A 118,121-nucleotide genomic window follows, 5' to 3' on the forward strand; every position below is an offset into this window, starting at 1 on the left:
AGTGATACAAGGAGTAACATATACATACATAATAAAATAAATTCTAAACATTGATTAAAAAAAATAATAATTGAAAGTTAAAAGATCAAACTTAAGACAAAAGACGGTTGGATAACCCATATTCAGCTGCACCAATTAAATGTGCGGCTGGTCTTCCATTGGGACCAAATAAGAGAGAGAGATAGTCATAGGGAGAGGAACATGAGAACAGAAAAGAAAAGACAAAAGAGGGAAAGGAAGGAAGAAAGAAAAGAAAAGGAGAAGAAAAAAAAAGAAGGAAAGGAGAGAAAAAAAATCACTATCAGTTTGCTTACTCCCACCCGACTACCCCCTCCCCCAGAAGAAAAAAAAAATCAATGTCTCAAATTTGACAACGCTGATCTAAAAGAATTTAAGGTCATACAATGACGAATATTATCTGGGATACAACTTAGTCCCTCTATAGAAAAATGTGCGTTTGCAATAATTAGTTCTGGGTTTGGAGAGGATTAATGTATGATTGAGCGATTAAAGTAGCACAATGAACCCCCCCCCAAAAAAAAAAAAAAAAATGAGGGGGCACAACATGGTGTATGTGTGTGACAAAATTTCTTGAAAGTCTCGAGTGAACAAAGCGGGAGAGTAAAAATGTGATCTTTCCAAAATGAAAATCATTTTTTTGTGGTAGATTTTAACATAGTATACGGAAGATAGCATCAAACCGCTTTTTTCACTATTCTCCTTTTCTCTATATTCGCAAATTGACTGTTAATTCTCAGGCGTCTAAGTTTGTTTCAATTCTTTAATACTATTGAATTTGTTTTCCTGTCCACTTTGAAACGAAAACAAATATCAGGTAATAGCATGTGACGAGGCCACAAACTAAAGACAATTGGACCAAATACTGACCCTGCGGAACACCAAGACACGATATAAATACCATTAACTCAATATCATAGAACGAAATTTTCACTATTATTACATATTCTGGAGAAAAAAAATATCAGCTTAAAATGCGGGCCATTTAATATGATTTGGTTTGATATATATTGGCGATGATTGGAGATCAAAGTTCGAGATGAGAAGATGATGCATATTTAAGAACGACTTTAAGAATAGGGTGCTTGCATGGTGTTGAAAGAGACTAGGTCGAAAATGAGGTCGAGATCTTTGTACTTTTTTGTTTTGAAAGGCAACTGATCATATTTTGCATCGTTATCAGACAACAGCTTGTGAAATGACGCCTCTTTAGGATATTATGTTGTAATTAATCTCCGATTAACCTGCCAATTAACCTGCCTATAGGCTTACATTGATAATCAATATATATGGTTACGTCACTTGCGTAAATTTCAACCATAATTGCGTCTAAATCAAGAAAGACCACACATTTTGATGGCGCTCCATCCATCACACGAAAAATAGCAATATCTCATTGAATCAAATAAGCTTAATTGTCATTTCTATTTCTAATGTCTATTTTTAAAGAGGGTTCAGGTAAATTACATACGGCGTACGGGGGATTCACCCCCCCCCCCCCATATAGTCGCAAAGGAGCTGATCGAGCGAGCAAACAAAAAATAGATTTTGATTAAAACCGATTTTAACATAATATCCAGGGGAAACGTGATCGTATTTAACCCTTTTTACTTCTATATGTATTTCCTTCCTCTTTTATTTTCCTTTGGCTTTTATTTTTTTCTTGGTCATATGGAACCTTTGGGGCCAGGTGCCCATAAGCCCCCACCCCCTATTCGTCAGTGCCTACCAGCATAACAGAAGAGTTACTTGTCATAATGCTTGTAGTATTGCTAGAACTTGTTCGAAATACCATCTGATCTACCCATGGACCAACTAGTCTGACAGAGTAGTAGGTCCATGATCAAACACACTGGCGACCCACAATCGTATATTGTCTATGATATAAAAAATAATAAACCTTTATATACAGAGAGAACGATGGGACAGTTTTCACGTAAAAATTAAGGTCATTGACTTTAAAAACCAATTATACTTGTTAACCACAGGGGCCGCGGAAGCAAGGGGGCTGGGGGGCTTCAGCCCCCCCCCCCCATTTCTTTTCAAAAACAGTGTACAAAAAACGTAAAACGTAAAAAAAAAAGACCATATGATTGTGATTTTTTGCATGGTCACCCCCCCCCCCCACTGGCATGACTGCCGGCGTGACTGGTAACGTCTTGGTATTTCCATGGACCTACTATGGTATTTCTCACCCGACTTTGTTTGAGTTGGCAAATTACCAACTAGTGTTTTCGTGCCAATCATTAGATAAAGACTCTGTTTGGGTTCCACGACCTTGCAGAAATGTCTTTCCTATCCCCTTTAAAGGAGGTTTGATACTTTCCAATAGAGTTCGAAAATATTTAAAACGACGACACTAATCGTATAAACTGGCCGAAAGGTTTATTTTGAGGGTGATTTTTTTTCAAAATACCAACAATAAGTTGCTTAACTGAGGTGTGGTGTACGGGGTTGATTTCTACCTAATAGCGACCTATAGCCCCCTGAAATACTTGACCTGAAAAATTATATAGGCCTACACCACCCTTATTGCCAACCATTGCCAAAAATCAGACTTCTCCATCATTTAAGTGTCTTTGGTAGTAGTCATGGTAATACTGACGTATAATGCCTAGATGGGGATGGGGGCGTTTTGGGAACTGGGTTCTCCCCCCCCCACCCCCCCCCCAAAAAAGACTTCAACAATTTTTTTTTTAAATAGAAAAACGGAGAAGGAGAAAGGGGAAGACAAGAAATTGGGGCAGACAGATGAAATATTATATAATTTTCTGAATAATATGAAATCAGTCACAAAATTGAATTTTCACTTCAAAGGGGTTATTTTTTTGCTCGCTCGCGACTCAGAGTCCTCTGAAATTTCGTCCGATACCCCACGTCGTGTCCCTCATTATCCTTCTCCACTGTGGTAAAACTAAGATTGGTATATTTTACGTCATTATCATTTGGCAATCCAATGTAATCACCAAGGATTTTGAAACTGTTTTGCAATTTCTGCTCCTGCGCCTCGCCTTCTTTCAATTGGAGATATTTTTTGACTCACACGATATAATGCCCATAAAAGGACATCGATCGGTACACTGATGAGTAAAAATTTAGTTATCAGATCACAAAATATTTTGCATGATATAAAGTTTCCAACACGGTTAACGAAATATTATGCAAAGAATTTTGATACGAACTTGACCAAATGAAATTAATGAGACCGAATGAAATATTCCATTTGAGTGACAATAATTAACAAAATCCAAGTTTACATATCGTGATCATACTTGATTAAACAATAAAGAACCTTTTTGTGTTCCATATCATTCATGAATCATATAGTTCATTAAGTAAAAATATCTTAAGCATTGATGCAACAGCCATTTCATATAAAATATTACACAACTATTAAATGTGCATTGTTTACACTTTGGGTAACATTGTTTAAAGGAGTTTTTTCCTGCATTAATTGTTGCAAAAGATGCCAATATGTCATTTACCGCATATTGTGAAATAATTCTAAACAAGATATTTGGAAGTTTGCGATAGACGGGTTTATTTCCCAACAGCACGTGACCGGTTCGTCACGCATAGCGGGCGATTTATTAAAGTTATTAAACATTGTTTTTTAACAGTAAGCAATATTTGAAAGGGTGAACACTCTAAATTCCAAGGATTTAAAATAAATCCAGATCGGCTGTGAATAGTGACCAGCCGAATAGTAGATTTAGACTTAAACCTTGTTTTTAAATATAAATCTAAAAGATTTAAATTTAAATCTTTTGAGATTTAAAAATTAATCCTTAAGATTTAAAATAAATTCAAAATTCGGAATGGGAATGTAAAGTGAATGTCTTAAAACTGCGTTTCTTAACATTTCAAACAGTGTTTTCTACGGTGTCAAACAAATAGCTTTACAAAAACTCACAATTCTCACATTCAGCAAAGGTGAGGTTTAGAACTTGACCATTAAGGGACATAATTGTTAAGTACAGAATATCCTCATTATCGAAAACAAAGTCCGGTTATTGGTAACACCAAATTTGTGTTTGGGGTAAGATAAATGGACTTTTTTCGGATAAAATCCGGTAGGATTCGTGACCATAATACGAGGAAATAGACCGAGAGGACTTCCTCCAGATACGAGGATGAGGGCCACCATCAACACTGCTGTGGGATATGCGGAAGAAGAGAGAGGAATATAGATAAAAATGAAAGTATAAAGATAAGCAGAAAAAAATTAAAGAACGAGTGAATGATTGACCAAATGAAAGAAAAAGGGTCTAAAATTAAGGAAAAAAATAATAGAATAGAGTGAAGGAGAATCGAAGGAAAAAAAGTGAAAGAAAGAAAATAAAAAAACGAAAAAACGACAAGAAAACAAAGAAGAATAGACAGACAAAAGATGGAAAAGGAAAAAAAGTAAAGTGAAACATAAATGAAAAATTAATGGAATAAATAAAGGATGACAGAAACATATAAAAGAAAGGAAAAAAACAAGGAAAGAGAAAATTATGTATAGATCGAGAATAGGGGAGCGTGTGAAGATAATGGTACAAGGTATATAGGTTTATGATACAAAGAGGAAGATAAAACATCGATTAAAAAAAACGTTTTCTGATTATCTGTGGTAGATTTGGGCAGGGCAACGTTCGTGACAAGACAGGTGAATGCCAGCAACCTCACACCTCAGTTATCAAAATCAGGATGTCCGGTCATCCCATTTCGATTTCCCCTACTTCCTCCTATAAACCAACTAACACCAACCTACTCAAACCGTTACTGATGAATATCACCACCCTCCTGCATGGGGCCCCGTTTTCATAAAACTTGTTATAGTAACAAATTTGCATCAACAGTGAAAAGCTACTGAAATCGTTCAATCTGATTGGGTGATAGTAAATTGGTTAGAGATATCGTTCATTTGTTATTATAACCATGGACCTACTTATAATAGCTCTATACGAAACGGATCCATGATGCCGAAGTCACACCAACGAAACCGACTCCAGACCGATCAAAGATAATACGTTATTTTGAATGGTATTATATATCGGTCGGTTTGGGGTCAGCTTCGTGAGTGTGACTGTAACATTTACTATAACCTTTACCATCGGTTTCACCCACTTTCCATGCCACTCATCACACCTATCTTTTGAACGGAGGCGTGTATAGACAGACCATTTTTTTTAAGTGATTGGAGTCCGGGAATCGAAAGGGGTCACTTGATTAGGACCTACATGGAACGTAACACGGTTTTAATCATTATGGTAACTACAAAGAGCTCCGCATATGGTCCAGTGGTTAGAGCATTGGACTCATAATTTCAAGGTTGCGAGTTCGATTCCCCACTCTGCCGCTGTCTCCACTTTGATAAAAAGACAAGAGAGTAATATCTGCCGTCTATAACTTCAGCCACTATGACTGATTAACCTAGACGTAAAATGTCTCCTAGGTAATTGGTTATATACCAGCTTGGTGTTTACCAGCAAAAATCAGTTTGCCGAGTTCCTACGGGAGTTACCAGAAACAGAAACAGAAACAGAAAAAAATACATGTGAAAAACAGTATGTGCAACAGAGCGTTCACTATAAAGCAAAATGCACAAGCTTATACCGCTCGCTCGATCACTTTCATCTTCTCGCCTTCGTATTCCCTGAAAATTGAACATAATCGTTAAGCTTGCCCCTTCCCCTTCATGCAGAATAGAAGTCAAAACTTACTGAGTTGTAGTAGTTTAAAATATACACCTTATAGGCTGGTGATTTGCCTTTTTCACCTCACTACACCAGCTACCATGAATGCTGGCGCCAATACTTGCATGTTTTAGGCCGAAATGGGGCGTTGCCAGAAACTGAAGTTTATTGTGGTGTTGATGATGATGGTGAAGATGATGATGAGGTTAAGGATGGCAAGAAGAGGAAAAATAAATGTCGTTCGCAAATCGAATTTGCCAGAGAAAGCTGAATAATTACTCGTCAAGATGCTTATTACGCCTTTAAAAATCTGACAGCTAGTCAATTAGAACAATATATATTTCTACAAAAAAATGGGCACTAAATTCAAAGCATGAGGCACTTCCAATTTAAAGGGAAGTCATAATATACAATTTTCCCCAAGGGAGGGGCATGTAAATTCCTCCTCTGCCCCCCCCCCCCCCCGCCTCTAGATTCGCACTAAACTTTTCCTCATCAGGATTGGTTTCGAAGGTAATAAAAACTCTATCAAAGTTAGAACTCGACTCTCCGCTTTCTAAATCCGCCAACGCGCACGTTGCACTTTTTGTGGTCTCAATTTCTGCACACACCTTGGACACTCATTTCCCTGCAGACACTACTCTCATTATCACGTGCTTTTTTGCAGTCATCTAAAAACCTGGAAGACCAAAATTACCGCAGACAAACTTGAAAACTTGAACTTTCTGGATAGTTTTACTCACAATATCTTTTGAGCCCATATTTGAGACCATCGCTTCAAAAGGAGAATCATACTTTCCAAGTGACGTCGTCCAGTCGTCACCTTTCTATCCAAATTTGTTCTCAGCTGTTGAACCGCGGATAGTTTAAACGACGTCAACACCCATACGTCGTCGAATCCGATCTATAAAAACATTCACGTCTCTGTTTTCTTCATTCTTCTATCCATATAAATATCCTTTCTCCAATTTTGAAGAGCATTTTCAACAAAAGAACTCCATTCTGCCGCCATGGATTTGTACGCGTGTTTGTGCTCTACTATATCTCTTCTGTTCTGTCTCATCACAGTAGGCGAATGCTACACGATGCCCATATTCGGTAAGTCTGGAATATTTACATGTTATTTCCAAGAGAAACAACAAAAAAGTATAAACTTATTTCCTCTGAAAAATCAAGACACTATTTCACCATGGACTTAACTACAATTTTCGTTTGTGAAGAAGAGGACAATCATTTTCTTTCGACCAAATGCCACTATTTTTGCCGGCAACTAATCATTAATGACATAAGTGTTTCATATTGTCAAAATGATTATTTCATTTTTCATTTTATTGATTTCTTTATCCATATAAAAAATTAATTAAGAAAATACAACCAAAAAAAAGTAAAACAAATTTTATCTAACAATAAAAACAAAGAACAAAGTTGTATTGTCCATAACGATTTAAGAAGGCTGCGGGGGTTGCCACTATAAGCTTAGCTTGGCTGCGTGGCAACCCCGTATAGCATTCCATAACTTATTATATTTGCTTTAAAAGTCATTATTGATATTTAGTTAGTGAAATTGGTAATGAATCCTCGCTCGATGCCCTATGGTTGTGGGAGGGGCAAGTCAGATACGGGAGATGATCTTTAAAGTAGTGAGAAAAAAAATAGGTGGAAAAGAAGACGAAAATAAAGAAAGACTACTTTTTGAGTCTGAATGCAAAAGTGTTAATCTGGTCCCTAACGACACACATCTCAACGCGAGACGATGTCACTCCTTTTAAAGTGAGAATCTTTTAAAGTGGATTTAACCTTTTTTGGAGTGAAAAAAAAAAATGTGCACAGTTCACTCTTGAATGATCTATAATGCACTCTATAAGGATTACCAGTTCACTCCAAAGAGATTGGTCCATAATATCACTCCGAGGGGTGAGTGAGAATGGATTAGATTTGCTCTTTTGCATTTAGAGCCAGGGTTTATACCCTAAAAGGGGGAGTTTATCATGAAGAAAAGTTTGTTGTAAAAATAGCAGAAAAATAAATATTGGCGAAGCCGTGAAGTTTTGAGAAAAATCATGCATTAAAGATTAAGAAAGTTATTAGAATTTTAAGTTTAGGATTTTTTTTAAAGTTTGTGATGACTTTTGTGTATTGATATACTGAAGGTATAATAAAACCCATTTTCAAGTTTCTGAGAAAATAATATTTTATTGTTTGCCATACTATATGTTGGAAAGTTGCTCGCATATGACGTCACAAATTTAATAATCAGAATTCTAATAACTTTTTTTTATACTTTGATGGATTTTCCTAAAACCTTTGGCAATATTTATTATTTTTTCTGATATTTTTACAATAATAATGTTTTAAGGTTATGTTTATTATTGTATTTAGGCTCAATATGATTGTGTTTTGTCCTTTTCTATCTCTCTCTCTCTCTCTCTCTCTCTTTCTTTCTCATACTACCTTTAAGAGCGCTAAGAGACTTAACTGTAATTTGCGCTATATAAAAATTGAGTATTATTAGTGTTACTATTATTATAATCTTTTTGTCAAAACTTTGACAACTTCCCCATTAAATGAGAAAAAATTACGTCAGAATTTGGCTTTCTCGTCCCCTAAAGTAACGCTGATCCTGAGTAAAGATTCATTCAGTTATTCCGCACAAGACGTCATTCGATTCGTAGGTTTCACAATATCATCTGTTGTAAGGAACATGTCACTGTCGTCTGACACAATCATGATAGGCCATTATAACTAAATTTAGTATGATTGATATGAAATATTGGTAAAAATTTCAATCATGATTTGTTTACCCTCCAAAATGTATGTCGGTTTGTATTCACCTGTGTACAATTTTCAATCTCATAGGCTATCGTATATGTGTATGTTATTTTGAAATGGTCGGAAATATTAGGCCTACATACTTATTTGATATATATTCTCATTGCATCGATAAATACACCTAGGAAGAATGGGCTCTCCGGGCTGAAAATACTCATATGTAAATAAATAAAGTAAAATTCACCGGGCAAAACGCTGAAAATTTCATCAAATCTGATAATAAATAACAAAGTTATTATAATATGCACACCTACATGAATATGCAATAGGTGGGCTGATGATGTCATGTCCCCACTTTCCTTGTTCTTATGTTATTACATGATATCGGAATTCTATTTCATATTTTCATCAGATAATTATCTCCCTTGTAACACAATAAGTTGTAGTAATGATTATCTTACACATTAAATCAGTTGCAAATCAATTTTTCCATTCTCAGAGGACAGTTTGAATAAACATAATTTCGTATGAATAAAATTCAAAAGAAATGCGTATGTGAGGGTGTATGTGTGAGGGTGTGATGGTGGGTGTGTGTGTGTGTGACATCATCTGCTTTATGATTGAATTTTGTGTACCACCCATGTTGTGCATAATAAGCGTGACTTAAAGATGTCACAACCTTCCAATAGTTATGAACATTTTCAGCGTTTTGATATTTGATAAACTTGTTTTCGGGGTGGATTTCATAGATAAACGCCAATTGTGACTCAAGGAAACCAATTTTTTACAATGTCCAATGAAATGTCTTTAATTCTTTTAAATCATTTTTATTACCAAAATCGCACCTATTTGCTACATTGGAACACAAATCCATGCGGAACATTGACCAATCAACGACGATTTTATTTTCGATAAGAGTAAATAATTGATCTGTCAATCATTCAACTTTTAACCAATAGAAATGTCCCCTTCATCCACAGGTAGAACCCGCCCACCGCAACAGTGTCCAATCAACAACGACCTCACATTCCGAGAGTGCATGCCAGTATGCCAGTCATACACATGCGAGGACGTGCTCAACGAACCACCCTCGGGCTCTTGGCCATGCATTCGAATGTGTGTGAGCGGGTGGGCGTGTCCAAGGGGGCAGGTCCGCCTCGACGGCTACAAGGACGTGTGCACATCGAGAGACCTGTGCGGAATAACCGAAACGAGCTGTAACTACAAGAATGAAGTTGTTCTAGTAAGTAAAATTTGAAAACTTCAACCTATGAACTAAAAAGGTTTTAAACAAACATTGGAGCGCTATTCTATTAAGTTCCTAAGATCGAACAATCAGCTTCCCATATACACGATTTTGATGCTTGCGTCAGCGATTCTTAAATTGTTATGTAATTCATGACGTTCGATGCTCTATGATGAGTTTCTCTTGAATGTTTTGACAAATATTGCTTTCACTTAAAAAATAAAAATTAGTTCGGGTCAATGATATATTAGTTTTCTGCAACAAACTGGGGGGGGGGGGGGGAGGGGGACCGGGTTACATATTAAAGGTCATGGAAAACTAACTACTTTGACAGGTCTAGAAAAAAAATCACGGTGTGAAAATAATGACTTTTGGAAAAAATTGTTTTAACAAGGCTATTGAATTTCGACCCTGGGAAAACGCTTATCCATTATTCATGAGCTAATATCGGCATGTCCCTATTTCCAAAGGTATAGCAAAAATGCTGATATTTATGAATGTTATTATGTGCACATCGAATCAATAAGAATGTATCGAATCATTATCCTTTGGATTAAATCCCTCGTCCTTATTGTACTTTACATTTTGGTGTGTGGAGGAGGGTGAAGTATTTGAGTATTTAATAATTAAAACAAGTTTTGAACTGAACTTCACACTAATCATACTATTTTGATTAAAAGGCATTAAAAACCCACCGTAGTTTGTAGTTTCATAGTTATTTTAAGTATTTTCATTGTAGGCGCTTTGGGCCTTATGGGAAAAGAGCCGTATAAGTGTATCAAGTATTATTACACACTTAAAATGTTGGGCAACATACTGTCCACTGTGTTAGGTAATGTATCTTGGTAAAATATTTTGGGCAATTATTATCCAATTGAGCCAATTTATTACCCAATTATTAGTTTTTATTACCCAATTTGGACAGATTTTAACCAATAGTTGTGTGGACAGTACTATGTTGCCCAGTGATGGTTAAAAATTGGGGGTTTTTTTGCCCAATCTTTTCAAGGGGGTATAGTTTGGTATGGTGATAATGAGGAGGGGGTGTCTGGCATGTGTGGGTAACAGTTGGGGGATCTGTTGCAGCATCCTACTCTTTTCCACATAAAATTTGTTTGAGCCTCCTACCTTTCCCACCTCTATATTCACAGACAGCGTAGCACAATTATAGAGTTTTCTTTAAAACTTTTGTAATATTCTTTAATAAATTTACATGGTCATTTCAGAATATCGCCAGGTTTATAAAATAATCACTCGCACTGATGGAAGGCGGGAAAGGGGCTGAACATCTACATGACATCCACCCCCCCCCCCCCGAAAAAAAACAGCGCACGATATTTTTCAATTGCCCCCCCCCCCCTCTTTTGTTATAGGTGTAGTTTGTTCGCCTAAACCACTAAATGAAATTAAAAGAGTATTTTCATTAAAGTGATTCCATTACTGATTCCATAATACAGATGCGCGAACACTTATACCCTGGGGAGAGAGAGGTTAACTGCCTGCCTTTCTAATCAAGTAAAATTTTACAAGAAGGACGTCGATCGGGGGTGATAAACAAACATTTCCGAAAGTTACAGGAAACAGATCGAAATCATTGTGTAATTATAATCTTTGCAGACGAAAGTACGGTGGCCTTAATGGTTGGTTCCGGGGAAAAACTAGGACCCGGTCAGTGGCGCCGGCGTCCCTGGGTCTGTTTCAGGGTCGCTTGCCTGACCTAAATGAAAATAATCAGGAAGAAAAAGAGGAAAAGTGCTACGGGCGTATTTCTTATAATGTATACCATTCTTGTTTCTATGTTATCTTATTTTATCTTATCTTATCTTTATTCATCTATTTTCTCACCTAAAAAAAATTGTGCACCCCACAGAAAACAAAATTAACACCTATGTCCCGCTTTTGGAACCCTCGGTGAAAAAAAAGTTTTCAAAAGTTTCTTTACGTGTCCAAGTTCTTTAAAGAACGTAAGAAGGTTACAAAGAGACGGTATAAGGTAATTATTAAGTGCTTTAGGTAACATTTAATCGTTTCAAAATACTGAACAAGTATAAACCCTCGAAGAACCCTCTTTCCTAAGATTGCACCTGCGCCACCGCCGCCCAAGACATTTAGACATTCATTTTTTTTCTCCCATCCTTCCCAGGGATGTGGGCTTTCTGTATGACTAACAGTAACGATAACATTAATTTTTCTTTACAAACACAGGTCAACACAAATTTCTTTGATGGCGATCTGACGTGTCGGTGCTTCGTTGACGGAATCGTACGATGTCGAAATGCTTTCCCCACAGAATGAAGAAACGGTATTCAAGTCAAACTGATATATGCATCCCAAGATCACGATATACCATTTCGTCTTTGCTCGATCAATGTCTAGACTACGTTTCTATAGGACATCGACTTGGAGCTGGACGGCGATGTCCGTCCTTGAACAGAATGGTCATGGTCGACGAGGACGAGAACGATGACGACGAAATCAGTCTGTCATCCATCTAGATCAGAATGATATGACACTGTTCGGAACCAACATGACAACATGAATATGTACGCTTTTTGACCCCCTCGCCCCGCCCCGCCCCCCCATCACTCTCCTGATTTCCTCCGATCGTAAAAAAAAAATATATATATATATGTATCGATATGACATACACCTTATTTTCAACTCCCAGAAATATTTGATTGATGGATATTTAATCACCCTATCAATAATAGACCTCAAAGTTAATTTTTTAGTACAGCGATCTTTAGGCCTAGGCCTATATTATCATGTACAGATGAGCTATTTCTCATTCAAAATGAAATGGAACAGAAAGGTACCCACCCCCCCCCCCAAAAAAAAAAAAAAAAAAAAAATAAAAAGATAAAAAATAAAAAATAAAAATGTATAAATGAAAAAATAAATGAATAAATCATGAACAAAATAATATTGGTAATAAATTATATAAAGTGAATCTACGAGAGGCAAATGTGCTTTTGACGCAGCTGAATTTTGTGTATATACCATTAATTTGATGCAGTATTAACGTGTGTATATAATGGCATTGTACTTGATTTATTGTAAATAATATGAATCATGTGTGTTTCCATGTGCACGCAAGTGCGTTATGAAGTGGGTAAAGGGTGCTTTCAAGCGATAAAAAGCATTTCAACAAATATCAATTTTCACTGACTATATTAATTTTGTTATAACCTAGCACGGGTGAACTAATTGAATCGTTACACTGGCCATGATCATTGGCGCAGAGCAAATTAAATTTTGTCAGTGAATAACATCGCTCACATTCAAGATCGTGCTTCGTCATTTACCATAAAATACTCCCCAGAAATTATCATTATTTTTTTTAATAGTGATTCTAAATAGGGGCGTTGAAACAATCAAAATTCAAATCTGAAGAAGTCGTTCCTTTTGTGAAGCTCTTTCGATCATTGATATCACTCTGCTATTAAATTGAGTTGTCCCTAAATTACTGATCGTTATGTTTTAGGTGAACATTATATGACACGTTTTCCTTTTCCTTTTTGATGGTCGACACCATTCTGTATGATCGAATTACCTTGTATTTCGTATGTACTATCGTGTACGACCGTGGTTAACTTTGTAAACATGTATAGAGCTTTTTATAACATCAGACGAGCAAGAAATAAACAAAAATAAAATCCATTAGTCACTGATTTTTTATACTTGTATCTTTTATTAATGAAATCAATTGGAGAATAAAGAGCGAATCATTGTTGATGGCCAATGATATGACATTCCATGGTGGTGGCCGTTGAGGTGGGAGTGAACTTGAGGAGGGATGGCGGGATCTTGCTTTACCCCTTTGACCAAAAAATTGCCTCTTTCTGATTCGGTCTACAACAGCAAATTATATTGTTACAGGTTCGTGGGGGTGCGTATGTAGAAGTGTGTGCACTGTAAAAACTGTGGTGTTAAAACTGACACCAGTTGGTGTTAATAAAGGACCACACCCCGAGGTGTTAAAATTACACCCTAGAGATTGAACATAACACCAAAGAGTGTAAATGTAACAACCAAAGGTGTTGTAATAACACCTATAGGTGTTAAACTAACACCACCGATTTAACACCGAGTAAAATAACTGGTGTGGTCCTCTATGTACACCGGTTAACACCACAGTTTTTGCAGTGTGGGGGTGCATGATGAGGGTGTGTGTACATGGGCATGCGCGTTGGTGTCGGGTGCGTGGATATTGTAATGAAACATTATTAAAGGGATGGTCCGGGCTGAAAGTATTTATAGCTTAATAAATAGAGTAGAATTCACTGAGAAAAATGCCGAAAATTTCATCAAAATCGGATAACAAATAACAAAGTTATTGAATTTTAAAGTTTAGCAAGTTTAGTTTAGTCGTCATGAAAATTCATTAGGTGGGCTGATGATGTCACATCTCCACTTGTTCTTTTGTATTTTATTATATGAAATTAGGTTTATTCAAATTTTTTCATCCAAGAACTAGAAAAATTGGATTGACAACTGATTAAGTGCATTAGATATTTATTGCTGCAACTTATTTCATTATAAGGGAGACATATTATTCACACAAGTATGAAATAATGGAAAAATTATGATTTTTTTTAATAACATAAGAAAACGGAAAGTGGAGATGTGACATCATCAGCCCACCTAATGAATATTCATGACGACTGTTTTCACAAAATATTGCTAAACTTTAAACTTCAATAACTTTATTATTTGTTATCCGATTTTGATGAAATTTTCGGCATTTTGCTCAGTGAATTCTACATGTACTCTATGTATTGAGATATATTTTCAGCCCGGACCATCCCTTTAAAACTAATCACTGCTCTAACTGATAACTTCTTGCGGAAAAATAAGAAAATCTAGCTTTTCCGACAGAATCGTTTTACATTATGAAAATGACCAAGAACATCAGTGTTGATACGCATCAGTTGGCACGTAACCATGCATCCGACCGCGGACCATATACAGAATTATATTTCTTTAAACTGATTTCAAAATTTTCATTTTTCAACAATTTTCATTCTGTCGTTCGGGTATTTTCTTTTTACTCATATTAATAACGATGGTGATGATATTGAAATGCATTATGAAGAAAATACTATGCATTCTAATCTATTATACTGGATATCGTTCTTATAAAACATAATCTTTGGGTTAGTGTACGTAATCCAAAACGTTAAATGATGAGTAGAAGCATGGCGAATAGACCTAATTTGGGGGGCTCTTTTTCCCCCTCTCCTAAAATTCTTTATCTTGATGGTAGAAAAGTGTTTTAACACAAGACTCTGTAATTCATTAAAATGACATAATGATGTGTGAAAAATAAAGTATAATCAATTTGGAATGCATTTCTTTATATATAATACAGGGCCCTGTGAACATTTTGATAACAGGGGTGCTAATTCACAAGCAAAAAGAAAAAGGTTTCGCTTCAAAATGAAGGTGACTTTTCGTCTAATATATATACATATATATGGTGATTCAAATCGACTTTTTGTTGGGGTGGACTTGTCCTTTAAATTAAGCCAAACTTAAAAATGACATATTAACCTTCTTATTTTACATCTGATTTTGATGAAATTTTCAGTGTTATGCTCGTTGGATTTTTCTCATTTAATTCAAATCAACTTTATGCTGGGGTGGACTCGTCCTTAAATTTGTAATACCGGCCGGTTGTCGGCCGGCTGTTCGCTGACATTATTTTGATGGATCTTTGATGGGTCCTCAAACCTTCACCAATACTTTTTATTAGTTCTTTCTGCTATTTTTACAATAAACTTTTTGTCAGGGTGAAATTCCCCTTTAAGCTTGTAAGTGGGGACATCAAATATTGTTTTCAAACATTCCCGTTAAGTCTAGAAGAAATGGGTCATATGAACTTCGACCCCAATTCATGTGTCAATTCAGATTTTATTGGAGACCTTATAAAGGAAAAAATTAATAACCAATTACTTGATATACGGGCTATAGCCTTGTTGCATGACTGACTTCCAATTACTCTTTGTGAGTTTAATACAGGGGCTGTTTCATGAAGAGTTACAACTGTTGCAACTTTGCCATTATGGCAACTACCATGGTAACATTGATTTTGATTGGCTGCTGAGCCCTGTTACCATGGTAACATTAACATCTGCTTCTGAAGGTCTCAATATTGACCTAACAATTGTCTCATCAATTTCATTTGTACTTCAAATGAAAATCAACATCTTTATGGGCCTTTGTAATTAATTTGTAATTTCATCATAGAAATATACTTTAACTTTCCATTTTATTAAAGGTCAAGTCCACCTCAGAAAAATGTTGATTTGAATCAATAGAGAAAAATCATACAAGTACAATGCTGAAAATTTCATCAAAATCGGATGTAAATAAGAAAGTTATGACATTTCAAAGTTTCGCTTATTTTTAACAAAATAGTTATGTGAACGAGCCAGTAACATCCAAATGAGAGAGTTGATGATGTCACTCACTCACTATTTATTTTGTTTTTTATTGTTTGAATTATACAATAATTAAATTTTTACGAACTTGACGATTAGGACCTCCTTGCCTGAACCACAAAATGTAAAAAAAATGGAATTCCACGTGTTCGGGAAGGAATAAAACTTCATTTCACATGACAATGACGAGAAAATCAAAATATTTCATATTTCATATAATAAAATACAAAAGAAATAGTGAGTGAGTGATTTCATCAGTTCCCTCATTTGCATACTGACCGAGATGTGCATATAACTGTTTGGTGAAATGAAGCGAAACTTTAAAATGTCATAACTTTCTTATTTTACATCCGATTTTGATGAATTTTTCAGCGTTATGCTTGTTGAATTTTTCTCTTTTTATTCAAATCAAGTTTTTGTTGGGGTGGACTTGTCCTTTAAGTCTATCACAAGATCAGGTGATTTTTTTTGGACTACAATTAATACCAGATTCATAAACTCTATCATGGAAAATGATTTTGATATCATTTTGCCAATGAAGACAGTAGTTTACTATTTCCAGTATAGACATTTACTAAAAAAATTATTGCCTCTAGATCATAGATGGCGCCATTTTACTGTGAATCATCAATTGTTGTGTGTGCGTACGTGGAAATCTTCTATAAAATGAAAACAGCACCTTGGATATATTTATTTGGCTGAGGTAACTTCTCAATCAAATTCATCTTTCAAATGGAAAAAATACCATCCATTCATCAAAACAGAATTCCGCTTTGAAATGGAAAAACCCCAACCCATTATTTTCCATTCATTAAAATAAAATTCAGCGACAAACAAAACATAAACAACCCATTCTTTTTCATTTATCAAAATCCAATTCAGCTTTCAAATTGTAAAAAACACCATCCACTCTTTTCCATTCATCGAAATCAAATTCATCTTTCAACAGAAAAAATGCCATCCAGTCTTTTCCATCCATCAAAATAAAAATCAACTCGACTTTTAATTCAGAACAAGTGGAATGCCTCTGGCCGTCTCACCTGCATCACGCGATTCAATATAGCAGCAGTGCTGATTTTGAAAACTACTATAACTCGCACAAGATGTTCAGTGATACTTGGTTACTCTTATTTCCACGTTTTATGAACTAGACCAATACACTTATAGAGATATGATGGCAATTCAACAAATACCCCCAACGTGGCCAAAGTTCTTTGACCTTACATGACCTTTGACCTTGATCATGTGACCTGAAACTCGCACAGGATGTTCAGTGATACTTGATTACTATTATGTCAAAGTTTTATGAACTAGACCAACACACTTTCAAATTTATGGCTGTAATTCAACAAATACCCCAATTTGGCCAAAGTTCATTGACCCTAAATGACCTTTGACCTTGATCATGTGACCTGAAACTTGCACAGGATGTTCAGTAATACTTGATTACTATTATGTCCAAGTTTCATGAATCAGATCCATAAACTTTCAAAGTTATGATGGTAATTCAACAGATACCCCCAATTCGGCCAAAGTTCATTGACCCTAAATGACCTTTGACCTTGGTCATGTGACGTGAAACTCATGCAGGATGTTTAGTGATACTTGATTAACCTTATGTATAAGTTTCATGAACTAGGTCCATATATTTTCTAAGTTATGATGACATTTCAAAAACTTAACCTCAGGTTAAGATTTGGTGTTGACGCCGCCGTCGCCGCCGCCGTCGCCGTCGGAAAAGCGGCGCCTATAGTCTCACTCTGCTATGCAGGTGAGACAAAAACGAACAGAACTCATTTCATAATTCAGTAATTCAGTGGTTTATTACACAGACATTCTTCAACAATATATTAATATTCATTGTTCATAATTTCACAAGCCTGACATATCACTAAATCCATCATAACGATCAACCAATGACATCGAAAACAGCTACATGTTCTCTCTGTAAACCCAATCGAAATACTGCTACACATCGTTTTACATCAGACCTTATTGGCACCAAGGGGTGTTTGAAATAAAGTCATCATTGGTGATGTGTAAAAAGAAATCGATTTGGGTGGTACAGACAGGAACATGTACCTGCAGCAAGATCAAAGTGACGCAATACAAATAACAAAACATTAAGTAAAAAAATAATCTCACTTTTCAATGAGTAGTCCATTCTCTGAGAGTATCCTCTTTTATGAAAAATTATGCAACAATGCAAAGAGAACTGATCGAGGAAGCATATTTGTAAAACAAAACCAGTATGAATTCACAATACAATGTAAACAGAATTAACATAGAGATCAATGAAACATAATAAAAAAAAAACAAAAAAACATAGAGATCAATAATACATTCATTCACTGTCCAAAATTGAGGCTTGGCCTTCTATTCATTTGCTGCATTTGTTTTAACATCGGTTTTATCACACACAAAATTATCACAAAAAGAGGATATATATATAAAATTTGTTGTGAAAAGAAATAATTGTCATATCTTCAATATGTTATCAACAGATGTGGTTTGGAAATCATTGGTTAGATAGGAAGAAAATAAGCTTTATATTTTGAATTTCAAACTCAATAAAACTCCAATGTTCTAATATGGGAGATCAGGATCCCGTCTTACAAATACTTGCGATTGATCCGATCAACAACTATGGAAAGCCAGCAACATCAACATCAAAAATGCATATTTGATCAAAACATTGTTGGGCTTTTCTCTGTTTACACAGGACATTGGGTGAATTTTCTGTGAGAAAAATTATGACATTGATGGATTTCCATATAATGGAGGTTGATTGGATTAATCGTAACTCTTTGTAAGATGGGCCCCTAGTGTCATTATAGAATAATTTTTGTATTTTGTAAGGACCATAGTGGTGTTGCAAGAGACATGCTAGCAACTGATTGCAAATATCGATTGCAAATCAATTCTGTATAAGAAGCAAACCACGGGGCATTTCATAGAGCTATTCGTTAAGGCCAGTAACATCGTTCCGTGCAAGCCTTGCGTGTGACTTGTAGGTAACTATTTTTGCTACACGCAGGTTGGCCGCATTGACAGTATCTCGCACGCAACTCACACGCAGAATCGCACGCAAGTCTGATTTGCATGCATAAAAGTTTTGAACATGCTCAAAACATTTTTGCGGGCGAGTTGCGGGCAAACATCCACAACTCACCCACAAGGCTTGCACGGGACGATGTGACAGGGCCTTGAGTTACAAATTTATTAGAGCTTGTCGATCCTTTCTTGAGCTACAAGTAAATGAGATACCCCTGTTTAAAATCATGGGAGTGTGTTGGCCCGAATCAAATTTATTTTGAAAAAAAAAATACTGAAATTTCCAATAAAATGATTGCTAACAACAAAAATATTGATAGACAAAGGACAGATTTCAACATAAGCTGATGGGAATACAAACAATCGAGAGCCTGGGGACCATTTCATAAAGCTGTTTGTAAGTTAACTTAGTTAAGAATGACTTTATGAACGACAGCTGATCCTTCCTTGTGGTAAATGATATACCCTATATTATTGTTGATTTAGGTTGTAAGAAAGGATCACCGGTCAACGTGAAGTCATTCGTAAATTACGAACAGCATTATGAAACACCCACCTAATCTACCAGAAGAAACATCCATCAGCTGTGCGTAACTTACATTATTATCGATGTTGATTTAGTTTGTTTGAAAGGATCACCGGCTAACATGAATCCATTTATAACTTACGAACAGCTTTATGAAACACCCACCAAATCCACCAGAAGACACAGCCACCAGTCGTGCATAACTCACAGCTTTATGAAATGACCCCCTGTGGGGGATTAGCAAGGGTACGTTTGACTGCATGTCGCACTGAATTGCAATGGGAGGAAATTCAAAAGCTTAGATTTTAATGATACCTAAAAAAGGTAAAAAGTGAAGAAAAAAAGTTTTTAGAAACATATGGACTTGATAATACCTCATAAATCAACAGAAGGAGTTATAAAAATGGGTCCAAATTTGACAATATTACTTGTTTGATTCATTTATGATGTATCTCCATTCATATGCTTAACAAGATATCAAAGAATTACAATTTTGGAAGAGTTACAACTTTGGTGATATGTTGTCGGTAGAAGGAGCAATTTTCTTGACTGCCTCAAGCACCTTGTCATTCGAGACATGATCGCTAAAATCCTTATTGCGATACTCCAAAAGAACTCCCTGATCACTGGGCCCTATAACAAAGACACCCCCGAGTGTGAGGCCGTGACCTGAACAAGAGAAATAGAAGAAACGAATACAAATAGGGAGCGTGAGAAATGGGGACTTCACACTTGCTCCGTCAAATATGTTCAACAACTGTCTCTATTTCTTAAAATACAAACGTCCCTATTCTGAAGTAGGGTTTAATTCGAGCTCTAGTCTAAAGTTGTGGTTTAACTATGTATAGCCAATTGAACTATAGTCTATAGTTGTCATTTAACTATGGGTAGCCAATTGTGACAATCATCTTTAAAAGAAGAAGTTTAACTTTTCAGCAAAAATGAGGGGTTCAATTCAGTCATAATTGCCTAGGAATGACAACTAAAATCAGTTTCGTCCCCATAAAGCATGATTAAAGGGCACTATAAATAATAAACATCAGAAACATACACATTAAATAAAATTTCTGACATTTTGGGGATTTCAATAATTTTAGTAATGAGTTGAACCATCATCTTAAGTTAAACTGGATTTCAGAATATGGACCAAACGGGGTATTCTGATAATTAAAACTAGGTTTAGCTCTAGACTTGACAAGAATTTCAGGGCCCCCTCTTCCAAAGAGTTACGATTGATCCAATCGACCACAACTATGGAAAGCCAGCAACGTCAACATCCAAAATACATGTTTGTACAAAATATTTTCTAGATATATATAGATATTCATACAGTCACTGTTTTCTTGACAATCCAGTATCCTATGCTTCTCTTTGTTTTCAAAGGACATTGCGCCAATTTCCTAAAGAAAAAATTATGACATTGATGGATTTCCATGTACTTGAGGTTGATCGGATCAATTGTAACTCTTTGTAAGACGGGGCCCTGGTGGGTGTTTCATAAAGCTGTTTGTATGATACAAATGACTTTACGCACGACTGGTGATCCTTTCTTGTGCTATCTGATATCCCTATGTAATTGAGTTGTGACCCAAGAACAGGTTCCAGTCGTGCGTAAAGTCGTTCGTAACCTTACGAACAGCTTTATGAAACACCCACCAGGATTCCCTGCAATCTCTGTGCTCCACAACTTGCTGCTTCACAGCTCATGATTATAGTCATTCTGCAACAGGCCCATTCCCATTAGACATTAAACCCAAACAGTGGATGGCACAAAGACTAATCTACTGCAGTGGTGGATTAGTGAGTGGGGGGGGGGGACATCCAAATGCCCCCCCCCCTTTGAGAGCCATAGTCAATATTTTTAGTGTAAAAAAAATATGCCTTTCTTACACCATTGTGCCCCCCCCCCTTCTGAAAGTTACAGCATATATTTTCAATGCAGTGAGGACCTTTTTTTTCCTCAGATAAATGTGCCCCCCCCCTCCCTTTTTTGGAAAATCCTGGATCCGCCCCTGATCTGCTGGTAGACCAAGTGAAAATTCAAAGAAGGATAATATTGAGACTTACCCTTATAATTCATTGGAATACCCTGCTTACTGTTCTCCCTGGCTTTGAGTAAACTTGAGATACGAAGGAGACCGAAAATACTCATGTTTCGTTTTTCCTCTCCATAGAATCTCAGCTAATCATCAGAATAAACATCAAAGAAAAAATGAGAAGAATCAATATTCAAGTAAAACACCAGAAGAGTGGCAGTCTGAGAAAAGCTACCCCTCAACAAACAATCAAGTACACTTAAGCACAAATTTAACTCTGATATATTGTGATACAATATTTAAAAATTAAGAGTGAATTTTTTTATTTTTTACACAGAGCAAAACTGAACACACCCAAAACAAGGAAAATTCATACGAAATTGGATACAAAATTTACGAAGTATTTTGACAATTTTTAAGATCAAATTTATTTCGCAGAAACACTTCTACACATTTATCATGAATATGAAATGAACAAGCTCAATGTGTCACCTCCCCAATTTTGATATTAATCATATTATATGAAATTACAATTCCAATTTTTTCTTTGATGAATTACTCCCCAATCCCTTACCTCTTTATCAAGGAAGACTTCTCCAGAAAAGAAGGGCAAGAAATCTTTGAAGCCGCCTGGTTCCAGGAGGACGGCGTAGAGCGGGATACCTCGGGCATCCAGCTCTGGCTTCAGAGAGGACAGCTCTTGAGCTTCCTAGATTACAAAGACAAAGAAAGTAAACAATTCATGATGTGAAAATCATTGTGATTGCCAAAGACCTGGGCCCCGTCTTACAAAGAGTTACGATTGATCCAATCAATCATAACTCTATGGAAATCCATCAGTGTCATAATTTTTTCTACAGGAAATTTGCAAAATGTCCTTTGTAAACAAAGAAAAACACGCCAAATTGTTAAGAAATCAATGACTTTATGATATACATTCATATCTAGAAATTTTTTTAACAAACATGCATTTCATATGTTAACTTTGCTGGCTTTCCATAGTTGTGATTGATCGGATCAATCGCAACTTTTTGTAAGACGGGCCCCTGGTATGCTTCTGACATCGAGCACTAGTTTTAGGGAGAAGAGTTGCATGTTTATTCATTTTTCCTGGAACCTGATAATTTTTTTCACCATTAAACTCATATCACTCACTCATATCACTTGCAGCATATGAAATGCAAAAGTATTATCAATTTGGTTTATGAATATCAGAGGGAAAGTATCAAATTAATTATTAAAAGCAACATATAGGCCTTGACATGAAAAAAAATAAAGAGGTGTCAATGTGGAGGGAGGGGTAAGGGTCTAAAGAAAAATTGCAATGGAAGGAATTACTCTGGGTACTGCACACTCATTTCTTCCTGGATAACTGGCAGTATACAGACCTCAACAACAAAAATTTTTATAATTTTATCATTTCTAGTTTATGGGGATATAATTCTAGGTTACCAACAGCAGCATACGCAACGTTCCCCAGAATAGAGCCTACATTATTTGTATGTACTTCAAGGTTTGTGGCTTACTTACCTCTCTGCACAAAGATCATCCAGGCCTTCGAACAGCCAGAACCACGGCCCCCGTCTCCTTCCACAGATCCTTTGCCTTGAATGTTCTCAGAGCCTCATCCATCATGCTGATCTTGGACTGGAGCTTCGTCTCCCCCAGGAGCTGCAAGGTGGCTCCCGCAAGGTAAGCCTCGGTAGTTTCTGCTCCGCCCTTGGGCAACCAGAAGTCCATATTGGCAATGATCAGCCCTCCTACCGCTGCTGCAGCTGCTCCCCAAAGCAGCGCCATGTTGAGTCTTGAGAAAGAAATAAAGAGGATTGTCAAAAGGACACACAAATATGTATTGCTGTACAATGTGCAACAATTGGTTATCCTTGGATTTCAGCAAATATTTTATTATACTTCTTCATAAAATTGCAAAATCACAAACTGAACAACAAAATTCAGAAGGAAATAAAGGCTGGAGTCTGGACTTCCTCATAGCATTGCAAAGTCAGAAACGGATCAACCAATGTCAGAAGGAAAGAGATGCTGGAGACCCTCATAACATTTCAAAGTCACAAACTCTAATTGACCAAATTCAGAAGGAAATAAATGCTGAACATTTTAAATAACTGATCGACCAATTTCAGATAGGAATAAATGCTGGACTGCCTCATAACCTTGCAAAATAACAAACTGATCAACCAAATTCAGAAGGAAATAAATAAATATCTCGAACTCTGTCAAGCCATTTGAAACAAACCCCAACATGGCACTTTACAGTACTAACCTAGAGACTAGACCTTTTGGAGCACTCAGACTCATTTAAAGTTTCACCTAGATCTAGATTCTGAATTAAAGATGATATACTTCATTTCCAAGGACAATGCATGATATGATGCCTCTACAGGCCCTTGGTATAAGAAATTTAGATAATGCAAATGAGGTGATATTTAACCGCCTGTACACAAATGTTGTAATCTTGCACATTCCTATACATGTAATGAAATTAAACAATTGTAATAATTACATTTCTCCAGCAAGCGTAGTGATATAATTCCAGGGGGAAATTACATGAGAGCTCAGATGATTTCACCCCTGAAATGCTCAAGAGAGCCCTGGAAACTCAAAACCGAGCCCTGAAAATGTTAAATTCATTGCAATGTTAAAGGGGAATCCAGCCTTGGTCATAAAATGTTGTGTTGGAAAGGAGAAAAATAAATAAAACAGAATGGTGAAAGTTTGAGAGAAATCGGACAAGCAATAAGAAAGTTATTGCTGCTTTAAAATTGAGATCCCTAAGACTATGTAGATTGCAAATTGGCAACTGGGTAAGTAAATTATGACAAGGGGCAAGGACAACTTTCCCATAGGCCATGCACTTAATTATCAGGGATTTGTGGTTTTCTCCCAAGTACCCATTCCCCTGGGGCAGTAAACTAAATATAACCCAGGTAGTATATTGTTTTATGTCCTCATGACAGAAAAATATATTTTGTAGTAAAAGTTTTTTTTTTAAAGAAATTTTAGCCATTTTATGTAATGGGGTACATGGAAGAGTAGTCCTTGCCTTACATTATTCACTATGACATCACATATGCGGCCAATTTGAAGTCTCCATGGCTATAGTGATTACCAATATTTACAACCTTTAAAATTCATAACTTTCTTATTGTTTGTTTAATATTGTTCAAACTTTTACCTATCAACTTGTCTCATTTTTCTTTTTCCTCTCAAAACAACTTTTTATTGGGGTTGGATCCCCCTTTAAAACTTTTCCAATGTTGTGGATTTAGGCAGTAAGGTGTGAAAAGTAGCCCCTAAAGGAAAACTATTTGTATCAATGCTGCAAATGCAATAAGGAAAGCCATAATCAAAGAAAAAATCGATAGAACAGTCTATCTTAATAATTAACTCAGCATGCAGATTGCAGAGAGTTCAAATGACTTAATGTAGATTTCCATAGAAGAGTACAAATGACACAAGTTCACACAACTTCTAGTTCTAACAGAAAGGTGGTTTGGAACTTTGGATAATTAGAGAAAAAATAAACAAAATAGTGCATGTTTCACCAAAATTAGATGCAAAATAAGAAGGCAAAGAAATGTGAAATTTTGCTCAATTTCAGACTTCACCTCCTGGGGCCGGTTTCATGAAGAGATACAACTGTTGTAACTTTGCCATTATGGCAACTATCCATGGGAACCTTGATTTTGATTGGCTGCTGAGCCCTGTTGCCACGGTAGTTGCCATATTGGCAAAGTTACAACAGTTGTAACTCTTTATGAAACGGGCACCGGGTCGGTGTGAAAATAAAGGAACTAATATGTCACCTACTTTTTCTTTATTTTAATCAAATGTTAATTATTTCTTTATTCCAGTGTGATTCCTCCCCAAACACGTAAAATTTCAATATTTGTTACCTATCAGTACTGTGATTAAATGAAGTACAGTAATTATTTTGATGCTGCTAAATCAGCAATCATTGAAATATAATTGATAGGGGTCTACATTACAAAGAAATTAGCGAGTCACTCAAATGATATCCACCCAAATGCTGCAATCGCGTACACATTGAAATCATGTAGTAGGGATCCCAAAACGAAAATCTAATTTTTAAAATCTATGTTTAAAAGCATTGAAAAGTACCTCACCTGAATCAGCATATTCAAAAACCCCAAGTGAATGACTTTTAGTGTTCCAAAGAGATCTAAATATCTGTTAATCTGAGGCGAAATTAGGTCCGAATTGTGACAGATTTGTGTACAAATTTCTCTTTGAAATTTGGTCGACACGTACGGCACAGAGCTCGGCACTGAACGAGGGATTGTGGGCGTGTCCTTTCTCGTCTCGGTCTATTATTACGCAAATACACAACTCGAACGAAAGTACGTTCACCGTATCAGTTAGTCTCGGATCCGAGCTTATACAAATAAACAATGATTAAATAACAAGAAAATAATAGAAAGAAGAGAAAAGGGAAAATGAATGGCTCAAATGCAGTCGTTTGGTGACGGATAGTATGCTCTGACCTCTTGCTGATATAAGGATTAGATATGACATAAGTTTTATGCCATGATAACTAAAGCATGGGGGGGGGGGCGAGGGCACTCTGACTTTCAAAATAATTAACTATTTAAACATCTATATCTAGGCAATTAAGGGAGGGTCCGGGATTTCCAAAGGGGGGGGGGGGGGGCACTATTAGCCATGTTAGCGCTGGCAGTCAAAAAATTTAGGGGGGCACCAAAATTTTTGACAAAAAAGGGGGGGGGCCGAAAAAAAATTTAGCCCCCCAAAAAGCTAACAACATCCCCCATAGGCAGCGGGGGGGGTGTGCCCCCCTAAATTTGAGGTGGGGGGACGATCGTCCCCCCCCCCCCCTAATTTTTTTGTTGATAACCTTTTTTTTTGCTTGTCAATTTTTTTTTCCTGCGTGCCCCCTAAATTCCAGTGGACCACCCTAAAAAATTAATGTGATCTCCCCTAAAATTTGGGTTGATAAACTTTTTTGGGGGAGGGGGCTTGTCACAAAATTTTGGTGGTCCCCCTCCCTAAATTTTTGATTTCCGCTGCCAATGGTCCCCACCTAAAATTTAGGGGGGACATGGCCTATGGAGGGCACATTTTCCCGATGCAAATTTGATGAGCATTACAAAATATTTTTTTACCAAAAATTGAAAGTCATTTCGTCCATAAAAATTGACAAGCAAAAAAATAGGGCATACATATATATATCCTCACTTTCAAGGGGGCATGCTTGGGTAAAAAGGGCATGCTTATATTACAAATTACAATTTTGGCTCTCGATAATTATGCCCCTTGGATCCACCAGTAATCTAAGGGGAATTTTTTGTTTTTAGTTTTGATATGGCTACCTTCTCGGAGGGCGTCCTCGCCGCGGTAGCTGGATAGTGCTGCAAAAGAGTAAGCCTTATACATCTTTTGCAGCATTAACTGACACTCCGAGACTTATAATTTTACCTTATACTTAAAAAATGAATAATAAAAAATAAAACATAAACACTTGTTTTTAGAGTAAGTTGATGCAAAATATATTCAGTCTGGGGCATGAAGACTTGGAACTCTGCCCCATATCATTGTGCTTGCCTCGCTCGATTTGTATCATTAAAAAAAAAAAAAAATGTTTCCACATTAAAATTTTGATCTAAGTACAATGGCCAGAAATAATAGTACGAATAAGCTAGCAGAATTTGTATCATATTACCCACAGTTTCTAAATCCTGTTTGCTTTATTCCACTTTTCCACTAAGATTCATCCCTTTTGCGTGTCATATGAAAGCAGTTTTGTGCGCAGATCTAGCGTACCGGTAGGACTACATGCAGTCATTAATAGGTCTCTTTAATTTTTTTTCCAACAATTGATGTCTCATGCTTTCTTTAAAATTAATAAATTAGAATCCTTGTATATGGCCCTGGGAAGTGGGGTGCTCGGGTTGTGACCCCCAAGTTTTTTTTTTTTTTTTTAGCTGGTGGTGCGTTTTTTTGTACACGTATATAGTTTAAAACAGGAAGAAGAATGACATTGATTTTTGTACCGCATTATTTTCATTAATAATTTTATTGGTAGAAATAAAATTAAAAAAACATTTTTCAAAACTATTCCGCGGCTCCTGGAAGAATGGAGAGATGGACGGAAGGAGAGAAATAAATAGGATGAAGGGGTGGATCCAGCTTTCGCCAAAGGGGGGGGGCCAATTTTTTTTTCACCATTATTTTTCCCCAATCGGCCGCGCGAATATGATTTATATTTGTTTCTATGAAGAAATTGTCACTTCTTAGCTTTTGTCTTATAAATCAACATAAATATATGATATCATAACCCTTTTTATATAATGCGAGCTAATTTATTAAAAAAATTATGTTTTTCCCCAAAGTTTGAAATTTCTGGGCAATGTTTATCATGAAAAAGATGTGTATGCAACTAAATAATTACTAAGAACGCGAAGTGCGAACAGAATTGAAATCATAGGCACTTTTTGTAACTTAAACAGGATAGGTATATAACTTAGCAATATTGATGCGAAGCGCGGGCACAAAATTGGAAGATTTAGACCTAAAAACGAGACATGTCTAGTCATGTCTTTTAAATCATCATGGAAAAGGATGTCAAATTGCCGATCTTTGTTACTTTAATAATACTCGCGCAAAGCGCGAGCATAATATTTTTGTATACGTTTTGAACTGATCAAAAAGGTACCTGTTAAGGACTGCTTATTTCACTTAGCCATGGAGACGTTACATATTTCAACAATAAAATAATGCAAGCGCGAGCCGATTTTTTTTTTACACTTCTACATAAAGAATGGAAAATTTTAATCGATTATTGTGACCATGAACAGGATCGTCGCTATAAAACAATTAATGCGAGCGCGAGCGGGAAAAAAAATCGAGATTTAGACCTAAAAAATGGGACACTCTATTCATGTTTTGTATAATAAGGATGAGTAATAGGGGTTCTTCCTACATAAAAAATGCGAGCACAAAGCGCTAGCAGAATTTTGTTTTTCAGAAACTGGATAATGATTGAAATACTAACAAGTTGAGTATCTAGATAGACATGCGCTCGCGTGTTTCCGATTTAGGCCTACAATCTAGGCATTCTGAATATATATTTTAACATGAAATTTAAAATCAAAGCGAGCGCGAAGCGCGACCTTAAAATATTTGACATTCTGATCTGAAAAAGGGGTCAATTTCAGCTCAAGTACTTTGTGAGGTGGATTTGGATCGCACTTAATAAAGAGCTGATAGATTTGACAAAGGACCGGGACATGAAAGTGATGAATATCTTCCTATTCCTCTTGCTAAGCGCGAGATGAAACAGAAAGGACAATTAAACCATTAAAATTAATATCTGATCTATAAATGCCTAATGAGACGCGAAATCTGATGATAACATGGTATGAAAACTGGAAATTTCAAGCACTTTTGTAATTATGAATATGATGTATCAGGTAATATTTTTAACCGTTTATGCGAGCGCAAGTCGCGAGCCAAAATTTGTATAAGGCCAAGTCACAAGGATTACCCTCCTTTTAACTGCCATTATCAATATGTTACTACATTATAAATCATGTATTTACTCTACATATGCATTAAATTCTGTGAATCCCATAATCTTGAACCATTAATGCTTCTTTCTTTGACCCATGCTATTTCTGCCCATTTATCTCTTGAGTGTTTTTTTTCTCTCTCTCAAGGTGTGTATGGCACATTGAGGAGTATAGAATCATGTTGGAGATATTGAAAGGGGTAGAATAATTGAATGAAATTTATGGGGGGGGCAAAGATGTTGAGACAGAAAGGGGGTTTGAGAGAAAAGAGGGGAATTAACTATAAAGGAACAGCAGTCAGGAGAGGGAAAGAGAGAGAGGGGGGGGGGGAGGAAATCGAAGGAAGATATGCATACGATAAAAGAGTCCTCGTAGAAAGAGTGAGAGAGAGAGGGGGGGGGGATATGGAACTGAGAGATCATAATGAGATAAGAAAGAAGTAGTAGTGCATGGGCGGATCTATCGCCAATAGGGGGGGGGTGCCAATTCGTCTACGGCCAACTTGTCCACTCACTACATGGTCTACTTTCATTTAGTCTTATGCCAATCTGTCCATCAACATTTCGTCTAACAGCCACTGGTCCATTAACCATTTGGTCCAATCATCACTTTGTCTAATAACCATCTCGTCTATGACCATTTAGTCTCATAACCGGTTGGTCTAATACCCATTTTATTTTCATTCATTTTGCACAATAATACACTTATAGTCCAATTAGATGAAATGGTATATGGACCAAATGGCTTTTGGGTCCACTGGTCATTAGACGGAATGGCATTAGACTAAATGAAGAAGAAAAAAGACTATGTGGTGAGTTGACGAACTGATGGACCAAACGATAGTAGACGAGTTGGCAATTAGACAAATTGGAAATAAACCGGGGAAGGGGCCGAAAAATATTTGCACCCGTATTTTCCACAATCAGCCGCTCAAAGTTAATAGGGGTAGTCCTAACAGTCACTTCTTTATTCTCATTAAACAGCATACACAAAATACAATATACAATAATATCATAGCCCCTATATTGCAAGTGCGAAGCGCGAGCTAAAATATTTTTGAAATTTCATGTTTTTTATCCTCAAAATTGAACATTCTGGGCAATGTTTGTGAACTTGAACAAGATGCGTATTTTACTAAAATTGCTGCGAGCGCGAAGGAGCAAAAAAAAAGTAAGTAAGAAAAGAGAGAAATATACGTTCTGGCCTGATCGAAAAGGGACTTGCTAATGGCGGTTTACAGTTAGCCAAGAAGACGATGCATATTTCAATCAAAATAATGCGAGCGCAAAGCTCGAGCTAAAATGTTTGAAATTCTGACCATAAAAATGGACATTCCAAGCACTTTGTGTATGAACAGAACACAGTGGGAGCACGAAGCGTGAGCGGATAACAATTGAGATATATAGACCTAAAAGGAACACTATTTTATATTTATGTTTTCTAAATCGTGAAAAGGGTGGGTAATTGGTTACCGTCTTACATTATTTTATAATGCAAGAGCGAGAAGATTTTTTTTTATATTCTAATCTGAAGCGAGATAATTTAAGCATGCTGTTTTCAATAAAGGATAAGCAGCCCGTCTCAATAAACATGCGTGTTCTAGAATTTGTGCATTCTTAATACACTTTTTACCACGGAAATCAATAATGCGAGCGCGAAGCGCGAACTGATAATATTGGATATTCCGATGTGAAAAGGTCAAATTAAGCACAATATAGGTGGTTTGAATAAAAATGAATAAAACGGCTATTTCGACTCTCCGTACGGCCGCCGCAGAGCAAATGTGACCGAGGTATAAATCAAAAAGAATAATGAAAGTTCAATGTCCTAGCTGACCGTACAGTATTTGTTTTGTATTTTGACTGCAAAGCTTAAATGTCAAGCTCATATATATCAGCCTATTGAGCAATATGTACTCATCGAAAATAAGCAATGCGAGTGCGAAGCGCGAGCGAAAATTTCAATTTTGCATGTTCTTTTAAATCATCAAAGTCTCCCCTCCCTAATTTTATTCACTTTTCTCCCTCCCTTTCCCCCTCTCTTTTCCTTCTGTTTCTTCTTCCTTTCTCCATTTTTTGGTCTTTAATCCGCCAACAGGGAAGGGGGGATGACCCCCCCCCCCTGGATCCTTCTATGGTAGCGATGGGGAAAGCATTTGAATTATTCACCTCAAAGTGTTAAACGGGGAAAATAGGAAATGGCTAAATTTTGAAAATCATTAATGTGGAGCCCTATTCAAGTTTAGTTTCATCTATATACACCTTGACAGGGGCTGATCCAGGATTTTCCAAAGTGGGGGCATTCAAGACCTAGTATGCTAAGAAAAAATCATTCCATACACAAAATTCCTGGGAAAAGTTGAAAAATAAGTCCTCACTTGAGAATGAACGACAAAATCCACTAACAAATATTTGATATATTACGGGAGGGGGCACCTTTATTTTTCTCCCCTTTCCTTATTCCTCATCCATTCCATAGGCAGATCCAGGTGCCGGACCCAATTATGGGCGGCGGCAACCCCTCCTACTGGCGGTGCGAAAATTAAAAAGGTAAAAATTGTAGCCCCCCCCCCCCCCATTAGCAAAATTTTGATCTACACCGGGTATTTGTCTGTCGTACCTCCCAGTAAATGAAATAACAAAATAAAAAAAAATCACCGTTGCACTAGTATTAAAATTTTTGCGAGTCTTTATTTTTCAAATATTTTTGTTTATAATGGTATTCATTAATTATAATTATAGTGGAGGTTCGCATCCCGAGAATGTGAAATGAAAAAAAGAAAACAAAAATTGCACTGAACAGGAAACACTAAACGTCCTTGTCAATTCCAATTTACTCAAAGTCATTCAAATAAAAAAAATAAGCATCATTTTTTGATACCTTAACTTGTTCATCACGAATACAATGAAGCCGACAATTATTTGCTTTGTTTTGGATTAATCTTTATAATAATTCACTTCAAATAAAATTTATACATAAACAGGAACATATCACAGAAAAAAAATTAATTGCAGTTGTATAAAACATCATAGAAAATAACATGACTGATAAATTTTATCTCGACAGGCACACTGCATGTTCATTCGATCATAAAACAATCGCGCTGTTTCACTCCTTGTACACGCACATCTCTACCAGTGTTGTTTCATCTTCATCTGCCTCAATGGCAAGGACACCAGCATGATTCATTCACTTCAAATAAAATTCATACATACATATACAGGAAATATCAAAGAAAATAATATAACAAATCAATTGCAGTTGCATAAAACACGATAGAAAATAACATGGCAGATGAATTTTATCTCGACAGGCACACTGTTCATTCGATCATAAAACAATCGCGCTGTTTCACTCCTTGTACACGCACAACTCTATCAGTGTTGTTTCATCTTCATCTGTCCTCAATGGCAAGGACACCAGCATAATTCATTCACTTCAAATAAAATTCATACATACATATACAGGAAATATCAAAGAAAATAATATAACAAATCAATTGCAGTTGCATAAAACACGATAGAAAATAACATGGCAGATGAATTTTATCTCGACAGGCACACTGTTTCATTCGATCATGAAACGATCGCGCTGTTTCACTCATTGTACACGCGCAACTCTATCTGAATTGTTTCATCTGTCCTCAATGCGGCAAACACCAGCAGTGCAGTGACGATAATAAGTTGCAGTTGCACGTGCGCGGAGAATGAATTAAATTCGGCGGCTGAGTAAAGTCTAGCGAGAAAGATACGTCACCAGCGAACTTCACGATAGACCACGCCTACTTGCCGAGGTAACCAACGTTGATTGACGGCCCATTTTGTTTTTTGAGTAGTATGAAAAAGTGCAAGCATGTATAAACTTCATTTTAGTTTGAATTCATTAAAAAAACACATTTTTCTTCTAATATAGATGTTTCAAACATATTCCATGTGGAAAACATAATTTTAAAAACATTTATTGCTATATTTTTATCATGAAAAAAGGATTTCTTACGCAACAACAAGTATGATATGTGTGGGCAAGAGAACTACCGTTTAGTCATAAAGCATATTTTTTATGATTTTATTGTGAGCCTACTCAAAGGATTTTTGTTTATTTTTATGAATTTCCAGACCAAGTTCAACAGCGCCGTCTCGAGCTTGCAATAACGCATGCGATCGCACGCATTTTTCTCCATAGCGAATACACGCGACGAAACTCTGTGGATTTCTCGTGGATTTAACCTCCAAACGTCACTTTCGATACCACATGAAGGTAAGACACTTCATCCCACATAAGTTAATTTAAATGTAGAAAACACAGGGCCTAATTTTTTTCACTAAGATGAACTAATTTGCTGAGGAAAAGCATTTCAATGCTCATTTTTGCCGTCGAGAACAGACGATGGTGGCAATGCACACTGTTTACGCACTTGCAATTGGCTTTTCATTTGCCCATAGCAATTTTGCTCAGTGGATCGGCCGACCTTTTGGTAACTCTACATGTAGATCAATTCAAGTGGGCAAACGCATAAAGTAATTTAACTTTAATTAAACTTAAATTAAACTATTATTTTTAATTCTTATTCAATTAATGCAATGCAGTCAACTCAATACAGACATGGACATAATTGCATGCTGGACATTGAAATGATCAGTAATCCAGTATCCATATGAAAATTCATATAATTTGAATACGTGTGAAATTGCACACATGATAAACAAATGCTTTGTTAAACTTGGCTTTCCATACTCCTCAACGCAAAGACACCACGCACACGCTCGAAGCGAGCACCGGAACAGCGATTGAGATTTGCCCGACTCTGCTGGCCTAGCCTGCTCGGGCCGACTAGACTGCCTTCACTCGGAATATTCGAATGGAAGCTTGACGCCTTGAGGCTTGAGTCTGCAACTTTCTTTGACTTTGGTGGTCGCACTGTAACTTTAAGTTTGAGCAGTCCCGCGGAACTCATAAAATCCAGAGTAGAAATTCTGATCCCAAAAATGATGAACATTGGCTTACCTTTCAGAGTTTCCCCCGCAGTTGTTCTTATTTTTTGGTTTTTTTTTCAAAGAATTTTCAACCATGGATGCACTGCGAAAGCAGTACCCATCACAATTGGGTGTATGAGAAGCCTCAGGCAATAGCTAGCTTTTAATTGGTTTTTATAAAAAAATATAAAAAAATTCCCACAACTGCAAAAAACTTATCAAAATTCATAAAATTTGGCACTATTTCCTTATCAAAGCGTTATGGCACAAAAAAAAATCTACGGTATACAGTGTACGGTGTAAAATCGTGAGAGAATGATTATAAATTAAAGCCTAGCTTAAACTTAAAGCAGATAATATTGTGTTAAAAACAACAATCGAAACAATGAATGATGTTGACTTTCATTTGGTAATTAGCTATCCTAAAGAATTCCCTGAAATAAGCCACTTTCCTGATCCTTTTTTTGGATAAAATCAGATATTTCCTGATATATAGCCTTATAGGTCTATTCCTGGTGAAATTTGACACAGTCATTTTATTTTATTTTTTCTATCTTTTGTTTTCCCCCTTTTTCTTTTTTTTAAATCTATTTTTACGAACCCTTTCTTAAAAAAACTTTTAAATTGTATTTTCACTGTTTGTTTGTTTTTTTTTTTTTTTTTTTTTTGGGGGGGGGGGGGTTCTTAATTTAATTGCTACTTTTGTCTCTCCCTCTTCCCCCTATTCAAATTTTATTTGTGGAGGTCTTTATCTTAGAGTAAGTTTTTCTCATGTATGATGAGATGTTTTTGCTTCTTCTTTTTCTTCTGTCCTTGGTGTTAAATGGCAGCCATGTCAGAATTTGCTATTTTTGCATGCCGCAAGCCTTTACACATCCGATCCGCTGTATAGCCTCTAGTTTTTTTTCTTTTTAATTTTGTCACAGTACCAGAATAAGACTCCGTTACGGTCGGCACCACGTGTGAATGTGAAGAAAGAGAGTCGAAGGGATAAAGTTCTGCTCATATTTTTCACTATTTCGACATGATTTAACACCCTAAGATGGCAGAAGCTACTCCAAGTCAATTGTTCCCTCACGTTTTGAAATATTTAATTCAAAATAAACTTGAAAAGGCAGCAAAATGGTTCAAAAAGGAAACCGGAACGGTGAGTACCGAGAAAAGCAGGACCATGTCCACGCGTGTATGCTGGGTGCGCGGGCGGGAGCGAGCTCCGTCTTCAGCCAGCCGGGGCGGCGCGGCGGAACTCTGGGGCCGATTGCACGAAAGGGTCTTTGCAAGACTGCTGGCTAGCGACCGACGGGTTTCCATTCTCAGCCGTTCTCTGATTGGTCAGTTAAGACTGTGTGTTCCGTGTGTGTATATGTGATGCGAAGCGTGCTGTACATATGTGTTCACTAGAAGTGTGGGCATAGAATAGATACCCAGTCGTTTTCTTGATTTTAACCTTACAATTAATAATGCATGTGAAGGATAGAAGTTTCTTACAGCTCTTAATTAACTGACTCTCTTTCCAAGCTTAAAATTATAATTATAATTGCTAAATTCCAATTATTTGATTTGTTTGTTTTAGAAAATTCTCCCATTATTAAAGAGTCTTCACTTGTGTTTCATTACATTATAGAATGTCCACTGTAATGAAAATGGAAACATGCCGGTCATTGGACAGTGTATTATAAAAATGGAAACATGCTAGTCAATTGACCAGTATAATATGAAAATGGAAACATGCCGGTCAATTGACCATATGTTTCAGTGTATATGAAAATGGAAACATGCCGGTCAATTGACCATGCATATATGTTTCACTGTATAATGAAAATGGAAACATGCCGGTCAATTGACCATATGTTTCACTGTATAATGAAAATGGAAACATGCCGGTCAATTGACCATGCATATGTTTCACTGTATAATGAAAATGGAAACATGCCGGTCAATTGACCATATGTTTCACTGTATAATGAAAATGGAAACGTGCCGGTCAATTGACCATATGTTTCACTGTATAATGAAACTGGAAACATGCCGGTCAATTGACCGGTATATATGAAAATGGAAACATGCCGGTCGATTGACCATATATTTCAGTGTATAATGAAAATGGAAACATGCCGGTCAATTGACCATATGTTTCACTGTATAATGAAAATGGAAACATGCCGGTCAATTGACCATATGTTTCACTGTATAATGAAAATGGAAACGTGCCGGTCAATTGACCATACGTTTCACTGTATAATGAAACTGGAAACATGCCGGTCAATTGACCGGCATATTTCCACTTTTATTATACACTGAAACATACGGTAAACTGACCGGCATGTTTCCATTTCATTATACACTGGTCAATTGACCGGCATGTTTCCAGTTTTATTATACAGTGAAATATATGGTAAACTGACCGGCATGTTTCCATTTTCATATATATCAGTCAATTGACCGGCATGTTTCCGTTTTCATTATATACACTGAAATATACGGTCAATTGACCGGCGTGTTTCCATTTTCATTATACAGTGAAACATATGGTCAATTGACCGGCATGTTTCCATTTTCATTATACAGTGAAACATATGCATGGTCAATTGACCGGCATGTTTCCATTTTCATTATACAGTGAAACATATGGTCAATTGACCGGCATGTTTCCATTTTCATTATACAGTGAAACATATGCATGGTCAATTGACCGGCATGTTTCCATTTTCATTATACACTGAAATATATGGTCAATTGACCGGCATGATCCATTTTCATTATACAGTGAAACGTATGGTCAATTGACCGGCATGTTTCCATTTTCATTATACAGTGAAACATATGGTCAATTGACCGGCATGTTTCCATTTTCATTATACACTGAAATATATGGTCAATCGACCGGCATGTTTCCATTTTCATATATACCGGTCAATTGACCGGCATGTTTCCATTTTCATTATACACTGAAATATATGGTCAATCGACCGGCATGTTTCCATTTTCATATATACCGGTCAATTGACCGGCATGTTTCCAGTTTCATTATACAGTGAAACGTATGGTCAATTGACCGGCACATTTCCATTTTCATTATACAGTGAAACATATGGTCAATTGACCGGCATGTTTCCATTTTCATTATACAGTGAAACATATGGTCAATTGACCGGCATGTTTCCATTTTCATTATACACTGAAATATATGGTCAATCGACCGGCATGTTTCCATTTTCATATATACCGGTCAATTGACCGGCATGTTTCCAGTTTTATTATACAGTGAAATATATGGTAAACTGACCGGCATGTTTCCATTTTCATATATATCAGTCAATTGACCGGCATGTTTCCGTTTTCATTATATACACTGAAATATATGGTCAATTGACCGGCGTGTTTCCATTTTCATTATACAGTGAAACATATGGTCAATTGACCGGCATGTTTCCATTTTCATTATACAGTGAAACATATGCATGGTCAATTGACCGGCATGTTTCCATTTTCATTATACAGTGAAACATATGGTCAATTGACCGGCATGTTTCCATTTTCATTATACAGTGAAACATATGCATGGTCAATTGACCGGCATGTTTCCATTTTCATTATACACTGAAATATATGGTCAATTGACCGGCATGATCCATTTTCATTATACAGTGAAACGTATGGTCAATTGACCGGCATGTTTCCATTTTCATTATACAGTGAAACATATGGTCAATTGACCGGCATGTTTCCATTTTCATTATACACTGAAATATATGGTCAATCGACCGGCATGTTTCCATTTTCATATATACCGGTCAATTGACCGGCATGTTTCCATTTTCATTATACACTGAAATATATGGTCAATCGACCGGCATGTTTCCATTTTCATATATACCGGTCAATTGACCGGCATGTTTCCAGTTTCATTATACAGTGAAACGTATGGTCAATTGACCGGCACATTTCCATTTTCATTATACAGTGAAACATATGGTCAATTGACCGGCATGTTTCCATTTTCATTATACAGTGAAACATATGGTCAATTGACCGGCATGTTTCCATTTTCATTATACACTGAAATATATGGTCAATCGACCGGCATGTTTCCATTTTCATATATACCGGTCAATTGACCGGCATGTTTCCAGTTTCATTATACAGTGAAACGTATGGTCAATTGACCGGCACGTTTCCATTTTCATTATACAGTGAAACATATGGTCAATTGACCGGCATGTTTCCATTTTCATTATACACTGAAATATATGGTCAATCGACCGGCATGTTTCCATTTTCATATATACCGGTCAATTGACCGGCATGTTTCCAGTTTCATTATACAGTGAAACATATGCATGGTCAATTGACCGGCATGTTTCCATTTTCATTATACACTGAAATATATGGTCAATTGACCGGCATGTTTCCATTTTCATATACACTGAAACATATGGTCAATTGACCGGCATGTTTCCATTTTCATATTATACTGGTCAATTGACTAGCATGTTTCCATTTTTATAATACACTGTCCAATGACCGGCATGTTTCCATTTTCATTACAGTGGACATTCTATAATGTAATGAAACACAAGTGAAGACTCTTTAATAATGGGAGAATTTTCTAAAACAAACAAATCAAATAATTGGAATTTAGCAATTATAATTATAATTTTAAGCTTGGAAAGAGAGTCAGTTAATTAAGAGCTGTAAGAAACTTCTATCCTTCACATGCATTATTAATTGTAAGGTTAAAATCAAGAAAACGACTGGGTATCTATTCTATGCCCACACTTCTAGTGAACACATATGTACAGCACGCTTCGCATCACATATACACACACGGAACGCACAGTCTTAACTGACCAATCAGAGAACGGCTGAGAATGGAAACCCGTCGGTCGCTAGCCAGCAGTTTTGCAAGGACCGTCTTTCTTGTGGCCCATTTTTTATGATGCGCCATGTGAAACGCATTTCAAATAAATTATCTGCAAACATATTTTATTCATCCGTTAAAATAAACAAAATATTTGTTTATTAAAATGATGTGATATCTCACAAAGTCAAACTCAAAGTTGTATTGATTAAAACGTAAAAGCAAGCTTACGAATTGTAGGCTATTTGTTTATCATAAATTCCAGAAACACCCCGCTTATAGCGCATCATAAAAGATGGGCGACACGAAAGACGGTCCTTGGACATGTTGGAAAGACCCTTTCGTGCAATCGGCCCCAGGGGCCTGTTGCATGAAAGGTAGGGACTTTCGTAGAACCATTCTACGTAAGAACGAGATATCGCTCAACTGTTTCACAAAGCCAGTTTGGGCGATACGAAGAATGGTCCTTGGTCTTGGAAAGACACCTCCAGACATGTCCTACGTACTACGTAGGCATGATCTTCTCTGCACACCGCCCGCCACCGTCGGCATTGATTGTGAGAGAAAATGTGTTTACGGCAAGCCACACTGACATATCACCTTTTGCCACATTTTTGGGGGTTGCACATAGCCTGGAGGCTTCTGGGGAGTAAAATTCATCTACTCTACGTAGGCTTACTCCCCATTGAAGCCTGGGACGCTTAGGCATAGTCTAGTCTTGAGGACGCAATGATGATGACTTTTAAAATAATGAAATATACTTCTTCATCATTGACGTCTTGACACTCTTCCCGTAGTCGCAGAAGAGAAGAACCAAAGCAAAGATGGATTTCCCTCGGAAATCCATCTTTTGAAACAAAAATCACTTGAATTTTATGAATTTCATTGATTTTTACACCTTCCTACGCCTAATGCGTAGGAAGGTTTTAAAAATCATATAATATAAAAATGAAAAAATTAAGATTTCTTACCTAACTGATGCCGAGTAGACCCCTCGATCCACACTAGCAGCTGCATGAGTTGGTAGCTACATGCTAGTTGAATTGTCCGACTCATCATCATAGACCTAATTCCCCTAATTTACCTCCATCCACGTCACTAGACTCTAGAGCTAGAAACTTCATCATCATTCTCTTCATCTTCAAAATCATCAATTTGAAAATCCAAAATCTAGATAAACTTCTAGGTTTTCTTTCATTTCGTGATCGAAGTATTCAGTGACAGTGTGGAGAAAACGTACCCTCGCAACATGTTTTGCATGCAAGTGGATCTTCACGTGGGAGAGCCAATCACGTCTCTCGTACACTTATACACGTCATTAAAAAAAAACAATTTCGCGAAGCATTCAGAGAGAGAACTTTAAACTATCAATTTAGTAAGTTTCATCGGTCTCCATGATAAATGATGTATACCATCGTGTTCTTCTTATTTTCCCCTTTAATTTGATATATATATCTTCATTTTTATGATTTTCAATATATTAATTTCACAAAACAGTTATATGCACATCCTGGTCGGTATGCAAATGAGACTGATGACATCATCCACTCAGTATTTCTTTTGTATTCTATTACATGAAATATGAAATATTCTAATTTTCTCCTCATTGTCAAGTGAAACAACGCTTGATTCCTCCATTAACAGTTGGAACTAGCATTGCTTAAAACAATATGATTCAGTCGAGTTGGTCCCTATTGTCAAATCTGTAAAAAATGAAATATTGTATCATTCAAACAATAAAAAACAAAAGAAATAGTGAGTGATGGACATCGTTGACCATCTCATTTGCATGTCACAGAGTTGTGCATATCACTGTTTTGTGAAAAATAAGTGAAACTTAAAAATGTCATAACTTTCTTATTTTTCATCCGATTTTGATGAAATTTTCAGCGTTATGCTAGTCTAATTTTTCTCTATTTACTCAAATCAACATTTTTCTGGGGTGGACTTGACCTTTAACTATAGCGTCTATAGGGATACTGCACCCTCAAATACTAGGCTAGCCCTTTTGGTGGGGGAAACCAAGTGCAATAATGTAACGTTTAATGAAGAATATTACCAGCTTCGTAAAATGTGTAAATATCTATAAAAAAAATATTCCAAAGAGCCGGTGTCGGGTTCCAACGATCGATCATTGTCATGTTTCTTTTGCAGCTTGAGCATATGAATGCGTCATTTCAGTTCATTGATCAATCGTTGGCACCTGACACTGGTTCTTTGGAATCAAAATCTTGGATATTAAATCACATATATCACAAAGCCGGTAAGCTTATTAAATTCTTCATTTACAACTTTGCATTATTGCACTCTGTTCTCCCCACCAAAAGAGGAATTAAGCGGTAACCAAGGGGGTGCGGTAGCTCACCATTTTCTCCATAGAGTCTGTAGTAAAGCGTCGTGCAAAGCACTGGCACTTCAAGTTCTATGGGAGATTCCCGTCTGTGTAGGAGGAGGACTAAAAAAATCAGAAAATTAAAAAAAAAAAAACCTCCAATATCGCAGACAATCTCACATATTGGAGAGTCTCCCATATTGGCCATGCACCTCTACTGTAAAATGGCAAATATCAGACACTTGAACATAATTAGACCAAAACAAAAGTACAATCATTGAACGAAATAAAAATTTATCATTTCTTATTTCAGCTGCGCAAGTGCTAATTTTTATTATTACTATCAATAATTTTGATATGGAAATCAGTAAATAATGATTTACTCACCAAACGGACCTCATTCGGCTCTAAAAATCGGACGTCCTCGCTTAGCTTCGCGCACCTCCGTTCTGATCGGCACTTTAGCTTTTTACTAGGAATTGGATTTTATCCAAGTAAGGATATTTTAGAACAATTTGTTGTTCAAAGTTTTGTTTAGAATAATGAAAAGAAAAAGAATGGGTATCAAATAACTATTGCCTTTTTGGGGTGGGGGGGTCACTAAGGGTTTGGGATAAGGTTTGAACAAAATTCAAAGTTAGGGGAGGGGGGTAATGCAGAAAATTGGCTTATATCTTATAAATTTATATATTTCATGTGCAAATTTGAATGTAGAATTAAAGAACCATCATATAAGTAAGAATACGCAAAATGGCTTTGTGCCTGTTCAGACAATTTAATTTGATTGAGTTATTCATTCATTGATTTATTCCGAGTTGAACTTTTAAAAATGTATTTCAAACATTATTTATTTTGTCATGCCTTTTTAATGTAGTTTATATTTTTCTAACATTTTGAAAGTTTGCTCATGAATCTCTGTGTTTTATTTATAATTACAGCGTGCTCCTGATAGTGGTCAGCCATCAATTATGGATTTCTATAAGTCTTGGTGGAAGGAAGATAAGACATCCACCAAAAGGAAAGCGGAGAGTAGCCAGGCAGCTTCCAGTGGACAATCTAAAGCTAAGAAGCCTAAGAAGAGTGAAGCTAGCAGTAGTGAGTCGAGTTCAGATAGCAGTGATGATGACGAACCTGCAACTGCAAAGAAGGCGCCGGTTAAACAAGTCGCAGCCAAGGCCTCGGCACTGAAAAGAAAGAAAGAGGAGTCGAGCTCGGAGGAATCGAGCAGTGAAGAAGAATCAACAAGTGCTCCAAGGAAGAAAGTGCCGACAGTGACTCCTGCCAAAAAACAAAAGGAGGAAAGTTCGAGCAGTGAGGAGGAATCTAGTGCAGATGAAACGAAGCCTGCCATCCCTTCAAAGAAGGTTGCAAAGAAAAAACAAGAATCAAGCAGTGAGGAAAGCTCAAGTGATGAGGAAGAAGCATCTGCTCGTAATAATGTCCCAGTAAATAAAGCAAAAAAGCAACAAAAAGCGGTTTCTAGTTCTGACTCGGACTCTTCCTCGACAGACGAAGAAGTGGTAAAACAGAATGCAGCAAAGTCAAAAGCTAAGAAGGCTGTGAAAGTAGCAGCAAAGTCCAAACCAGCCGAGTCTAGTAGCTCAGACAGCGATTCGGACGAAGATGAAAAGCAACCGCAAAAGCCAAAACAGACACAGAAAAAGGCAATTAAAGCAAAACCAGTCAAAAAAGCAGAATCCAGCAGTTCAGATAGTGATGATGATGTTGCCCCCAAACCGGTAAAGGTTGCCACACCCACTTCAAAGTCATCCGCTGGTGCTTCAAAGGAATCGGGAACGTCGGATAGTGAGAGTGACTCAGAGGAAGAAGCTCCCAAGAAAGTGAAACCAACTGCAAAGGCCACTGCCACAAAGACTGAGTCATCTGAATCCTCTGAAAGTGACTCTTCAGATGATGAAGGTGATGCCAAATCAAAAACTACAAAGAAAAGTACAGGTGTAACTACAAGTAAAGCCAAAGCACCTCCTGCAAGTAGTTCTGATAGTGACTCATCATCCGATGAAGAATTCACCAAAGTGAAACCATCTCCAAAGGTGACTAAAGCCACCCCTAAAACGAAATCTGCGACCAAGAAGGCTGCCTCAAGCAGTTCTGAAAGTGATTCTTCGTCAGATGAAGAAGAGAGTAAAAAGCCGACAAATGCTGTAAAGACTCTTAAGAAACAAACTAAATCTCCTGCAGTAAAGAAGCCAGCTAAGGAAAGTAGTTCCGAATCAGAAAGCGATTCGGATGATGAAGCTGCGCCTAGCAAAGCCACCAAATCTCCTGCAGCAAAAAAGCCAGCCAAGGAAAGTAGTAGTTCCGAGTCAGAAAGTGATTCAGACGACGATGCAGCACCTAGCAAACCATCAAAATCTCCTGTGGTAAAAAAGCCAGCAAAGGATGAAGCAGCCCCTGGCAAACCAACAAAATCACCTGCGGCAAAGAAGCCAGCTAAGGAAAGCAGTAGTTCTGAATCAGAAAGTGATTCAGAAGAAGAAGCAGCACCCAGCAAACCAACTAAATCTCCTGCAGTTAAGAAGCCAGCCAAGGAAAGCAGTAGTTCTGAATCAGAAAGCGATTCGGATGATGATGCAGCAACTAGCAAATCAACTAAATCTCCTGCAGTAAAGAAGCCGGCCAAGGAAAGCAGTAGTTCCGAATCTGAAAGTGATTCAGACGACGAAGCAGCACCCAGCAAACCAACTAAATCTCCTGCAGTTAAGAAGCCAGCCAAGGAAAGCAGTAGTTCAGAATCTGAAAGTGATTCAGACGACGAAGCAGCACCCAGCAAACCAACTAAATCTCCTGCAGTTAAGAAGCCAGCCAAGGAAAGCAGTAGTTCTGAGTCAGAAAGCGATTCAGATGACGAAGCTGCGCCTAGCAAACCAACTAAATCTCCTGCAGTTAAGAAGCCAGCCAAGGAAAGCAGTAGTTCTGAATCTGAAAGCGATTCATCAGATGACGAAGCAGCGCCTAGCAAACCATCAAAGTCACCTGCAGTTAAGAAGCCAGCCAAGGAAAGCAGTAGTTCCGAGTCAGAAAGCGATTCAGACGATAATGCAGCGCCTAGCAAGCCTAAAACCACAAAAGGAACTGTGAAGGGATCTAACACCATTAGGGTTAATGGTGTAAAGCATGGTGATGAATCCGATAGTAGCGACAGCTCCGAATCAGAAGACGAAAAGAAGCCTATTCAGAAGAAACAAGTATTAACAAAGCCGGTAAGAATGTTTCCTGCTTTCCAGTGTCATCGTAGTAGTGAAGGTATTTTCAGTTTTAATAGCTTTTGGTTAGCCATCTTTTACAACTGAAATTAACTATGATAGATCAACAAAGCGGTACTTAAATCTGATTACGACAATGAACAATGGATAATATTAAATACTTATAAAATGCAAAACTCTTCAAATCATGCAGGCTTAAAGTGTTTTGTTGGGTATTACAGCCAGCATTTATTTGATGTACAAGCCTTTACTTGCTAGTAACCTGCAGCTTCTGAAATTATTTCCTGAATTTCGAAATTCTTCTACTCCGTACCAAATGAATTGTGTGTCAAATTTTCACAAGTTAAACTACACTTTTAAGCAAATATTCATTTCTATCTGAGTTGTCTACTCATTTATCTCTTTTAAATGCATGCCAATGTTAATTCTGTGCATTTAGATGCTAAATAGGTTTCATTTCGTCGAATATTTGAAAATATACAGTCTGACTACATGCAAAACTTTCAGAACATCCCAGATAAAATTTTTTCAATTTTTCATTTGGCTTATAACCTTATTTGAACACTTTCCATTGATATATATATAATTGTACGTTCATCCTCATAAATATAACATTTATTCCTCGTTGCAAATTGAATAATGAATTAAAGTGTCTCAAAATTGATTGTGAAATGCTGTTTATGATGCACATAAGAAATGATGTTTCATGAAAAGCAATGGAATCTCCAAAATGACAACAAATTGACTTAATACTTCCAAAGGTCAAATGCACCACACACATATAACCATGTATGGGACTACACCATATTTTTGGCCTTACAGTTTCAGATGTTATTTGTTATGTTTTTAATATGAGGGCCCTGGAAGAGCAATCTTTTACAGCGTACAATTTTTTCATGATATTCTACCAAAATATGAAAAGAATTGGATAGCTTAGAATGGTTATTTTGATTTTTTTACCATAACTTTGGAATTTTATAATTTACAACAGAAGAAGAGTCGTCCATCTTCAAGCAGTGAAAGTGACAGTGATGAGGAGACGCAAAAGAAGAAACCTGTCGCGAAAGGAACACCGATCAAAGCCGTCAAGGCAGTACAGAAAACACCAAATACAGTCCCAAAGATGAAGGTTTGTGCTCCCAATTCTTAAAATTGTTCTTCAGATAATTTCACTCTTTTCCGGCTTGTTGGTAAACCAACCAATTGAGGTTATCTGTTAAACACTAAAGAATAGAGGACACCCAAGTAATGATGTTTCATGACTTTGAAAATATCCCAGAAATGTAGACTTATTATCCTTTATTTGAAGCTAATAACTTCATATAGATTCAGGCCATCATCCATGAATAAATTAATTTGTTGGTCTGTCCTAATTCATGTAAATTCTGTTAACAATAGAAGAAGAGTCGTCCATCATCAAGCAGTGATAGTGATAGTGACGAGGAGGAGACGGAAACAAATAAGCCTGTTGCGAAAGGAACACCAACCCAAGCCGTCGGCGAGATTCAGAAAACGCCAAATACAGTCCCAAAGGCAAAGGTACGTGTTCAGATCCTTGTTCTTTTCTTTTTATTCGATTATTTTTTCCAACGTATTGACATATTTTTGCAGTTACTATGCAGGCGCTTTCTACAACGCACCAATTCCTTTTTTAAATATTATAAGTCGACTTACAATGGATTGCTGAAAGGTTTTTGTTGAAAATTGGTGGACCGGGAAAGCAGATCGTCAGAAGATTCAGACCAGACAAAAAATTGCAAACGTGTCATTTGTCCAGAGTCCAAGACAACACTGGTGTTTTGAATCACTGATTTTTGACAAAGGCTGTTTTGTCATTGAAGGGCTTATGAGTATGACAGAAGATTCTCTGCGTTATAGAAAGCGTCTGGGCAGTGATTGCGAAAATATCTTATTGAATAATCATGGCTCCATAACAATGTTTTGTGTTTGATCATGGGGCTGATTTCTACACCTTTGTACTGTTTCATAAAGCTGTTTGTAAGTTAAGAGAGACTTTAAAGGAGAATGAAACCCTTGAAACTAGCTGAATCCATATCAAAGAGAAAAATCAAAGAAACATATTGTTGAAAGTTTGAGGAAGATTGAATGAATAATAAGAAAGTTATGAGCATTTGAATATTGAGATCACTAGTGCCATGTAGATCCTCCCATCGGCAATGCGACCAAGATCTGTGATATCACACACGTACAACTCCCTCATTACTTTAGTACTTATTTCACTTATATTCTCACTTTTATAGAGTCTATCACAAGGTTAGGTGTTTTCTTTATGAGATGACAAGTACAGAGGTTTCACAACATTATATCATTGATGAATCGTTTGTCATATGATTAGAATGAGCAAAAAGAGATGTTTTGGGGTATATTTTCAGTGTCCGAATGGGAGAGTTGTACGTGTGTGACATCACAGATCTTGGTCGCATTGCCAATGGGAGGATCTCCATAGCATTAGTGATCTCGACATTCAAATGCTCATAACTCTTTTATTGCTAGTCCTATTTTACTCAAAGTTTTGTTGATCTTATTCTTTGATTTTTCTGCTTTCACAAAAGCTAACTTGCTCCAAGAGTTTCATTCTCCTTTAAGAACAACTGTTTAACCTTTCTTATGTGCTAAATAAATAATCGCCAATGAACACGTAATGGTGAATGTCATTTACCACAAGAAAGGATCACCAGTCGTTCTTAAAGTCGCTGTTAATACTTCGGTCGCATTTGCTCTATGGCGGCTGTACGGCGAGTTGAAAACAGCCGTTTTATTCATATTATTATTCATACCACCTATATGTAGCTATGGTAGAAAATGTTAAAACGGCTGTTTTCGACTCGCCATACGGCCGCCGTGGAGCAAATGTGACAGAGGTATAACTTACAAACAGCTTTATGAAACACCCAATTATTATCTTCAATCAATCGTACATATCAACTGTATAATCATGATCGATCACCAAGCTCTGTGTCACAGACCCTGGGGGTGTTTCACAAATTGTTAAGTGTGTCTTAGAGTCATGCTTAAATATAAATACCAGTTGTGGTAATGATCTCAAAATGAGTTTGAACAGAATCCAATAAGATGACCACGCAAGTGTGTGTATGCATAAATTAAAAAAAAAATGTGCCAAATGACTGGAAGAAAATGTGTAATTGCTGAGAAATAAAGCAAAATAAGCACAGAATTCCATCAAATGTCCGGTATTCTTCCAAGCAATATTAATACTGTCCCACATATGCCTTTTTGTGTTAGTGATCATCAGAATTATAGGTTTTCAGCTAAGATTTCATGATTTCACAAAGATCAATTTATTTCAATGTTCCAGATGTATATCTATCATAATGTGGTGACAATTAACCTTGATTTTAAAGACTTTCTGATGAAAAAATTGTTTGCTGCAACTACTCTCTTTTACCTTTCAATGCCAATGCACACATGTTGATGGGTATGCAGTAGTGCACAATTCGTGTGCATGATCTTACCAATGGGGTGATGTGTTATATATTGTACACAACTGAAATTTTAGAGCAACACTGAGTCACCTCCCCAAGGCATTTAGTGTTGCAAAAGACTTTCCCCAAGTACCATCTTGCTTGATTGTTTAACCCTATCTAGGCCGGGGGGGGGGGGGGGGGCCTTGGAGGTCCCCCCTCAACGATTCGCGCAATATTATTGCCGCCCGAAATTTTTTTTATTTTTAGACCAATTTTGCATCACCCGGGTACGTGGTCAGACCAAAAATTGCTGAAAAAATGGATTTATGATTATTTTTAGTTTTGCTGGTCTAAATGTATTTATTTTATGCTTTTTATGATCTCAGAAGAGTCCCCAACAAATTTCATTGAAAAAACAATGAAAAACAAAAGGTTAAAAAAACAATGAAATACATAAGAAATTGCAAAAAACAATATAATACATAAGAAAATACCACAAAGAGTTTCTATATAAAAAAATTTGAACATTTGGAGCTTTATTTAGGGAGTTGGAGGAAAAAGTATGATTTTGCATACTAATTACGCATAAATTAGCAATTCGCGTGAAAAAAAATTAGTATACAATTGTGTAGATTATGTCCTAGGCAACCCGCGTGCCAATTTTCGGCGCGATCGCGCGGTAGAGGGCCGAGATCTCAAGGGGGGGGCCTAGGAGGTCCCCCCCGGGCATATGAACTCCCAAAATACCCCGGCCTAGATAGGGTTAATGCTAGAATTACTCCCCAGGGAGTATAGATTGTGCATACACCGTCTGGGGGCTAATTAGAATCAAATGTCTGTGGTAATGATGATCTTGCAAGTGTTTACAAGGCATTCCGATGTAATAAGCATGATATAAAAGTGGACTACAGTCAAACATGTGGAGAAAGACCACTCGGGGGAGACAAGAAAAGTGGCCTTGGACAGGTTCCTGTAGGGCATTTTCAATGTGGTCTCCTCAAGTGAAACCGAACTTGTGGTCTTCATAGTTTATAGACATGTGGACACTATGGCAGGTGAGTGTTTCGTAAAGCTGTTTGTAAGTTACGGACGACATGTGATCCTTTCTTGTGGTAAATGATATACTCCAAGTTTCCATTGATGTTGATGTAGCGCTTAAGAAAGGATCACCTGTCGTTTGTATCGTCGCTCTTAACCGACAAGCAGCTTTATGAAACCCCTTCCCAGGAAGTTCCTGTACAGTTCCTTGTACATTGTTCAATGTGGACTATTCGGGGGAGACCAAACTTGTGGGCCCGAATTCACAAAGGTGGTTTTGAAAACCCACGGTTGAATCCATGGTTTATGCAGATTTCCTGTATAAATTACGCTGAATTTAGCGCGTATCGGGCGCGTGTATCAAAAATGTCCACTGTTTGAAGAGTGGACTCATGAATAAAATAGCGTGGATAACCATGGCAACAGGCGTCAATTTGGCGCACTGACAAAAGCGCGCATCAGCATTGGACATTTTTTTATACACGCGCCCGATGCGTGGTAAATTAAGCGTAATTTATATAGGAAATCTGCATAAACCATGGACTCAACCGTGGGTTTTCAAAACCACCTTTGTGAATTCGGGCCGTGGTCTTTTAAGAGGGTGGTCGTAATAGATAGGTGGTCACTACACCAGGTATACAGTCAAATATGTGTTAGTGGTCGCCTCTCTAGCAGCCACCGGTGTACAGTGACCACTATAACTGTTCCCATGGAGGCAGATTGTATGTGTAAGAATTTGCCTATATAGCTTTCACCTGTCTATTAAGGTCACATTTTGTGCTTCCTTTGGGTGTCCACTATAGAGTACCAAAGTGATGACGTCACAAAAAACTGTTTTAGCATTTCAGCGTTTTTTTATACCATATGTTGGTAGCGCATGATGAAAAATCCCCACTACCAAAAATTTGGTGGGAATCGGTCCATGGGGGCCTTAGATATTGAAGTCGGTGTATTATTGGCCTGGTTCTAAATGTTAGGGACCAGGGGTGGTATTCTGAAAACGTTCTTATCTTTGTTCTTATCTTTTATCTTATCTCATTGAGATAAGAAGACGCTAAAATCATTGCAAATCGGTATTCTGAAAATCTTCTTAACGCGTTCTTATCTTTGTAAGGACTGCCTCCTTCTTATCTTCAACACGCCCATTTTTAGGATATTACCAATCAAAATGCGCTTTATATTGGCAGTTTAACCAATAGAAGCGTTCCTTATGTCAAGAGAATATCATGGGCGCTGTGCGTACACTGTTTCTGGCGCATTGCGCGAAATAGGCATTTTATACGCAATGACTGATTATTATTTCGAGACACGTGCACAAAATAAAGAAAGAAAAAAAGTAAATAAAGCAGGTACGAATAAAGAATAAAATATGAAGAAAGAAAGTAAGTAGACAGAAAGGTGTCAGAATGAAGCAGAAATTAAAAAAAAAAGATGAAAGGAACAAAGCAGAAAATAATGAAAGAAGTAAAGAGTAAACGAAAGTAAGCAATCAAAAAGGACTTAAGAAAAAAAAAAAATAAAATAAGGAAAAAGAAATAGAACGATTATCAATGATAAAGTGAGGAAGAAAAAATAAAGAAAGAAAAGAAAGAAACTTAAAGGAAAAAAGTAAAAGGACAAAATAAAAAAGATTAAAAAAGGATAAAATGAAGTAATGAAGAAGCGAAAAAGAAAAAAGTTTAAAAAAAAAGACAGTGTGAGAGAAAGAGAAAACGAGAGAATAAAAAAATGTAAAAAGTGAAGGAAGAGAGGAAAAGGAAAATGAAACAAAAAAATAAAGATGAGAGAGAAAAAAATGAAAGCAAAATTAAAGCAAAAATAAAGATTACAGAAAGATAAAAAGAAAGAGAGGTAAATTCAAATAAAGAAAAGGAACGAAAAGTGAAGATTGAATAAAAAAGGAAAACGAAAAAACATTAATGGAAAGAATTAAGTAAAATATTTTTTTTAATTGATAGAAGACACAGAGAGCCAAAGTAAAGAAAGAGAGTAAATAAAGAATGAACGAAAAAGAATGAGCAAATAAAGAATGAAACACAAAAAAGAAAGTAAATAAGACACAAGAGTGTCAGGAAGCAGAAATTGAAGAAAAAATGAAAGAAAGAACAAACGAATGAACGAAAAAAGAAAAAAAAAGAACCCAAAAAGAAAAAAAAAAAAAAAAAAAAAAAAATTAGGGGAAAAATAATATTAAGGGAAGGAAGAAAGAAAGAAAAAGGGGAAAAAAGGAAAAGCACATATAAGGACGAAAGAATGAAAGAAAAAAATAAGGAAGAAATTAAAAGATTACAAAAATGTGACGGAAGAAAGAAAATGAAAAGAAAAGAAAAGGAAAGGAAGAGAGAAAGGGGAAAGAATAAAAGCAGAAATAAAGACTTATTCAAGAAAAGAAAGAAAGGGATAAAATGAAAAGGGAAAATAAAAAAGGAAGAACGATGAAGAATAAATGAAACAAAGCAAAAGAAAAGTTAAGAAATTAAAAGATTCAAAAGAATAAAACAAAAAATATAAAAGAAGAATGAACTTAAAGAAAGGAAAAAAGACAGACACATAGAAAGGAAGAAAGACAGACATATAGAAAGGAAGAAAAAGAGAAAATAAATAAATAAAGAAAAAAGGGATAGAAAAAAGAGACGGGAAAATAAAGGGTGAATGAAAGAAAGGGTGGGAGGAATACTTGTGGGTACTTGTTACTACTAGTGACCATCGAGTTTGAGCGAGAAAGAACGCGGACATCGTGAGATGTGATAACCCTCTAGCTATCTTAAATATCATCATAAATATCGTGAAAGATAAGAAAGAGAAAAGATAAGAACGTTTTCAGAATACCACTTATCTTCATTTTGTTCTTATCTTTTAAGCGCGCTTTTGTATTATATGCGCGAGTAATGCATTTACGCGCTCAGCATAGTATGTTTAGCAAGATAAGAAAAAGATAAGAACAAAAGATAAGAAAAAGATAAGAACGTTTTCAGAATACCAATTTGAGATCGTGACGTAGATAAGAACAAAATTAAGATAAGAACGTTTTCAGAATACCGCCCCAGGCCAATAATGCATTGGCTTCAATGGGGTTAAATATGTATACATGAGGTCATAGCTTGGGGGCCCTATGGACCGATTCCCACCAATTTTGGCTTGTGGGGGTTTTTCATCATGCTCTACTAACATGCAAAAAGTGAAAATTGATGACGTAACACTTTGGTACTCTATAGACAGGTTTCACTGTAATTATTACGACATATCTTTTTTCTTCATATCCTATTTGTCAGAAGGGGAAGAAAGCGAACACACCATTTCGTAGGGTGAAAGAAGAGGACCATGAGATTGATGAGCGTCTCAAAGACAACTCATTTGATGCCAAGGTCAGTCTATTAAATTTATTTTGAGTTCTTGCTCCATGTCCTACAAGCGATTTGTTAATTTTGCATTCCTTATGCATGACTTGCACCCTTATTCATTGTGACATCACTCCTTCACGTTAATCCTGAGAGATTGGTCGACAGCAATGCTCAACACCATGCATTAATGATTAATCGCCGTATTTTTCATCCTGTGACACATTTATAATGAGACGTTCAAATTCTAGAAGGCGTGGCAAAATGCTGGTCCTCAACTCTTGTATGTCAATTTGCAAAGGTTGAAAATATGAAGTTATTTGTTTTGGTTGAAAGTGATCTCTGGATAATTGATAGATTTGCAATTATTTACAGTTGTTTGCAATTGAGTTCTTTGTAACATACTCTAGGACAGATATGAATAATTTATTGTATTGGCCTGTTCCTGGGGCCCGTCCTATAAATAGTTGCGATTGATCCGATCAGTCGCAACTATGGAAAGCTCGCAACTATGAAAAGCTCGCAACTATGGAAAGCCAGCAACAGCAAAGTCAACATATAAAATGCATCTGTGTTTAAAAAAAATTCTAGATATGAATGTATATCCATAAATTCATTGATTTCTTGACAATTTGGTGTGTTCTCCTTTGTTTACAAAGGACATTTTGCAAGTTTCCTGTAGAAATTATAACACTGATGGATTTCCATATTTACGATTGAATGGATCAATCGTAAATCTTTGTAAGACGGGGCCTTGGACTCCAGTGTAATTTATACTCTGGCCTATAGTTTTTGTTTAACTATGGATAGCCGATTGTGAAAGGTATCTCTTAGCAGTACAAGTTCGATTGTCGGCTCTTTTGTCATTGAAATCATTTATAACTGACTGAGAATATTTTAATGAAATAGTTCTTTCCATCATCTAAACATGAGGAAAGCGTCATGTGAAACATATGCAATTTTGAAATCCTTGGTTTCCCATAATTTTAACTCATAGTTAGACCATGGCCGAAGCTGAACTGTAGTTCAGAATACAGGCCATTGGGTCTTACTGTACAATTCTACCCATGTGCAGATTGTAAGCTTTCATGTACCTATTAAATGTTTTTACCTCCTCTACCATGTTGCTTTTGATAGAGGGGAGCTTTTGGCTGCTGGGGTGAGCGAGCTAACAGAGACTTGAAGGTCGTCAAAGGCAAGGCATTCCGCCACGAGAAGACCAAGAAGAAGAGGGGAAGCTACCGAGGGGGGCAGATCTCCACCACCGTCAACTCCATCAAGTTTGACAGTGATTGAATGGTTGCCATGGAAACTGATGATCTGCAGGTGAAATCTGCCTGAGTCCAGTTTCTTGGGATCGCAGACATTTGCTTGACTCTCGTGTAATTGACTGAAAAGATTTTAATAGTGCAGCTTGTGCATCTGCTGGTCTGAAAATGTGCGTCTACTAAGGCGATTACTCAGCTTAAGCGGACCCTACTACACATTGGATCTTATTGTGTTTGATGAAAGCATGACAATCGTTTCCATCATTCATTTGTTGGAAATTAATTTAGCCTCGAAGAGCCTATATTCACGAGTATTATTGGCAGTCCACTGTGATACATACTTTGCCAGCATTTAAAGGGCAGTGTGATGGCAAAATTCAGTGTAAACTCCAATGCCTTGATAGAGTGTGAAACTGTAAAAGGCAGAGACTGGATATCATTTTTGTGGTCTGGGGGTGTTTAATGTAGCCATTTGCAACTAGTGATGACCCTTTCTTCTGCAAAATGAGAAACAGAAAAGTTTCCCTATTTTATCACAATGGGAGTTAAATTTCTATGAATCCTTCAAATGATTGTTCAGAACTATAATCTGGACGGGTACCCTGTCATTTGTAAAGTCGTGTGACGGTTACGAAACAGCTATAGGAAATACCTCCCGATTTGATGCTATGTTGGTATGATACTACATGTAATATTCTTATTATTATCCAATGTATTATTATTTCCTTTTTTTTCTCAAATTTGTTTCTTCATCACTTTGATACCTGTATCCTTAAAGGAGAATGAAACTCTTGGAGCAAGTTAGCTTTTGTGAAAGCAGAAAAATCAAAGAATAAGATCAACAAAACTTTGAGTAAAATAGGACTAGCAATAAAAGAGTTATGAGCATTTGAATGTCGAGATCACTAATGCTATGGAGATCCTCCCATTGGCAATGCGACCAAGATCTGTGATGTCACACACGTACAACTCTCCCATTCGGACACTGAAAATATACCCCAAAACATCTCTTTTTGCTCATTCTAATCATATGACAAACGATTCATCAATGATATAGTGTTGTGAAACCTCTGTACTTGTCATCTCATAAAGAAAACACCTAACCTTGTGATAGACTCTATAAAAGTGAGAATATAAGTGAAATAAGTACCAAATTAATGAGGGAGTTGTACGTGTGTGATATCACAGATCTTGGTCGCATTGCCGATGGGAGGATCTACATGACACTAGTGATCTCAATATTCAAATGCTCATAACTTTCTTATTATTCATTCAATCTTCCTCAAACTTTCAACAATATGTTTCTCTGATTTTTCTCTTTGATATGGATTCAGCTAGTTTCAAGGGTTTCATTCTCCTTTAAGCCATTCTTTTTGTTGGGACTCAGGGTTTCAATAAAAATTACTCTTGATTGAGTTATGTTTTTGAGATGTTATCTAATGTTACCTCAAAATGGTATGTTTAATGAGATTTTTCTACATATCATTTTGCTTCAAAGTTTTGCCTGATATTGTTAGCAACCTGTTATAATCATAATGAATGAATATTGACTCTTATTTCATTTTATTTAATCTTCTATGAATTATCTGTGATTTGTTATACCACAACTCTGTTTATGGTGTTCATAATGCCTTTATTTTATCTTTTTTATCCTGTTTTATTCTGCAAGGGGTTTTAAGGACAGTCAAATTAACAATTTTCTGAAGTCATTGAAGTCACATTCATTAATTTATTTGTGCTTTTTTAGTACAAACTAGAAATTTTGATTAATTCTTTTAACTCGTTACAATTAAGATTTTCAATTTAATTCCAGATTTGGGTGAGCCACAAAATCATTTGAAGCCCTTTGCAAAATTGTTTCATTCAATTAAAAAAAAAAGCATGAAATGAAATAATGTAAAATTTTTGCATTTACATGACATTGTATTTTTAGTTACTGTTTTACCTACTTTTATTTACTTTGTCAAAACCAACCACACTGATTGTATATGTCCACCCGTACATAATTTTTTAAATGTTTATTTTGTGCTAGGCGAGACACTCTAGATCGAACATGAAGTATTAAAGCCTGTAAATTATAACACAGCTGGTTTTTTTTTTTTTGGGGGGGTCACTGTTGTGTTTACAGTACTGATAATGTAACCCGTAATTGATAATTCCAATGATGTTTTTGTTACAGTCAGTAGTTGTGTTAAATAGGTAGCTGTCTACTTGGGTGAATTTATTTATTCATTAATTGTTCTCTGAAAGTCTTGAATTTTGATTTGAGTTTGTGATATATCTATAAAAAAAATCTGATCTTAAAAAAGGAAGGGAAAAGAGATGGCTCAGTTGCACAAGCAGAGAGGAGATATGTCGATTATAAAGATACTTTCAAAATGTACTTTGTAAATTTGTAAATCATGTTTACGCACTGTAATAGGGATTCAAATGTATTTCTTTTATTTTCAGAGGAATGTAAGAGAGCATTCATGATCGGTTTGTTACTGAAATTCACGAATGTTAAGGATGATGTAAAAATTTGAACGAAAATTTAGTAATTTCACTCGAGTGTTTGTTGTGTCTTTTCATTGTGTTTCTTATAGCATATTTTACCATTTCTACTTTCATCTTCTTTTACCATTATTTTTTATACATTCCGCATGCACACTGCGATCATCCCAATCTAGTCTCTTACATATTCCAGTATCTAAAAAATCCTGGGGCGATTGATCCTTTGCTCATGCCAGACCGGGCCTGTGGAATTCACTACCACAGGAGCTGAAGAACTCGAACACTGCAACATACTTTAAGGGCAACCTAAATTTGCATTTGTTCACCAGCAGGTACTAGGTTTGGAAGACAGGTATTTTTCCTCATTTGTAATTTACCCTTTCTTGTACTTGTAAAGTTCTCTTTACTTTTATGTTTTGCTCTCTTCTAAGCGCTTTGAGCATTTAATGAAAATGTAAGAGACGCTATATGATTCATTTGTATTATTCTTTCTTCTGACCTGGTTTTCTTCCTTTTTGTCTTTACCCTTTGCTGAATTCATGAAGATGCTATAAATATTTCTCAATGATCCAAAGTCCAACTGTTTCACAGAAATTCCTTGTCTGATATTGATGAATATATTTCAGTGGGTTGTTTGTCTGATTTTACTTTATCTGTTCAAATGATATTATTTTCAGCCTAGAGTACCCCTTTGAAAGGCCAGGGTTTCTCTTTTTCACAGAATATATTTTAGAAGTAGGTTTTAATCAGTCCTTGTTACATTCTTCTTAGTGCTCACTTGATAGAATTAGCAGTTGTGTTCATACAATGCACTTTTATTGCAAAATATGTTCTTATTCGTTTTTAATAGTCTGGATGGGTTTAGATTCTCAAAATTATTAGGAGGGCTGAACATTAGAAATCTCCCCAAAAAATTCCACTCTTATGTATCCTTGCAAACCTGAGTGTATATATATATATATATATGTGACAAGGTCTAGCAATGAATAATGAACAATTAAAATATTTACACATTCACCGAGACAATATGACCCAAAAGTGTCCAAAAATAAATCTGTAAACTTAAGTGACAATTTTACCTTTCTAACTTGGTGTATGAAAGCTTATTTTCTAGGGGGTATTGCAAGAAAATATTCGCAATCAATTGCTAAAATTCTGTTACAATTTTACAATTGATTGATCACTTTTAACTGTCGCAAATCAGATGATAGTCCTTGTTTGAAGGAGCAGATTAGCAATCAATCGCAAATTTGTAATTAATTACAAGACATAATGACTGATTTAGTGACTGAAAATAGACTTGCAATTGATCGCAAGTTTCTTGCAATGCCCCATTAGTCAATTAGTGTATGAAAGCTTTTTATTTAGAGGGCATTTCCTCTCTCGTGCCGTGGCTGAGTGGTCTAAGGCGCCTGGTTATACATGTAAAGTCAGGGGTTCGATCCCCGGCCGCGGCACCTATGCCCGTGAGCAAGGTATTTAATCTACATTGCTCTTTTATCCTGCTTTCGAATGAATGGAAATGCTATGAGCATTATTGGTAACGAGGTGTGCACAACTCACTAATTCTTAAAAAGAAAAAATTCTTCCTCTCACTTTTCCCCTTTCGATCTTTTTCTTTCTCACTCTTCAAATGGGCATTTAACCTCTACTTCTTTCGAAATCTATTTTTATTTAAAGTGCCACTACCACTCTCCTTATGTTTTTTCCTCACTTGCTCTTTGTTAATTTCAATTTATCTATTCTTCCCTCTCTCTCTTGGTGTAGTGCCGTCATCTATTTTTCCTCACTCCCTCTTGCACGCGAAGAGTAACCGTTCATATCAGGGGCGGATCCAGGATTTTCCAAAGGGGGGGGGGCACATTTTTCTGAGGAAAAATTTGACAAGCAAAAAAAAAAGGTTTTAACCAAAAATTAAGGATATTTCGTCCTCAAAATGATCTAACAAGCAAAAAAAACAAAACAGAGTGTCACTTTCAAAAGGGGTGGGGGGCGCATTTCTGTTTTAACGCCATTTTTACATTACAAATTTTAATTTTGCTTCTCAAAGGGGGGGACACCGGCTGACTGTACCCCCCCCCCCCCCCCCCGGATCCGCCAGTGTTCATATGTCCCTTCTTATCTAACTTATCTTGCTTTTTTGAAGTTCGTGTTCCCCTCTCTCTTCATTAGTACCCATTATTCATTATTTCAATCCATGAATAACTGAGTATATCTTGTATTTTTCTCCTTATTTCAACATCACTCGGACAATAAAGGGCCAAGTATCACAAAGGTTAGCGATTAATCGCCAATTTGAAAGAACAATTCTGATTGGTTCCTATTCCGTCTACCGAGAAAAATGTGCATGCAACGATGATCTTGATAGGCCATATCATTTAGTGATTAATCGCTAACCTTTGTGTTATGGGCTCAGAAATGCCCATTTGTCTTATTCTCCTCATATCTTCTCCATTACTGTACATAGGTTTCCCTCATCAATCTCTCCTTGTTGCTTCCAGGCTCTCTCTACATAAATGCTCCTTTTTTAATTATTCTCATTATCATTATACTATTATTAATATTATTACTAATATTATTTTAATGATTATCATTATTATCATGGTTATTATTATTCTCATTCCTTACTTGCTCTTCATAAGTTCCCCTTATATACCTCACAGCCCACATTATCAATTTCTCCTTCTCACTCTCAAAAAGTGCCCTATTTATCTTTATTAACCCCCTCCCCACAATTCCTTTACATCTTAAGTAACGTACCTCTTTTACTCGTCCAATCAGAACAACAACAAAAGGAACCATGACACCAATCATCATTTTCTGAAAATCTCTTCTTTTCATAATTTTCTTTTTTTTAATCCTTCATAAAAATGATTCATTTATCATCATACCCAAGTCTACAATATGCACAATAATAGAGGGAATTTTACATAAAAACACCTACTACTTTCTCTATCTCTCTCGAAAGTCTCTTTCGAGAGAGAAAGAGTGAACAGAGTCTGTACTCCATTAAATAAATACATTTCGTTTTATGGACTCGACCACAGACACAATGGGGAGGCAACAGATATAATAATTCTATTATAAAAATAGCGATAATACTCGTCAATAATTAACATTTAGTCCTAACGTCATAGAAGCAAGTTCACTGAGGACAAAAATTGGTATATCTGTATGCACTTTAATACTTATCTCCCTTTTACAGCCTGTAATTAAAACACATACATGTAGAAATTGAAATGAAAGAAAAACAGATTAAATCCATCCATACACTGATACATTTGTGTGCCATAAACAAACCTTTCAATAAAAAATTAAGCATACTGTGTATAAACATAAAATGTATCCATACACACATATGTACGTACGTATGTATGGATTGATTGATTTTTGTGTCGACTTCAGACCATTCTAGCGGAAAAATCACAAAAGCAGTGGATAGTGAAGAAATAGTTATCATGGAATTAATTTGGTTAAGCAATAAAAAGTACACATACTAGGTAGGCTATTGATAAGGTTTTTTTTAATACATTCAATATGAAAGTGGGATTGCAAATATCCGCTCTGACAATGCTCAACACTGTCCAGGGCCTATCACCATGATCTGTGATCGATTTCAAATTTCAAATCACAATTCTGATTGGTCAATAGTGGGATATACTGATGTGTAAACATGATCTTGACTAGCCGTCGGCATTTCGCAATTGATTAGAAACCGTTTATAGAAACATCTTTGTTTACTCTTGAGGGAAATTCTACACACTGCTGTACTTATGAACAGCACCATGCATATTATATAGATGAATGAAATACACATTTTATGACCACTTCAATATTGGCTTATGATCTCGTTTGGTTTCGGTTTTGTACTTCAGACCCACATCCATCCATCTGCAAGTCACATTGCTTTTATACAGTCATATTCATGACATTGAATATTTTGACCATATTCAATGTCATAATGCGATTTTTATTCCGACAAATCACCTATTATTTTTCCTGGACCTTATTTGCAATACATTACATGTTTCTATCCAAAATTAATTTGTCAAATTAAACAAAAAGCAAATTAAATCAACAGTCTGAATTCAAGAACCCTTTCCAAACAGATAAGATTTATGATTCGAATCCCAGCCATGATGTAATATCCTTCAGCGAGAAATTTATCCACATTGTGCTGCACTCAACCCAGGTGAGGTGAATGGGTACACGGCAGGATTAATTCCTTGAATGCATGAGCGCTGAAAGGCGGCTCGAGGTAAAGCCGGGGTAATAATAAAAACATCGCACCTCAGAATAGAATATTTCTAGATAGATGGCACTATATAAATGCCTATTATTATTATCATGAATAATCTTCAGAATTCCTTGATTTTCATAACATGATCATAGAACAATTTTCATTTGAATAGGGGAGGCATATTCAGACCACTTGTTTAATTTTTTTTTTTTTAAGTTTGTTTTTTTAATTAGGCAGTCATACTCCTCTGAGCAAGGCCCCATAACACAAAGGCTAGTGATTAATTCCTAAATGTAATAGCCTATCAAGACCTTCGTTGCATGCGAATTTTGCTCAGTAGGCTGGCTAGGGACCAATCAGAATTGCTCTTTCAATTTAGCGATTAAACCTTCGTGTTACGGGGCACAGAACTCAAGTTAATTTCATTCTGAGAAGCCCTCTCCCTTAATACTACCTTACCCTAATTAATAAAAAGATTGATTGCTTGCTTACAAATCCTGTGAAATCTGACCAAATGAAGCAGTGGCTGGCCTCAAATTTTGGGGCCACAGCTTTTACCCATACCTAGCCAAATTAAAGGGGAAGTTCACCCTGACAAAAAGTTAAGTGTAAAAATAGCAGATAAATATTAAAAAAAGATATTGGCGAAGGTTTGAGGAAAATCCATCAAAGAATAAAAAAGTTATTAGAATTTCAATTATTTGATTTGTGACTTCGTATGCGAGCAGCTTTACTACATAGTGTATGGTAAAAAATCAATGAAAAAGTCGTTTTCTCAGAAAATTGAAAATGGTTTTTATTGTACCTTCAGTATATCAATACACAAATCATTTCACACCCGCTCAGGACTAAAAAGAAAATAAAAAATAATTAATCACGAACCATGAAAAAAATTCAATATATGCATTTTATATTACATAACATATGGGGCAGCTGCTCGTTTATGACGTCACAAATCAAAAACTTGACATTCTAATAACTTTCTTAATCTTTAATGGATTTTCCTCAAACCTTCACCAATATTTTAATTTTTTTTCTGCTATTTTTCGAACAAAGTTTTCGAAAGGGGAACTTCCCCTTTAAACTCCATGGGAAAAATTAATATTTAGCGGCCACATAACAGTGCTCCTTGCCTCAACTCGGGAGGGGGCTGACACTTTGCAGATGACCTAATAAACATGAGTTGTTGTCATGGAAATACACCAACAAGCCAAAGCATGTAATTGACACATGAAATGAACAAGGAGAGAGGCTAACATCAACTGTGCCTTTCAACGGATAAAGGGCTAATGCCGTGCAATCAACATTCCTCACATCATACATTTCCAATACTTATTTTTCGAGAAGCACCATCTATCGTTTAGGATTTCATCGTGTCATACCTTTTGATTTGTTCATAAATGACTACTTGAATATTATTTTCTAATTAACCACAATTTACGGGAATACACATAGAGGTTTTAAGGATATTGACACGTTGCTCGGATAAGGAGTTCTAAAACGCTTTTATATTCCGACACGACTTTAATGCCCATCCACGACACTCACATTGGGTAGATGAAATGAATAACACAAGCTCTTGTGCATCGAGTGTTTCCGTAAATAATCTTTTATACACATAATTGGAAACGTCGGGTGATGATGTAAGTTTTCTGCAATATTCTGAATTTATATTTCACCTTTCATCTCTCTCACTCCCCCCCCCCCTCTCTCTCTCTCCCTCTTTCCCTCTTCATACTCTCTCTCCCCCTCTCTCACACACTTACAAGCTTACACCCAAAACCACAATCACATCTCTATATTTTATACATAAATTACAAGTGAAAACTTCTCTTCTTCATCTTCTAATACACAAGAGTACCGGTACATTTATATCAGATACACAGACAAAAGCCCAACGAGCGTCAAACCTCTCTTTATCTTCACATCGCTATCCATCATCTGCATATTCTTTTTCTCTCCCTGTATTTCAGTGCGGATCATTGTCGGCCAAGTCTCTTGACTTAAAAAAAAAAAGGGTCGTGGGTTCAAATCCCAGCCATCGCGTTATTTCATTCAGCAAGAATTGTGCTGCGCTCGACCCGGGAGATGCAATGGGTACCTAGTCAAATTAATTCCTTGAATGCACATGTGTTTACCTCAAGACGTTGAAATGAATGTTTCAAGTAGGATTCAAATTGTTTCCCTTGACTCAATATCTTTACCCTTGATTTCACTATTATAAATATTATACATATAAGAGGACACATCATCAGGGTCATTAGTAAGAATTACACGCATAAAGGTACCTTTGGAACAGTTCCAATACAAGGCATAGCCAAGCTGTTTTGGACCGTTTCAAAAGTTAAAAGTGTTGGTGATTATACTAATGCCTGCGCAAAATGGTGCATTTTATATGTAATATAAAATAATGATGTGGATACTTGTTATTTGATTAACCATCATCATCTCCAAAACAGCATTGGTCGATAGAACTTGTCAATAGCAAATTTGCCCATTAGTTAAAATGATAGACTGGCCATGTGAAGGTTTCAGCCAATCGCATGATTAGGATTTATGTCGCCATTTCATAATCTGCATTTGATTCAATAACAGGGCCAACGTAATAATCACTTCCTATAAAGAGATGGGGTTCAGGCTATGCTTGCTGACAACATACTGGATGAACATTCTCCACTCACCAGGGAACATTCCAGCCCATTCTCTACTCCTTGATGAATATTCCAGCTGATTGCTATTTTAATGCCCACTGTGCTAGCCGAGCCGAACAAACAGCATTTTAACCAAAGGCATGTATTGTAACCAAAAACATGAATTTTCATTAAAGCCAAATCATGAAGGTACGTTTTTCAACTATCGCTGATTTAAAATGTAGTTTGACGTAGTACACCTCTATGCTTACAGGCCGTGAGTACACACATCCCTTGAACAAGCCTAATTTAAAGACTATTATCCTGTATACACTACATTCTCAACTGTACTGTTAGACGACTCTTAATCAAAAAGATAATAGCTGAACAATGGCAATTAATAAAACTAATTAATAAAACAAAAAAAATCTAGTACCAACTTTATTCGCCATGACCTGAGTATTCTTAGAGTAAAAGCCAAGCAGTACTAACCTTTAGTAGAAAGAGATAAACAGAATATAATTCACAAATTGAAAATTTCCAAACAGTTCTATTGGGCTATACACATGTATAGCAATCGCGAGCAGAATTACAGTCATACCTATATATGATCACCTTTCTACAAAGACATATTTGTGTCAAGCAATTTATGTGTTTCACTCATCCCTAAATGTAACGTATGCTGATTAAGCTCCTAAGAAAGGATTACCAATCGTTCATGAAGTCACTCATAACGCATGCAAAGCTTTACGAAACATCCACTTAAGTGGGACTCATATTCAATAACCTTAATAAAATCTTGACAAATAAACTTTGCATTCAAATGCTTGTTAACAATGATAATTTTAGTCTAAACCTATCGATTCAACTTGAGTAGATGGGAATCGAAACAATGATTTACAACTTCAGGGGGGGTGTTTCACAAAGATTTAAGTTTGACTTAAAGTCGCACTTAAATGCCTAGTTGTGTGTGTTATAAAAGGCGTGACCGCACTGGTCAGATCATGCCAAGAGGTCGCGCAGTACTGCGTGTTGATCAATAAGATTGCGCGTTGCATATATGCGTCGGCATGTAAGTGCGACTCTAAATCATCATATTTTTTTGAAATACCCCCCCCCTCATTTCTCAGGTATTTATGTAATTATGACTGTGCATGTGATAAGAAATTAAAAGAGCTGAAGAGTGTTAAAAATAAACTGATATTAAAAGAGCTCCCATACTTCTTTTAACAGAGGATGTCTAAAATGAACTGAAATTAAGCTGGAAAAACCAACAACAAAAACTGAACTCTCACACCGCTCTTACAACGGCTCAGGATGGAATGTGTTAATAAGGTCACAACAATCGGGATAAAACCGAATGACAAAATATCACAGAGGATTCACTTTTTTTTCTATGTGTAAATGCCTTAACAACCAGGTGGGTGTTTCATAAAGCTGTTCGTAAGATACGAATGACTTTACGCACGACTGGTGATCCTTTGTGCTATGTTATATCTCTATAGAATTGATTTATGACCTAAGACCATGTTCCAGTCGTGCATAAAGTTGTGCGTAACTTTACGAACACCCACCAGGTTCAATCATCTATCCACGATGCTCTGCGTCAAGACATCGTACCGAAAGCCAGAGCCACGTCTTATTTTCTGTGCAGGATTCTTGCAAGCACCTTTTCATCAACATTCTTCACATTTCATCAGTCACAGACAAGACAACGGACAATGCAGGAAACTGTTGTGAAAGACGCTTAGCGGGGGATTTAAGACGCGACGCAGAATGTTGGTGAGGTGCCTCACAGATACAGTTATGACGCGTATTGCACATTACGTCATCATTGATAGAAAAAAATTGCGGTTTCGCAGTGTCTCATTCAAACAAAAAATACAAAACAGGACTTTACGATTCACAATTGGGCTAAATATAACACGAGCAGACTGGGGACAATTTTAGCATATTAGATGACAAAAAACAGAGAATTTTGGTGAAAAGTTACGTTTGTTAGATACGTTTGGTCCTTCATGTCCGTTTTCTACACATCACACGTTTTCATTAACAAGTTGATTCATATATCCAGGGCTCGACATTAGCAGTGGCCCGGGGCAACCTAAAGTGAGAGTCGGGCAACAAAAATTCTGTAAAAGCCAACACTTGGTGGCCCGATTGGGCTCCCAAAGTTTTGATAAATTGTGATGTTTTCTATGTTTCAGGGCCACTAAATTTGCTTTGCGGGCCACAAAAAATATGAAATTGATGATTTTGGTGGACCTATCGGGCCAACAAGAAAAAAAGTTGGTGTGGAGCCTTGATATATCTACCATGACAGCTTGCATGCATTGACCTTACACGACCCTGGGATGAAGTTGGGTAGAACCATTATCTACCTATGGAGGTAGAGCATCTCATTTTCGTGACTTTTTTCACAGAATCGTTTTTATCCGAACACTCGCTATTACATGTGAATAAGGAAGATTTAAGCAAAATCTACTACAGAAATTGATTCCATTTCCAGAGCGATATGTGATGCGATTCCTGAATACGAGCAGCCAAATTCACTTATCATTCACCTCACTAAATTGGCAATGCAATCAAAATATTTCATCACTATTTTCATAAACAAATTTGGATTTTCCATACATTTCTGAAATCATCAATTTTAAGAAACCTCTACCTCTAAGGCCCATATTCTGAACTAGGGTTTAATTTAATCTCTGGTTTAAAGTTGTGGTTTAACTATGGATAGCCGATGTTGGAGTAAATCTCCAATAGTACATGTTCAATTCATGAACTCATTTGACTCTTAAATCATTATAGCTGTCTGAGAATGATAACTGAAATAGTTTTATCTTCATCGCAAAGGGAATGGGGGGGGGGGGGTTAAACAAAAGAAATGCAGAATTATAAACATAATTGTGGAATTTTGGCTTCCCATAATTTTAGCACAAAGTTAGACCGCTGTTAAGTTAAATTGGACTTCACAATGCGGGCCGATGAGTTAAAAGCAATCATCACCAACAAAACCATAAAAACCAAGTTTATAGTTTTGAGATCAACAACCTCACTGCAGGGCAACATAACACTACCAACCATTTTATAACTCAGTGACATTTGCTCTACGGCGAGTCGAAAACAGCCGTTTTAACATTTTTTGTAATAGCTACATATAGGTGGTTTAAATAAGAATGAAAAAAACAACTGTTTTCGACTCGCCGTAGGGCAAATGTGACTGAGGGTATAAAACTACGAAATGTCATGAGCAGAATTATTGTGACTGATGTTCTGAATTCCCCAAAGTTTCATCAAATTATCCCCAAAGTTTGGCATAGCTTAAACACAAACAATTTCAATATAAGGTGCCAAATGGGATGTCAGTTTTTCCCTGACATTTCAATGAAGAGTGACTGTACTTTCTAATAAATTCTCTACAATTTTGTAGAAAAAATATTTTGCATCAGTTTTTTTTTTCTTTGGCCGAAATAAGAACTGTAGTGTTTCAAATCTGCAGAATTGCAAATACAGACATGATTGGTAACCCCAACTTGGCTTACCATAATCAAGTCATTTATAAAGTCATCACTAGCTGTACCAGAGAGCTTTGTGAATCACCTATTAGAATTCATTAAATCCAGCATCAGCCTTGCCTCAAGTTTAGTGTTGTGTCTGGTGTTTATAATGCCTCAAGATTCTCAACACCAGCACCAATGATTAACACTTTAATGGGGATAAACTACTTTAAGAATGCATTTAATCCCACACCAGCCTTGCCCCATGTCAGGTGTTGTGTCTGGCGTTAATATCGCCTACAGCTCCTTAACACCAACACCAATGGGAATATTAAAAGCCTCGCAAGAATGCGTTTTCCACTCAACATTCTTGAAATGTTCAGAATTACATGTTCATACTTTCCTATTACATGGTCAATACACACATCAGTCCTTACTGAGCCCTTCTATCCCATCCTATTTCATAAATATTCATAAAAGTAGAAAGAGAGGGGGGGGGTAAAACACCTTTTGAGATAATCTATTTCTGAAAATCCTTTCATTTCCATGTCCATCTACAGCTGAAAGACCTTGTCCCAAATAAAATCGCTAAAACATATAGCAAATGAAGCATTTCCGAGGGGCTAGTTTGAATTGCTATAACTGGTACATTTATTTGGCCTAGCTAAAATACAGGTTGAAGCAAGCATGAAGTACAGCCCATTCTCAGGTGGTGTTTTCACAAAGCTGTTTGCATCAAAGTTACGCACATCTATACGCAGAACCGATGACCTGGTTGATGTTTCACAAGGAGCCAAGTATGACTTGGAGTCGTGCTTAAATGCCGACGCGCACATGATTAGTAACGCACAACCTTGAGTGACGAATGTGGTGATGCCTTTTGTACCAAAAGCAAATGGAAATTTTTATGGAACAGCCCCCCCCCCCCGGTTTTTGTGGGATAACCCTAAATATTCCCTGGTATTTCAGCAAAGTGGGAATGAATTTCCTATACGCCTAATCAAATACTGACATAATTTTTATATTCAACTTTGTATTTAGAATTTTAGATGCTTATTAAGGAAAAACAATTTCAATGACCAAGGATTTCAACTTTAGCCAATGGGAATGAAAATAATGGAGTATGATTTTTAATAGCATCAAAGAACCAGTCAACAGTCGGGCAATTCCATAAAATATGTACGTCCGACCCCCTTGATGTGGGACTTTCATGAAATTTTCTGTCTCTGATTTCTGGTTCTTATGACAGTCTGTAATGCTCTCAAATGATCATGATTTGGTCAGTTTATAAAGTGAAGTAAAACTTGAGAAAAATAGGGGTCGGATGTACAAAAAGGTTGAGCATTTTATGGAATTGCCCAGTCTTTTATAACTGACAAACAGCTTCATGTATCACCAACCAGTTACAAATATTAGAATTGATTAGATATGATTAGATTAGATGAAGAAAAGACTTGAAAATATGGTGAATTGATTGTCAAAGGTTTTACGTAAAACAATATCACATACCAATAAAGCAGCTAAGAGCTATATCGCTCAACAGGATCCATTTCAGAAGGTTCATAAATTCAAATCAAAATACAAATTTGATTAATTAAATACAGATTTATAAGGAATATTATTTCCAATGAATTTGTATATCGATGGATGCATTTATTTTGTTCTCCCTCGACACATAGTTCTCATCGACAGACTGTATCGGAGGGTGAACGTGTTCTGATTATTGTTCAGAACAAGACATTTACACATACAATATTGAGATGTTTGAGAGCTTCGTGTTAAACTGAGTAATAGACATTGCCTCGCGCTCAGTTCGTAAAAACTCTGTTATCGTTAATCTTTACACAAACTTGACGGTACTAGTACTTTCAATGGAGAAACAAAAATACTGGCATCTATTCCTTGTGCGAAGCACGTCCCTTGGTTGGAGACATTTGGTTTAGCCCGGTGGTGCCTGCATCACCTTATAAAGTGCTTTAATGGTACCTAAGGTGCTCCATATCAGCTCAATCGGTGCCTTGATGGTACCATGGAATCAGGACCATCCTACGCTTGTAAACTTATCAAAAGGACTGTAATGGTACATCTCGGTGCTACCCATCTGATCACCAGGTGCACTGATGGTTCCAGCAGGAGCCCATCAAGTGGAGCAGCAAGGGTACCAACTGGTGCTACTCATGTAATCAAAAGGGGGCATGAATGGTACCACTTGGTCATACTCCCCAGATTAGTGAGGGAACTAATGATAGCACCTAAGGTAATCTGATCAAGGGAGGCTGGAATGGTACCACACGGTGCTAGTCATCTGATCGAAAGGGAAATAAATAATATAACTGCTCCTCCACCAATCATGCCGTGCTTCTGTGGTACCACTTGGTGCTACTAAATCAGAATCGGATCAAACGGGGTAGCTCTGTATTAGCATTCCTCCGGTCGGCTCATCATCTGATGAACAGGGCTCTAACGGTACCACCATGGGTCTTCTATTCCAAGGCTTGCTAATGGCGCAGGAAAAACAAGGGTGCAGAATCTTCCAAGAGTTCCTTTACCTTGTCTCACCAAGCACCTCAATACCTCGAACACCACGTCTTCCACTCCTCGCAGGTACTCAGTCTAACGAACAACGATAATACACGATCCTCTGTCCGCTGCTATCTATCCGTGGAATATTTCTTTGTACTGATAGTTTATAATCCGAGTTCCGCTATCATACGACCGAAGACTCGCTAGTTTCATATATACAATCTTCGTCTCCAGAGTCTGTCCCATCATCAAGGTCATTTTCCTCTAGTAAATCGTTCTCACTCGGTGAGGGACTCAGGTTGCCTTCACTGGGTTCCGGCGTAGGTGGGACTTGGTCATCACGACCTCTTTCAAAGAACAGCTTCACCTGAAAAGATAAGAGGAACACTTCACATTACCCATCTTTTACATTTAGATTGAGAGTGGGGGGCGTCGTGGTCTAGTGGTTATACATGTATCTCTTGTCTTTTAATTTGAGGTACTTGGGTTCGATTCCCAGCCAGGGCATGTTTTCCTTCATTCAGAAATTTACCCACATTGTGATGCACTCAACCAGGGTGGGGTGAATGGGTACCCATAGGAAGAAATTCCTCGAATGCCAGAGCACCTGTCTGCAGCACGGCTAGAGCCGGGGTAATAATGATAACATTATTTGTAATGCGCAGTTGAGTATACATGTATACATGTACATATAGAAATTGCGGAATATAAATGTACAATTATTAATAATATTATTATTACTACAAATCACATAATCTATGGAGGAGAGTTCCATAAACATTGCATAGCACTGAAAAATTAGCAGAGTACTTTTTTATTTCTGACAGTTGAGGGATTCTTATTTGCCCGACAATGGGACCTACTGGGAGTTGGACACCTTTGGATCGATAACTTGATCAATTCAGATAGCTATTTTAGAGCATGACCATTTACAGATTTGAAAGTTGAAAGAAGAGCTTTGAACTGAAAACGCACTTTGATGGTGAGCCAATGCAACTCATGTTTCCTTGCTGTGGGGAAACTCGACAGAGAATTGAGTTTTGAACACATCTCTATTGCCCAATCACACATCAACTATCAGAAAAAAAGGATCTTAATACTCAAAGATGTGCAGGCAAACTCATGACATAATATATTGAACTAATTTTTCACAAATTCGAATGGTCCTACAACTTTTACAACCTCATCTCCTTGAAATCTTTGTCAAAGTAATCTCATGGGCGATTTTCACAAGCATGTCTACACATGTCCCTATGAGTCAGGGGGAAAAAATGCTAAATAGAGCCCCGGAAAGTCACCATTCGTTGCAATGTTAAAGCTTATCCAAAGTTGCAGATTAAGTAACCCCCAAAGGTAATTTTTTTTTTGCCTGCTATATATGATACCTTGAGATTAGGAGAGAAGACTTTGTTTGTCTTGTCCTTATTCGCCTTGTCCAGCTCATCTTTCTGCAGCTCTAAGACAAACTCCTCCCTCCCGTTCAACATGTCGTCTTCGGGGAAATACGCCCCCGCTTGTACGGGCGTTGGACAGGAGACTGTGCTGGTTGGCCTGGATTGTCTGCCCTGGGCGAAGGAATCCTCGTCGGGTTGGATGGGATGGACGATGAAATATGTGTTAAACCACATGTGGAACATCAGCCTCTTGTCCTGTGGAATAATAATAATAAATTAAATATTGACCCATAGATTTACACACCTTTCACAGGTTCAAAAGTAATCTTTTTTTGCTCTTTGAATTGGCAACTTATTGATTTTCTACTCATTTTCATACTAAAATAACAACTAAATATGGATACAACATGAGTCTAAATTAATGATGAAAGTACATTTACTAAAAAGTTGCCAAATCGTAATTTTAAACAGTGATTTTGTTGTTTCCATCAAGTTGCCAATTTAGAGAGTGTAATAATTAGCTAATGAGAAGGATGTCAATTTTTGAATTACACTTTTTTATTTCTATTCATTCCATTTTGAATAGCTAGCTAGCATTCAGGATAAAAATTGTTTAAAGCAGAGTCCCCGGATGTCCATTATAGGAAAAATAGAAAAATTTGAAAGAATTTGGGAATGCTGAACTCACAGAATTTATTGAAAACCCCTTAATTTTCACGTGCAAAAATTGAAGTACATAAAATACATTGAAAATCATCAAAATTAAAAGCAAAATCAAATAAAAAACGTGGAATCGTGGATACCTGAAAAATTGCCTATTAAAAGCTGTTTGCAATGTTAACCTTGTGTTTGCCACAGCAGAAAATACATGAGGGTGACGATTGATTTTGCCCTTATGGCAGCCCATATCGCCCCTAAAATTTCCCCCAAAATGCATGATTGGGGCGACCATTCTTTCTAGAATCGGCCCAAGATCTGTAACAAACAATATCCAAGATTATTTAGAAAATCAATATTCTAACTATGGCAAAATAATATTTGCCTTTACTGCATACATGTAATTGCTTGTTTATGTTACCCCTAAAAGTAGCCCTTAAAAGGAAAGAAATAGCCCCCATTTTTTCAATAAAACAAATATAAATATAAAATTAAGTAGTAGTAGAAATAAGAGCAACAGTAGTTAGCAGTAGTAGGTATTATTATCAGTAGTAGTAGTAGTAGTAGTAGTAGTAGTAGTAGTAGTAGTAGTGGTAGTAGTGGTAGTAGTGGTAGTAGTGGTAGTAGTGGTAGTAGTGGTAGTAGTGGTAGTAGTGGTAGTAGTGGTAGTAGTGGTAGTAGTGGTGGTAGTGGTGGTAGTCGTCGTCGTCGTAGTAGTAGTAGTAGTAGTAGTAGTAGTAGTGGTAGTAGTGGTAGTAGTGGTAGTAGTGGTAGTAGTGGTAGTAGTGGTAGTAGTGGTAGTAGTGGTAGTAGTGGTAGTAGTGGTAGGAGTGGTAGTAGTGGTAGTAGTGGTAGTAGTGGTAGTAGTAGTAGTAGTAGTGGTAGTAGTGGTAGTAGTGGTAGTAGTGGTAGTAGTAGTAGTAGTAGTAGTAGGAGTAGTAGTAGTAGTAGTAGTAGTAGTAGTAGTAGTGGTAGTAGTAGTAGTGGTGGTAGTAGCAGTAGTAGTAGTGGTAGCAGTAGCAGTAGCAGTAGCAGTAGCAGTAGCAGTAGTGGTAGCAGTAGCAGTAGTAGTAGTAGTAGTTGTTGTAGCAGTAGCAGCAGTAGTAATAGTAGTAGTATGAATAGTCGAAGTAGTAATAGTATTAGTCAAAATTAGAGATATACAGTACAGGATGTGAATAACTGCTTTGGCATGACTTTGGCTGGCATGGACTTTGGACCAAAATATCAAACGTTTGGTGATTTTTTTTTTTGGTATTACTTTCGCAGCATCTCTCTCCTTTTTTTTTTATAGACAAAACTATTATAATAAAACAAAGGTTAAAAGGAAACTTACAACTTTCTAAAAACCCTGGGATGATATAAAAAGAATTTACCTTGCAACCCTTCTTTCTAAATTAACAATTCAATTTTAGCATCAGAGGAGGTGTTGGTAAGAATGACCTACTAAACTCAACAATTTTTTAACAACTTTCCTCTTTTAGACTGTTATAAATATTAACCTAAAATTCCTTTTACAGAGTCAACATTCAAGTTTTACAAGTATTTACTCTTCAGTGTACCCAAGGTCGGCTAAATAAACTCTTACTTTAAAGAGTGCATGAAATATCCTCTAAAAATAAGGAATTCCATATTTTTAACTACAAGTTTTTTAAAGAGAGAGAAGCAAATCAGTGATATTTTGACCAAGTTCTGGACCACAACTTGTCAACTTAATAGTTGATTTAAGTTCTGTTCCACTACACAACTCATCAATTAAGGGACCAATTTGCATGTACACATTACAAGCAATTAATTGCAAAATTTACAATTCCACATGCATGGTTTTATGGTGGGGGGGGGGGGGCTTTGGGGGCTGAAGACCCCCCCCCCCAACAAAAAAATCGCTCAAGCCCCCCCCCCAAAAAAAATATTTTCGCAGTATTGCAGTATTTCATTCATGTCCTCAAATGCTATAAACTCAAACTTTTTACTTTTCAAATTAAAAAATTTTCATGCTCAGTTGCTATATGCTCCCTTGCAAAATATCGTCTAAATGCAAAATACATTAATGCGAGTTAGTGCGAGTATAGGAAGTCAATGATCTCGTACAATATATAAATATAGTATACTGCCTTGCAACTTTTTTTTCCAAATTAACGTCCCTATATAGTTCACCCACCACGAATATATCAATACTAATGCCATAAAATCTAAGTTTTAACTCTAAACCTGTCTGTATTTTGTTTTGTCGAAAGCGCTCTGAATTTTTGTCATTCTTTAGTTAAGGATAATTTTCTTTTTTAGAAAATGGCTCTATCGCTACATGTATATACTCCTTGATTGATGCTAAACTTATTTAAAACATATGGGTTAGAGTCACAAGTGCCGATCCATGTTTCGGATTGCGAGAGGGGGTAAAGACAATGTCCAACATTTTTGGCACGCTCTGCGCACTAGAATTCTGCACATGAAGCACACCGAAAAATTTACAGTTTTATATGTTTAATAGTAATTTTATGTCAAGTTTGATGGTTTTATAGCGGTTTCAGATATTTTTTTTTCAAACACATTTTTGCAATAGACTCTTATTTTTTTCATTTTGTCAAAATAATTGGGCAGGGCAAATCGATATGTTTGAAGCATCTCCATCTCCATGATACAAGCAACATGCAGAATGATTTGACTCTATTCTCTACAATACTCTATTGTGTAGACTTATGAGTTATTCAGGGCAGTGATCATTGGGTCGTATTCTTTTGCAGCCTTTATGCATGTTGAGTATCCCATTCAGTAATTTAACGATGTTGCAGACGTACATTTAGAAGTTAATGAATTTCTCCAAATGCTAGGTTTCCCTTCAAAGATTTTCTCCTTGGTCAAAACATTCCCTCGTAATATTTTTAAGGGGTGTCATTGACATTAAAACCCCATCCCCAGCAATGTTCTAATTCACCTTTTACGTTCAAAGTCTTAAAAAACGCCTGGAGAGATTTTGCTCAAACCTTCATCAATATTTTTCATAAATTTTTTTCTGCTATTTTTAATATAATTGTTTTGTCAGGGTGAACTTCCCCTTTAAAATGACAAGTAAACTGCAATGGTTTAGATGCACAGGAAGGAAAGGTGCAACTCTGCTATAATTTCCTCTTTAAACTACTAACCAGACCCCTGGAAACATTTTCAAATTAGAGCACCTTAACGCTTTAAGGGCGTGTTTAGTATGATCCAAGCGTCAGGTTATTCATGATCATGACAGCTGTTAAAGGGGAAGTTCACCCTGACAAAAAGATTATTGTAAAAAAAGCAGAAAAAAAAAAAAATGCTGGTTGAAGGTTTGAGGAAAATCCATCTAGGATTAAGAACGTTAATATTTTTTAAATTTTCATTTGTGACATCATACTCAAGCAGCTTGCTTTCCCACATATTGTATATAAAATATAAATCAATAAAATGTCATTATATTAAAAAAATGAAAATGGTTTTAGTTACACCTTCAGTATATCAATAGACATGATTTCACACCCACACCTGAAAGAAACAAAAAAAATCAGTCATAACAGACCATTTAAAAAAATTGAAATTTCTGCATTTTATATGACATAACATATGAGGCAGCTGGTCATCTATGTCACAAATTGAAATATTGAAATTCTCATAGCTTTTTTTTAATCCTCGATGGATTTTCCTCAAATCTTCATCAATATTTTTTTATTATTTTTGCTGGTATTTCAACAACAGACTTTTCGTCAGGGTGAACTTCCCCTTTAAAAGGGTTTCATTTTGTGAGGTTCATCACTACTTGGTCAAATATCTGTTGGACCCCATATCCAGAGCATCAGTGTCAATATGGATATCAAACATACTATAGGCCATGGTGGCTTTGTGGTAGAGCGCCAGCCTCATGAACAGGAGGTCGGGGGTTCAATTCCAGACCAAGTCATACCAAAGAATGAATAATGTTTGAATGTTTTTTTTTACAGATAAATGGCGCTATTCAAATGTTGTTCATCGTCATCCTCATCTTCATCATCATCATCATCATCATCATCATCGTCGTCATCATCAAAGACTTTACAAAATGAGACCTTCGGCCTTCTCGTCAGGCGCTTGACATTTTAGAATAGAGAAGGGTAATAGTTTCATAATATTATTCAATGCCCGCTGGGAGAACAGTTCATAAGAGCTGAAGAGGCTAGCATGAGTTAACAAGAACTATTATTATGTCATGTAGGTTACATAGCAGACATAGCCTGCGTGGGTGTTACAAGAAACTAATTAGCAATCAATTGCAAATCTATAGAATATTTGGAAATTTGATTTGATTTGATTTGATTTATTGTTTTCTTCTGCATCCATAACATTCGTATAATACATTTTTCATAACATAATAAACATAATATGCTAGCATTTTTGGCATGAATCATAAATAAAGAGTATTAAAAAGATAATTTCAGACAAAAATGATTAACTATATGATATTTACAATTTGCAGGAGAAGGATTGTCATCATAAGCAAATTGATATCATAAGCAGAAATGATAGATCGATCCTTACTACTGCAAAATGACTCATTCTTCTGATACATGACGCATACAAGCAAATTATTGCAAATATGGAAATGATTTAAGGAGTTTGAGTTTGATTTTTAGACTTATGATTGATTGCAGGTTTCTTGTAATCCCTACAACTAGGCCCATGATACAAAGCATAGCAATCGCATGATTTTTCTTTTTTATAATTGATTCAGAGCTGCCAAGTTGTATTTTGCATTTTCAGTATTCTTATCCCCAAAAATCAGTATTTTGACAAAAAAATCAGTATTTTTACCGTGCAAGATAAATATTTTGTATTTTTCCCAAAAAAAGTGTATTTCATAATAAAATGCTTGGCGCACTCGCCCATCACGGCGCTCAAGCTGCATGCAAGCTAAAATGTGCACTGCTCTTGCAGATGAAAAAAAAAAACATTGAAACTTGTGTATATCTCACCCTGGTTTTTACAAAATGATTGAAAAAAAAACAAGTTACCTGAAATTACATTGATCTAATAACCATATTTGTGTACGTTTATGAAATAGAGACATATAGAGATGATTTTTCTCAATAAATTTTTTTTTTTTTTTTTTTTTTTTAATACAAAAAACGTATTTTTTAAAGAAAAAACGTACTGCCGTATTTTGGTTGCAAAAACATACTAAATACGGAAAAATTGTACAACTTGGCAGCTCTGTTGATTGCATTGACCACAATGTGCGATCAAGCATCAAAATCTTAGGATCAGTCGCTACAGTTTGTGTAGCACGACCCTGATGTTGGTGAAAATGGGTCGTGGATAAAATCTCAAACTTAGACTTGGACGACGTACTTACCATTTTGAGCAGCCCTGATTTATGGTAGAATTCTATTTTTACATCGTCTCGTAACGGCAACGGATGGGGCAGCGCAAATTGTATAAAGCTCTCCCCTTTTTTGACTCCCTGAAAAAAAGAAAATGTTTGACATCAACTATACGAGGCATTTCAATACTACATTAAACATGCAAAATTTTGGTCTGCACAATGTGCCTGTGCATTATTAGAGTGTATTGCACGATGCAAAAAAATTTGACAGATTCCACATAGGCTGTGTACAAAGCTTGATGTGCAATATAAAGCTGTATTGCACAGTATGATGAATAAATGCTCGGGAATAATGATTATTATTAAAGATAAAAATAATGACATTGGATGACTTTTTTTCTCAAAGGGTAACCGGAAACATTCCACTCGTTATAGACCAATGTTACACTCAAAGGCCCGTATTCTGAAGTCAGGTTTAACTTAGACCATATTAAACTCTGTGCTAAAATTTTGGGGAGCCAAAATTCAAAAATTATGTTTATATGGTACATTTCTTATGTTTACTATTTTGCTTCCGTTTGCTTTCATCATGAAGGAAAAAAATACTTCACTTATCATTCCCAGACAATTGTGAACAATTTGGGTGTCATGTGAGTTAATACATGGAACGTGTACTGTTAGGGGATTTGTGCCCCAATTGGCTCTCCATAATTAAACCACAGCTTCAAACCAGGGTTTAATTTAAACCCAAGTTCAGAATACGGGCCATTGGAATTGAATTCATTCATGCATTAACGGCCCTAACTTGTCGATTATTTACGTTTAATATCCAGTTCTAAACCATCCCATATAATATTCACAACAATAACACCAGATTTCAACACCGTACTTGAAATCACCCAATCTTTTCCTATAGACAACTAGGGACAGTAATTTCCAGTTTACGTGTAAATCAAAACAGAAAATCTGGGTTTGGGGCTTCACTTGTCATTTCAAATTCATCGAAGTTACCTTTGCAAATCGGAATTCATGTTAGTGCTGTGTACATTTCTATTACAAACAGAATTTCCATTTTAAATCAAGTTTCAAACGGAATTAATGAACGACTGGTTCTAAGAAACTGAAAAGACCATTTTTATATAGGAAAATCACTGTCAGTCGATAACATAACTTAGCGAAAAATGGCATGAAAGAAAACGAACCTTCATGGCTTCCTGAGTATGAACTTTGACCTTGTGTTGATGGACCGTGAAGAAAGGGCAGCATGTTCCTCCGCTCATCATAGGTGTCGTAAAGAGTTGCACGCGTTTCAGAAGTACAGTTTCGGTTTTGTATAGTGCGTCCCGCTTGACCAGTTCCCCGTAGTACTGTACATATCTTCTCTGACTTGGAATGGTAACTCCCTGGCGGTAAGCACAAATATGATATTATTACCCATGTGTTGTAATTTACTCATCAAATTACTCAAGCAATTCTTCATTCATTCATTCGTTCATTCATTCATACATGACATCTAATCATAAATAGCATTCAGTCATTCATTAACCATTCAATCATTCACTCATTCTTTTGTTTATTTAATCATTGCATCATTCATTCTTTCGTTCGTTCGTCTGTTTGGTTATTTGTTTGTTTGTTCGTTTGTTTGTTCATTCATTAATTCCTTGAATAATTCATTTTTTCATTTGTTCATTCATTCATCCATCCATTCATTCATTCATTCATTCAACCATCCATCCATCCATGCATCCATTCATTCATTCACTCATTCACTCACTCACTCACTCACTCGTTCATTCGTTCATTTAATCGACACCAGCAATAATACTATTCCGTTTCAATCCATACCATTTCATTCATTCATTTTACCTTCAAGTCTTGTGTCTAAAAATACAGGTCAACAATGGATAAATGATGTCAAACATAAATTTACAAAGTAACAATAATGTCAACAAAGGGGACTGATAATTCACAAAAATTTAAAGGGGAAGTTCACCCTGACAAAAAGTTTATTGTAAAAATCGCAGAAAATTGTTGAAGGTTTGGGAGAAAATCCATCAAAGTTATTAGAAGTTAAATTTTTTTATTTGTGACATCATATGTGAGCAGCTTTCCATGTATCATGAATTTAAAAAAATCAATGAAATATCATTTTCTCAAAAAATTGTAAATTGTTTTACTGAACCTTCAGTATATCAACAGATAAATCATTTCACACCTGCTCCCGAAAGTTAAAAATATTTCAGTCATCATGAACCACTAAAAAATTGAAATTCATGCATTTCATATCAAATAACATATTGGGCAGCTGCTCGTACATGTATATGACATCGCAAATCACAAACTTTAAAAAAAAAATTCTGACCTATCAAACAGATCGATCAATGCGATCATATTCACTGGGTGAAAGCCATAAGTATTAACAATAAAAATTTAAATTCCAATAAATTTCTTAATCTTTGACGGATTTTTCTCAAACCTCCACCAGTGTCTTATATCAATTTTTCTGGCTTTTTTACAACAATCTTTTCGTCGCGGTGAATTTCCCCTTTAAGTATACAAAATAATTGTTAAAAAGATGGACATCGATGTCTTTACCTTTCCGTCCGTAGTTCTGACGTTTCCATAGTAGTCCATGGATTCAGCTGCAGTGTGACATCGGCCTTGATGTAGTAACAAGGCGCAAACCATTACCCCTGTCCTTCCCTAAAAAAAAAAGGAAAATTAGTCAAACAGACAAGTTAGTCATTGTTAGATTATCTGTTCTCAACAGAGAGAGTCTACACCAATCCCACTGTTCTTCCCTGAAATGAAAATGTAATAGTCAAACAGACAAGCTAGTCATATCATCTGTAATCTATATATAGAGAGGGCTTAAACCACTACCCTACGCTTCCCTGAAATTGAAAAAAATTAGTCAAACGGACAAGTAAGTCGTTGTCAGATTATCTGTACTCCATAGAGACGGTCTAAACCATTACCCCTGTTGTTCAAATTATCTGTAATCTATAGAGAGGGTCTAAACCACTACCCCTGTCCTTCCCTAAAAAATGAAAATTAGTCAAACAGACAAGTTAGTCATTGTCAAATTATCTGTACTCCATAGAGAGAGTCTACACCATTTTCCCTGTTGTTCCCTGAAATGAAAATCAATCAAGTGGATGTTTTCCTGAAATGAAAATGAGTCAGGTATACAAGTTAAGTTAATGTTAAAGTAGTCCATGGGTTCAACTGCTGTAAGACACTGGCCTCGGTGGAGTAATAGGGTGCAAACCATTACCCCTGTCCTTCCCTAAAAAACGAAAATTAGTCAAACAGACAAGTTAGTCATTGTCAGATTATCTGTATTTCATAGATAGCTGGCCCAAACCACTACCCCTGTTCTTCCCTGAAATGAAAATGTAATAGTCAAACAGACAAGCTGGTCATAGTCATATTATCTGTAATCTACATGTATATATAGAGAGGGGTTAAACCACTATCCCTGTCCTTCCCTGAAATTAAAATGAGTCAAACAGACAAGTTACTAGTCATAATCAAATTATCTGTAATCTATAGAGAGGGCCTAAACCACTAACCACGTCCTTCCAGAAACGAAATTAGTCAAAGTATTCCATGAACTCAGCTTCAGTAAGACACCAGCCTTAATAGAGTTATAGGCCCGTATTCTGAACTCAGGTTTAAATTAAACCCTGGTTTAAAGTTGTGGTTTAAGCCAATTGGGGCAAAAAGCCCTAACAGTACACATCCAATTTATTAAATCATACAACACCAACAATGTTCATAATTGTCTGGGAATGGTATTTTTCTTCATTATAATTATAAAGCAAAAGGAAACAAAACAGTTAACATAAGAAATATACAATATAAACAGAATTTTTGGCTCCCATAATTTTAGCACCGACTTAGACCGTGGTCTAAGTTAAACCTGACTTGAGAATGCGGACCATAGGGCGCAAACTATCACCTCTGTCCTTCCATGAAATGAAAATTAGTCAAATAGATATACCTGTAAGTACAGGTAAGCAATTATCATAGTATTTGTATTCTAGTTATTATATATGAAAGTTGTTCAAAGGAGTAATAGGATAACAAATATTACACCTGTCCTGAAAATGAGTTTTCAGACAAGTTGGTCATCATTAATGTCATATGATCTGTATTACATAGATTTGGTCAACATAGTCATCAGCCTTGATCGGATTAAAGGAAACCAAAACATTATCTCCTCCTGACCTTGACATATGTGGTGTGAATTATATTTCCCCATGACATATGTGTGCTCAGAAGGAGGCAAGATGCAATATGAAAGATAATGAGGAAAATCTGAAAGTTTGTGTACACAACAAATGGAGAGTTGTCCACAAAATCAGCCATTTTGAAGCATGTTTGCCAATTTGAGGATTCCCATAGAAAGTACAAGAGTTTTCAAACTCCCATAACTTGCTTATTTCATAACCGATTTTGATGAAAATTTATTTAAATTGTTCCTCTCACTTTACTCTTTCCAATAAGATTGCTTCTCTTCTTGGGTTTTGGTTTCCTTCAAGTGGTGGCTGCAACTATTACCTCGAGCCTTCCAAGATATCAAAAGTGGTCAAACATTACTTTCAACCTCATGAATAATTCAAATATGTTTGATAAATAATTCATAAGAGAAATAACATTTTTGAATACAAATAATAATTCAACCTCACTATACCCTTGTGCTATATATGTACAGCATTAAAGTTGGAAATAAGGGATAAGTGTTAATCCGACACATCTCCAGAACATGTGACACAAAAAGTGTAATGCCCAGAAGATCCGTTTCCGCACTCCTATCATGGCAGGAAAATCAATGTCGTGGCTTTTTTTCTCATTAGAGCAATGACTTCCAATTTGACGGCGATATGGCCCTTCAAACGGGAGCAGGTTGTTTAATGGCCAGTCTCATCTTCACAAGTGCAGATTTTCCAGAAGGGCAGCATCAGTGGCGTACCTAGGATTTTCCACAGGGGGGGCAAATTCATCCGCCAAAAAATTTGGTCTTCAACCACAAATAAAGGAATTCGTACCAGAAAAAAATTTGACAAGCAAAAAAAAAAAAAAAAAAAAAAAGGTATTCAAGACCCGTCAGGGGTGGCAGAGATATGTTCCTTGCATGGGTTGTGACTCATCAGGGGGGGCAATCTGCCCCCTCTGCCCCCCCTGTAGGTACGCTAGTGGGCAGCATCTTTATTTCCCATACCAGCGTCCCCATTATGCCTATTCCTGTATTAAGAGAATGCTCATTAGAGGGGTGATAGGGGTGTTTTTCTCTCATTAGCTGAGCTCATTAGTTATTGCGACAGGTATTCCCCATTTTCCATTCCACTTATTTTCCATACTTAGAAAGGGAGATATAAGATCATAGACAGGCCTGGACAAAGTCATATGGGACAATATTACACCTACATGTTCAAACACAAATTGCCCTTCAATGCAATGTACAATGGAAGAAGTAAACACATACATTTTTTAATTGAAAATATATGCACTACCATCATGTCACATTAGAGTAATTGTAATGCCAATTGATAATTGAATATTTCTTACATACATTTTTATAGAAAATGCAAATCGGCTTCATGTACATACATGTACATGTCTGCATACAATTTCATCAGTACATCATCTTTCTATAATTTTGGGGTTATGACTTTTATCCTACACGTTGTGACGACAACAGGACTTTATTAAAGTAATACTGTACATGTACCTCAGACGTAGCCGCTGAAATCAAAGCACTCAACCATACCCATTTTCACCTGGGTGGAGAGTGGCAAAAAGTAGATTAGGGCAATTCCATAGGTTGGTGGACATGAGCTCAATGTGTCTTTGTACATATAGCCCATCTGAACCGTAACGTGAGTAACCACTTTATCTGCACCCCTAGTAAAAACCATGTGTTCTTTTTTTTTTATTATATACAAATTTGTCTCCCTAATATACTTCTTTGAAATGGATATAATCAACTTTCATAAAAGCCTTGCATGAGGACACTTTTCACTTATCTCCACTTTTAATTTTATGCATGTCCAAATCATGTAACATGAGTAACCAACACATTTCAAAGATTTGCCAGGAGCATAATGAAATTTCCCAAGTTTTGTTTTTATACAAAGGATAGTCAGACTGCGTACTATGTTGTGATAAAGAGATGTTTAGTTCCTATCAATAATAATGGAGTTACAGCTCCAAGTATGAGTCAAGGTGTCTCCAAATGTAACGTGAGTAACTGTGGAATAGCCCATTACTGTCTTGCCAGAGGAATCTCCAGAGGATGCTACGATGTTGTTTAAAAAGTTCAAACACACCTTTTTCATTAAAAGGCAAGTCATAACCACTACACCGTGTAAAATATATATATCCAATGTATTCTGTATGTATGCAAATTGAGTACTGAAGTGATGACATCACAAAAAACTTTTTTTTTTGTAATTTCAGCGTTTTTAAATGTTAGGAACCAGGCCAATAATACATTGACTTCAGTTGGACCAATTATGTATTCATGAGGTCATATCTTGGGGCCCCATGGACCGATTCCCACCAAATTTGGGTTGCGGGTTTTTTTCAAAATATGGTATCGAAAATGCTAACATGCCAATATGGAATATTGATGACGTCGCACTTCGGTACTCTCTTGACTATGAACATGTAAACCCAAACTGAACCATATAAAAATTATGTGAAGGAGGAAAAAAAAATCCCGTACAGGGGATTTTTCCCATTTGGCTTTGCTTATGACAGTATTTTACAAACTCCATCGGCTATTCATTTTATTACATTTTGGGGGAAGGGATGCTTCCCGATTTGGCCCCATCAACCTTTTGGCTGACAATTAGCAACACCTCTAGTGCTGCATCTATAAGTGCTTTTGCATTCCATGTATATAGTGTATAAACCAAGATGCCTACAACTCCACTATCACAAATTAAATCCTGTGCATTATTTGTTTTATAAAACAGTTATATAAAGTATTGAAGTTAGTGGGGAACTTGTACAAATTCCCCCAAACTTTCTCGGATTACATGGACAAAGATATCTCATTTAATAATAATAATAATACCCAATTTTTTATAGAGCGCTTTTCCCAGAATGGCTCAAAGCGCGTTACAGCATATTATTACCCCGGTCATTGGATTCATTTCAATCCCGCACGAAAAGTGCACAATTTCCACTCCCTGGGGAGCATTCCTTGCATTCATCGCAGCCTCATTATGGCGCTGGCAAAATCAAACATACAATATCTTTCGCATCCTACCGGGTACCCATTTAGCACCTGGGTCGAGAGTGGCAAAGTGTGGATTAACGCCTTGCCAAAGGACGCTAGACCGCGGTGGGGTTCGAACACACGACCCTCTGTTTACAAGGCGAGAGTCAGAACCACTACACCACGGCTCTTCCATCTCATTTGTTTTCAATGACAGCATATCTTGTACATGTATGCACCCCTGAGTGTGCGCATCAAGTCCCTGCCAGTCTTCTGTCTGATAGAATGCATATTTCATAATGCAATTTTTGTATGTGCTAAGGGTAAAACAAGTGCATCTTAAGGCTTGCCTTAGCTTTTTAACAAAGGGTCATGTGAATCCTACTAGAGTATCACATAACATTCCAATCCTAAAAAGATTCAGATTCAGATTCAGATTAAAACTTAAAGCAGCCATTTTGACCCTTTTTTTTTCAAACATCAATTCTCTGTGAAAATTTAAATATTGAAATCAAAACATATCTAGCGCCCTCTCATGTCGATATTTGCATTTTTCCTTTAAAAATGGGCTTTCCTGCGCCAAAGCACTACTTACGAAAGGGACTGGCGCGTATCATCCGGAGAGGTTGAAGAGCACAATCATATTCAACGACTACTACTTTGGAAAGGGCTCTTTGAGCATTAATAACTTTAGGGATAGGACAACAAGAAGCTACAAAGAAAAAAGTGTTCTGCCCAGACCATGCTTTGGAATGAATAGAAAAATCATACAGATATCTTATTTTGATTCGGCACCCAATGCATTTTTCATAATGTTTATCCTGTAAAACACATTCCCATTCCATATCCACCACATCATAACTGTTTTAGGGTATACACATTCATACCATTAAATGAATTGGAATAATAGCCACATTTGGGGGACTCACCATTTAAAGCTAAAGACCCCCCCCCAAAAAAAAAAAAAAAGCAGTGCTGTACCCAATGGGTGGGAGTCTGCGTAGAATTAAAGGATGAACACATCGCTAGCATATATGCACTCGTTATTGGCTACACAGGTTTTTATATAAGTTTATAGTACATCAATTTTTTTTTTAATTGAATAAAATTATTATACCTATCTGGAATAAATCTAGTTTAAAGTACATCCGCCAGCAAGACAAAATATATGGCTTCTTCAATCAAACTGTGCGGCTTCAAATAGGATTATTTTGCATATTTAGATTCAATTAATATCAAAAGCATATACATGGCTTCTCAGTTACACCCATATCTTTCTAAGAAGAGCAATAATTTTAAAAGTCAAGTCCACCCCAGAAAATTGTTGATTTGAATTGATAGAGAAAAATCAAACAAAAATAACGCTGCAAATTTCATCGAAATCGGATGTAAAATATTAAAGTTATGACATTTTTCAGTTTCGCTTATTTTTCACAAAACAGTTCAATGCACAACTCAGCGATATGCAAATGAGAGAGTCGATGATGTCCATCACTCACTATTTCTTTTGTTTTTTATTGTTTGAATAATACAATATTTCAATTTTTACAGATTTGACACTAAGGATCAACTTAATTTAACCATAAAATGTTAAATTAATGGTAATTCCACATGTTCAGGGAGAAATAAAACTTTGTTTCACTTGATGAGGAGGAGAAAATTAGAATATTTCATATTTCATATAATAAAATACAAAAGAAATAGTGAGTGGGTGACGTCATCAGTCTGCCAATTTGCATACCGACCAGGATGTGCACATAACTGTTTTGTGAAATTAAGCGAAACTTTAAAATGTCATAACTTTCTTATTTTACATCCAATTTTGATGAAATTTTCAGTGTTTTGCTTGTTGGATTTTTCTCCTTTTTTTCAAATCAACATTTTGTTGGGGTGGACTTGTCCTTAAATTATGACAGAGGCTTATTCTTTATATAGATACATATGCACTTGTAATCCAGGGACGATGAGTCTATAAGGGGTACGTGTATCGAGATGAGTCGGACGTTATAGCGTTTGTAACTTATGGGGTGTTCCAAAGAGGATCAATCGGTTTTATTACCTATGGATTATGCAATGAACCAGGTACATTGGCATATGTCATTGCATTACATATTTCATTGATACAGTGTACATACATATTTGGAGGGGCCCCCCAAAAAAACAAAAAGTATTACCATAAAAGAGCCAAATAGCCCCCCCCCCTCCCCCATGATAAAAAGAATAATAAAACACACCCCAAAACACATTGGTCTGTAGACATGTAACTATTGAAACTAAGTTTAGGGGCTTGCCTTCTCTACAAGCTTTTGCTTTTCATTGATAATATTACTGCAACAAATTGTAGTTTTGTTCAATTAATATTCAACATTTGTTACGAAATTTCATTGATTTATCTGTATTATCGATTATATTGAATATTCATTGTTACTTTGATTATATTTGGAAAAAATTGTTGAACGGAAATAAAATCTAAATCTAAATCTAAATCTAAACTTAATATTGATTTATTAAACTTCCTTGAAATGCTTAAGTTTATTAAATGCATGTATCTATTATTTTTCATATCATTTTCTTCAGAAACCAAGAATGGGATCCAATGATCGTTGCTTTAAAATATTGTCAGGGCTCCTAGTGCACATACCTAGTTCCCAACACGATTAAAAATGTGTTCTTAATCATGGCGTACTCATAGTGATTGTTTCAGGTCATATCAGATCATATCAGATCAGTCATGGTATTGATCGTAGACCAAATCTGAATGGTCCAAAAAAATTCGGATCAGTTACGAAAGGCTAATCGTGGCGTTCGCAACTGATCGCACGGAAGTGGGAATGAGGCATAAAAGCGATTTAACTTTTAGCAATCATACTGATCGTAGACAAATTTTGAATGGTCCAAAAAAAATTGCAATCGGTTACGAAAGGCCGATCATGGCGTTTGCAACAGATCGCACGGAAGAGGGAACGAGGCATAAGCGATTTAACTTTTGGGCTGAGCTTTAGAAGTGATCATACAATATAATCAAAAAATGAATCCCCTGATCAACTGCAAAGCTTCATGTTAAGGGGCCAAGAACAATTTGCGACTGAAACTTTGAAAGTTAATCTGAATACAATGGAGGCGTACAATATATGTTTTCCATCGTCAATGACAACTGAGAAAGAAACGAATACCAAAATGTGTACAAATGACATATGAGTGAACACGAGCACGATGAATGCTATGCGTGGGACCATGACTTTTAGCCTTTCCTTTGTTTCTAACCTTTCACGCCAGGGGCCTGTTTAATAAACCCTGTTATAAAAACAAATTTGCAATAACAGTTAATAGCTACTGAAATCCTTCAATCTGATTGGCTGCCATCAGATTTGTTACAAAAATTGTGCATTTTTTATAACAAGTCTTTATTAAACGGGACCCAGAACAGAGAAAAGGTTGCAAAATGTCACCCATAATGACCATTAGGTTCAACCCATAAGTGCATTGTACACATATACAACTTAAAATGAACAGTGGCAGAAAATACATCCCCCACTCAAAAAGATAGGATGCATTTAATGCAAGCACACAGCACAGGAGTGTGTTTCATAAAGCTGTTCACAACTTAAAAGCAACTTTACACAAACTACAAAATCAACATCAATGAAATTCAGGTGTGTATCGTTTAAGCACAAGAAAGGATCACCAGTTGTTTGTACATGTTAGTCGCTCATAATTACGAAAAGCTTTATGAAACACCAACCAGGGGCCCGCAGCATAAAAGTTAATATTATGCTAACTTTGTCATCCAATGGTAACAACCATGGTAAAATGGCTCAACGGCCAATCAAAATCATCATCATCTGCAGAAATCTTCAAAATTAGACTTGGACGCACATAATGAGGAGGAGTGAAGGATATTTTCAAGGTGATTTTGCAGGAGCTTTTGGAAGCTGTCAAGCGAAACTGCATGAACTATTTGAAGAGGGAGTTTATTCCATTCAGGTACTGATCGTTGGGCAAGGCAAAGTTGTCAAAATTTGGCAAAAACGAGGATTCCATGAAATTACCATTGGATGGCAATAGTAACTTTTGTGCAACGGGGCCCTGATGTATACAAATAATCTACTGCTACAAAATATGGATCCCATACCTTTCCTGCTTTACAATGAATTACTGCTACGTTATCCTTATCTTTGGCCAGCCACTGCATGACATCTTCACAAAACGGTCGAATAAGCTCGATCCTAGGCGGGTTGTGATCGTCAAACGGATAGTGGGCCACTCGATGATCAAAGTGGGACGTGTCGTAATTCCTTTCGGAGCACCTAATAAAAAGAATAAGTGTAGGAATAGGGTTAAGTATGAGTATGGAGATAGAAAATGATCACATTGTTAAAAGCATAAGATTCAATCTATGTATAAAGTTATTGGCAAGGCTCCACACTAACTTTTTTTCTTGGTGGCCCAATCAACCAAAATCATCAATTTCATATTTTTGGTGGCCCGCAAATCAGATTTGGTGGCCCTAAAACTATACAAAACATTACAACTTATTAAAATATTTGGTAGCCTATCCGGGCCACCAAGTATGGGCTTTTTCAGAATTTTGGTAGCCCAACTTTCATTTTCGGCTGCATCGGGCCACTGCTTATGTCGAGCCCTGTTATAGGTACAAGTATAACCTGGATAAGGATAAGTAATTGTCATTATTATTCATAACTGTAGACTTGGTTTCCATTAGTAAAGAAAGTAATACTAAAAAATAAGTATTTTCCTTTCAGCGCACCTAACTGAAAGACTAGGTGTAGGAGCAGGAATAAGAATAAATTTAAGTATGGGATATAAAAAGAAGTTGAGTACTCTTATATGCATAATCTTATGAACTGGTAAAGCATATTAAATCTATGTAAGTTTAACATAAGTAATTGTCATTATTATTCATATCTGGAGATTTTGTTTCCATTTAGTAGAAAGTAATACTATAAAGTAAGTATTTTCCTTTCAGCGCATCTAACAGAAAGAATAGGTGTAGGAATAGGATTACAAATAATTACAAGTATGGGGATAAAAAAGTAGAGTATTCTTATAAGTATACATGTATATGTCTAATCATATGTATCGGTAAAGCATAAGATTAAATCAATGTACATGTAAGTTATATTAAGTAAAAGGATAAGGATAAGTGATTGTCATTATTCAAGTCTGGAGAGTTTGTTTCCATTTGTAGAAAGTAATACTTTAAAGGAAATATTAAAAGAGCAAAGATTTACATAGTGGTCTTTATATACCTTCATGGTTGAAACATACACATAATGAAAAAAAAAATTCATTTAAGTGAAATAGAGACTACGTTATTCAATCTTGAGAGATACTACATGTACATAATCAAGTCTGGAAGCTGTTCTAAATTTGTTATCAATAAAATGTCCAAAATGTCCAAAAATCTCTGGCCAACAGCTCTGACTCTTGCCCAATCACATTGCAGAGTTTTGGTAGCTTATAACAGTAGTTGGTAACTACCTTTGAATAATAACTTTAAGAAACAGGGTCCCGATTTCAACAAATCGTCGGCGGTCATCCCAACCGTCGTATCACACATTCGACGATGCAAACCCATTTCAGAGAAAATTTACTTCAAAGTTTACTATAATTTTCACACTTACTTCCCCAGCCTTACAACATATTCATTGCTTGAAAAATACATGGTTGGAAAGACCAAGATAATTGCTTGACATTGGTATCATTATTTTTACAAAAAACGAAGGATCAAAGAAAATATCGCATGCTTGTAATTTCGGTTTGAGCGGCTTAGATTTTCCCTGTACAAAAATGCCATGGGAAAAAGCGATACAACGTTTTGACTGACCGCGATTACAATGCGCGCGATCAGTCAAAACGTTGTATCGCTTTGCACGTGCAAAGTCAATGCAGTGCCAACTGCCGATACAACGTTTTGGCATCGCCGTGAAAATTCCCTCATATCTCAAAAACTAAAATAAATTGCTGCATAGAAATGTAGAACATAGAATAGGACTTGTCCTTTCATTTTCTGCAAAAATCTAAAAATCAATTTTTTTTTTGGACCAAAATTGACTGATACGACGGTTTGGATGAACGCTGACGAAATGATCACATCACATGTCTAGAAAATTTCCTTTTTGATTTGTCTATTTGCTTTATAGTCCAGATAACCAGACTTCACTATCAACTTTGCAACCACAAGTGCAAAGTGTCCAGCATCAACCAGCCTTCCACTTCATAATCCAATAGTTTTGTGGCATGGTACATGCGGGTTCCTTTTACACGTAATAGGGTTGCCAATTTGCTATACTCACAAGTTATACACTTTATAATGATCCTGGTGGTATAAGTTTAGAAATCTGAAAAAAAAAACAAATGACAAGGTTAAGGTTTACTTTAACTTTCATACAAGAAACATTTCTCACTACAAATACATGATGTTAACATCATCTTAGCAGGGAAGTGGGAGTTGATCTAAGAGTAAGAATAAAGAATTCCCTCCTTTATGTACAGTATGTACAAAATTGGTGAGTACCACAAGGATATACCATAGGGTCAATGCATCTCATTATCTTCATTCCATTTAAATTGAAATCCATGTCATTTTCACCAAATTTTGCACATAGTCACTTTAATGCCTATATATTCCAAATATGCAAAAAAAAAACATGGGTTCATGTGGTTGATTTTTGCTATTGAGCTTTGAAATTCCCCAAATTGGAAGTTCTCGAGAATCGCGCATTCAAAAGAATTTGGCATTTTTAGACCCCATCACTACATTGCGGTTAAACCTCTATTTCTAAGTCAAAATCCATGTAGTTCAGAGTGGTAATACTGAAGATGCAGAACAATATTCATATTGCTATTCGTTTGTCCTTTTAAGGCTGGCAGCACCTTCATTTCTTTGAAATGGTGTGAAAGAAGACAAAAACAATCTCAAAAAGATGAAATTTATACAACAAATAAATAAAGTACAATAAATGCTGCACTTTATTCAAAATCCATGTCATTTTTACTAAAATTTGCAAGCTTGTAGAGGAAGCTGTTCTCAAGCGGTGTAAACATTAAAACATAGGGGTTTGTGTGCTTGTTTTTTTTCCAAACTATTAGCACTTTTGTTGGAGCAAATGTGCTATTTTAAACACCATTAAATACATGCCAAAGGTCCTATTCGTCATACTTTGCAGCACTTCAGAGTAAAGTATCCAGAAATTGTACTGATATTCAAGAAACATAGGCCCATAGATTATTTTCAGCTAATAAGCTTCATTATTAATAACACATCGGATCTGCAGTTAGAATGCTTATCATGTGTAAAATCAGCTGATACCTTTAGCTGATTAATCACCTGTTCATCCATTGTGACGTCAATGCGCATAGCGTAGAATATGCGCAGATCATGATGCGCACTAACAAAACTGTGGAACCTCCTTAAAGGACAAGTCCACCCCAACAAAAGGTTGATTTGAATAAAAAGAGAAAAATCCAACAAGCATAACACTGAAAATTTCATCGAAAATCGGATGTAAAATAAGAAAGTTATGACATTTTAAAGTTTCGCTTAATTTCACGAAATAGTTATATGCACATCCTGGTCAGTATGCAAATGAGGAGACTGATGATGTCATCCACTCACTATTTCTTTTGTATTTTATTATATGAAATATGAAATATTTTAATTTTCTCCTAATTTTTAAGTGATACAACGATTAATTCCTCCCTGAACATGTGGAATTAGTATTGTTTTATATTATATGGTTCAGTCAAGTTGGTCCTTAATGTCAATTCTATAAAAAATGAAATATTGTATAATTCAAACAATAAAGAACAAAAGAAATAGTGAGTGATAGACATCATCAACTGACTCACCTAGTTGTGCATATCACTGTTTTGTGAAAAATAAGCGAATCTTTAAAATGTCATATTTCTTATTTTACATCCGATTTTGATGAAATTTTCAGCACTATGCTAGTTTGATTTTTCTCTACTTTTTCAAGTCAGCATTTTCCTGGGGGTGGACTTGACCTTTAAGTAACAAAACTTGAATGTAAAATAACAATGGTAATAAAAGTGTAAAGAGTACAGTACACACAATTGTTCAGTGTGCTTGTTACCTAGCAACGATTATCGTGCATATTTCTTTAACAAACCGACAAGAAAGATAACTCTTTCATAAAATGTTAGACTTTAAAAGGATCTATTTATAAAAATCCTAGTTTTCAATGAAACTAAGAGATGTGATACAATGAATATACTTTGAGTTTCTTCACTTGACGGAACATAATAACAATAATATAACATTTGTAAGGCGCTTTCATGTCTTTCTCAGCACTCGGTTTGCTGCCTGATACAAATTACCCAGGAAAATAATAATGTAGTCTGGGGCCCGTAACACAAAGCTTAGCAATGATCATAGAACATTTTTTGACGATTGATTCCATCGACTACATTGTACAATCAATCGTGAAAATCAAGCGTACGATCAATCACGAGCCTTTGTGTTACGGGATCCTGGATTGTTTCAATTTCTCAAGTGTAGAAAAATTCATTACTTGCATGCAAGATGTATTAATACAGACCTGCCAATCTCTGGGAATGAAAAAATTGTATTCTGTTATGAAAAAAAAATGCATTTTTCCCCCAAAAAATGTATTTCATAATAAAATACATTGCGCGCACGCTCATCGTGGCGCTCAAGCTGCATGCAAGCTATAATGGGCACTGGTTTTAACAAAATTATTGGAAAAAAAAAGTTACCTGAAATTACATTGATCCAATAACCATATTTGTGTTATTTTTCAATTATTATTTTTTATTTTACAAAATCATAGTTTTTAAAGAAAAACGTAATCTCGTATTTTGGTTGCAAAAACGTACTAAATATGCCAAAAACGTACTGGTTGGCAGCTCTGTTAATGACGACGACTTACCTGACTACTTCTTCCATGTCATTCCTATACATCCTCTCCAAGCTCTCCGCTGGGAATCCCATGGCGATTATATTGGGACAAATATCTGCAAGTTGTTCAGGTCAAGGAAAACGACTTCGCTATTTTAATTTTATCTCAAAAGTACTAGCGTACAGGAGTTGATCCAAGATTTCATACATTTTCACAACTTTCAGTTCATTAAATTCCATACAGCATACCCAACAATTATTAATAGTTGTTTAAACAAACAATAAACACATGTATTGTTAAATTTTAAATTAAACATAGACAAGATATTTCTGTAACAGGTAGATAAATGGAGGGCTCGTGAAACTGTTCCATTTTGTTTGGCAGTATTAAAACAAATTCTTTTTGGCAAGAAACGTTGTCCTTATTGTCAAAAGATGGGTTACCACTACCAAAAAATGAATATTTCATGCAGAAAAACATTCTGACAAGCATTATGGTGGTATCACTATTGAAAACTGTCATCTTAAAAAAAACTGGCAAGAAAAAAATAATAAAAATCAACATTTTATTTTTTTTGCATTTTGTATAACGGTCCAGAACAGAAGTATGCATTAAAGTAAATGGAAAAAGCACAGGATAAGTAATAATAAAATATTTCACAAGCTTCTTTATGACGACCCCCCCCCCCTCCTCCCAACACCATACATCACAGGCAGACTCTTCAAATTCCCATGTGTAGGTAGTCAATGCAATCTCCACTGAAAAATGAATATTTAGTGGAGTGGGCACACTATATGTAGGTATGTCAATAGCTAAACCACTAGCTACCCTTGAGGATGACACGGATTTTCCTAAAATATCATTATCTTCCATCTCAAGGACGGTCATTGGCTGATCCTCTCTTTATAATGTAAGTGCAGAGACAATAGGAGTATTCCACTTCAGACTGACTCAAAGTTTGAGAAAACCAGGGTCCTAACTTAGTCATTCGATGAAGTTAGGGGGAAACTACCTGAAAAGGGAAGTTCACCCTGACGAAAAGCTTTGTTGTAAAAATAGCAGAAAAAATAATAAATAATATTGGTGAAGGTTTGATGAAAATCCATTAAATATTAAGAAAGTTATTGGATTTTCAAGTTTGTGATTTGTGACCTCATAAATGAGCAGCTGCCGATGTTATATAATATAAATTTCATTTTTTTGAATGATTCACAATGACTTTTTTTTTTTTTCTAGGAGCGCATGTGAAATGGTTTGTGTATTGAATGATACTGAAGATAAAATAAAAACCCTTTTCAATTATCTGAGAAAGCTGCTTGCATATGACGTCACAAATCCAATAATTAAAACTCTAATAACCTTTTTATTCTTTGATGGATTTTCTTCAAACCTTTGCCAATATTTTTCATTATTTTTTTTCTGGCTAATTTTACAATAAACTTTTGGTCAGGGTGAACTTCCCCTTTAAGACAGACAGAGGCATCGCTGGAAGAGTTGTGGAAAACTGATTCATAAAGAAATCAGTCATAGACACCGTTCTCACTACCTTCCTAAAACTAGTTTAATGGAAACTAGTTTAGTAGAAACTAGTTTAACGTGTAGCGAATACGGTCAAAGCGATCTTCCAAACCGGTTCAGAAAACCACCTCGCAATGTGGTTTTCAAGATCGCTTTGCCTCGTTAAACTGGTTTTAGAGTGAGGACACAACCGTTCTTCGGGAAGCGATCTTTGCACATTTTGAGCGGGCTACTCCACAGAACAGGTGCAGAATGCCTACACTGCGGTTTCAAATTTCGCACGAAACATGTCACCCCACTGAGAGCGTTTCGATAGCAACAAGATCACTTTACGTGAAGTGATTTTGAAAACCACTTTCATGTGATCAAGTGGGAACGCTAGCAAAGCAATCTTCCAAACTGGTTTCCTAAATCGGTTTCCAGTATAAAACTAGTTTTAGAAAGCGTAATGAGAACGGTGTCATAGATGATTATAGGCCTAACCTGAAAGCAGGGAAGTGGGAGCTAGATCATAGCTTCTATCTTGCACCTATAATTTTTAATGATAAATACCAGTTGTGGTAACGATCTCAAAGGAAGTTCGAACAGAATCTAATAAAACGGCCATCCAAGTATTTGAATGAATGAATGAGTAAATGAATGAATGAATCTTTGTTTCATTTCACTTCCGATATTAAACAACATCAACAGTAAATCATTGCGATACAAGTAAATAGCAAAGAACAAAGGTAAATAATTACAGAATAATATACATAATACATGCTCTACTTTTTATGGAACATTAGTAACACCCATGAGACAAGATGGAAATGAAACGTGGTGACCTACTAAGAAGCTTAGCTACTATTGTATGTATAAATAAAATATATGTGCCAAATGACTCTGGAAAAAAAATATGTTATTGCTGAGAAATAAGCATGGAGTTCCATAAAATGTCAGGTACTTTTCCAAGCAATATTATTAATACACTGTCCCACATATGCCTTTTTGTCAGTTAATATCGGAATTATCGGTTTTCAGGTAAGATTTCATTATTTCACAAAAACAGGTTCATTGCAATGTACCAGGGGCCCGATGCAGAAAGAGTTGCGTTTAAAAAGCCAAAAAATCAATCGCAAGTCCCAAATGCGCGCTGTTGATTGGTTGAAAATCAAGTTGCACATGATTTTTAGAGTTGCGATTGATTGGAACTCTTTCTGCAACGGGCCCTTAAAGGTTCGCTGAGAACCAAACTAATCGAGTCACAATGTACACTTCGCCTATCAGATTAATTGTTTGCTGCAATTACCTTCTTTTACCTTTATAAACTCATCAGACTGGACAGTGTTTGAGGCATAACAGTCATGGTCTATATACATTCAGCCACTAATACACAAAGGAATAGCAATTAATACATGTACAGGTATATACATGTATGTATGGAACTGTAACCCTGTAAGAGGCCGTTCTCATTACGCTTTCTAAAACTAGTTTACTGGAACCGATTCAGGAAACCACTTTGGAAGATCGCTTTACTAGCGTTCCCACTTGATCACACGAAAGTGGTTTTCAAAATCACTTCACGTAGAGCGCTCTTGTTGCTATGGAAACGCTCTCAGTGGGGTGACACGTTTCGCGCGAAATTCGAAACCGCAGCATGGGCATTCTATACCTGTCGTGTGGAGTAGCGCGCTCAAAATGTGCGAAGATCGCTTCCCGAAGAACGGTTGTGTCCTCACGCTAAAACCAGTTTAACGAGGCAAAGCGATCTTGAAAACTACATCGCGAGGTGGTTTTCCAAACTGGTTTGGAAGATCGCTTCGACCGTTCTCACTACGCGTTAAACTAGTTTCCACTAAACTAGTTTCCAGTAAACTAGTTTTAGGAACGTAGTGAGAACAGCCTCTAAGTGTAAGCCTACACTTTGTACCAAATCCGATCTACTTTTCCCATGTACATGTAAAAATAAAGTTATTCAATTCAATTCAATTCTACATGTATATATTCAATTTGGTAGGTCTATTTGTTAATTCCCAGGCCTGCAAATTGTGCAAATTGATTAATTCAACCCCTTTCGATTTTAAACCAGTTTCTTCATGGATGCAAATGCAAAACAGGGCATTCAATAAAAATAGAATGAACTATAGCCTACATGTATATGTTTCTTTCTGTGCACATATATACAGGTGTGCATATTTCCTGTATGGAACCGGAACAGGCTGCATGTACGATAGAGTTGTAGACTAGGCCTGTCATCACTGATAGGTTCCGACCTTGACCTTTCTCTCACAGCAGACACATTTACAGGTCAAAGGTCAAATGAAGTGACACACGCTGGAGAAACCTTTATAAATGTACAAGTTGTGAAGTTCATTCCATGGCATTATCCCCGGTGTGATGCACGTAAAGTGCCATTGGTGATACACTTGAAAGGTCAAGTCCACCCCAGAAAAATGTTAATTTCAATCAATAAAGAAAAATCAAACATGCATAACGCTGAAAATTTCATCAAAATTGGATGTAAAATAAGAAAGCTACAACAATTAAAAGTTTCACTTATTTTTCACAAAACAGTTATATGCACAACTATGTGACATGCAAATGAGAGAGTCGATGATGTCCCTCACTCACTATTTCTTTCGTTTTTATTGTTTGAATAATACAATATTTCAATTTTTACAGATTTCACAATAAGGACCAACTTGACTGAACCATAAAATGTTTAAACAATGGTAATACCACATGTTCAGGGAGGAATAAAACTTTGTTTCACAGGACAACAGGGAGAAAATTTGAATATTTCATATAATAAAATACAAATGAAGTAGTGAGTGAGTGATGTCATCAGTCTCCTCATTTGCATACTGACCAGGATGTGAATGTAACTGTTTTGTGAAATTAAGCGAAACTTAAAAATGTCCTAACTTTGTTATTTTATATATATCCGATTTTGATGAAATTTTCAGTGTTATGCTTGTTAGATTTTTCTCTGTTTATTCAAATCAACTTTTGTCCTTTAACTATAGGGTTAAACAGGTACAAAATTAATATTTTATTTTTAGGGGGCTACTTTTCTATACCTACTACCTAAATTTTAGTCTGTAAAATCTGCTACAAGTTGTACAAGCTTCAACATTGCAGTGAATGGGGGATTTCTGGGGCTTTTTTCAAATTTCCAGGGCTATTTTGAGCATTTCGGGGACGAAATCGCCCTAAGCACCCATGTAATTCTTTTCCCCTGGTGTTAACAAGCAACACCAGCCCGTGTCGTGCAAAGACCGTACACTAAAAATACACCAAAGAGAAACCTCTATCTACAAGTTGTGAAATTCATTCCCTGGTAATGATGCATAGTACATTTTGTGTACAGTAGCATTGGTGATATATAGAACTATGGTGCTAACCAACAACACCGGTCACTGTTGTGAGATTATACACTCAGGTGTTAAAAATACACCAAAGACAAACCTCTCTCCACTTGTACATGTACAATGTACAAGTTTTAAGATTCAATCCCTAATAATACCTGGGCCCCGTCTTACAAAGAGTTACGATTGATCCAATCAATCGTAACTCTATGGAAATCCATCAGTGTCATAATTTTTTCTACAGGAAATATGTACAATGTCCGTTGTAAACAAAGAAGACACGAAATTGTCAAGAAATCAATGAATTTATGGATACACATTCATATCTAGACATTTTTTTAACAAACATGCATTTTATATGTTGAGTTTGCTGGCTTTCCATAGTTGCGATTGATCGGATCAATCACAACTCTTTGTAAGACGGGGCCCTGGTGTGATGCATGTAGAGTGGCCAAAAGTTACATGAAAGATGTAGTGAACTCCACCACAAAATTCAGTCCTTCGTGCTGACTGTAGATGTGTTGAATATAGACAACAACACTCACTACAATGTTCAGCAAGCCCAGAGAAACAAACTTTATTGAATGCAATATTGTTTCACCTGACTTCAAAATCAAATATCTAAAACATGACAGAACTTGAACACCGTTCATCTGGTGGGGCAGAACACGACCATTTGTTTGTGTTATTGCCTCAGATTTTTACTAACTACAACATATTTTTAAAGAATATTAAATTTATTCAGATTGGCCTCTCCGATTCATATCTCAAATGCTTCACCGTTTTGAGTTTTCTAAAAAAATCTAATCAAACAATGAAACTGACACAGCTGATACAAGAATAGTCATACTTTTGCTTATAGAGCAAGTATGATACAGTGCGTCCCACTAAAAAAGGAAACATGTTTTCAGAGATAGATTTCACGACTATTAAATATGGTTTTACTATTAATTTGATAATCATGGTAAGATTGGAATCTCACCTCTAATTTGAAACCAACAGCTTAGCAAATCATTCATGCATGGCAGATAACAAACAATAAATATTGAGACATACAGTACATCTTGTATCAGAAACGATTTGCGCAGAAACTCACATATGAATCAGAATCCACTCTCATTTGAGGGATCAGTGAGAGAATCTTAACAAAGAATATGAAAGAAATGCTAATGAGCCAATCGTCGAATAAGCTTGATCGTCGTATCACGAACCGATCTTGTCCAATTTTTCTGCGCAACCTGGTTTTGACATTAAAATTTCAAACTCGTCTTGCTCGTTAATGCGTGAAGTGTTCGTCTTATATTACGTATCAAAATAAAGAGGAATAATTGAATTATACGATTATGTAAATGAAATATCATATACATTGTATGTAATTCATTTGCCTTTGAAGAATAAAGGCATGGGAATCCCGGTTTCCTTTTTTCTGGGACACTCTGTATAACACATTACAGAAGTGACTACCAGTATATAATAAGCTCTACAATTAGAAGCATGATTACCCTAGCTTTAAATAGCAGAGCAGCTCTAAACGCTTCTACATTTCAAGGAACACATTCCTTGACAAAATTCCATGAAAGCTAATGAAAGGTGATATATATAAAGTTCGAATAATGGATAAGATTTTTCACTATTTCTAACAGTTCTCACGGATAAAACAATGTGTGATTCAATAGCAGATTACTATTTCTACATGGCAACTTACATGTACATGTATGCATTCATACCATTTTTACACAATTCTTTTAACCAACCAAAAATTGGTTCAAATATCCAAAATCATTTTGCAATGAACTTTTTTTTTTAATGAACAGAATGGTAGATTCATATTTTAACCAAAATAAGTTGGTTTAAAAAAAATTCTGAGAGAGTAGATATCAGAATTTTAAAACCTATAAGTGTTACCCAATCAATTTACAAGTACTTTTCATCCACAAAATAAGTAACACAAGTACATTGTACCCTGATTTTGAGTTGGTGTATGTACGTGTACTTAAAGAATTACACCAATTGTGGTAACGATCTCAAAATGAGTTCAACAGAAGCCAATGAAATTACCACCAAAGTGTTTGTATGTATAAAAATAAAAAAATATGTGCCCAATAGCTCTGGAAGAAAATGCGTAATTGCTGAGAAATGAGCAAGATAAGCACGGAACTCCATCAAATGTTGGGTATTTTTCGAAGCAGTATTAATGCACTGTTCCACATATATGTGTTTAATAGTGATCATCAGAATTATCGATTTTGAGCTAAGATTTCATGATTTTTACAGAGATAAGTTTACATTAAAGGTCAAGTCCACCCCAGAAAATTGTTGATTCGAATCGATAGAGAAAAATAAAACAAACATAACGCTGCAAATTTCATCAAAATCGGATGTAAAATAAGAAAGTTATGACGTTTTTAAGTTTCGCTTATTTTTCACAAAACAGTTAAACGCACAACTCAGCGATATGAAAATGAGGGAGTCGATGATGTCCATCACTCACTATTTCTTTTGTCTTTTATTGTTTGAATTATACAATATTTCCATTTTTACAGATTTGACAATAAGGACCAACTTGACTTAACCATAAACTTTTAAATAATGGTAATTCCACATGTTCAGGGAGTAATAAAATTTTGTTTCACATGACAATGGGGAGAAAATTAGAATTTTTCATATTTCATATGATAAAATACAAAAGAAAAAGTGAGTGGGTGACGTCATCAGTCTGCCAATTTGCATACCGTCCAGGACGTGTATATAACTGTTTTTGTGAAATTAAGCAAAAGTTTAAAATGTCATAACTTTCTTATTTTACATCCGATTTTGATGAAATTTTCAGTGTTTTGCTTGTTGGATTTTTCTCCTTTTATTCAAATTAACTTTTTGGTGGGATGGACTTGTCCTTTAATGTACCAGATCTACATGTAGATGTATGATGATATTTTGACAATTAACCTTGATTTAAAAGACTTTCTCAAGAAATAATTGTTTGGGGCAACTTCTGTCTTTTACCTTTAAAAGTGAGAAGCAGGATCTTCTTGCCCAAAGGAAAAGCACGGGAGGAATTTTAATTAGCAGGTCCTTAATTATCCCCTACGTGTGAAGGTGAAAGTATACCCATTGCACAGGCATATCAGTTCGATCTCATCAACTTCTAATTATACCTTAATTTTGGACTGGAGGTCGAGGCGGAGAGTGATGAGTAAACTTCGCCTCTGACAGCCATTGACCTTTCTCATCGTATTACATAACATGCTTTAACTCTTAAACTGCCAAAATAAAGGACTGCAGCCATAAAATGCACGTTTAAGTCCACGGTAGGGCTCAGTTTCTACCTGAAGCAACCCAAAATATGCAGACAGTTCGTCGGCGGTCATCCGAACCGTCGTATCACACATACATGTACGATGGTGCAAACCCATTTCAGAGAAAATTGACTTGAAAGTTCACTATAATATTCACACTTAGTTCCCAAGCCTTACAACATATTCATAGCTAGAAAATACATGGTTGGAAAGGCCATGACAACTGCTTGACATTGGTATCAGTATCTTTATTTTTACACAAAACCAAGAATCAGAGAAAATATCACAAAAGAGCTACATGCTTGTAATTTTGGTTTGAGCGGTTTAGATTTCCCCTGTACAAAAACGCCATCGGGGATACATGCAACCCTGACCGCGATTTCAATGCGTGCGGTGAATCAAAACGTCGTATCGCTTTTTCACGTGCAAAGTCGATGCAGTGCCGATACGACGGTTTGGCTGACTGCTCATTTGCAAATTAATTGCGCGCAGCTGTTGTTTCCTTTGCTACAGTACGAGTTTCCAATCGGATTTGCGCATTTTATAAACAATTTGTATGGCATTGCCGTGGAAATCGCCTCATATCTCAGAAACTAAAATAAACTGCTGCCTAGAATTTAAGTTATGAACAGAATAGGACTTGTTCTTTCATTTTCTGCAAAATATCAAAATCAATTTTTTTATTAAACCAAAATTTACTGATATGATGGTTCGGATGAACACCAACGGTTTTATTTCCATCAGGCACCCATTCAAATAAATTTTGATGTAAAATTGCAAAAAAATCCCCACATTTTACCTTTATTCATTCACTTATTTAATAGGGCACACATATTCATAATCTATATGTTGTATTAATGAATTGGAATAAAGACATGCACTTCGGGGGGTTTACCCAAACTAAAGTTGGACTTTAAACAGGCAATACCAAATTCCATACCTTAATGAACAAAGCAGGATGGGGGAAACCCCTGAAAATTTGAGGGTGTGAGCTGTAAGTAACTCATTGTGGTAAATGCACAGTGCTAAATATTTATGCAACTAATGCAAGTATTGACAAATATTAAGCACAATGGAAAAGCGACGTGATAAGTCTACCACTGCTTCATGTAGTCGAATGTAAAAAATAATACAACTATGTGTGATGCATACACTGTAGCAATTAAAACAGGAGTACATTTTAAGAGATTTAAAAAAAAAGCAATAAAAAGTGATTGTGTATGTACTGTATGAGGTATGTTTTCTTTTTAATTAGATTTACACTTCAATTATTAGAATATTTAATATTTTTGCCTTCACTATCACAAGCTATGCTTTTCTTGGGGATCTTCTGAGTTTTGATGTAGATTTTGTACATTTTTTTTAATTTGAGTTTTTAATAGAAAATGAACTGACTTGAAAAAAAATCCAACAAGATGAATTAAATTTGAGTAAAAACACGATTGTAGATATTTGGTAAGGCTCTTTTTTTATTGAATAGTTTGCTTCTGTTCGGGTGACAAATTTTCAATCTATTTCAACACATTTCTATTCAATAATGCTAATTTAACATGTACATGTATTTCATTGCACAACATTTTGTGACATGAGATGTTCACACTAGAAAACATTCATAAGAACATATGAGCCTAAACGGTTCATTACTGCATAGCAGGAAACGAGGAAATACAGACGATTTTGGGAAGTCTGAATGAGCAGTCGGTCCCTTCACTCCGAGTTCTCTTTCTCGACGTCCTTCATCTCTCTTCTCTTGACCTCTTCAGCATTTTCTATCTTCTCTTTCAATGCCAACCACTCATGTGAATGCTCACAATAGCACAAAAGACAAGCGCACAAGGGCCGATGACGTCATTCAGGCCCAGGTAAGATAAGGGCTGGCAGTTCACATCCTTTCGTTGAACTAGGCTAGCGCGTCTCAATCCATCTCTGAAGTTTAAAGGGAAAGCGTACCCAGACGCTGGGTTGGATGTTAGTATTGTAATGGAAGTAGAACACAGAGAATGATCGGGTTTGGGAGATAATGGAGAATTCTACATCTAAAAAAAAGATAAAATATAAAATACAACCATACCATTTTTTAGCAGATGGACAGATCTATGACAGTACATGTACAGGTACATGTTCAAACATGCAACATATGAAAAGTAGTTCTTTTCAGTACATGCCTAATCACATAATATATATATATATAAATATATGAATTTAGGAGGGCTTTTTTGCTAATCATGAAAGCTATCTTTTGACTTTTTCATTCATTTGTTACTTTGTGAAGATTTCAATTTTGATTTTTTTTTTTATTTAGAGCCCTCTCTCCAAAAATGTATGTTTTCTGCAACAGAGAAGGCCACTTAAGCATTTATCTTTAAAAACAAAACAGTGATTAGGTACTGGAAGCTACAAATTAAGATCATATCTTGCCATTTCTAGCCCATTCTGTGCTTACATGCACAAATTTTGTAAAATGAATATTCAAGGGGCCTGTTTGAGAATAATAAATATCAATACACCTATATATGTAGATAGAACTAAATAAATCAAAAGTAAAATTGAAATTTAACAAATAATAAATGGAAGAAAAAAATCATTAAATGGTCATTGCACTTTGGTTGATGCCTAACATTCACCGCCACTTCTCCACCTTGTCGGGTTGACAACTTTCCCATTTATTGTTCAGTAGGGAAGTTTCACCAGTCCCTTTCATACTGCACTTTTCACCACATTTCCCAGCTAATGTTTATACAGGGAAAGGTTTACTATGAAAGGGGTATAGTGACCCCATTCTCATCTAGTTTTTTAAACTAGTTTAGTGGAAACCAGTTTAGGGGAAACCAGTTTAATGTGTGATTAGAACGCTCGAAATGGTCTCCAAAGCGTTCTTACATGTAAGTGGTCTTCCAAATCAGTTCGGAAAACCCACCTTGCGATGTGGTTTTCAAGACCACTATGCCTCGTTAGACTGGTTTTAAAGCAGAGGTGAGGACACAACCGTTCTTCGGGAAGTAATCTTCGCACCAAAGTGAGAGAGAGTGTGCATGCTGGGCACAGTACACACTGTGACATGTGACTCCACTGACAGCGTTTCCATAGCAACAAGACCACTCTATGTGAAGTGGTTCTGGACACCAGTTCAAAAGAGATGGCGGTGAGGACGCTAGCAAAGCGAATCTTCTTAACTGGTTTCCTGAACTGATTTTAGAAGGGAAACAAGTTCAAGAAATTACATGTACAGGTTGTATGCTGATGATGGGGTCCAAGACAGCTTCAAGCATTGTATGTTAAACTGGTTTCCATTAAACTAGTATCAGAGAGAAGATGAGAGCAAGTTCTACAGTACAAGTACGGTATGTCTCTTTCAAATTCAAGAAAAATGCATGTATCCTGCCATTTCAGCTTCTAGCCACTCTAGGTACATACATGGACACAATATCTTGAATATGCCTTTTTGATATTGTATTAAAACGATACCTCCAAATGCCACGGTCAAGGGCAAACCCTCATTTAACATTTGTATACATGATTGAAGTACTCCTCAATAGACTTCTCAATATCTATCCTTTTCTAAGAAATACATCCGTTATGTCTGCCTTAAAGATAAATTCAAGTCATGGTTCTCTTTTTTCAATCGATTTCTCAAAACTCTCAGAGTATGTATGTAACTGGTAGGAAATGCTCTATGCACAGAAAATCGGTTGTGACTTCCCAATGAAGAGAAGTATCACCTGTTTCACTTTCGGTAAAAATTTGTCGACCCCCATGTACATGTATGGTAACATCTCATACGAAAGAGCTCGTTGTTCAATCATATGTTTGCATGATGACAATGATTTTTCTGCTCGTTGTGAAGTAACCAAATAATACTGAAATAGGAAAAAAGGGGATGTACGTTGTCTTTGTATAAATATTTTTACCAAATTTATATTGCAGAATGAGAATGAAAACAAAATATAGGGTTTAATAGTATGGTTCCAACATAAAAGTTGAGCACATAAATTTTGTGCAAATTGTCTACACTTTCATGACTTTGGATTAATAATAACATCTACATGTACATGAACCCCCCCCCCCTCAAAAAAAAATGTGTCCTCCTGCTAATTGTGATTGTTTATTGTTTGGTAGTAGATGATATTTTTCAGTACACTGTATCTGTGATTCATGCATTTAAAAAAAACAGAAATCAATATATTACATTTGTTATATAATGAAAAATGTATTAGATGAATAATATGAATGCAGAAGAGAACAATAAATCAAATCAAAATAAAAAATAATATTTGATAAAACTTGCATCATCGGGGGGGGGGGGATTCACTATAAAATAAAAGCGATATCATTCATAAATGTAACAATTCCAGAATTTCTGGGCTTGACATTTGTCCCAACCTCATTTCAAATCCATTCTCTGAACTAAATATGAAACATACAAAACACGGTCAGCATTACATGTATATTTACAATTTGTACAATACTGAACAAATGTGTACACAATCAGGTAAGTACATGTAAAGTGGGATCCAGACTTACTTGAAATGAAAATAATGGAAAATTACTGAATATTATAAGCGATTGTTGTGAGAGATGGGGTTTTCCATGAAATCTAACAATAAAAAAATCATTATTTCAGGATGTTAAAAATCACAACATAAATTCAAGAATCACCTTGCTTTTGTGGAACTTCAAACATGTCGGCATTTGCCATTCATTTTTGTACAAGTTGAAAGTTTTACATGATATATACAATAACCTAAACTTGGGACTATTCTGTTTCACATTTCTCCCAGGAACATTTGGCCCACAAACTTTGCAAAAGATAGTTACTTGAAATTGCCTGCAATATTACAACAAAAGATTGGAGTTACCGGTATTGAATAGGAAAGAAGATTATTTTAAAAGAATTCTGAAAAAAATATGTAAGAAATCTAGTATTAAATTTGAAAAAAAGAAATAGGCTACTTCCCCATTTCTTTCAAGTGCAACACATGAATATTTGATGAGTGGCATTGAAAGGGGAAGATCACCCTGGCAAAAATTTCATTGTGAAAGTAGCAGAAAAATAATAAAAAAATATTGGTGTAGGTTTGGGGAAAACCGAGAAATTAAAATTATTAGTATTCTATTTTTTTATCATTTGCAATCTGAAGTTTCCCCATACTAGTAAAAAATGAAATATAAGTTTCTTTACAAATTTAAAATGATATTTTTTAACATTCAGTATATCAACACAAATCATTTTACACCCACTCCTCAAAAAATGTAGTCATCCTGAACCATATAAAATTAAAGCACGCATTTTATAACATATGCATGCATAAAACGTCACAAATCGAAAGTATAACTTTTTTAATCTTTGAATGATATTCCTCAAACCTTTACCACAATCACAAATCATTTTTAGATTGTATTTCGTTATTTTTACAACACATTTTTCGCCAAAGTGAACTTCCCCTTTAAAGAGTAACAACCCTTCAATATGAAATGATAATCATCTTGACATCATTAACAGGCTTGTGTCATTCTAGAAGCTTTTATGGAGCTATCAAAGGTTTCAATAATCTGAGGGGAAACTGTCCTAAAACTAGTCTGTGGCTTTGCCTTAATTACTACAGTACCTAGGGGCTATTTTACTTTACTTCGAATAGATCTATTAAAGGGGAAGTTCACCCTGACAAAAAGTTTGTTGTAAAAATAGCAGAAAAAATAACAACAAATATTGGAGAAGGTTTGAGAAAAATCCATCAAAGAATTAAAGAGTTATCAGAATTTTGATTATTGCATTTGTGGCATCATACATGTATGCCAGGAGCTTTCCTACTACATATCATATGGTAAAAAAATCAATGAAATGTCATTTTCTCAGAAAATTGAAAATGGTTTTTACTGTACCTTCAGTACATGTATATCAATTAATAGACAAATCATTTCACACCCATTTCTAAAAAGAAAACAACAATAAGTCATTACGAACCATTAAAAAATTGTAATTTATGCATTCTATATTATATAACATATGGTGCAGCTGCTCGTTTATGACGTCACAAATCCAAACCTTTAGTTTAAATTCTAATAACTTTATTTTAATTCAAATGGATTTTCCTCAAGCCTACCTCAGAAAAATGTTGATTTGAATCAATAGAGAAAAATCAGACTAGCATAATGCTGAAATTTTTATCAAAATCAGATGTAAAATAAGAAAGTTATGACATTTTAAAGTTTTGCTTATTTTTCACAAAATAGTTTTATGCACAATTTTAGTCACGTGCAAATCATCACTCACTATTTCTCTGTTTTTTATTGTTTGAATTATACAATATTTCAATTTTTATAGATTTGACAATAAGGACAAACTTGACTGAACCATACAATATTAAACGTTTGTAATTCTATATGTTCAGGGAGAAATAAAACTTTGTTTCACAGGAAAATGGGGAGAAAATGAGAATATTTCATATAATAACATACAAAAGAAATAGTGAGTGAGTGAGTGATGTCATCAGTTCCCTCATTTGCATACCAACCGGGAAGCATATGTTTTGTGAAATTATTAAGCGAAACTTCAAAATGTCATAACTTTCTTATTTTACATCCGAGTTTGATGAAATTTTCAGCGTTATGCTTATTTGATTTTTCTCTTTTTATTCAAATCAACTTTTTGTTGGGGTGGACTTGTCTTTTAATAACGCACTGCCCTCTATGAAATCATTTTCATAAAAATAGTGATTTTCCAGTTCACTCACATGTTGAGCGCTGTATAATAATTGTCATTCATGTACAATGCAGGCTAAAGTTAAATCCTTGCATCCGATCTGCTCATTGCATTTTTTTTGGTGAAATCACTGGCAAGATGCTTCAAGGTGTCGCCAGATCTTTCAGAAAAAAATATGAAATTACAATACTATACATGTATGATGAACATGAAAATTATGAAATGTAATGGTACCTATATGAGACAGATTGTTCTTCACAATGTCTACATTTATGTATTACATACAAGAACTTGCAAGGTAAAAAGAACTTCTAAAGGAAGTTAAAACAATGAGTAAAAAAAAATTACAATTGCTCATGGAAGTTTTTAGACATGAACTCTACAAGGCATTTTTTCAAGGTGACAAAATACAAGACTGAAAGTTGTTCCTTCATGACATTCACAACCTAAAGGGTCGAGTCGTAGACCAACCTCGACTTATCACGCATATAAAGTACACACTATTGAAAGTCAGAGCTCTGCATACAAATGTATGGGAAGCACTAGATAGTTGAACTATTGTTTCACTTCCTTATTTCCTGGTCCCCAAACTTTGTTACATGGCCTGAGTAACTGTCAGAAGGTGGTTTCAAACCGCCTCGATCACAAGAATCCCCGTTAAATTACGAGAACAATTTTTAGGCTAAAAAATACCCATTAATTATTCCTGCATTCACACCGCCCCGAAACATACCCTTCGGGATAAATTCCTGAAGTTAGGAGCATGCGCAGTATGGTCTAATAAGCAGGCAAGGCGCGAGATTCAAAACCACGAGCCCAGCAGCAACCCACGGCGCCAGCGCCCAACAACACGCTGGGCTAAAAGTTCCCGTAAATTGCTATCACATTGCCAAAATACCTGCGACCTTGGAAAAATCCCCCCGAAAGTTCTTGTAATTTCGCCAAGTACCTACTACATGTATTTAGCGGGTTTTTTATTTCGGGGAAATTACGCTTAGTTTGCTTTCACATTACCAAAATACCTGGTATTTTCTGATCGGGGTAAATTTCCCGATCAGAGAATACCTGGAACTGACGAACTTCAAGGCGGTCTGAAACCACCTAGAGTTGCTTGAATATAGAGGTGAGAGGTCTGTCAATGGACGAAACATGTACATGTTTTAATGCTACAGTCAGAGAATCTTAATATAGGTCCATACATGTATGTACATGTAGTACTTCTCTGATTGTGGCGTCATAAAAATAAATACAAAATTTGTTTCCAGGGGGGTGTTTCACAAAGATTTAAGTATGACTAAGAGTCGCACTTAAATACAGAGTTGTGTACGGTATAAAAGGCTTGACCGCATTGGTCAGATCGTGTCATGAGGACGCACACTAATGCGTATCTATCAATAAGATCGCGCGTTGCATATCATGTACGCGTCGACATTTAAGTGCGACTTAAGTCATAATTTAATTTTTGTGAAACACCCCCCAGATCAAACCAGATTTAGTGACGACCCGTATTGAAGGACCACCTTTCCACAATTGATCGATTGATAAATCGATCGATTGATTGATTGATTTTTTATTTATTTATTTATTTATTTATTATTTATCTATCTATTTATTTATTCATTTATTGGTTTGTATGTTTGTTTGTTCATTCGTGTGTTCGTTCGTTCGTTTGTTTGTTTATTCATTTATTAATTTATTTATTTATATATTCATTTATTTATTTATTTATTTTCATTCACTCATTCATTCATTTATTCATTTATTTATTCATTTATTGAATTTATATATTCATTCATTTGTTTGTCTATCTGTCTGTCTGTTTACTTTTACTTACTTACTTACTTACTTACTAACTTATTTATTTATTCACACATATTTCAACAGGTTTACTGATCAGATATATTAATTACTGTTTTGCATCTTGGTTTCCTTTGAAAAGTATATATTATTATTAAAGGAGCCTGTTCATACTGTAATGAACACCTCCTCTCATCGGATCATGTAATTGGGTAAATCTCTCACTATCGGATGGTTTGCGCAAGTTAACTTCAACATGTATAGCCATGGACATGTATTTCACTATGATACAGCAATCATGGTTTCGTAAGAAAGAACAAAATTTTGCATGTATTCACATTGCCGGGGCTTGCTGGGTAATTTCAGTCCCAAAATGCTCATAAGACTTTTAGAGCCGAGGGGGGAAAAAAGAACCCAAGAAAATACCCATTTACTGCAAGGCAGAAGGCTATAAAGTAGCCTCCAATTCAGGCAAAAAAAATAATTTTCATTCTCCAGGGCTATATGTACATGTACTTTTCACAAATTACTGCCTAAATCTGCAAACTATTGGTTAAAGCTAAATGAACGTAGTTGCAGTAAAACACTGATTTCGTGAGAAAGTCTGTAAAACCAAGGTAAAGTATTGATATACATCGTGGATCTAGATCTGGTACAGTTACATAAACTGAACTTTGTGTAATCATAATATCTAGCTAAAAAACGATCACACTGAAGATCGTCAACACAGATAGGCACACTGTGGGACAGTGTACACTATTATTGCTGGAATAAAGACCAGACGGAAGTGACCGAATCCGCGCTTATTTTGCTTATTTCTCAGCAATTACACAATTTATTCCAGAATCCTTTGGCACATATTTTTTATTCATACAAACGGACACTTTGGTGATCATTATATTAAATGCTGTAAAAAGTCATCATTTTGAGATCGTTCCCACAACTGGAATTTATTTTTAAGCTTTAATTTACATTTTAATGAATGGAGATTTTCTTGGGCTTTTTATTCAATTTTCCAGGGCTACTTAGAGCATATCGAGGGCAAAATCCCCCCCCCCCCCCAGCCCCCATGTATATTTTCCCTGCTCCAAATTAACAAACAAAAAAATTAATTCTTACCCGGATATTGGAGATCAGTACTGTAATAATACAAGGATCAGTACAATCACTCATTTGCTTCAATAGTTTGCCTGGAGAAGCAAGCCACACCTTACACAAACAAGACAACTCCATCCAGGTATTATTTTTTTTCTTCCAATATTAAAGGTATAAATATATCCAAGTACCATCCCAGCCTTCAATTACTTCAATATAAATTTTTTGCCGTCTAAAAATAATTCAAGCCAACCTTTGATATTTTTCTAGGCTGGAAATAACTTTTGTCATGAATATACAGGAATCATGTTAACTGCACCCGCTGCTTTGTAGACAATTCAAGCAGATCTATATATGGAATCTTCTCAACTTATTTTTAGTATCTCTCGCTCCGATAATGACATCTAAAATGTAACTTCAATGGTGCGCAATGTTTGAGTTGAAGCGATCAGGGCACTGCCTTCCGCGCTGTGATTGATTGAGAATATATTCAACTTTAAAAAGTGGGCTTTACAGGTATAAAGAGCACTATAGGAGTTGAAACTTGAAATTATAATCTAAAATAATAAAAGTGGTTGATCTATTGCAAAATTGTCTCTGTTACAATTGTATGTAAGCTGGAGACAAGATCAATCATGTCTGGGACTGACAATGTACAAAAGTAGATGGACATAATCTACATGGTATCTGTACATATAAAAGCATATACTTGAAAACATGTACTACGCATTTTGCACATTATGGAATAGGTGATAAGGCAGCATGCGACACAGGCACCAGTCTGACGGTCCCAGACCGGTAAAAATTGCTGTTGGGGACAGTAAACTTTTCAGAAATAGCCAGATTTACTGGTCCTACATGACAAGTACAAAGCATATCACACAGATATTTTCTCCTCTCGTAAATTATAAAAATGGCTCTGGCGTCTTGAAAAAATGACTCTCTAAAATTGAGAAATGGCTCTCATGAATTATGTTGTGTGAGTGTGTAATACTGTTTGTATGGTTTTTTAATAGGGGCAATAAAAACAATAACGGACAGCAAAATAATCTCAAGTCTTTTTTTTCTTCATATTTTTCTTCATTTTGGGAGACCAGTACAGTAAATTTTAGGTTTGGACCAGTAAAAATAGAAACTGGGTATCTACTGGTCCGACATGAATAGGTTGGACCAGTAGAAAAAAGAATTAGTGTGCAGCAGAGGATAAGGTACCCTTCAGCATGGTATACTGTGTTTGGAGCTCCACTGACTTTATAACTAATCAAGACCCATTAAAAATTAGGTAAAACACCACAACAACCCCTCTTAAACTTGTACTTGGGGCTGAAAATAGAGAAAATAGAGAAAAATTCACAGAACAAAACTGCCGAAAATTTCATCAAAATATGATAACAAATGGCAAAGTTATTGAATTTTAAGGTGTGGCAGTATGTATTGTGAAAACAATGTATGCACATCGTTATATATTCATTAGGTGGGCTGATGATGTCACACCCCACTTTCCTTTTTCTGTTATTGAATAATTGTTTCATTTTTCATACATTTGTGAAGACAAGTCTCCATTATAATGAAATACATGTAAGTTGCAGCAGTGAATACCTAATGCACTAAATCAGTTGTCAATCCAAATTTTTAGTTATTGGAGGACAAAATTTTTAATAATAACCTTAATTTCGTATAATAAAATAGAAAAGAACAAGTGGGAATATGACATCAGTTTGCTCATTGAATATTCATGAAGACATACCTGGAACCGTTTCACAGGAATAATGCAAATCTTTAAAATGTCATAACTTTGTTATTCCTTGTCCGATTTTTTACCAAATCTCAGGTGATCAGATGGGAACGCTAGCAAACTGGTTTCCTGAACTGGTTTCCACTAATCTAGTTTTAGAAAGTACACCGAGTACAGGGTCTTAGAGGCTGTTCTCACTACGTTCCTAAAACTAGTTTACTGGGAACCGGTTCAGAAAGCCAGTTTGGAAGATCGCTTTGCTAGCGTTCTCACTTGATCACACGAAAGTGGTTTTCAAAATCACTTCACGTATAGCGCTCTTGTTGCTATGGAAACGCTCTCAGTGGGGAGACACGTTTCGCGCGAAATTCGAAACCGCAGCATAGGCATTCTACACCTGTCGTGTGGAGTAGCGCGCTCAAAATGTGCGAAGATCGCTTCCCGAAGAACGGTTGTGTCCTCACTTACGCTAAAACCACTTTTCCGATGCGAAGCGATCTTGAAAACTACATCGCGAGGTGGTCTTCCAAACTGGTTTGGAAGAGCGCTTCCAAGAGCGCTTCGACCGTTCTCACTTAGAGTTAAACTAGTTTCCACTAAACTAGTTTAAGGAACTGAGTGAGAACAGCCTCTTACATGCAATTAAACTGGAGAGACAATTATCAAATTTGATGAAAAAGTGAATAGACATAATGACTTAATACATGTACTACTGTACATTACAAGTGTAGACAAAATGTAGATAAAATGTGGACTACACAGATCTTGACTAATAAGACCAAACAGAAAATGGCAGGACCAGAGTATTCCCACAGAACATGCATTTAGGCCCCTAATAATAAGCCCCACAGACAACATTAAAGGACAAGTCCACCCAAACAAAAAGTTGATTTGAATGAAAAGAGAAAAATCCAACAAACATAACATTGAAAATTTCATCAAAATCGGATGTAAAATAAGAAAGTTATGACATTTTAAAGTTTTCGCTTAATTTCACAAAACAGTTATATGCACATCCTGGTCGGTATGCAAACGAGGAGACTGATGACGTCATCCACTCACTATTTCTTTTGTATTTTATTATATGAAATGTGAAATATTCTAATTTTCTCCTCATTGTCAAGTGAAACAGCGATTAATTCATCCCTGAACATGTGGATTCCTCATTGTTTAATACTGTATGATTTAGTCAACTTGGTCCTCATTGTCAAATCTGTAAAAAATAAAATATTGTATAATTCAAACAATAAAAAACAAAAGAAATAGTGAGTGATGGACATCATCGACTGACTAACTTGCATGACACTGAGTTGTGCATATCACTGTTTTGTGAAAAATAAGCGAAACTTTGAAATGCCATTACTTTCTTATTTTACCGATTTTGATGAAATTTTCAGCATTATGCTAGTTTTTAATTCAAATCAACATTTTGGGGGGGTTGACTTGACCTTTAAATAATTGCTCCAGACAACACAAACATGTAAATGTGTAACATACAATGTACAGGTATTAATTATGCCAATATTTTGTGTATAGCCTAATGTTTTAGACAGGCCGCCATATAATGTACTGTACTTTCTGAGATTACATGTATATGGTTTTGTTTTTATTACGTTTTTCCAAACATTGACTCAAATTATGAAATTCAATGAATTATGATTCATTTGTACTTTCCAGGAAGTAATTCTAATATGATCAATGTGGTACTTAGTATTGAATGTAAGGAAACAGAATGAGAAGTATCGAAAGTACAAATGTATACAACTGGAAGTGGTTGTAGCTTTTGAAAAATGCTTGTACTGCACCTCTGTCATTCACAATACTTTACATATCAATGACAGGTTTTGACACCTAAACAAAGATCAGAGCCAAATCTTTCACACAGGCTTCTGGAAACACATGTGTGAATCCTGATGTTCATAATCATCATACTAAACTATGTTAAAGTGTCTTTAATACATGTACTCTGTAATTTAGGAGGGCCCACTCACCCACTGGGAGAACAGCTTTCAGGACTTAAGTGGCTACCCTCGGTAAATATGCCATTATTATTATTATGGGCGATTGAACGGTCAGTCGCATTAGACTTTTACATGTATTTTCTAATACAGTTTTACAGGAACAAGTATTTTTTTTCATGTTTATACTGTCAATTTTATTGACAACCAAGGCTTTATACAGAAAGATTGTACATACATGTACATATGTTGTACACGTATATTGTAGACACCATGACGTCCCCAAAATTGGTCAGTCGCATTACACAAAAAGGACAGGAAAAAAAAGTGACTGATAACTTTTTACTAATAAGCCAGTTCACGGTTAGCTCATGATCAACTTTTCTCAAATGACCTTTGTGATTTTTCATTAGGATAAGCACTATCATTTTCAAATGTAGATGTTGCGTAAGCTTTACCGGTAGAGTATTCAAATTCTAAGAACAAAAGGCATTGTATAGACCAGGTGACTAGAAAAGTACATCAGGGATAAAGTTTGGAAATCTGTTTTATTGTCTGCCTTTGGCACATTTTACTATTGTTTAGGCTACTGTCAAATACCAGTGATTATGAAGGCTCTATTTATTACTCTTCAGCTTGGATGCGATAAATATTTTGAAAGGAATACATGAATAATCATCAAATCACAAATGCCTATGTCAGTGAATTTGAAAGCCACCTTCATGGTTGTCTCCAATGACCTTTTTCTGCTCGTGCGCAGTCTGCAACCGTGAACAGGCTTATTCTTTCAAATCAAAACACTTAACCAATTTCAATACATATACCTGCAAAAATTACTGACATATAGACGTCTTAAATAAGACATTTGAGTTTAAGAAGGAACTTCCGAGTTTCTTTGTGGATACAAAACTCTGGTCAGTCCCATTACAATGTATACTATGTCCTGCACCACAAAAATGACATTTTTTAACCCTTCCCACAACTTACATGTACTATTTGAGAATTTTCTTTATGATGTAAAATGATGACCTTCAGATTATCCAACTGAAAAGTTTACAAAACATATAACAGTTCTCTCTTAAATTGAAATTAAGCAAAAAAAATATATGTAGTCCCATTAGATATATATTTTTTTGTATGGTTTGGATTCTCCTATAAGGAGATGCATAAGAATAACATCCTGAGGCTAATTATGATCACCCTAAAGTTGTACAGTATTTGTGAACTTCCATACACAGTATGAATCAAAACTTTTTGATCCAGATTTGAAATATCTAGAGCCAAATTTTTTTTTTTTGAAAATGTCCGCTTTTGTTTTGAATTGCCCTTATTATTATCAATACTGAAGAATCTCCATACGCAATCTTGAGCACCTACAGTGCAATAGGGTATATATTTTTATTCATTATGACAACAGAAATTGAGTGAAGATGTGTAGTGTGCACATTGTGACACAAGTATAAAACAACTGCTACTTTCCTTTCCACTCACTTTACCCGTTTTACCAAAACTTTGAAAATATTAAATTGTTCTAACTAAATTCTTTCAGATTAATTTATGCAGTCATGCATGAAGTCAGTTGTAAGACTCAGATTACAGGTTGCAATATCGTTCTTTTTATATACATGTACAGTATCTTTCAATATGAAACTATAAAGTTTTATTTTTGGTGATTTATTTATATTCACACAAACACAATAATTTTATTTGCAAAGTACGGTACTTCATTTTCAGAACAAAATGTCAAGAAGGACAACTTTCGTTAGCTTTATTCATAAATGAGTTGAAATTTGTTGAAAATGTTGAAAAGTTTATTGCGGTTAAAAAGGGCAAGGAGATGTTACATTATAAAAAATGGAGACCTTTCACTAATCTTGAACTACATGTAGGTTGAGACTTGCTTTTATTTTTTATCAATGATTTACTGTAATGTAGGCCTATCTTCATTACAATGAATATTGATGTACCTTGATGTATCTTGATGTGTCTTGTTGAGCACGATGAATATTGTACATATACATTTATTGAAGCAATAAAGATTTTAAAAAGAAAAAGGTCTTGTAGTTTGAAAAGAGCTTGCAGCAAGAGTTGCATGATCCCATCTGTGCTGTCATAGAAATGTACCCTATGTACGAGTGAACTTCACCTAAACTACAGGTAGCCTACATGTACATGTACATGTACATGTAACACTCGAGACCTGTGCCCTGTACAAAATCGGCTATCCCTCAATACAAAAGTCAAGGCAACACTCGGGTAGAACTTTGCAATTAATTTTTTTTTAAAGAAGGAATATGAATCTTAACAATCTAACAAGATATACCGGTAATACATGTACTATCAGGGTAGTAAAGCTGGGACATACATGTACAATGTAACTCATCTTATTTGCAATTATTGTCACAACTACAGTTTATTTTTAGAGCCTAATAGTATCTATTTATTTCTTGTAATGGAATGATTATCAGAGTCCTGAATTTACCAATTGAATTTAAATTGTACTTGGAATTTAAAAATTACACAGACCTAACAATGTATGGAAACATGGAAGAAATTTTTAAAGGAAAGAAACAAAGAAAGAGGATGACTACTCAGTCACAATTCTTTGACTCACTATTACATGTACCTGTTAAAACCCCGAGAAAAAATAGATTCCTCCTCTGGTTTTAACAGGTACAGTGTAATAGGGAGTCAAAGAATTGTGACTGATAGTATTGAAAATGGAGGAAAATGCCTCTAATTAAGTTACCCTTTATTGTGCTTGTAGGATGTGTACTTTACTACTTTAGAATAGATTTTCATATGAAAAAAAATACAGATGCTGAAAAAGGGATAAAATTACAAAGATTGTGGGTGCATTTAAACAAATTTATCACAAAAAGTGTAGGCCTACTTTTCATTCAAATCTTATGTGGAAATGATACATGTATAATGCTGAAATAAAAAGAAATAAAACAAAAGATAAAATAAAAGTTACAAAAGAATACAAATTTTCTGATTTTTCCACTTAGACTTCAAACAGGATGAAATCAATCTCTGAACATTGACAAGTTTGCCTTTGCCCAACGATCTGTCCCTGAATGGAATAAAACTCCCTTGATCGTATAGTAGATCTAATGCAGTTTGGCTTGACAACTTTCAAAATCTCAAGCAAATCCACTTTGAAAATACTGTACCCTTCACTACTCCTCATAACGTGCATGCATCCAAGTTTAATTTCATCTTCAAGATAGGCTGCAGAGCGGCTTTGAAGATTATAGCAGCAGCAGCAGCAGAATAGTTTGGCCCCTTCTAGATCCAACAAGCACATAGATGGACACCTATGTAGCTAGCTTGCAAGTCATGCATTTGCTCTACAGTAATGCGCAGGCTGATTAATAATAACAATAATAATATATCTATAGACTACAGCACATACTATTCAACAGAATCTCTATTCGCTTTATATACAAGTAATTTAGTCTTAAACTGCAAGTAAGAAACATAAATTCATAAATATTAAATGGAGAAAAAACAAACTATCATAACGGGAATAATTTTGCTTTATAAATTTGAATAGCATTTTTGGTCATAAGAGAAAAGCTCTCAACTAGTACAGTCCTACATGTATGTAAAAATATGGTACAGTGTATACAAAAGTCTTTATGCATACATGTAGCAGTCTTTCAAAAATGTGGAGCGAATTGCGATGCGATACCAGGAAAATTATTCCCTGCATAATACACCTTTTGTAAACAAAAAAAATCAACATGAGAACAAGTATGTTTTAAAAGATTTGAGGAAGGTGGAAGAACAAAAAAAAATAGCCCTCAGTTGATTAGGTAATTTATTCCACAGTACAGGTGCTGCTGATTGAACACTAACTATATAAACTGTGGCTGTGGGATTAAAGTTGGGCATTCATCAAACCCATTTGATGGTATTTCTTTATTCATGATCTGGTGAGAAAAAGTTGTA

At 35.9% G+C, this 118,121-nt stretch overlaps 4 protein-coding genes across 9 annotated transcripts; 2 read left to right on the top strand and 2 right to left on the bottom strand.

Moving 5' to 3' along the window:
• The first annotated feature begins 5,226 nt into the window (after window positions 1-5,226).
• On the top strand, window positions 5,227-13,385 carry LOC129281247 (uncharacterized). Its single transcript, XM_054917191.2, has 3 exons — window positions 5,227-6,797; window positions 9,449-9,711; window positions 11,920-13,385. Exons 1-3 carry the CDS (start codon window positions 6,710-6,712, stop codon window positions 12,007-12,009), a joined length of 441 nt encoding a protein of 146 aa, XP_054773166.1. The 5' UTR covers window positions 5,227-6,709; the 3' UTR covers window positions 12,010-13,385.
• A 4,576-nt stretch (window positions 13,386-17,961) lies between these two features.
• LOC129281369 (peroxiredoxin-like 2A) lies at window positions 17,962-23,713 on the bottom strand. The gene is made up of 4 exons (XM_064113149.1): window positions 23,304-23,713; window positions 22,348-22,482; window positions 21,805-21,919; window positions 17,962-20,406 (listed from the first exon to the last, which is right to left on the bottom strand). Exons 1-4 carry the CDS (start codon window positions 23,568-23,570, stop codon window positions 20,240-20,242), a joined length of 684 nt encoding a protein of 227 aa, XP_063969219.1. The 5' UTR covers window positions 23,571-23,713; the 3' UTR covers window positions 17,962-20,239.
• An 11,520-nt stretch (window positions 23,714-35,233) lies between these two features.
• LOC129281645 (nucleolar and coiled-body phosphoprotein 1-like) lies at window positions 35,234-56,369 on the top strand. Of its 5 annotated transcripts, none has more exons than XR_010296477.1 (7): window positions 35,234-35,461; window positions 42,446-44,731; window positions 45,726-45,863; window positions 46,133-46,273; window positions 52,491-52,583; window positions 53,694-54,719; window positions 55,013-56,369. XR_010296477.1 is itself a non-coding variant. In XM_064113150.1 (6 exons), the coding sequence occupies exons 1-6, from the start codon at window positions 35,357-35,359 to the stop codon at window positions 53,850-53,852; spliced, it is 2,922 nt and encodes a 973-aa protein (XP_063969220.1). In that variant the 5' UTR covers window positions 35,234-35,356; the 3' UTR covers window positions 53,853-56,369. The 5 variants fall into 5 exon arrangements, 3 of the variants coding, with proteins under 3 accessions (XP_063969220.1, XP_063969222.1, XP_063969221.1); XR_010296478.1 differs by having other exon boundaries at window positions 53,694-54,590; window positions 55,170-56,369; XM_064113150.1 differs by having other exon boundaries at window positions 53,694-56,369.
• Window positions 56,370-59,137: 2,768 nt separating this feature from the next.
• LOC129282008 (phosphatidylinositol 3,4,5-trisphosphate 3-phosphatase and dual-specificity protein phosphatase PTEN-like) lies at window positions 59,138-92,835 on the bottom strand. Of its 2 annotated transcripts, XR_010296479.1 has the most exons (9): window positions 92,749-92,835; window positions 90,133-90,177; window positions 87,948-88,122; window positions 79,180-79,287; window positions 77,784-77,984; window positions 76,612-76,719; window positions 70,596-70,859; window positions 68,450-69,577; window positions 59,138-61,207 (listed from the first exon to the last, which is right to left on the bottom strand). XR_010296479.1 is itself a non-coding variant. In XM_054917939.2 (8 exons), exons 1-8 carry the CDS (start codon window positions 92,808-92,810, stop codon window positions 69,395-69,397), a joined length of 1,146 nt encoding a protein of 381 aa, XP_054773914.1. In that variant the 5' UTR covers window positions 92,811-92,835; the 3' UTR covers window positions 63,618-69,394. The 2 variants fall into 2 exon arrangements, 1 of the variants encoding a protein (XP_054773914.1); XM_054917939.2 differs by lacking the exon at window positions 59,138-61,207 and having other exon boundaries at window positions 63,618-69,577.
• Between the last annotated feature and the right edge of the window lie 25,286 nt (window positions 92,836-118,121).

The sequence above is a fragment of the Lytechinus pictus genome, chromosome 18, assembly GCF_037042905.1.
Source record: "Lytechinus pictus isolate F3 Inbred chromosome 18, Lp3.0, whole genome shotgun sequence".
Lineage (NCBI taxonomy): Eukaryota > Metazoa > Echinodermata > Echinoidea > Temnopleuroida > Toxopneustidae > Lytechinus > Lytechinus pictus.

What these genes read in the sequence shown, in the direction of transcription:
- LOC129281247 (XM_054917191.2), top strand. Translation starts at nt 6,710, where the DNA reads ATGGATTTGTACGCGTGTTTGTGCTCTACTATATCTCTTCTGTTCTGT. An exon ending in CTACACGATGCCCATATTCG is followed by an intron (nt 6,798 to 9,448) that starts GTAAGTCTGGAA and finishes CTTCATCCACAG; the next exon opens with GTAGAACCCGCCCACCGCAA. An exon ending in ACAAGAATGAAGTTGTTCTA is followed by an intron (nt 9,712 to 11,919) that starts GTAAGTAAAATT and finishes TTACAAACACAG; the next exon opens with GTCAACACAAATTTCTTTGA.
- LOC129281645 (XM_064113150.1), top strand. Translation starts at nt 35,357, where the DNA reads ATGGCAGAAGCTACTCCAAGTCAATTGTTCCCTCACGTTTTGAAATAT. An exon ending in AACAAGTATTAACAAAGCCG is followed by an intron (nt 44,732 to 45,725) that starts GTAAGAATGTTT and finishes AATTTACAACAG; the next exon opens with AAGAAGAGTCGTCCATCTTC. An exon ending in ATACAGTCCCAAAGATGAAG is followed by an intron (nt 45,864 to 46,132) that starts GTTTGTGCTCCC and finishes TGTTAACAATAG; the next exon opens with AAGAAGAGTCGTCCATCATC.
- LOC129282008 (XM_054917939.2), bottom strand. Translation starts at nt 92,810, where the DNA reads ATGGGATTCCCAGCGGAGAGCTTGGAGAGGATGTATAGGAATGACATG. An exon ending in TCAGAACTACGGACGGAAAG is followed by an intron (nt 77,985 to 79,179) that starts GTAAAGACATCG and finishes GCTTACCGCCAG; the next exon opens with GGAGTTACCATTCCAAGTCA. An exon ending in AATCAGGGCTGCTCAAAATG is followed by an intron (nt 70,860 to 76,611) that starts GTAAGTACGTCG and finishes ATTATTCCACAG; the next exon opens with GACAAGAGGCTGATGTTCCA.